A 144,179-nucleotide genomic window follows, 5' to 3' on the forward strand; every position below is an offset into this window, starting at 1 on the left:
AGGAGAGCCCAGTTATCACGGGGGCTGCCAATTCAGCACTTCGGCCACAGCATCACTTTGCAGCTTAGCCTCTGAGAGGAGGTCTGCAAAGTGACACGTTGACAGGAGCAGTGCTGCTAAAAGGGTGGCCCACATGATAATTGGTTTCTCCCAGCATGTCAGCAGCATCTCCCTTTCTTATCCTCTTGGTCTTTCCTTCCACCTGCAGCGTTCCTTGCCTTCTGAGGCCTCCTCCTGTCTCCCCTCCCAGAGTCTCAGCTACTCAGCAGTGCTACTAAAAGGGTGACACTGGGATTGACAATTATCACAGGGGGTGGATAAAGAGCTCCTGGGGGGCTGCATTCTGCTCACACAACTTATGTTTGACACCCTCTCTCACAGTTCAAAAAACGAGTTTAAGGACTGAGTGCATCTAATGTGTTCAAATTCAGTTGGGCTCATTAATTGCAGCCTTTCAAATATTGCCCTTCCAATAGCCTTTTGTTATTACCATCACAAATCATTACAGTGTTCAAGGTGTACAGTTTGGTTCCTTAGTGTAAACAATTTGCATATGTGCAGATGATGTAGCCAATTCATTGTCTTTTACTGTCTCATCCTATACAATTTTATCAGGTAGTTATTATCAACTAAATATAATAGCATCTCTGGCTAACAAATTAACTTTTAAAAAATAATGGATTGGAGCATACAAAGAACAGCTAAATCTGGATTGCCAGTTAGCACCTTAATCTTGCAAAGCAGCTCCAGTTAAATGTTTAGGAATCTGGATAGATAAAAACCTGAACAATTTTGCTCAAAATTAACAATGGGCTGAATGGAATATCAATTTCTGGATAACTGTCCTGAATGTGCAATATTACAACTTTCACAATAAATGCACCCCCCAGATGCTTGTTTTTGCTCATTCATACCCCATTATAAGTGAACATCTCAGCATTAGATTGTCATTGTAGTGATTGGTCCTTCAAGTATTGGGCAGGAGGTCTGGTCTAGAGGGTAGAGCCTCCCTTAGCCTGAAGATTACATCAGAAGGTCACCAGTTCGAGGACACCGGCAGCTCCCTGAATGGCTGAGAATGGTGAAACCTTGAAGCAGCTGACAAGACTAGCTGAGTGATTCCACCTGCTCTTGGTGTTAGCAAGAAGCGTTTTGGCTGTCCTCCATGTAAGAGATGGAGCTGCTTGTCAGCCTGCATGGGAGAACTAGAGGCCAGAAGTGAGACCGAACCAGGAAGATCCATCTGAAATGTCGTTGGTTCTTGAAAGAGAGAACCTCTATGATTGCAAAAATCCCCTTGAGGGATTTAGAAATGCCTGCGTATGTAAACCGCCATGAATAAAGTCAGAGGAGTAATCCGATGACCAGAAAGGCGGAATATAAATACCAAGTTATTATTATTATTATTATTATTATTAAGTGTTTGGTGAGTGTGAGCCTCAATCTTCTACATGAACTTGGAGTCAGAGACAGCAATTATCCCTGCACCCTTGCTGTACTTCCAAAATATCTAAAGCACTTCAGAAGCACAACTGCAGGGATAATCCCCTTCCACACTCCACTTCCAAGATTAGGAACAAGGCTTGGGCTTTTCAATGTAGGGCTGCACTTTGGGAAGTGCTGCAAGCACTCAGAAGCACAGTGTTGTATAGACAAACTCCTTCTCTGCAGACTCTGCAGAACTCTGCAGACGCGTGTGGCCTCTGGGAACCAAGTGCCTCGGGAACTAAGTGTCAGGTAAGGCACGAGAGTTTAGCATCTGGGCGAGGAGAAGGCAAGGAGACCTCTGAGTTTTGGAGAAGGAGAGGAGGAGGAGGAGGAGGAGGAGGTAAGTGTACTCATTCTAACGCTTTGTCTTTCTAACTACCTATCTTCTAACCTTAACCTTACCTTTAAAGCAACCTTAAATCAAAATTGAAAGTTAGCACCTAAGGGAGGTACATAGGTCTACTCATGAGTAAGAGCAGAGTCCTACTCATGAGTAAGAGCAGAGTCCTACTCGTGAGTAAGAGCCCAAGGGCCAGGCATTTAAATCAAAGTTGAAAGTTAGCTGCACCTAAGGTAGCACTTAATCGAAGGAAGGGAGGAGGATAAAGTGGAAAGCAGGTTTTTCTACTTGTTTAAATTAAACCTATACTTAACCCAGGTTAAACTTAATCTAAGTTAGAACATAACCTAAACAGGTCAGTAAATTGGGACACAGGATCTAGAGAGCAATAAATAATTAAACAAACCCAAATAAAAACTAGCTTGAGGTTACAAAAACAGTCCAGCCTAAGAGAACAGAACTAGGAGGGAAAGGACCTAGGAAGGGCCAATTCCCAACCCATTAAGAGCCCCATTAGGCTAATCCAAGCAGTCCATTCAGGAGCCTGCAGAGTAGGTTACGCCCATCAGCAGCCGTTTGCCTTCCTGAGCTTTTGTAAACTCACCTGGGAAGGCCAGCCCCCTTTCAATCAAGAAGGAAGGAGGGAGGAGGAGCCAGCCAGGAGTATAAAGCTAGGCCGGCCATCGCGTGAGGCTCTCTCCAGACGCGTGTGGCCTCTGGGAAACCCAGTGCCTCGGGAACTAAGTGCCAGGTAAGGCACGAGAGTTTAGCATCTGGGCGAGTTCAGCAGCAGGGCGAGGAGGCCAGGGCCCCATACACTGCCCTTCCTCTTCCCTTGAGAAGAAGGCTGCTATACAGTGTAGGGTTTATAAAAGGACCCCTAAATAAAACAACAACAACAACAGAAAAGCTATGCAGTCAGACAGCCAGCAGCAGGGTGGGGGCTATCCAGTGTTCTGCATCGAGTGTCACATGTATGATTATATGCCTCTGGGGCATAAGTCATGGGTGTGTCCTCGGTGCAAGGAGCTCCAGGGTCTCAGGGAACGCATCCGCTCCCTTGAAGCCTTGGTGGCCGACCTGGAGAAGCGCAGGCAGGCAGAGGAGGACCGTGGGGAGACTTCTGGGGACGATCAGGCTTCGTTCCAACCTCAGGCGTGCAGCTCCTCGGCTGCCCGGGTGGGAAGTCTCAGGACTGGAGGACGTCATCCTGGAGAGGAGGGAAACAATCCCCTAGGGGGGATCCCTTCTCCAGGGGATGGGCCCGTATCCGAGCGCACTCGGGATACTCCTCGGCGGGAGGGGGGTCGGGGGCTTCTTGTAGTGGGGGATTCGATTATTAGAAACATAGAGAGGGGGGTTTGCAACGGATGTGAAGACCGCATGGTGACTTGCCTGCCTGGTGCGAAGGTTGCGGACATCACTTCTCGTCTAGACAGGCTGGTAGACAGTGCTGGGGGAGAGGTAGCGGCTGTGGTGCATGTCGGCACCAACGACGTGGGCAAGTGTAGCTGGGAGGTCCTGGAGGCCAAATTTAGGCTTTTAGGCAGGAAGCTGAAAGCCAGGACCTCAAAGGTAGAGTTCTCTGAAGTGCTACCTGTTCCACGCGCAGGGCCAGCTAGGCAGGCGGAGATCAGGGGTCTCAATGCGTGGATGAGACGGTGGTGTAGGGAGGAGGGGTTTAGATTCATTAGGCACTGGGGAACGTTTTGGGACAAGCGGGGCCTGTACAAGAGGGACGGGCTCCATTTGAACCAGAATGGAACCAGACTGCTGGCGCATAACATTAAAAAGGTGGCAGAGCAGCTTTTAAACTGATCCCTGGGGGAAGGCCGACAGGAGCCGAGGGGCATCCGGTTCGGGACTCCTCATCCCTATGGGATGAGGATGGGGAGGTTAGAGAACAACAAGACAAAGGCAGGGTAGGAGAAGAAATTGGGAAAGGTAGGGTGATGGGATGTGATAGACGGTTTGGCACAATGAGAGGATGCGGGACAAAGGAGCAAATAAGCAGCCCATCCTGGGGCATTCCGTGTATAAATGCTTTTATGCGAATGCCCGAAGTCTACGAGCAAAGGTGGGAGAACTGGAATGTCTGGTGACAAGGGAAAATATTGACATAGTGGGCATAACAGAAACCTGGTGGAATGCGGAGAATCAGTGGGATACCGCAATCCCGGGCTATAAACTCTACAGGAGGGATAGGCAGGGGCGTGTTGGAGGTGGGGTGGCCCTTTATGTTAAGGAAGGGATAGAATCCAGCAAAGTAGAGATTGAAGGTGGGTCCGACTCCACCGTAGAATCTCTGTGGGTTAAATTACCAGGCTTGTGCAGCGATGTAATACTGGGGGCGTGCTATTGTCCTCCAGACCAGAAATCGGATGGGGACCTTGAAATGAGGAAACAGATCAGGGAGGTGACAAGGAGGGACAGGGTTGTAATCATGGGGGACTTCAATTATCCTCATATTGACTGGGTCAATTTGTGTTCTGGTCACGATAAGGAAACCGGATTTCTTGACGTGCTAAATGACTGTGGCTTAGATCAGCTAGTCACGGAGCCCACCAGAGGACAGGTGACTCTGGATTTAATATTGTGCGGTACGCAGGACCTGGTTAGAGATGTAAACGTTACTGAGCCATTGGGGAACAGTGATCATGCTGTGATCCGTTTTGACATGCACGTTGGGGGAAGAATACCAGGCAAATCTCTAACAAAAACCCTTGACTTCCGACGGGCAGACTTCCCCCAAATGAGGAGGCTGGTTAGAAAGAGGTTGAAAGGGAGGGTAAAAAGAGTCCAATCTCTCCAGAGTGCATGGAGGCTGCTTAAAACAACAGTAATAGAGGCCCAGCAGAGGTGTATACCGCAAAGAAAGAAGGGTTCCACTAAATCCAGGAGGGTGCCCGCATGGCTAACCAGCCAAGTTAGAGAGGCTGTGAAGGGCAAGGAAGCTTCCTTCCGTAAATGGAAGCCTTGCCCTAATGAGGAGAATAAAAAGGAACATAAACTGTGGCAAAAGAAATGTAAGAAGGTGATATGGGAGGCCAAGAGAGACTATGAGGAACACATGGCCAGCAACATTAAGGGGAATAATAAAAGCTTCTTCAAATATGTTAGAAGCAGGAAACCCACCAGAGAAGCGGTTGGCCCTCTGGATGGTGAGGGAGGGAAAGGGGAGATAAAGGGAGACTTAGAGATGGCAGAGAAATTAAATGAGTTCTTTGCATCTGTCTTCACGGCAGAAGACCTCGGGCAGATACCGCTGCCCGAACGGCCCCTCCTAACCGAGGAGTTAAGTCAGATAGAGGTTAAAAGAGAAGATGTTTCAGACCTCATTGATAAATTAAAGATCAATAAGTCACCGGGCCCTGATGGCATCCACCCAAGGGTTATTAAGGAATTGAAGAATGAAGTTGCAGATCTCTTGACTAAGGTATGCAACTTGTCCCTCAAAACGGCCATGGTGCCAGAAGATTGGAGGATAGCAAATGTCACGCCTATTTTTAAAAAGGGAAAGAGGGGGGACCCGGGAAACTATAGGCCGGTCAGCCTAACATCCATACCGGGTAAGATGGTGGAATGCCTCATCAAAGATAGGATCTCAAAACACATAGACGAACAGGCCTTGCTGAGGGAGAGTCAGCATGGCTTCTGTAAGGGTAAGTCTTGCCTCACAAACCTTATAGAATTCTTTGAAAAGGTCAACAGGCATGTGGATGCGGGAGAACCCGTGGACATTATATATCTGGACTTTCGGAAGGCGTTTGACACGGTCCCTCACCAAAGGCTACTGAAAAAACTCCACAATCAGGGAATGAGAGGACAGGTCCTCTCGTGGATTGAGAACTGGTTGGAGGCCAGGAAGCAGAGAGTGGGTGTCAATGGGCAATTTTCACAATGGAGAGAGGTGAAAAGCGGTGTGCCCCAAGGATCTGTCCTGGGACCGGTGCTTTTCAACCTCTTCATAAATGACCTGGAGACAGGGTTGAGCAGTGAAGTGGCTAAGTTTGCAGACGACACCAAACTCTTCCGAGTGGTGAAGACCAGAAGTGATTGTGAGGAGCTCCAGAAGGATCTCTCCAGACTGGCAGAATGGGCAGCAAAATGGCAGATGCGCTTCAATGTCAGTAAGTGTAAAGTCATGCACATTGGGGCAAAAAATCAAAACTTTAGATATAGGCTGATGGGTTCTGAGCTGTCTGTGACAGATCAGGAGAGAGATCTTGGGGTGGTGGTGGACAGGTCGATGAAAGTGTCGACCCAATGTGCGGCGGCAGTGAAGAAGGTCAATTCTATGCTTGGGATCATTAGGAAGGGTATTGAGAACAAAACGGCTAGTATTATAATGCCGTTGTACAAATCTATGGTAAGGCCACACCTGGAGTATTGTGTCCAATTCTGGTCGCCGTATCTCAAAAAAGACATAGTGGAAATGGAAAAGATGCAAAAGAGAGCGACTAAGATGATTACGGGGCTGGGGCACCTTCCTTATGAGGAAAGGCTACGGCGTTTGGGCCTCTTCAGCCTAGAAAAGAGACGCTTGAGGGGGGACATGATTGAGACATACAAAATTATGCAGGGAATGGATAGGGAGATGCTCTTTACACTCTCACATAATACCAGAACGAGGGGACATCCACTAAAATTGAGTGTTGGGTGGGTTAGGACAGACAAAAGAAAATATTTCTTTACTCAGTGTGTGGTTGGTCTGTGGAACTCCTTGCCACAGGATGTGGTGCTGGCGTCTAGCCTAGACGCCTTTAAAAGGGGATTGGACAAGTTTCTGGAGGAAAAATCCATTATGGGGTACAAGCCATGATGTGTATGCGCAACCTCCTGATTTTAGGAATGGGTTAAGTCAGAATGCCAGATGTAGGGGAGGGCACCAGGATGAGGTCTCTTGTTATCTGGTGTGCTCCCTGGGGCATTTGGTGGGCCGCTGTGAGATACAGGAAGCTGGACTAGATGGGCCTATGGCCTGATCCAGTGGGGCTGTTCTTATGTTCTACTCCTGAGCTCAGATCTGGAGTGTGGAGGGAAGGAGAAAGTCAGGGATTGACTGTTAATGCACTGCAGAGGTGCTGAGAGTTTCTTTAAAGCTCAGTGTGCTGTCAAAGACAAGAGCTCACCCCTCATCCTGGTGGGAGAGCAGGTCCTGGTAACCAGGGCTATGGAGTCAGTACAGATTCCATCTCCAAAGCCATCCAAAAATTGCTTCCAATTTGCATAACCCTGGTGGTAACCGCAGCTTTTGACCAGCTACGAAGGCAAGTCCAAATGTGTACCTCTGCTTATCAGCTACTAGTACTGCCAAATACTAAATGCCATGGCATAACACACTATATAAAATGCTGCAAAATATCAACTAAGTATCAAATACCAGAACGCTCAGAAACCAAGTATCTTTGTATACCACATGCAGCCAATATTGGCAGGTATTTCAGAGCTGAACAAATGACATCGCATTAAGATTTCAAAAGGAGAATTCTGGGGAGAATTTTTAGGAAAAAATTAAAACATACACCAAAAAAGCAATGTATAAGCATAGTTAAGAAGTAAGTAACTTTAATTCTCATAGTTACAGTATGTGAGATTGACCCAAACTCTAGAGCACAATTACAACTAGTACAGAACGCGGTTGCTCATGTGGTTGCTGGGGCACGTCAGTTTGACTCTGTTGAGCCATTGCTCCGGCAGCTACACTGGCTGCCGGTTCTGTTCCGGGCCCAATTCAAGGTGCTAGTTTTGACTTTTAAAGACCTTTACAGCTTGGGTCCAGGGTATTTGAGGGACTGCCTCCTTCCCTACAATCCTGCCCGTGCTCTTAGATCATCTGGGGGGGCCCTATTGACTGTGCCGCCACTAAGAGATGTCACTAAGAGGGCCTTCTTGGTGGTGGCCCCCGAACTGTGGAATACCCTCCCCTTAGAACTGAGAACTGCTCCCTCGTTGCTAACGTTTCGGCGTGGACTGAAGACCTTTTTATTTCAAAAAGCTTTTAATTGTTGACAGGCTGGCTGGCGTTCTTACTTTTTATATGAAAATCCATGGTTTGTTTGTTTTTAGATTTTTTAATTATTGTAAATTGTTTTTAATGATTGTTTTTAATGTTGTATTTTTAAAGTATTGTAAGCCGCCTTGTGTGCCCGTTGGGAAAAAGGCGGGGTACAAATTAATAAAACAAACAAATAAATAAATAAAATGAATTGCTGTATAACAACTACATGCACTATCAAAACAAAGGAGTGATTTCACAAACTGCAGGGTGAAAGCTGATTTAATTTTTGGTGTGGTATCTTGCATCAAAATAAAACACTTTTTGTGGTAAGCACTACCTGTATTCTTCAGATCAGTGGTTCCCAAACGTACCTGGATCACAGCAAACTGAAGTGGTAGCGTTGTGCTGTAGGAGGATGAGACGGCCACCAGCACTTTCCGAGATTGTGGTGCGCAGGAGAGCCGGCACTCCTGTGAGTTTGCTGTGGTGCCCTGGGACACCATGGCATATGGTTTAGTCATCACTTCTTTTGATGGTGCTCAGTGCAATAGGGCCATCAACACTGGCTGAAGTTCCAGGACCTTCAGTTAAAAAATAGTTATCTAATTCTTAGCATCACTTTTCTTTCTCTGGGGACCAGGCCAGTGTGCTGGAAGAATCTTAGTGGATGGTGTCTGTGTGGCAGACTCCGCAGGGAAGTTAATAAGAATCTGAACCCCAAGCAACCCTCACTTGACTTTTTATATCCCACTTAGAAACTTGACCAAAAAAAATTACTTCTTTGGGTGGTGTGTATCCTGTAATCAGCCCTTTCCAATCCCTGGCTTTTGTGACAGCTGTTTAACTGAAGGAAACCCCTTTCGTCCTCTTTCTCTCTTCTGATGGCAAAGGGAAGCCTGTACTGTTCAACCAGTCTTTTGCATTTCTGAGTTGGTTCTATTAATTGGAAGGAGGGTTAAGAATTTGCAAGGTCGTTTCAATCTACATCTGACCTTCAGAGTAATCCTCTATGCCAACACCAGAGCATGTCATTAAAATGAGGCCCTCTACCATCTCCCAGCATTCTTTTATTCTCTCCTTGTGCACATTAATTGCTCATAAGTTGATTTGATCTCCCTATTCTGCAAGAAGTAAATTGGCCTCTTATTTCACCATTTTCATCCTGTTTTCTTAATTAGGCCCTTAAAAATCTCTAGGGCCTCAGCCAGGCCGCAGGCCTCATCCTGGGAATAAATTTTGATCTCCGCCTGATAAAGAGTGAGCAAACCCTGAGATTGAACAATGTCATTCTTCCCCTCCTCCCCTCCTCGCTATTCTCCTGACATGAAAAGGCTATCAGTTTTTCCTCTGTGTTAATATAGGAAATAATTCACACTTCAGGCGTTGTTCTCTATTTAGTGTTCACACTCCCCAGATAAATCAAATCAGGATGAGGGTGTTTTTTTTTAAGTGTCTCTTTTTTTCCCCTTTTCTTTTTTTCCACCCTCCTTTTCTCTTTAATAAAGTTTCCAAGATTAGTCTTGGTAATTTTTTACCCACTTCCTGGTGAGTCTATTTTAGGGGCTTTTGCTGCAGGTGACCAATCTGAGATGTAGCTGCAGCTTTTCATAAGAAACTGACACAGTTTATTGAACATGTTTCTGCTCTGCACATGTGTGTAGCTAGAATGGATCAGCATTTCCAAAGGGACATCCCTGGAAATGAATGCCATCACTTTAAACTGGAATTGTGATTAATTTTATAGAGCAGAGGTTCCCAAACTGATGGGTCGCGACCCACCAGTTTGTGTAATGCTTCCCCCCTCCCTTTAAGGGGCGGGGGAAGCGGAGGGAGGCAGCTACAATCCCCAGGATCACGTAGCTAAGGGGGATGGGGGGTACTTTGCACTTACTTTCAGAAGGCAGGGCTGCAGGAGGTGCGGGGAGCCCTGCGCAGCCCTGCACAGTGCTCCCTGAAGCTTGTAATTTTCACTAAAAGCAGGTGCAAAGCACCTCCTGCAAAATGGCCTAGCCTCCCTAGCCCCTCCCTTGCAAGAATTTACTGAGGGAGTAAAGCTCCCTCAAAGTTTGAAAAACATTATAAATGTTATAGAGCATGTGCTTTAGCAATAGGTCATGAGGGCAAAAAAAATATTGTGAAAAGTGTAAGGAAAAAAGAGATTTTTAGCCTGGTCCACGAATCCCAACAGATCTTCTACAAACTGCAATTAAACAGGAGGACAGAAAAGGTTCATTCATTTCTGGTATTTAATCTGGCCCCCATTAATTTAAGATGAATGTATTACCCATATATGACATTTGCCAAGGGAATCTTTTGAAAAGCCAGAAGTTCAACCCAGATGTTTCTGGGTCCCGTGGCAGGCTCCATAACCAATAAACAACTTTTCCTCTCAAAAGGGATCTATCAGAGTAATTGCCCTGTCAGAACTGCTCATCACCTAAAAGGGGGCAAAATTATTATATTAATGTAATAATTTCCCCAAGGACCAACACTCAGAAGAGCCAGCAGAAAGACTCACAGTGACTTCAGGGGGCACCAGAATAAACAATCTCAAGGACCAAAACTATGAGCCAGGCCTCCCACAATTTGGAAATTTGTCCAAATTTTGGGAAGGTCTTTTTTTAATTGCCACATCAATTTCCCTTTAGGTTTCTGAGCTCTGGAGGAATGGGGGAGAAAAGCATTATTGAGAAGCCTGCAATAATGATAATCTCTATAAAATCAACAAACATTCAACATTCATTTTTAGAATAATCTAGCGTTCATCTAGAAGACTTGGCAGCATCAACAGTGAATGCTCTGAAAGTTTGAAGCAATGAAACATGATTTTAAAAGACATGCACAAAGATTAAAAAAAACAACCCAACAATCTTTTCTCCTGAGGAATAGAACTGGCCTAATTTGCATCAATCTGAACACACAAATATTTTAAATATTACAGTATGTTTTTGTCCTACCAGTTCTACCCAGTGAAGAGTATCATATGAGCATATGAATATCTCTACATAGGTAAAAATATTGCAAATAAAAGATGGTTCCATTAGCAGTATTTCAACCTAGTGGAAGCTGAAAGTTTCGGAATTTATCTCACTGGTTCAACTGGAAAGTATTGCATAAAGGAAGCATCTGTGAAAAATTGGACACAGTTGCAACACGTCACTTTGCACACTTCCACAATGGCTATTATTCTAGTGGGAGTAAGGAAACTGCGATTGCACAACTGCACTCTAAAGAGCATCTCTTTCTTGCCCCACCTCCAACAAAGACACACATGTTCATGCACACACTTTGAAGGGTATAAGACATAGACGTGTCCCCCTTCAGGTAGTTTCGTATCTGAATTGTTTGTGTTAGACATGCACCCGCCACCTTCCCTGAGGGTTTAATTAACCAGCTGGGCAGCTTATCAGAGGCCTACAGCCGAAAAAGTGTCGCCATGGTTACAGGACCTAGGCTTGTAAGCCCTCTTGATTCATTGCATTGTGTCAGAAAGGTCCAAATGGGAATGGGTAATTGAGGAAGGGGGCAGTTTTGGTTAAGAAGGTGTAATCGGGGCTCTAGTCAGGTCTGTGCTACCTAAGGTTTGATGTTAGGTCAAGGCCAGCCTAGTGAAGAAGACAAATGAAGTGGCTGTTGGGAGGGGTGATGGATGGGAGTTGCCCTGCATCCCACGTCTACCTGCTGCCCCCTCCAGCCTGTCACCCATCAAGCCACTTCAGTAGGATCTCTGATCCTCTTCCCACTTGCTGAAACGATTGGGGCAGTGGCAACACTACTGGAGAAAAAAGGAAAAAGAAACAAAAACAAAAACCACTGCCACCTTTTCACTTTCCTCTTCCTTGACTAAGTAGCAGGGGTGAGCAAGGAGAGGCAGAGTGCTGTGATCCAGAGCCCACCCCTTACCTTGAGTTCTAGTGCTGCCTACATCCACACTGTCCTGTTTGAAATTAATAGAATGAGCAGACCATGCTGGGAGCCCAGACTCAGAAGAAGCATACCTCTGAATAGTCGTTGCAGGGCAGCAATGTGGGAAGAGAGCTATGCCTTGATCTCCTGCAGGTAGGCCTTCCAGAGACACTGTGGGAAATGGGACGCTAGTTAGGCCTTTGGCCTGATCCAAAGGGACTCTTCTATGCCTGTATGTGTCAGTCACCCTTAAACCTTCCCTTTAAACATTACTCCTGATTTTGAGCCAATTTATAAGGCCAAGCTTCTGCATGATGGTACCTTCCATGGACTACACCAGTGATTTTCAACCTTTTTTCATATCGTGGCACACTGGCAAGGCATTAAAATGGTCAAGGTACACCATCAGCTTTTTGACAATTGACAAGGCACACTGTGCTGTCAATGGGGGCTCACATTCTCCGATGGTCCTATTGATAAATAACCCTCTCCCAAATTCCTGCGGCACACCGGTGTGCCACGGCACAGTGGTTGAAAATGGCTGGACTACACACACTCTGCTTAACAGCCCTCTGCGTGGTTATAGTTAGTGAAACCTCTGATTTTAGCATACTGCCTGGTAGTGGTTACTGCCAAAAGAACAGGTGATAGTTGGGATTATGAAGAATCCTTTTAAAGAATCAGACTCTGAGTGTATGGTCAAACTTCAGATTCCTGTTAGATTTAAATATAGGGTTGCCATTATCCCAGACTACTAAATTTACATACAAATTGTTGCTAATTGTGCAAATGGAGTACATTAATACTTACTGCTCTGTTATTTAATTTCAGGGTACCTCTGCCCAGAACTTCTTAAGGAATCAAGACCCCTGACAGCTTTCAGTGTCCCATTTAGGAAGATGGGACAAGTTCAGCACCTCACAAGGTGTGATTGTGATACAGCTTCCCACATGCTAAACGTACCTCCAGTTTAGTGCTCATTGGAATAAGGGAAGCAGGTGGGTAGGTTCTCTGGGGCATATTTAATATAATTAAAAAAAAAAAAAAGTTTAACCATGGTGAGCAGGTTGGGGAAACAGACAACAAAGGCTGCAGACTTCAAAGTGGCTGGGCTGCCAGGGCCCCACCCTTCTCAGCCAAATCAATTATAAAGAGATAATGAAGGAGTCTTTAGCCAGCCCAGCCTTGCATTGAGAAGGGTTCTCACTCAACTCTTTACTCAACAGCCACTTGAGCTGCCAGCTCTGAGGCACAGGGAGTGATGTGATTAGCTTCTGTTCTGACTAGCTTGGTGATGAGACCGCCAGTCCTGCTATGCTAAGGACTGCAGGGATTGCCACATGTGCAGAAGGCAGCTTATGAGAATCCTCACAAGAGTTTTAGTGGAAGAATGGGGTGTTAAAGCACTGAATCCAGGGCTGGTGTGGCACATTGGCCTGGCCAGGCTGCGGGCAAGAGCCCCCTCTGCTGATGAGTCCACACCAGCCATGCCCAACTGGTCCACTGTGGCCACTATTTCCCCACATTATGCTTGCTGAGTGGCAGGTGGAGCAGCAGCAGCAGAATTGAAACTTCTTTTCCACTGCAGTTGCAGTCATGATGCAGATAACTCTTTCCCACTCCCTCCCCCATACTCTGTGGGGCAACTAGCATGCATGCACATTTGGGGCCACAAAAAGCTTTGTCTTGATCAGAGGTTTTCAGACTGGGGTGTCATGATGACCCAGCCCAAGAAGCTCTGTCTTTGCTCCTTGAAGGGGTGGGGGGATGCAAAGATGTGATCCCCAGAATTGCAGGGACAACAGGGGCTTTGTTTTACTCACCTATATCAGCAGCAGCCTCCCAGGGGTGTGGGGAGGCCTGTGGAACCCTCCACAGGGCTCCCCAAACATCAGAAAAACCTAAAAATAGCCACAGGTGGGTCACGATCTTTATTTTTAGATTTTCCAAGACTTGGGGAGCCATGCAAAGGCTTCAAGGGGCTCCCTGCACCCTCCCCAGGAGGTTGCTGCTGATACCAGTGAGTAAAACAAAGCCCCTGTCAACCCTGGCAGTGGCACAAACCTGGGGGTCACATCGCTGCATTCCTCCCTACCCTGCAAAGACATACTGAGTTTGGGAACCACTGGTCTTGCTAATAGCCATTTGTAACTCTCAAGCAGGTTAACCTCAAGGAAATAGTGCCCATTTAATTTTATATCCTTGATGTGCAAATTTACTATACCTATCTCAGAGTTTATATCTCTGTTTTGTACTTGGATGTTGTGAGGTTAGTATTTATTAGAGTAACTGCTCTTGTGAGTTTGCAACAACTACTCACACCACCTCCACCAGCTTTGTATGCCAGTGACTCTGGAGGTTGTAGTTTCTCCTGCCCCCACCTGAGATTCATCCCAACGAGGGGTGTGGCATTGGGGTTGGAGAGGCCCTCAGGGCCCCTAAAATATGACAATGGACAACCAAGCTAGTGCTGTTCAGATTTCTTTATCGACACCATGTGCCACCAGTGGCTTCCTCAGTTCCCTTACAGTGGTCACCCAACCTCCTTTGGTAAGCAGGGCTGAATTGACAATACCCCCCCCCGCTCCTCTTTGGACAGGGCAGACTCTCCTACCTCACTTCCTTCCCTGCTGACCTCCTTCCTTGCCTTTGATCCTGTCCTGTCCCGTCCCCCCCACACTTTGTCCTCTTGGCTTTGTTCTCATCTTTTTTTCCCCAAGTTCTCCCATCTTTTCCCAGGCTGCTCTTCCCTCCTCTCCCCTTCCCCTTGATCCTCTGTTCCCCTTGTCAGAATAGGGGTATCATATAGGACGGTCAAGAGGGTTGTTCCCTTTGTGTTTCACACCACATGTGATTCTTGTTCAGGAGCACCAATATTTCTAGTTACTTTGTGGTATTAAATTAATCATCACTTATTCTTGTAACACATTTTTTGGCAGTTTGTAGTACTTCTGTAAGTAAGCATTGGATCTTGCTGTGAATTTATTTAAAAACATTTTTATCCTGCCTTTCTTGCCAAAGGGTGGGCAATCCAAGGAGATTTACAAAGCAGAGAATAAAACAACAACAAAATAGGAAAGTGGTATTACAATGAGAAATCCAGACCTAAGGTCATCTTAGTAACTTCACCACCAAAAGCTGAACAAAAAAGCCTGGCTTTAACGAATCTCATGAAAGAATACAGGGTACAAGTAAAACATGGTGGGGAGGGCATTCCACAGGGTCAGTGCCACTACTGAAAATATTCTGCTACTGGTGGATGCCCACTGGGCCTTAAGTGTAAGGGTGCAAAGAGCAAAGCCTGAGCTGATGACTGGAGCTCAGATCATGTCATGAACAGCACTTTGAACTGAGCCTGGAAATAAATTAGCAACAAATGCAATTTCCAAAGAATTGGAGTGATGCAATTCCATTAAGGAACCCCAGTTAACAACCTGGCTGTGGCATTTTGTACCAATTTGACATTTCCAAACACATTTCATGAACAGCCCCACACAGAGTGCCTTATAGTAGTTCAACAACAGGGTGACCAGAGCATGGATAAATGTAGTCAGGTTAGATCTCTCCAGAAAAGCTGCAGCTGAAGCTTGTAAACCTTTTAGATTGTGAGCCCTTTTGGGACAGGGAGCCATTTAGTTATTTGATTTTTCTCTGTAAACCGCTTTGTGAACTTTTAGTTGAAAAGCGGTATATAAATACTGTTAATAATAATAATAATAATAATAATAATAATAATAATAATAATAATAATAATAATAATAATAGCAGCTGCTATTTGTCATCAAGGGCAACTGGGCCTCCATGAGACACTCTGGGTGAAGGAGCACCATCTGTGACTGCTATTTGCTCTATTACAGTGTTTCTCAAACTGTGAGTTGGGACCCACTACGTGGGTTGTAAGCCAATTTCAGGTGGGTCCCCATTCATTTCAATATTTTATTTTTAAAATATTCGACTTGATGCTACCATGATATGCGACTGCATTTGGGGAAATGTTACAGACCTGTACTTTTAACACGCTACTAAGTATATTCTTTTAACAATGACAGTCAATGGGACTTACTCCTGGGTAAGTGTGGGTAGAATTGTAGGTTGTTAAAAATGTTCCTACTTGATGATGTCACTTCTGGTCATGACATCATTCTCATTTGTAAAAAGTGGGTCCTGGTGCTAAATGTGTGAGAACCAGTTCTCTATAAGGAAGAATGCACCCTCTTCATGGGTGAACTGAACACTATCTTCCAGACCCGAAGAACACTCAACTAATCACCACTTCATCTTGTCTGAATTGTGTTTCTATTTGAATATTATCCTCACCTCTTGAAATATACCCCGCCTCCCCAAATACAAGTCGTACCTTGTTATCCATTGGGGTTCCATTCTTGAACCCTCAGTGGATTAAAAAAAAATTAGTGGATACCAAATCAGGGGAAAAATCACTATTCCAGTGGAAAAAAAGACCCACTTCCAGGTTTCTTGCTCCTCTACTGTCACCTCAGAATGCATTAATATAGACCAGCCATTTTCAACCACTGTGCAGTGGCACACTGGTATGCTGCGAATGGTTCCCAGGTGTGCCATGGGAATTTGTGAGAGTGTTATTTATCGATAGGACCATCGGGGAATGTGAGCCCCCATTGACAGCACAGTGTGCCTTGTCAATTGTCAAAAAGCTGATGATGTGCCTTGACCATTTTAGTACCTTGCCAGTGTGCCGCAAGATGAAAAAGGTTGAAAATCACTTATATACACTAATGATTTTCAATCTTTTTCATCTCATGGAATACTGACAGGGCACTACAATTGTCAAGACACACCATCAGGTTTTTGACAATTGATAAGGCACCCCATGTTGCCAGTGCAGGGCTCACATCTCCCATTTGTCCTACTAATAAATGACCTTACCCCAAATTCCTGTGGTGCATTTGTGAACCACTTGCAATTACATCAATGTACCACTCCACAGTGGTTGAAAATGGCTGGTATAGACACTATACTGCATTCAGCCACTAGATGGGATAAATAATTGAATCTAAAATAAAATTTTAATTATTTAATAAGCGAAAGTAGGAAATTGGATTTTGGTCCTTTTTTCTCTTATTACAAGGCATTTAAAGGTGGACCTCGGTATCAATGGTGAGTCAAATCAGTGGATGCCAAATCAGTGGATATAGAAGTCTCACCTGTACCATGAAATGATACCCGTAGGAACAGTTATCATCTAGAACCATTTTCAACATTTGCAGGGATCAGTCTGATATTTCAAATAATATGGCCTGGGAAAAGGCAACAAACAAAACTCCCTCTGGCTCATATGCAAAAATAATTATGATCTACAGCTTGATTATAAGCAGAACTGCATCCCTAAAGTGGCATGTTCTACCACAACCCTCTCCTCCTTATATAGAATAGAATATATCTAAAACATCTAAATATTGACAGAATTACTACTAGAATCATGGCACACATAACAAATGTAAAGCATTTTAACACCTGTTTCCATACTACTTACTGTTTTTGAAAGTCCAAAGACTAGCTAGGGGATAATGCATCAAATTCACATATTTCTGAAGAAGCGGACACAGGAAAGTTAAGATTCATTTGTGGGTGAAAGGTAAGCAAGCAAGCAGAGATGGGAGCTATAAAGCTCCAGGACTGCTATGCCAATAGCACCACCTTGTGCTCTTCATTTTCAAGTACAATTTGTTTAAAATGCATAAATCCATGTTAGTGCCAAGAACAGCCAGGAAAAAAGTTTTACTGTAATAACCAACAAAGATAGCCATGCTTTCCAGATTGTTACACATTGCAATTCCCTCATCCCATAATGGGCTTGCAGTTTGGGCCAGCTTCTTCCCCAACCCAACCCCCCCAGTGCTGCATCTGGTAAAGTAGTTGGAAAGATTTTATCCATTCTCCCCAAATCATTTTCAAAATTCTTCTCCAATACTTACCCTTCCCTCTTAATGTTAGTTTTGCAACAAGAGAACACGATACAGTACTGTACTCCCTAATCTATGCTGGGAATGTCACTTTCCATCCCTAAAATGCAGAGAAATTCTACTAACATAAGAACAGCCCTGCTGGATCAGGCCATAGGCCCATACTAATCATGCCCTGGTAGTCTCTCTCTATCCCAAACAAACAGATGTCTCAATAGATTTTAAATAAATAAATTTTAATAATTTTTCCTCTGTTCCAGTCCATTATTTTATACATTTTATTTATAAAACAGTAGTAACATTTCAGAATCAGAGCATGGTGCAGTTTTAAAAAACATTCTTTTTAAAATATTTGACTAATTCTCACTACAGTTTCAGCCCCTCACTTCTCACACTGGAAGGGGGTGGTGGTAAAATAGTACCTTCTACCCATTCCAGTTGGGAGCCGGGAATAATATTCACTGTATCAGTTTAGACTTAAAGAGCTATGCAAAAATTTGTTGCATATACACAACACCCAATAGTCAACAAAGCATGCTGTGCTATGTCTTACAGTAACATGGAGTATGGGGAAAGAGAGAGAAGAGAATGCATACAGACTTTTTGCCCAAGGCTGTCAAACAGTTCGAGGACTGCTTTCAAAGTACCCAGCAGGAGACATCTTGTTAGAGCCAAATAATCAAAAGAACATTATTCTGAAAATTCAGACCCTTTAAGTCACTTAAGACTGATCTCATCCAGAACTTAGCCATCAAACATTTTGCTAGATGCATTTGGAAATTATATATATACGTATAAGAAACATGGTGGCAAGCAGATCAGAAATTAAAACCCGAAGGCCCAGATTTTCATCCTCTAATTTTTGTCTTGCAGATTACATCATTTTCTGTTAAATAAGAGGAAATAAAAAAAATGTGCCACTGTTTTATATCCTGAGAAGAAGAGAGGCTGAAAACCTAAGTAGGCTTCTTTGAGCAAATACTGTATTTCATTTGCTTCCTGTTCCAATATCATAACTTGTAAATCAATCAAGCATGCAGTAGAACGCATGTAATAATCACATTCTGCATCGGCAGAAGCACTTCATGAACATGTAATATTTACAGTGGCTTAAAAAAAAGCCTTGCGATAAAGCCTGTCCACCTCTTTCTCCCCCCTCCCCGTCAAAAAATCTTTAGAAGATATTTGAACGACAAAGCACAACAGAATAGATCCATATTCTTCCTACTAACAAAAGACCTTTCTTAACACCTATAAACCTCTTACATGCTATTTCACTGGGTAATTGTAGAACACCAACTAGCCCTATCCTTTCCATTGTGTTCCTTTTTGCCCACTAGGGTTTCTAATAACACCTGAAGATAAATCAAAATCCAGATGGTAAGTGCACAATACATCAACGATGCAGAACACCCAACAAGCACTAAACTTGTATATTCAAGTTGCTATGCATTTTGTTGCAGAAAATGTAACCTACACACTCACAAGCATGTGGCAGGAGTTCATAATACTCTCTGGCTCAAGGGTGTTACATGCACAGTGTCTCCAATAGCTTATCTACATCATCCACTATACTCTACTGACATGTAACATAACAGAACATGCTTTGAAACATGTGTATCTATTGTCCCAGAACAATGGCATGAGAAGATTCAGGCCTTAAAATCTAGCCTGTTATCTAGCCAATAATTTCTAACAAATTCCTTCTGAGTACATCTGCAGGGTTCATATTTTTCTCTAACAGATTACTATTATCATTATGTTTAACTCTGCAACAGGCACTATGGTGTAAAATCAATGGACTCCAAAATGGACTGAGTTTCATCTTACATGGCTCTGTAAAGGCACATACAGACAGAGGACTAAAATTACCTGTTATTGTGAGTACTGAAGTAGCACAGGCCACCCCTGTCCAGTGCTTCTAGTGCTTTACTCCATCCCCACACAGTGGAAAGGGGCTGAGGTAGCCTTGCTGTGGGTCATTATATATGCTCTGCATTGCTAGAGAGCAATTGTGTATAGCCCCTGAAGGAAAAATATTAAAAGCTGGGGGAGAGGGTAGGAGGAAATGAAATGGCAAGGCATTTAAACTTTTGAAAGTGACATGGACAAAAAGAGGTACTTCTGTTTTCAACTAGCATCATGGGTACCAACAGCTAGCCATGAGACTAATGCTACTATAATCAACACAACATGCTCGAGTTATGATTGCTGTATGCAAGGGGAAACTTGCATACCCAGAAAGTTTTGTTGAACAATAGTTGCCCATTTCCAGTTGCACCTCAATTATTCAAGGCCTCAGATGTTAACACACATACATATTTCACATAATGTCTCAGAAAGTCATTGATATTATATCTTAAATCTTCTTTTCTTCTAACAGAAGAAGCAAATGGAACAACAGAAGCAAATGGAGATAAACAGTTTCAATTTTAAAGAAGTCCTTGTGCTGCAAAATGGTGATATTCCATGTGAGTACAGGAGGTACTTGGACACAAAGGGGTTAATTTTTAAAAAAAAAAACATAGATCTCAGTAATACAAAATGCTCATTTCTTTGACATGGAAAACACTAAAAACCACTCCCTGAATGAACTTGTAGCATATTTGACCAAAGCATTGCACTTGCATTTCTATATATTTTAATATATATATTTTTCCATATATTTTAAATATTTCATTTTGATGAACCCACATGCTGCCCTTCCACTTCTGCTTTTAATGACCAAAAACATTCAACCTTGGAATATAAGCTGTTACAAAGAACTGCTATAAAGGACCTAAAAGGTAACGACAGAACCAAGAGAGAGTGAAGGCACGGTTGTGTCTGAGAGGAAAATGCTCTCTACTGGCTCTTTCACCTGAAATGTTAAAGTCAGTTGTTGCCATCCCCTCCAGGGGTTTCTTCAGTTGTTTAAGTTCTTGAATCCTATCCAACTTTCCAGCTCTGGTGTAGCCACAAAGCAGGCCTGTTCTAAGGGAACAAATGATCCCATACCTTAAGAAGGCCCCAGAGTCTGCCCCTCCACCACAGGATGCAGCGCACACCCCACTGGCACAACTGCACTAGCACTGGAAAATTGGATAGGATTGAGCCCTAAGTCTGCTGAGCAGGAGTGGATCTTAAAGGAAAATGTAAGTTCCTCTCCCCTTCCCCACAAACCCAAATTTAGGAATTATTCTAGATATAATTTACAAGGCCTTGAGGCATACATGCAACAAGTTCAAGAGGATTTGGAATTGACTAACAGGATTAATATAATAATCCAAACAATATCACTTGAATCTTCTGCAAATACACAAACACTATTCCACATCCCCATCCAACCATATCTCTCTACAGGTTTCTTTGAGATGCAAAAACATCCTATCATAGATCAAATATAACCAGACAATTTAGATTCCAACAACTCCAATCTGAATTGGTCATCAGCACTTCTTGATAGGAACAAAGGTGTACCCAACATACTCATAGGCATGATTACTCTGAATGCTCTGAGGAGGGGCTGTGGTCTATCCTAAGATGACTGAAGAACAAAACAAACACCCTCTACAAGCTATTCCTTGATTGATTACATCTAGGCACTGAAGATACTGCGCTTGTAAAAAAAAAAAAAACAGTTTCTGTGCAACATGCTGCGAGTTGCTTCACACATAAGCAAGGATTTCTGTCTGCTGGCAAGATGATGCAGTATACACAAGGTAAAAGGCTGGTAGGAGGCAGGACCTGGAGTCTTCTGAACATCCTGAGCTACTAAAGAGACTGAAGAGTTGATAGAGAAGACCATTCAACCACAGTTTCCAAGGCTGGACATGGACAGATGGTGCTAAGCTCCACAGGACAGGAACTGCAACATACCTCATTCCTAAGACTGACTGGAAGCATTCTGATCAAAATGCCCTGAGAAATTCATTCATTCATTCTACCTTTATTGGCATAAAAGCCCTGAGAAATGAAGGAACTGGCAGCAGGCATAAAATCCTGTCACTCTCAAATCACCCAGGGCTATTTGGCAGAGAGCTTAGACTGCAAAAAGAACCATCTAGGGATCTATTATTCTAGGACAGCCATTTTTAACCACTGCGCCATAGCACATTGGGGCACCATGAATGGTGTCCAGGTGTGCTGCGGGAATTTGGGAATTTGGGAGGGTTACTTATTAGTAGGGCCAGTGAAAGATGTGAGCCTCCCCCACCAGCAGTGTGGTGTGCCTTGTCAATGGTCAAAAATTTGATGGTGTGCCTTGACCATTTTAGTGCCGTCCCAATGTGCCATGAGTTGAAAAAGGTTGAAAATCACTATTCTAAGAGATACTGAATGCCAAAACACTCGAGTAAGGATGTGAAGTAAACTACAGTACATACTTTTAGAATTAATAAAATGTCTCCCCTTCAAGCAATGCTGGGCAATAGGAAAAGGAGGGACCTGCTGCAAGGGCCAAAGAGTTAAGTATTCTTAGTGCTTCCCACCACAAATACAAGTATACGTGCAAATCACCAGTTCATGATAAACACTAGAGTCCTACAGAAAAGTGGCTGTTTTTTCTTGGCATGTTACTTTTATAGTTAGCAGAAATAGGGACTTTACAATCACATACACTTGCACATTTAGTAGGAGAGTTACAACACCCTCCCCTCCCCAAAACACAGACATTTGGCATGATAAGTGCATGTATGAAGCTGCCCTTAGAGCTATGTTAATCCACAACGGGCCACACCAAAGGTTGCATTGGTTTAACTGAACACATTTAATTAAACTGGTGCAAAGGAGGATTCATGAAGTTCTTTTCAGGAGCAAGGAGTGCTTGGGGAAAGGAAGGCATCAGCAAGATTCTAAAACAGAATGCTATTTCTTTGTTGTAACATCCAATATAAATAGAACAAAAGAATCAGCTAAGACAAAAGTTGGCGCTAAGCTAGACCGATGGGCTATAGCCTCAGTATGTTATGTGGACAAAGCTCATGTGAACAAAGACCACAGTTGTATACAACCATTTGCGTGGTGGGGGAGAAGCATGCATGCAGCCAGACGTGGCTTTGAGTTGCAAAGCAGTTTGCCCGTCCTGCTAGGAAAATGGCTGCAGCAAAATTTTCAAAATGACTCCAGCTGTACATGCACTCTCTTTTTTCACCCTGCCAACCACCATTGCACATATGGCTGTCTAGGATTGTGGCCAAAAAGATTAAGAGAAAGCAGAGGAGGGGCCCAAGGAAAACTTAGACCACAGCAGCGTGAACGGTAGGGGACTCTGGCTAGAGGTCTGAAGTGAGACCTAACGGAGTGTGCATGTTGAAAGTCTAAAAATAAAAATCAAACATTTCACTTGGATTTCTAACTTTCTGTGAGGGTTACTGGGGAGTTATATCTCCTCAAAGGACTGTTACAAAACCACTACCCATATCATACTCTTAGCCAGTAGCACCACACTCTCCCTTTTGAAAAGTGTACTGTATAGCCCTGATCTGAATAAGCGAAAGGAGCCCCAATTTGGGAGCATACCTGAAGCAGGTCATCACCCCTTGCAAATACTAATGGGGGTGTGTGAAAAGGGGGCACAGTGACGCTTAGGGAAAGCACTGGTCTGTGACAACAGATTAGTGCCAAGCCTTGGTTAAAGCTGCTTTTTGAAATAGAATGAAATGCCACTTGGCCGCCAACACCAAAATGCCACTGCTGCAAAAATGTCTAACGTGGCTTTGCAGAACATGTAGCATGAAGGCACAGGGCACCTGAGATTCGGCTCAAGAACCAGAAAGGCATAAAAGGGGTTGCAAGACCATGATTATCCTGTGGCCATGGCACATGAGGCAGGGCTGCTCATTTTCTCTCTTTCTGGGGCATCAGAAGACCTTGGCGGGTAACATTCCAAGAGCTGGGATGAACTTCAGGGTGAGGCTTCCCTACCCCACACCCCATACACACTGTGTCCTGTTTAGGATGCATTTCTGCTTAGTTTCACATGTCCTCTTGTAGGCCTGCAGGGATAAGGCAGAGGGCCATATCTTCAAACAAATAGTATTTGACCTCTAGTCTCTTCTCTCTTAGAGGTTTCTAATCACAGCATGTCTGTGTCCTCCATGCTGAAGCTGCTTCTACGACTGCTAGCCTTTGAAGCCTCAGGGGACACAGCAGAGAACAAGGGGTCAGAAGCCACAGGCATTATTGAATCCTCCATTAACATCAAGTCCAACTCCTTCTTGGACAAGGAGGGGAAGGATACATTTTGACTGGGGTCCAGAGGGTCATGGAAGCCCCTTGAGTTGTCATCAAAGCTCAGGCTGTGGGTGAAGTCCAGTTGATGATAAGGAGATTGAGGAGGAACAAACGGAGGCTGGTGAGTCTCCTGTTCAGGGTGTAGCTGAGGCCGCTGCTGGAGCTCTGTTGCCTCCTCCTCTGCAGAGACTTCTTGCTTCACAACCTGCTGAGCTAGTTCGGCCATGTTCATGCCAGAGGGGGAAGCGGTTGGTAGCCCATGAACTCGAGCCTGCATCTCCAGCTCCTGCAGAACAAAACAGACAAAGAAAGGATTCTAACATAAAGCAAGAGACACATGACTACTATGCATAAGCAGTCTCATCCATTCCTATAATGCAGCAAACTACCACCACCCACCCTCTTTGAGATGTGCCTGGGTGCCTCTAGGTTGGACAAGAATCTGCTCATCTGTGCAACCAGGACTGTGAACCTGTTTCACGTCTTCTCAGAACAGGAAGCTACCAACTAGAGGTGAAGGGTAAAGTGAGGGATGATGGTTCAAGATACAACTACAACTTCTATAAGTGATATAGGTTGTATGAACACAGCAAATAGATGGGGACCCACCTGTATGCGAAGCCACAGTTGCTTGTTTGCCACTTCAAGGCGCCTAGAATGGGTCTCAAGATCTCGTGACCTTTGTAAGTCTTTCTGCATTCTCCTGATATAATCAACAGAGGCTTTAAGGATTGTCCCTTTGTTCCAGCGCACATCCCTGGGGTGAGACATGGGAGGAAAGCATTAGAAAGTGAAAGGATTTATTTCAAACTAAGAACCTTTCTAGGGACAGTCATACTTTAAATGTGTTTAATGTTGAAAAATTTCAAGCAAAGGGAGGGAGGGAGGAACCAAAAGTGCTCAAGATAGTGCATAAAATGTTCTCAGAAACAAAAAAGTTCTGCTTAATTTGAAAAAAAAAAAAAGGAATTGCATTTGTTACAATTAAAATTTTATTTCCCAGTTCTATGGTTTTGGGAATCTTTAATTTAAGGCTTTAAAAGGTTTGGCATTTTAGCCACTGGACACAACATGAGAAGTTGTGAGGATTTTTTGAGACGGAAGTGGAAACATTGCTTTCAGTGGATATGGGAAAATTATCTCTCAAGACAGCTTTGTTCCTACTGTTATTTTCATGTCCATCCTTTGGGGTTCTCTAAGGGACAGCAAGGGTAACTGCATCAAAACTTACAGATCTCCAGCTTTGGGGATCAGCATTCCTAGCTCCTTAATGCGATCATTGATGTTGAACCTTCGCCGTCTTTCAACTAAAAGGAGGGGAAAGAAAAGCAGTGGGAAATTGATAAGTGAATGTAATTTAAAACATCCCATCTTCACAAAAGTGCTTAGTTAGTCATAAATGTTTTAGGCTCCAATCCTAACCATACTTTCCTGAGAGTAAGCCCTATTGAACAAAATAGGACTTACTTCTGAGTAGATCTGATTAGGCTGGTGACCTCAGTCTACTAACTCTGCATATAGTGCTAAAACAGTGTTTCTCAACATTGATTCCCCACTGTACCACATCACATGATCCACCTATTGGAAGTACCACTGGAAGTAACTGGCAATGATGTCATTGCCAGTTACTTATGGATTGAAAGGCCAGATGCAATGCTACAAACACCAATAAGGCTCAAGGTGGACAGAAAGGCTTTTTAGAGTGCATGAAAAGCATGCTATGGAGTTCTGCCCACCAAGTCAAACTTCCTCCTGATTTTTGTCATATCACATCACTTGTCTCACTGCTGAGCAACAGATGTTTGGGGTCCCCACAAGTACCACCAAGCACCACTACAAGTACCACTGGTGGTACCCATACTACTTGTTGGGAAACACTGTGCTAAAACATTTGTAATTTTTTAACAAAGAAGATCCTCAGAAAAATGCTCACTCACAAAGTCTGGCAATGATATAGATACAGTGTTTCCCAAACTGTGGGTCAGGACCCACCAATGGGTTGCAAGCGGAATTTTGGTGGGTTGCAAAAAGTTAACATTATAAAGACACTTTGCAAGCACCCTTGCCCGGTTTGTAGACGAAAACAGTTAGCTAGAATGCTAACCTGTGGTATGAGGTAATCTTCATACCCCCAAATTAAAATGTCACATTATCCAATTTTCTCTAGTAATTGGCGTGTGCCAAATCACATGTGCCTTTCAGCCTTTTGTCTAATCTGGAAAACCCAAACTGCACTTCTTGCTCTCCAGTTCAGTCTTCTGGGTACCCTGGAATTACTAGTCATGTAGTCAAGTTTTGGGTGAACAGTCCTTGAATTCCATTTCTAGGAAGGGTCTAGGAAATGTCTACACACACACACATCCTATATGGAACGTCTTTAGCAGTCTTGAGAACACAAGACCCTGATTATTATTAATTATTATATTACTAAATACAAATATTACTTCTTTCTAGATCTTCTTTTTGTCTAGTGTGTTGCAATTAGTTGGCATCATTCAGTTTTGGAAGACTATGGTATCACACTCTGAATGGTGGTTCTGGAACAGCGTCTAGTGAGGCTGAAAAGGCCGATTCAGGAGCGACAATCCCTTCCTCACTGAGAGCAAATGTAGTCTGTCCCTGGTCCGGTTCCCTGGCTACGGGCCTTCCTTCTTTGCCTCAGTCTGCTGGGCAAGTGTCTCTTCAAACTGGGAGAGGCCTTGCTGCACAGCCTGCGTCCAAGCAGGATGCTCAGAAGCCAAGGTTTACCATCTGTTGTGGTCCATTCCTAATACACTTCAACAGACTGTCATTTCAAAAAGTGGGTCCAGGTGCTAAAGAGTTTGGCACAATAAAATGAAATCTCAAAATTTTGCAATTCTGCTTGTTCATTAGAGTAGATCCAAGGTCTGTTTGTGGTATTTAAATCTCTAGAAAAGTCTATTTTGCTTTTGTCCCTAGGCTAGACAATATGGCCTAGAATTTAACCTGTCCATCTCACACATGACATACCAAGGGTATGATACCTATATTCTGTGAGACAGGTGTGTGCTTCTAGTATTCAGTTTAACAGATAAGTGTGCAATTGTAGATTTCCTCCAAAACTGAGGCAGCACAATTTCATGAATCCATCTTTAGCAGTGCTTGAAATAGAAGGCATGTTTTATTTATTTATTGCTATGAAGCAACCAGGTAATAAAAAGGCTTGTCTGGCACACAATTATTATTCCGTATCAAGTGGGAAGGCCAAGGCAGCAGAAGACAAAAAGTATATGAGAACACACCAGCACTGTGCAAATGCAATAACCATGAACTGTTGCTAACATCTCCATTCACAAGTCCTTCTCTGACTTAGGACAGGCAGATGTACTAGAGTTGAAAATTCACTTCTTTGTTAATGCAGGCTAAGCAACAAAGAAGTGAAATGTTAATTTATTTTTCACACTTTTATACCACCCTTTCTCCAAGGAGCCCAGGGTGATGTACATGGTTCCTTCCCTCCATTTCTGTCCTCACAACAACCCTGCAAGGTAGGTGAGGCTGAGCAATAGTGACTGGCCCAAGATCACCCAAGAAGTTTCAAGGCTGAGCAGAGATTTGAACCTGGAACATCTAGATGGAAGTCCAACACCAGAACCACTACACCATACTGGCTCTTAAGTATGTTGATATTCAAACATGAGAACACTGTGACTTAAATATGCAAATATGTTGCACTGCCACTCAGCCCACAAACTGGAGACATTTCTATTCATGCATCTAGAAGGGATAAGAGAGAAAATAGGGAACGTTGCACAGACTTCACTTACTCAGATTGTGATTGTCCTTTTTCTGGCGTTCCTTAACCAGAGCACGGTTCTCAGCATCTAGAAACAAAAAAAAAGTTCTGAAGCAAACAAGTGGCCAATGAAAACAAGAGTAATGTTTGATATCTGTGCACTCAGGCTCCCTACTGATGCACACCTGAAGGCAGAGCAGAGCTAGATATAGCTCCACAACATGAACCAATAGGCCACGCCCTCTCATGTTTTTACCTGTGAGCTCTCTCTTCTGAGTGAGATCGGCAGGGCAGGAGCTGCTAGTGATGCCCACTAGAGAGGGTGTCATCTGAGGGTCACTGCTGTACACATTCATATGGCTGCTAGACAGTGGCAGCTGGAAAACAAAGGAGGGACACACAAATAATTTTATCCTGGCATAAGAAATACAGGGAGACAGAACTGAGTCTGCCAGATACTCCTTATCCAGAAATGTCTATATATGCATATTCTGCCATTCTCCTGATCATTAGTCTTTCCAGCAGTTGTTGTTGGAACACACCAAAGCAATGGTTATGAAGCAGCACATGCATTGGCATCTCTACAGACCAGCAAGCAGGGCTGACCCAAAATCTCTGGGTGCTTGAGGCAGTATGCCAAATACCTCCCTTCCCATTTATGTTTCAGCCTCTGGTCCTTCCACTTTTACTCTTCCTTTTCCAATCCAGGAAGAAGGAGCAGCAGTGCAGGCAAGTGGGCTGACAGAAGTGAGTGCCCCTTGCCTATCTGCTGCCTGACACAATTGCTTCAATTGGCCTCATAGATGGGTCAGCCCTGCCTTTAAGGGTTGTGCCAGTCCCAATAGCGGGATTTGCATTGAGTTTGCTCAATGCTCCTTTGATCCTACAAAAACCACAAACACCTCAACACACGCACATTGATATTGAATGTATCAATATCGCCATACACAGATGGGAGGGGGGAGATGGAGTGGGCAGATTTTTTTCTTTAGGACATCTTGAATAAGCCAGGAGAAGATGCTTTCCTAGATTCCCTTCCACCCTGCCTGATTGGAAGAGGCAAAAAGCAAAAACTTACAGTATTGGGCATATGGATTTCTGGGTTAATACAACCCACAGTAGTTGTCAGTTGCATGATGTCTTCAATGACGTCATCTATCTGAAAGAAAAAGTTTCAAACATGAGTAGGGTTTCCTTGACCCAGCTAATACTGCCTTTTGGGGAAAAAAAAATGTAGGTATCCTCACAGACACATGAAACACATAGATTTAAGTGCTTCTTAATCAAGGAGATTTGCTTTCATAAGCATCTAAAACACCTTGAGCTGAAAAAGGATGGATATAAAAGTTCCTCGACAGCCAGTGTTTCTTGACCTTACTTCTACAATGCATAGTGATGCAAGAGCCTGAGTTTGCTTTGGATCACCCATCTAAAAGTCAACATACACCAGACAATTCACGAAGCTGGCCTTTTCCACTTTAGACTGCAAGAGGTAGAATTGCATGTTTGGGGCTACATTATTTGAGGCTTTCTAACCTGATTAAGGGGGGATGTAATGGAGACTGAAAAAATTATGCATTGTGTGGCTTCTCCCCCCCCCCCCAGTACTAGAACCAGGAATCTTTCATTGAAATGGAGATTTAGGACAGGAAGAAGGAGATACTTCTTAACAAAGTGTATAATTAATCTGTGGAACTCATTGCCAAAAGATGTGGTGATGGCCACTAACTTGGATGGCTTTAAAGGGGATCGGACCAATTCATGGAAGATGGCTCCATCAATTACTATTAGTCATGATGGTATGTGCCAACTCCTGCCTTTCTCTCCTGCTTGTGGACTTCCCAGAAGCAGCTGCTGGGCCAATGGAAGACACAGAATACTGGACTAGATGGGCCTCTGGTCTAATCCAACAGAGTTTTTCTTATGCTTGAATTCTCCCCCTCTCCAGTAAAGAGATTGCCTAAACATCTTTTTTGGCCCAGTCTGTCCCTTGACTTGCCAGTTTTCTTTCTCCCTTGCCTGCCAATTTTTGGCAGTAGAGGGCTCTGTTCTCAAATTGGAAGAATTCTAATACATGAAGTTCTTTCTGCAGTCTGAAGTGGAAGGGGTATAATCCAGCATGTGCTCTTACTTTCTACAGCATTTCCTACTAGAAGGCATCAAGAACAAGTAAGACTGAGACCACATATTTAAAGACGTCCACTAGTTCTCCCACAAACCCCCACTTTCACATGAACGTAAGCCACATACATACCTCCCTCTCTGGGTTAGAGCCAATGTTGAGCATTGCCATTGGACTGTTAGGGGTGCTATTGCCCGCAGAAGAGGACATGACATGGCCTGGGCGCACCCCAGGTGAGACTGATGGTGGAGGCTTGGGAGAAGGAGCACTGAGGAGAGGAGCAAATTTGTTCCCATAGGTTTCAGAAAGGAATTCTTGGACCTTCTTGTCCCGTGATCGTTGCAGGTGGTATGTGGTAGGGTTCTCCAGAAAGGACTGAACCTAAAACCATTCAAAAGTGGGAAGGAGACAAAAAAGAACTGTTATATAAAAGCAACAGTTTAATCTGAATATGTGTTTAGAAACAGGAGTTCAATAGATTCAGTGATTCCCAAACTTTGTGTTGTGGTGAACTCAAAGTGTGCCACACTATGTCACTAGCAGCCTCTTCCTCCCCACTCTCCCAGGTGCCGCCACCTTGGACACATGATCCAAGATGGCAGCATGCAGGAGAGCTGGGAAGAAAAGGCCACTGTGAAAAGGGCACCGTGACCATGGTAAATTTGGGAACCACTCCAATAGATAATCTAGAAAATTTTAAGGGGATGAGCAGTTGATCATTTTTCCACTTCAGGAACTGTTAATCAAAAATAATACTGCAACTTAGAATTTCTGTAGTGCTTTGTGAATTTGCAAAGCAGTTCACCTGTATTATTATTATTAGTAGTAGTAGTAGTAGTATTTTATTGATTTATATCCCGCCTTTTTGCTCCATGGGCACACAAGGCGGCCTACAACAATTAAAAAATACAAAATTAACAACTAAAAACAATAATTAAAACAGTATTCAAATAATTAAAAATTTAAAACAAATCCTGTGGATTTTAATATAAAAGGAGAAAGAAAGCCAGCCAGCCTGTCAACAATTAAAAGCTTTTTGAAATAAAAAGGTCTTCAGTCCACACCGAAATATTACCAACGAGGGAGCAGTTCTCAGTTCTAAGGGGAGGGTATTCCAAAGTTCGGGGGCCACCACTAAGAAGGCCCTCTTCCTGGCCGCCGCCCCTCTCACATCTCTTGGGGGCGGTCAAAAGGGCCCCCCCAGGATGATCTAAGAGCATGGGCAGGATTGTAAGGAAAGAGGCGGTCCCTCAAATACCCCGGACCCGAGCCATAAAGGGCTTTAAGAGTCAAAACTAGCACCTTCAATTGGGCCCAGAACAGAACCAGCAGCCAGTGTAGCCGCCAAAGCAACGGCTCAACAGAGTCAAACCGCCGTGCCCCAGCAACCACACGAGCAGCCGCGTTCTGTACTAGTTGTAATTTCCGGACCATCTTCATAGGCAGCCCCACGTAGAGCGCACTGCAATAATCTAATCTAGATGTCACTAGGGCATGGGTCCGCGCAGCTGAGGTATGGTTGCAGCAGTATTGTCTTAATGTAATCTGTACCACAATCTGTAAAGTCAGTATTATCCCCATATTGCAGCTGGGAAGCTGAGGCTGAGAGGCTTGCTTAAGGTCACCTAGTGAGTTCATGCAGGGATGAGATTCTAACCAAAGAAGTCCCAGCTTGCAGCTCAGGCTCTTAGCCACTGCACTACAAATCAAGCAGATAAGTTTGTATTGGATAATATCCTTTGTATCTGTGCATACAACATTCCACATTTCTAAAAATGATCTCCACCTCTCACTGAATAATGCCTTATTTTTAGTTTTAACCCTCCTGCATTTGGTAAAACAGAAACTTAACTCATTTTGGAGGCCTAAAGAACATATTGGGTTTGTAAAATATTGTTTCACTCTTACAGTCATATATGTTTATCTGATAAACATATCAGACTATCTGCCCACTTGTAAATGTGAGGCAGTTGTTTTTCAAAGCATAAAAGGCACCTGGCTTCCTTGTAGAGGTAATACCACGTCTTCTTCTACTGGAACTGTACCTTTAAGACTTCTCCCGGCACAGGGGGTGGCGACTGGAAATTAATGGGCGTGTTGATGGCAGGAGTTGGAGCCATTGGCATATGCTGCTGTTGCTGCATGTAATGCATCATTGCCTCTTGCTGCATGCGTTCCCGCTGCTCCTCTTGTTGTACTTGCTCTCGCATGAGCTGCATCCGCAAACCAATGCGCGATGCCATGGTGCACACTTCAGGTCAGTCAGAACTTTCCTAAGGAAACTTGGAAAAGTCCTGCGGGGAAAAAAGTAGAATTTAATCACAAGGAGTCTGTCTTCAGGTAAGAACTAAGGATTGCACTTCACAATGAATATTTTGTCCTGGACTACAAAATATGGTTAAGAACCAAATGCATCTTGACACAAAGGAATCAGTTCTACCTTATTTGTTATAAGTTGCTGTTAGTGCGGATGCTCTATCACACTTCTACTTTATACCAATTTTTTCTATCAATTATCAGTTCCCTAACTTCTGTTTTGGTCAGTTTCATGTAACCTACAAAATAATTCCCAACTATAAACATTATTGATATTTAATATAGGCAACAAAAACTTTGTAAGACCTGAATTGCAAGTCAAATCAGAGATTTTTGCAAGAGGTCAGATAAACTGCAAGTTATTATTATTATTATCATCATCATCATCACTCATATTTATATACTGCTTTTCAACAAAAAGTTCACAAAGCAGTTTACAGAAAAAAAAGTTGTTCAAGGAGCTTTGCTAGATACTAGATGCAAGTCAGCTACATATAGAAATGACAAACAAAACAAAACAGATTTTTTAATAATCTGATTAAGCCATTTCTGCCTAACGTTGCATATACACAACAGGGGTCAAATGTACACCTGTGGGCTGGGCAGAAATGGGTTAACTTGAAAGGTCAAATTAGGAGTAAATGCAAATATGTGCGTTTGGCCCTTCTTTTTTTTAACCAATATGGGGGGGGCTGTTAGTAAAAGAGCACATAACCATTGTGGGGGCGGGGGGTTACTAAGGTTACTTTCTCAATCACACAATATAGTATTTCTAAAAGCTTCAACTGAAAGCCAACTGAAATGCTTTAAAAAAAAGTAGTGCATGGTGGGGACGCTGACAGAAATGCTAACCGCAGTGGGAGATAAGTGCTAAAACCCCTCCCCCCATGGTGATTTTGGATTGTTTTGCACCCACTCTCCCTCACTATTTCTTGGAATTAAAAAAAAACCAACAAAGTTCAACAAAATGCATTTGCATATGCTTCTAGATTGACCTTTAAGGTAAAGAAATATAAAGCATGTAACTTTTTTGGGGGGGGACCTTTTATTTTCACTTGTATATGAATACTGACTAACTGATTTAACTGATGAAGATTCACAACAAAATGAGTACTGATTAACTTTCACAATGTTATGGTTTCTACTCTGCCACCATGAGTCAGGAGATGTCTGAGCCAAGAAAATCTAGGCCATGGAGTGTGAGATTTAAAAGTCCACCTCTCCGAGATTGTTATTTGGGGCACTGATAGAAACTTGAACCTAGGTGCACAGAAGGACACTCAGACAGTCTCTTCAACAGTTTTCTCCTCAATCTGTGCTCAAGAAGGAAGTTCACCTTGCACTGAAAAATAAGCTGATTCACATGGTCACCGTACAGATTGCTGCTGCTTTCACACTGCTACTGTGATTGCTATTCATACAATGCATCTGCCATACCAGACAATATGGAACAGTATCAATATGTAAAAGGAACACACCTTCATTTTTCTTCTGCTATACAAGGATTTCCCCCTTAAAGCCTCATGGAATTCTTCAAACCTATATTTGCACCATACTACAAGTGGGAATATTGGGGCACAAAGCATGGGTGCCTTCAAGATCACCAAGTCCACTAAAAGCAATACCACCACATGTCCGAGATGCCATTCAGAAGGCTAACAAACACGGACCACACTTTCTCCTGTGGTCAGGAACAGACTTTCTGGTCTGTAGCTTCCACATAATGGTTTTAGTTCTTTGACAAAAAGTACCATTTTTTTGTACTCACTCATTTTAGTAACACTCATTTTAGAATCCTGCATGTTAGACATGCAGCATATGATGCAGATGAAGCTGAAGACCAAATAAAGGTAAGAGTCTTGTTCTGGCATGGCAAGAGGATGAAGGAATATTAGATTACTAAATTCAAGCCCTCATCCTACCACTGCTTCCCAGGTTAGAGGGACTAGGCTCTTGCTAACCTTCCCACATGGTGAAAAAAAAATGCTCAACACACTAATAGCAGGAATAAGACAAAACTGGAATTAAGAGTGACACAGTACAGAAAAGGAAAGGAAATGCAGACAGCTTCCTTCTTTTGGTATTTGCTCGTGCTTCTTAAGTCAGATAGTCAAAACTGTACTCCAAGGACATCACCACATCTCTTGTGAGAAATGGCTGTACAATTCCATAAACACATCCATCTAGACAAGAATCACAGCAGGATTATAGAAAACAGTTCACTTCAAGGCCTGAGAGTGATGTGACATTTGAACTGGTTACTTTTGTGGCTCATGCTTTTAACTACTACATACCTGGAGCTTCATAGGGAAAATGTCTATGTGGTATTATCATGGCACATGCAAATACATCTCTAAGCACTTTTTCAAAGTAGCTGGATTTCAGACATGTAGGGCCATTCTAAAGGGCTTGTTTGAATACTGATTTAGATCAAACCCATCCTATGCCTTAGGCTTAGAGAAGATAGCAACGATTTGCAATATGAAATATCTCACAACGAATATGCTCTCATAGCAGTTCTACAGGGCATGCTCAGCACTTCTGAGGAAAGAAGCTGTATAAGCAGCTGAATTCTAAATATGCCTGTAGAAGTTAACACCCTGCTGGTTAAGGCTTTGTCCTCAAAGTGCCTCAGCTCTTTTACTAACTGCCTTCTTCAGTCTTGGGGCGTGAAGAACTTACCGACCCTATCTGGGCACAGATAAAGCTATCGTATTCCTTGCCATCATAACACAGGCGGTACATAACAACCAGCATGCAAAAAAAAAAAAAGGATAATATAAACACATGTGTATAAACACAGCAGGCACCATCTTAGAAGTGGAATTCTCTCCTGAATGAGAGTGAAGGAGGAACACCTCTACTAAGATACTTTGGAAAAATAGCCACTTACACGTGTGAAACCCAATATTTTTCTAAGCAGCTGCATGGATCCCAGGGTATGATTTGAGGCATACAACACAGCCACTCCATGCTGAAGCCAAGCAGGTTAAGGTCTGGTCAGAGCCTGGATAGGTGACTATCAGATTCCAAATTGATTTCCAAGGTGTGGTACAAATGTAATACAAATATTACATGACAAGTGATTAAACAGGCAGCCCAATTCTACTAAAAGTGCTCCACCAGTGGAATGTGCACCACACTGGCAAAGTGGCAAGATCCAGGTGGGAATGCCTTGATCCCACTGCACTCACCAACGCTGCCAAAGAGCACAATGAAGCTACCAGCACAGTCACTGGCACACTTGCTGGTGGCAAAGATACCACCCACCAGTGCCAGGTAAAGCAGTGGTGGGAGGATGAGGAACAGGGGAGATTCTGAACATAGAAGAAGGTGGGAGAGGGAGGGGTGGGATCGGCAGCACTCACCTGTGAACCCTTTGTCCCTCTCTGCCACCGTTACATTCCTCGGTCCTGCACCAGCAAACTAGGTGGCTCAGGACCAACAAGACCTATGGGCAGGGCCTAGAAGAGGGGGTAAAAGGGGGTAATTTGTACCTGGGCCCAGGGTCAGAAAGGGGGCCCAGGAGCCAAAGGAGGGGCATATCCTGGGAGCTTCCATTTTCCTATCTACTCAGAATTTGTTACCCACATGGGATGCTGGAGGCCAGGGCCTCTGAGAGGAATTTTATCAGGGGGTACAAAGTTTCTTTTGGGCCCTTTCCAAAGGGCGAGAGGTGGAACAGAGCAGGAGAGGGTATGACAGGGTGAGCAGAATGAGGGCAGGGAGGGGCAAAACAGGGTGGTGGGAAGGTGGAGAGAGCTGAAAAAGTCTTTGGAGCCCAGAGCTACTCACTCATGTGACACCAGCAGCTAGATACGGTAATATGGAAAACCAAACACACTCCTAAGTCTCTCTAAGATTTTTTAAATATAGAAAATTAGTATCATCACATTTAGGCTCACACTAGAATGGAAAGTGTACTGATTGCACCAAAGCATACTTCTGTAACACCCGTAGCCCCACAGCTGTGTCCCTGAGCTCCAATGCACTCCTTCATGGTAAGCAGATCCACAACCCAAAGAGCTACTGTAGCAGGTCAGTTTCCTCCCAAATCTGACACTGTGTTAAGGAGTGTCATGCATGCATTCCTCTGGCCAGCATATATGGCTTGCCATAACTGTGCCCACATGCTCGAGGTGGTGTCACCAACATCCTGTGTGGGCAACAAGACTGAGTAGATAGAAAAATGGAGGATCCCAGGAAATTTCTGGGTCCCCTCCTTTAGCTCCTGGGCCCCCTTCTTGAACCTGGGCCTGGGTACAAATTATCCCCTTTACCCCCCTCTCCTATGCCCTGCTGGGGGCACTACCATGAGCATGCAGCTGCAGCTACTGGCAAGCCATCTATGCTAGGCCGAGGAATGCATACATGACACTCATTATGTATCCATGCACTGTCTCATGCATACATGACACAGTGTCCAATCTGGGAGGAAACTGGCCTGCCACAGCAGCTATTTGGCTTGTGGATCTGCTTACCATAAACGAATGTAGAAGAGCTGTGGGGCTACAGCTGCTGCAGAAGCAAATTTTGGCCTGCACAGGACACTTTCCATTCTAGTGCGAGCCTAAATATGATGATACTAATTTTCTGCATGATTTTCTCTACTTAAAAGATTTTAGAGAGACTCAGGTGTTTGGTTTCCCATATTATTATTAATTATTATTATTAACTTTATATCCCACCTTTCTCCCTGCAGGGACCCAATAGATATTACTGCATCTAGCTGCTGATTCCATAGGGGTGGGTAGACCTGGGCTCCAAAGACTTTTCCAGCTGTTTCCACCCTCCATCCTACCCTGTTGCGCCCTATTCTGCTCACCCATTACCACCCTCCCCCATTCTGTTTCATCCCTCCCCCTTTGCAAATGGACCCAAAAGAAACTTTGCACCCCCTGATAAAATTCCTCTCAGGGGCTCTGCCTATGGGGAATTGGAAACTTTCCCCAAGGGTAAAGGAATGCACATCATTATAAAGGGAAGAGAAGAGTGCCCCTCTCACCACTGAATGCAGCATGCACCTCTTTGGTGCACCTCCATCGACAGGGCATTTAGTTAGAGTTGGGGCCTAATGTTGCAGCCCTAGGTTTTCCTTTATGCTCCCATTCATCTGGTAGCAACGGACATCTTTTACAATTATTTGCTAGTGCACTTGCACATATTTTAAGAACAGAGCTAAAAATAGTCAGATGTGCAGAACATGTCGTTTGCACTATGGCATTCACAACAAACTAAAACTTCCTGCCCTTCTAGAAGTACAGGTTGAGTCTCATTATTCGCAGGCAAAAAATGCACTAAAGCAAATCAATTTAACAAAGTCCCTTTGCTCAGGTGATTTAAAAACAGCATTGCTAACCTTTTGAAATGCACACAGAGGCAATCAGTCTCTCTCCAGTCCCTTAGGTTTCACTAAGAGGCAGCAATCCCTCCATTCACCAGGTGCTGCAGTGAGGGGGAAAGAATGGAAGAGGCGATAATCACTGCCATTTAGCCTTTTTTCACGTGTTCAGGGAGATGGGAGGTGTGAAGGTTGGAGAGAAAATGATTGATTGATTGTCAGCCTGTTGCCCTCTCTCACATTAACAAGGCTATTGTTAAACGACAGTTTTCCTTTAATTTAAAGCAGAGGTCTCTAAACTTTTTGGCCGAAGGGCCACATCAAATATCTGGCACGGTGTTGAGGGCCAGAAAAAAAATTAAATATAAAATTTAAATAAATACATTAGAGAAGGAACTTAGATAAATGACTGAAATGAATGAATGGGCTCAAATGTCCAGGATTTCTCCAAGCACCAACAAAGCCCAAGAAATAAAGCACACACATTTAAATGGACCCCCATTCCCCCACTCCACCACTCTGGTTGTGTTTGGTCAACTGGGCCAGAGGCTCTCAGGGGATCAGAGGCTGGCCATGGGCCGGATAGGGGCACTCCGCGGGCCACATCTGGCCTCCGGGCCAGGGCTTGGAGACCCCTCATTTAAAGGATATTTCTCATTAGCATTGAGATAGAAAAATCTCTCCCCCCCCCCCGCATGAAAAATCTGTGGACAATTAGGTTATACCTATAATCACTTGCATGACTGTCTCTCTACAAGAGTAAAAAGCAGTTTTTAAAACTGTGATTTTAAAGGGATGGAATTTTTCCCCTTCTCCATGGATCAGCACATTCCTTCTCATTTGCAGTGGCCATTCATGTTGAGTCAAATCCGTGTATTAAAAATTCCGTGTATAACAAAGTTGGGCCTGTACTCAGGTGAATGTTGTTCAATCCTGGTGACCTGTTACTTTGTATTTAAGTCAATTAGTTTTAAAACTACTGTATATCCTTTGTTGCCTGTATTTAGGAATTGCTACTTTTCTATCCTGTTCTTTAAAGATGTTTCAGTGTATTGTCCAGGAGCCAGATGTCTCCGAGGAAACTTGTCTCAGACTTTTACTCTTGTTCTCTTTGACTTTGGGGGTGTGCCTGGACCTGGCTTCCCAAGGTACAAGAGCTCTCGTTATGAGCTTTGACCAGCCATATAGAGTCAGGCATGCCGTGAGGTCTCTCACACCCATGCAAAGTAAATAGCTCTGGGATTCACTGTTACAAAGTCTAGAGCCTGTACAGCCAACAAAGATGCACATGCTTATGAACTGTAAGCAAAATGTTTTTCTTTGAAACCTTTTTACAGCCAGTGCTACAGTTTTAATTTTAGCAGTTTTAATTTTACACTATTTGAGTCCACTTACTTTATACTCATAGATCCTTTTTTCAACAAATGGGAGATACAGACAGATCAACTCCTTACTGGGTGGTAACACCACTAAGGTGGGAGGTGAACTGGACTTCTGCAATCCTATACATACTTTCCTGGGAGCAGCACTTTATGCATGTGATGAAATGGGCTCTAGCCCACAAAAGTGTATGCCACAATGAATCTATTTGTTGTGTAAGAGCATTGTTTATTTTTTTGTTGTTTTTGCTGCTGCAGACTTACGTGGTCATAGCTCAAGATATTTTGGTTGAGGTCTCACAAAAGGCAAACTATGAACCACCAGTGTCCATGAGCCACAGAAGAATCAGTGTCTTAGCACTAGGAACATGACCTCCCAATAAACCCTAAATCCAGAGATCAGTGGTACCCTGAATTTGGAAGTTTTATATGTTCTTAGTGATCCTTAATGGCATCTCAGCAATTTCTTTGGCCCTTGATAATTCTCCAATGATGGTGAAACTAGTCCATGCAAAACAATGTCACAATGGTCAGGTTTTCCCCTCAGAAAGTTCCTGTACTTATCACTTCAAAATGAGAGCTTAACCTTAAAGCAACAGGGCATAGTAAGCCTAGGCTGTGTACAAAAGACAGGAGAACTGGAAACCAAGGGAGTTTTAAAATAGCCCTGCTGGCTTTGCTTGGCTTCACCCTATGTAACGCTCATCAGCTTCTGCTTTCGCTCTGACTCAGGCACAGGATGGGCGGGGACAGGAGAGGACAGAAGGTCTGAGTTAAGGAGAGTGAGAGCCAGTAGATATGGAGGACAGTAAGAAAGAAAGCAGGCAGACAACAGCTTAGGGGACTTTGTACTGGGAACATCACTCAAATAAACAGGATTGAGCCTTCTCAGTTATTAGATGTACAGCTGAAGATAATCCCAGTTGGAATTATCCTATCCTTGAACTTGGATGGCCCCAGAGAAGTGCAGTTTTTCAAAAAGGGCGTTCAAGGAAGCCCCTACTGCATTCCTGTCATTCTCTTTTTGATCTCTGAGATCCTGGTCTCATACGAGCCAAACAAATTACACCCCTATTAGTATCTGCTCCTTATGACTGTGCATTCCTCTGAGCTTTGGCCATAGGCAAAGAGGTTACATTCAAATACATAATTTGTCTTTTTAAAGAGACATATTACAAGTTGTCTTTCAACTCATACAACGAATTCAATGCATTTTAAAATAATTCCCAAGCCGTTTTCCAAAGTGCACTAATGTGCTATAAGAATCTTAAATATGCCTTGAAAAGGATGAGATTAACACATGTTGTTGGCATCTTTCAGTCTCGGAAGACTATGGTATCGCGCTCTGAATACTGGTTCTGGAACAGAGTGTCCTCTCCAGTGCGCAAAGCCTGGGTAAGGTAGATATGGAGGACAGACTGTTACCCATGCAGCAAATCCCCCCTCTCCATGTCGCTGAAATGGTCCAATGGAAAGGCAGAGGCCAATACTGTTAGTTCCAGCGGCGTAGCAGGAGTTGCCAGAACGGGACTGTGTTCAGCCATGAACTGCCTCAGGGACTCCGTCTCCAGATTTTGCCTCGAGGTTGACTCCTGAAGCCTTTTCCATAACTGGATGTAGCCACAAGGCAGTGGAGGTTTTTGGATCAGAGCTTTCCTTCTCTCCGATGAGCTGCCTTCCCAGGCTCACGAGTCCCATCTACCCAGTGGCTGTTTAGTAGCCTCTTAGGACAAGTACAGCCAAACTGAGGGCCTATTCTTATCCCCCAGTTCCCAGGGGTTGAGATTAACACAATACCCAAAGTATTCCTCCTTTTATGTACAGCATTCCAAATACAAACAAGAGAAAAAGGGAGGGGTACTCACTAGCACCGTGGTTTCTAGACTTCTCCTTGGGAGTTGGGAACCATGTCTTTGTTGGGAAAGGGGGATGGCAGTGATGTGATCCCCAGGATCAAGCAGGTGCCAGGGACAGAAAGGTTTTTTGTTGTTTTTTTAACTTAACTAAGTGCTGACCTCTGGGAGAGTGTGTGGAGACCCATGGATGCTTCTGCAGTGCTCCCCAAACCTCAGAATGATTAAACACAGCAATCAGAACCCACTTCTGGTTTTTCATCACAAAACCCTTAGTGGATTCCAAAAGCCATTTTTAGTCATTCTGAAGCTCTCTGCACCACCACCACCACCCCAGAGGCCAGTGCTTGTTTAGGTAAGTTTTTTAAAAAACCTTCTGTCCCCAGCAGTGGTGCAATTCTGGGGATTAAACTGCTGCCACCAACCCCCCACCCTGCCACTTAAGGGGCCAGAAATGAATGCTTCCCTGGCTGGTGGGTCATGACCCACCAGTTTGGGAACCACTGCATTAGCAGCATTTGATTATCTTATACATGTTCATATCTGGAGGCTAATACTTGTAGAAAGTTCTAACAAAATGCCATAGAACATTTAGCCGTATACTTTCTGCGATTTGTTAAATCTTTCTATAGTTATTAGCTCCAAAGTGTGAAAATGTGGATCCAGAACAAACGTATAAATCACAATATCCTTTAGAATCTACAGCTTGAGATCAATACCGAACAAACTTATCCTTACTCATCCAGGAAGGAAAAACTATTAGGATTTCAAAAGTTTGGGAAATACTGACTTAGCTTTTGCTGGATAGTCCCACAAAGGCCCTTGCAAAGTATTATATCTAGTGAAGACAAAATGGATACATTAATAAATAATAGAAATCACACATGTATCCTGGCTTTTCTCCAAGGAGTGCAGCAAGGCTGCATAAATGTGGACATCTCATTTTATCTCTATGACATACATTAAGAAGAATGGTATTATTTAAAGTTAAAGATATTTTTACTCTGCCTTTCCACTTTAAAAAGGCCTTGAGGCAGTTTACAAAACCTGACAAAAACAAATGTAAAAATAATAATCCAGAAACATACAACTAAACTGCCAGACACAAATGAAAAGTAATCACAACAAGGATTTTTGATACACTTAAAAGCTCAGGCAAACAGAAAGTGTTTTGTCTGCCAATATTTGGTGCACATGCCTGGAGAGCCCCACCACTGGGGTGTATTTCATCAGATGCTGACTGATTCACCCAAGGCTAGTGGGCTTCAAGAGCATGCATTTGATCTATCTGGAACAAGTTCAATTTACTGTTTGTGAATAGCATCAGCAGTGTATTCAAATTTATGTCCTAATCTGTGAATACAAGTATTTATTCTTCATATTTTTATACTGCCTTTCTTCCAAGGAGCTCAAGGTGGTGTACAGGGTTCTTTCCCTCTTTTTGAACTCATAACAACACTGTGAAATAGGTTAGAGACGGGTAAAAGGTCACTCAGGAAGCTTCACGGACAAGTCTTGTGAAATACCTGATAAAGCAAATGAAGGTTGTGTATTAGATGTTCAACATTTCAAGTTTTGCTTTATTTTCACTTGCTCCCAGAACACAAAACAGTCATGTCACAGTGAGTGTTGTGACACAACCTCAGCTGCATTGCCTTTTGGTACAGTTCAGTACAGTAGCTTCATTTGTTTTATGAGGTATTTCACAAGATTCGTCCACAAAGCTTCCTCAGCGACCTTGAGCCTCTCAGCCTCACCAACTTTACAGTGTTGTGAGGACAAAGTGGGAAGGAACCCTGTATGCTCTCCCACACCTCAGAAGACCTACCAGACACAACTAGAAGGCAATTCCAGTATACTGGAGCCCCCCACCCCTGAATTTCATTTTCCGTGGAATTTGGTATCATCAGGGGGCCTGGAACAGATCCCCCATGGACCCTGAGGGACAACAATACTCAAAACCACTGAACTCAATGGAGTTTATTCCCAGGTAAGCACGTATAGGATTGCAGCTTCTTTTGGTTCTACTAGTCACAGAAATGAACAAAGGGTTAGGCAAGATACTGAACCCCCACCCTCTGTCCTCTTTACTTGAATTCTGCTCTACAATTCCAGCATGATTTTCCAGAAGCCATACCCCAGGAAGACACATGCACTGTGGGATGCACTTCCCTGGCTGCAGTGTGTAATGTTATGCCTCTGCATGTGTTCTGCAGTAGTGTAGAGATGAGAGCAAAGTCAAAACTCAGTTACTAGTCCCAGTTAAGTGTCTAACAAGCACACACAATGAGGGCCAACAAGATGGCTGTGATAGGACACACACACCCCTCCTATTCCTTCAGCTTTGGTTGGTATCCGAAAAAAAGAATAACATATTAATCCTGATCTCTCATATAGTACCTGCGAGAGAAAAGACTTGATTATTCCAAAGCTTTTCAGAACTGTAGTTCTACTTTTTCTGGGAGACTGACTGCCATAAAAAGCTACAATGCCCCCATATCTGTGGGTCCTATATCCGTGGCTTCAGTTATCGATGGATTGGGAGACGGTGGGGCCTTCTCCCCATGCACACCCCTTCCAGAGGTGGGGGAAGCTCCCCTTGGTTCTGGAAGGCACAGTTGTTCACCCACATTCACAGTTTCAGCTAACCATGGGGGTGGGGGGGTGTTGCGTTCCAGGACAGAACACTCGCAGATATGGGGGCATGCCTGTAATTGCAGAAAATTGTGTTTGGAGCTCCTACTCCAGCCTAGGAAACATTCAAATTAGCGTAGCTGACTGACACAGCCACACGCTGTTTCTGCTCCAACGCCAGGAGATGAGGAGTATCAGTTTATACAGTACTTGGTGAAAGCAAAACAGCATAAGGGTCCTCTAAAAATCTATGTCTTACAGATCAGAATGTGTACTCCAGGCTTCTATGTACAACACAATAAAGTTCACATCTGGTGTAGAAATAAAGAAAACAGGTTCCAACACCTCATATAAGTGGTCCTCCCACCTCAATCCCCACTTGAAGCTCCAGTTCCACTGGCAACATCAAATTTAGCAATGATTGGAAGTGCTTCTGAGTTAGATACTTTCAATTTATTGCCTATATCCAACCAAGCTTGTCAACAGTTGCCTCAATCATTCACTGCAAGCATACACTGCAATTCTGCATCCTCCTACAAGCCTTCTAAAGTGGGACTAAGCAATGATGTGTAAAACAGCAGCTTTTAGCCCACAGCAAATGAGTCAGACATCCTATTGGACACAAGAAAGGTTGAAAAATAATCCTACCAACAGCTGGACAATAAGGCAAAGTGTCCACGTGAACTCATCCCAGAGGATCAGAAACTGGCCCTGCTTGTCTTGAACTTTTTGGCTTTTCTACAGCTACCATTACATCTGATCCACACGCGTTACAGAATATTTATCATTTTTAAAATACCAGTGGCCAAGAGACCAATATGACTATTGCCCAATTTACTTTGGGCAAGTCACTCCACATATAGATTTAAGAATTTTGCCCAAGGCAGCAGCAGAAGCACATAGTAGAGCAGAAATCCAGGGCTTCTGAATTACAAACTTTCCCATCAGGCTATCTTTTCTTTCTTTCCTTCTCTTTCTGTTTTTCTCTCCCTTCCCCCCCTCCCGTGCAATGCTTTCTTAACTGGGAAGAGACTGCACTGTAATGGCTCAGTTATTTTTCAGTTATGATTTAGGCCAGGGATTCCCCAAGTGTGTGTCACATTGCATTAGGGCACTCACAGGGATGCCGCAGGATGTCTCCAGTGGCCCCTTCTACCTGTTCCCCCAAGCACCTCTATCTTGGATTTCACAAAATCATGTGAAATGCAAAATGGTGGCAGCCAAATCTCCCAAGATTTGGGCGCCGCCATTTTGGACCTCATGAGATTTTGGGCACAATCCTAACCAGGTCTACTCAGAAGTAAGTTATTTTGTTCAATGGGGCTTACTCTCAGGAAAATGTGGTTAGGATTGCAGCCTTTGTGAGTTCCAAGATGGTGGCACCTGACTGAGCCCAGAAGAGGCTACGGGGGTGGTGTCACCCAGATAAGTTTGGGAACCACTGATTAGATTCTTCAGATTCTTTTATTATTGATATATCACTTTTCAACAAAAAGTAGTTTACATAGCAAAATAAATCAATAAATTGTTCTCTGTTCCAAAGGGTACACAATCTAAAATCTTCTCAGGAGCAAATGACTGCAGTGGAGGACAATGGGGAGAAGCAGATTAATGGAGATTAATGGAGAAAGAATATGAAGGTCCCTAAGAACACTATATTGAGTAGGACACGGATACTGGAAATTCAAATCTTGGATGGTGGTGTTCCTTATGCCCCATCATTTTTCTGGAGGAGGCCTCCATTTCATGATGGTTCAATAGGAGCAACCACTTACCAGGTGAGCAGCAAGTGTACGGTCAGGTCAGGATCATCAATCGGCAGCATGAAGAGGAGAGCCAGGGTGGTATAGTGGTTTGGGAGATGGACATAGATCTGGAAGATCCAGGTTCAAATCCCCCCTCAGCCATGAAGCTTCCTGGGTGACCTTGGGCCAGTCACTTTCTCTCAGGGTTTCTCTCAGCAACCTACCTCGCAGGGTTGTTGTGAGGACAAAAGGATGGGAACAGCTGTGTACACCACCCTGAGCTCTTTGGAGGAAGCTTTCATTTTTGTTAAAAAATAATCTTTATTATTTATTATAATCTTTATTATTTATAATTATTATTATCTTTTCACTGCTTCCCTGGATTTTTCTGGCAGATAATGTTGCTTGATAAATTCTACTCACAAATGCAGACAGATGCTACAGACTACCAACTCCTTACATGTTTGCCAAAATAAGTTACCACCTGGTAAATAATCACTTGTGTTAGAACATAAGAACAGCCCCACTGGATCAGGCCAATGGCCCATCTAGTCCAGCTTCCTGCATCTCACAGCGGCCCACCAAATGCCCCAGGGAGCACACCAGATAATTACAAGAGACCTCATCCTGGTGCCCTCCCTCGCATTGGCATTCTGACATAGCCCATTTCTAAAATCAGGAGGTTGCACATACACATCATGACTTGTAACCCATAATGGATTTTTCCTCCAGAAACTTATCCAATTCCCTTTTAAAGGCATCCAGGCAAGATGCCGTCACCACATCCTGCGGCAAGGAGTTCCACAGACCGACCACACGCTGAGTAAAGAAATATTTTGTTTTGTCTGTCCTAACCCCCCCCAACATTATGTTGGGGCGTTATGTGAGAGTGTAAAGAGCATCTCTCTATCCACTTTATCCTTCCCATGCATAATTTTGTATGTCTCAATCATGTCCAAGAGGCACTAAGAGGCCCAAACGCTGTAGCCTTTCCTCATAAGGAAAGTGCCCCAGCCCAATAATCATGTTTGTCACTCTGTTTTGCACCTTTTCCATTCTCCCTGTGTGTGTTCTCTTTCCTAATTATCCTGTGATACTGTCTAGGAATTCCACCCCCACTTTTCTCCCCAGAGAGATATGATGTAAGAATGAGCACAGAAGTGGCAGAGCAGGTAAAAAAGTCTGGGTGTCCCAAATGGCAGCCTAGTACCCTACTCATGGGTTCATCTTTCCTTCCTTTTTGACTATCTCATATCCCAGGTGCAGAAATGTCTAGAAAGTCTTGCAGGTTGCCAAGTCATCTGCAAAGACAGCAGTCCTGCTTTGGGGCCTCATGACTGCTGGGCCTCATTCCTCCTCATAGCATAGAGCTCCCTGAAAAAGGCACAGAATACAAAGATAGATTTGCCATGAGTGACTATCCCAGCCTTAACTGATGGAGATTCAGACTAACAAAGACCCAGGGTATGCTGCCTTGGGCTACAAAAGGCAGCATTACAGAAGTAGGCATTGGTTAAAGGCAGGAGTCCTGTTGCTCCTCAGTTCAAAGCCTGTTCCAGAATGGGAAAAAGCCTATTTGCACCAACTTTTTCATATCTAAAACTAGCTTTGCAATATGAGCCTGTGTCATCAATATTGTTTCATATCAATTCCAAATTCATACTGATTAGTCCAGTATTCCACTCTGACAGCATTCTGCTCTGAATACTCAGGATTCAGACATGTCACATAAGAAACAGGAGTACAGAAGTGCAAACCACTAGCATGTTCAAAAACAGCAAGGTTTGTGAATGCCTGTATCAGCCTTTGGACATTAATTTTCCACACACTTTTTTTCCTACAGAAACCAATCTGACAGTATTCTTATGGAAGCAAACATTATATGGAAACAACACTAAGTGCTATGCAGATCGATATACCTGTATACTGTTTCAGTATCCCATGGGCCACAAAAATGAGTCAGATATTTTATCTGCTGCTCTTAAAACTAGCAAGTTTGCACCTATATAGCACTAAATGTCCGCTACAGCAGTGGTTCTCAAACCTTTAGCACCAGGATCCAATTTTTAGACTGAGAATCTGTCAGAATCCACTGGAAGTGATGTCATGACTTGAAGTGACATCATCAAGCAGGAAAGGTTTTAACAATCCTACAGTACAATCCCAACTGTACTGTGAGTTGGGTCCCAACTCAGAGTGTGAGAAACACTTTTACAGTATTCCATCCTTGCAACACTGGGATGACAGAAGTTGTATTTAAGTAATTATTATTAAACAAGGCTGCCAAAATAGTTGGCACAAACTTCAGAAGCCCCATTGCAAGGTCTGCACCAAGGAGACCCAAGGAGATCTCTGGCAAGTTTCCTGTGCTCATGGGATGCAGCGGTTGCCATTTTGGCACTGCTCTCCCTCCAGGCACCAGTAAGCTTAGGATCCTTTTCCTAAAAACTGATAGATTAACCTTTAGTCTTCCACACAGGGTTGTTACTCACCAAACACAGATGGCAGGGAACCCACAATGGGGCCTTCGGATCGCCTCACAGGCTAGAGAGGCACATATGGGAGGAGACGCTCTTTCAGATGTCCCTTCAGTATGGCATCCTAGCATTCAAATAGGGAGAAGCATAGAGGAAGATCAAAATCAATGGTGTAGCATTGAGCATGGTACAGTTCTAACAAAAATCCACCAAAGCACACATTAGCAATGGAAAAAGCATTGATATAGATTGCACACTGCATCTATATTTTTATCAACATATTCATTTTTGCCTGTTACTGCAAAGCATGCCAGTATGTGAGGATCAGCAGTATTTGCCCCATGTGTTTAGGACACAAAAATGAAAAAAGACAGGACAATGCATTTTATGTTACAATACAATGCACATGATGCTAGCCAAAAATCACTGATCCTCAAACACTACTAAGCTTTGCAACAGTGGGTGAGAATGAACTTGTCTCATAAGTAGCAAGCACAAGTAGGGTAAGCTAGAGGGGAAAGGAGGGGAGGGAGATATTGTGGCCAGGGGAAATCCAACAAGAGCCAGCCATGTAGAAAACCCACAAAAGGGTGAAATTATCTATTGTGATTCAAGAACACATGAGCCTGTGACATCTGACTTGAAAGTTCATTTCCCGCACCCATCCGCATCAGAAGGCATAGTGACCTTTTATAAAACTTCAGCTGTTTTATTCACCTGTACCTTCTTATGAGTTTAGATTTTGGTGCAGGAGGAGTTAAGGATATTTAAAAGCTGGGCAAAAAACTGGTCTTATTTACAGAAGTAAAAAAAAAAAAACAACCACCACCCAAGGAGCTAGACTACCTCCAGGCAGAAGCATAATTATTTTACAGTGCCTCCCAAAAGGAGCTTTAAGTACGAAAGCATCAGTTCCAAACAGCTTTGCACATTGAGGAACGCTTCACACCTGTTCAAAGAGACCATGAAGCAGAGGTGGGTGAACATTGCTGTAGGCGTAAGTCGAGAATTCCTCCCAGGACACTGGAGCAAAGTGACACCACCAATTGTAAAGCCAGGGAGATTCAAGCCACCAGCACAGTCCCTTGGAGACCTGGAGTCACTTTCATTCACAGTTCATAAATCTAGCAACACAGGCTGCACCTCCTCCGACTTCACACCAGTTGCACAGCAAAGACAAGATGCATGCTGGAAGCTAGAGCTGAGCAACTTATAAGGGTTTTGAAGCTGGTTTGTCAGTGAGCATTGCTGTGCTTGCTCAGAAGTTAATTATTACTATCTGCCAGAGCCACCCTGGCTCAATACGTACAGTACTTTTTAAAAAAAATTCTAGTTAAAAAAATGTACAGGATAATCAATGCACATTTAGATCTTTCCTGCAAAATACAGACCTGCTAAATTAGTTCCAAGTTATGCTTATTCCGTACAGAGTTCCAATTTATACCTATTTCTACTACCCAGAGCTTTGATGTAGGGGGAGGGGGGGCAAACGGCTGCAGAAATATATTTATGAAGAGGGATAAAAATAAACTTCTAAGTGGCCAGCTACTATATATAGTCCATGCAAAACATTCAAGGGTGGGTTAGGTTACAGATTCCTCATACTAGTCAAGAAGGTGGCCTTGCCCAACTTATTTTTAAAAAAAATCATTCTTGCTTGGGAGTCAGAAGGAGATACAATTTCCAACTACTGGAAATTGCTGTACTACTGCTTCCTACTGATCATAATATCTACGTAAAATAAAGAAATATGGATTTAAGGAATCTCAGTGACAGTCCTCACAAATCATTATCATCACAATATACACTGTACAGTACTGTAATGGGTAACCACAATTCTGCTTGTGGATTACGAGGGTGCAAAATTAGGAAGTTCTGTAGGGTTGGAGCAGTTGTACTGTAATAAGCCCCTCACTCTTTCAGATACTTGTGATGAAGGAGACACAGAACAAACCCACTTCCCCTCCCCCCCAAAGTCCACATGTTACAGCAAGAGCAACAGACCCATGTATGCTTCCTTCAGTTGCCAGGGATGCTAGCAGTGGAAGGAAGCATGCAGATGTGAACTCAAGGTTGCCAAGGGGAAAAGTTGTCCAGTAAATGCAAAACCCCACAGTTGTCACTGAGACTGAGCAGAAGAGAAGAAATGCAGCTGCGCTCTTGCCTTCTACTCAAGGTAGTACTCTCCCTGCCTGGCTCAACATGAAGCTTAGCTGAGTAGGGTGGGGGTGCACAGCAATGGCAGAGAGAATATATTTGGTGCATGATTTGTGTTGGGGGTTGACCAGGTGGGGCACTGGCCAATAGCCCATGCAAAACCCACCCAACTGGGGGGAATGCCTGAGCCTCAGTAGTGTCGGCAGCAGCAGTGCCCAATGCACCAATAGGGGGTGCCATGGGAGTCCAGACCTTTGCTCCAGGGCTGCCAGCAGCCTGGTGCTGTCACTGATTTGGATTTCCCTGAGATGTCTCTATGCCCCAGTATTTCCAAACTCAACACATTTCACAAAGATTACAAGATGCAAAAGGCTCTGCAAAATATTGCTTCATCTCAGAATCATGCCCCTGCTCCACTCCTCAGTTCCTGTTGGGTGTTTGCTTTACAGTCAACACTGATGTATTATGAATGGAAAAATCAATTGCACCGTCAAGTGCATTTCTAAATTCTTTGCCAGCAGAAAAGTCCCAGGAGGGACCCAATAATTATAGAATGCCCCAGGAGGATGGGGGGGGGGTTATCTGACCCTTGCCCCTTGTATTGTGATGCATCTTTGATCCAAGATCCCTCAGAAAAGGAAATACAAACAGCTATGTGTGAATCCCCCTCCCCAAGTCTTTCTTCTTGGGTTTTCTTTTCTAAGTGTCATTAAGAAGCAAGCGGGGAGAAAGTATCCTGGTGGGCAGCGTTCCCAAGCTTGTGCCAAGACCAACACACACATCTCTGGTACTTTCAAAGGCAGCCTGTGCAAGACTCAGCCGATCCTGCTACACAATTTAAATGCCCAAAAGCAACTTTATAAAGCTAGAAGATTGTCCAGGGAGTAAATGGTAAGAAAAAATGCAGGGACTGTTAGTCAGGCCTAGAATTTAAGTGAAGGAACAGCCTGTCACTATGTTCTTCAGATAGGGCCTGAGAGGCCAGCAGGATATTCTCTCCAGTACACAACATTGCTGTCAGGCTCCATAATCGAGTCAGCCCCAATTTGCAGTAAAGACTTGGAGGTTATGGGGCACAGCCATAGCATCATATGTAGGTAAACATGCACACAACTGCACTGTTTTGTAGGTGATCCCACCACTAACCTCATCCAAAGGCAGAATCTTTGAAGGAATTCTACTGAATTAGTTGAGAGAAAAGAGCATTGTTGTCCTAATCCCCTAACTCAGTGTTTCTCAAACTGTGGGTCAGGACCCACTAGGTGGGTCGCAAGCCAATTTCAGGTGGGTCCCCATTCATTTCAATATTTCATGGTCTGTGACTGCATTTGGGGAAATGTGACAGATCTGTACTTTTAACAAGCTACTATGCATATTCTTTTAACAATGATAGTAAATGGGACTTACTTCTGGGTAAGTGTGGGTAGAATTGCAGCCCAAGATAGTGAAAAATTTTCCTGCTTGATGATGTCACTTCTGGTCATGGCATCACTTCTGGTGGGTCCTGACAGATTCTCTAAAAAGTGGTTCCTGGTGCTAAACGTGTGAGACACCACTATCCAACTATCATAGTTAATTGTGCTACTGTTTTTAGATACAGTAAGAGACCCTAATCTTTCCAATACTGCAGGGAAAACATTTAAAATGGCAAGCACCACTTCATAATGCTTTTTCCATCCCTAGGAGCAAAACTCCAGTTTGCAACAAAATGTATCTATAAATGCCAGAGGATGTGTACTAATCAATAGTATGGACATATCTCTCTCTCTCTTTCTCTCTCTCTTGCTCTCTCTCTCTCTCACACACACACACACACACACACACACACACACACAAGGATTGAATACAGTGCCAACGCAATTTCCTTACAACGGTAAAATATCACAATTCAAAGCTACAAACACAAATGTTTCCAACTGTAGGTAAAATTGTCCACATATTATCTGCACACATAAACTCATGGATGTTTGCACCTGGGCCATATGTGTCACAATTTGTGAAAACAAAGGACCTGCTACATTGCTGATCCAGACAAACTGTATCAGTGTTTGGAAACTTTAATTCACCGCAGATACTCGTCTATAAGTCTACCCCACAGAGAAGTCAAGGGCAGATTTTGAGCCAGCAATCATGGAATTTTCTGTGACCCTCAGATAAGTCGGGCTGCTAAACTTAGGGGGGTATCTGACTATAGCTTTGTCTGATTTTACCAGAGGCCAGATCCTGAAAAATAACCTAAGAACTGTAGTCTCTAATTTATTAAAAACATAGAAAAAGATCATAAGACACATTTTTATTCTTTTGTAAATTCTGGTCTTCACCACCTTTTTGGAAACACTATCAGAGTAAGTGCACTGTAAACTACATACCAGTAAAACAGTGGTTCCCAAAGTACATAAAATTCATGTACATAAAATTCATGTACTCCCAGGGACACTCAACAGGACCTTGAGGGGTACTTGAAAAAGAATAGAATAATGGCAAAAAAAAAGGCAGGCCGTGCTCCAGAATGCCTTGCAAGGACCAGCAAGGCAGGAAGGGAGGTAGCTAGTTGGCTGTGAAAGCCCCACCAATAGCTAGTTTTTGGTAATCAATTCATCTAGGAACCAGTGATTGAAAACCAGCACAGTAAAAAAGCTGAAACATAATATGGAAAGTGATCAATCACCCAGAATTTCTCAGCACACTTCTGGTGCAAAACAGCGCAAAGGCAGAGTCTTCTGTTCCTCAAACAGATAAAAAGAGAAAATATGTGATGAATACATGAAGTCTGGGTTCTCACAGAGAGGAGATGAGGGCTTGTATTATTAGAAACATTTTGCTAATATGAAGGGTACAATTTATGGAAATGGGCTGCCAAGGGATATGCAAGTGAAAAAGGTTGGGAACCACTGCAGGAGATCCATGAATCAAATCCACCTTTGAGGTGTCTGGCGTGTTAAGCCAGAAGCTCTACATATAACATACAACCCATAACACATAACTGGGAGTGTGCAATTCAATTCACAGCAGAGAGATGCAGCTGCACATATTTGCAACCCTTTTAACTCAGAAGTAGACCCCCTGCTTTCCATGGGTGTTATTCCTGAGTCATGGTGCACTGAATTGTAGCCTGGGAAGGAGGGTCCCATTCTTGTGTTTCAAAAAGCAGAACTGCTTTGCAAGCATTTGCCAAGCAGAACCAGGCTGCAGCAGAAGAAAGGAGAATAAAAGGTTAACTTTGGCTGGAATGTCCCTGGAAAGTAACTATAGAAACTAAGGAGGTGCCTGCCTGAGCTGAGCAATAGCTCAGCTGAGAAAGGAAACTGTTCAGAGTTGAAAGGCTCTGCCCTCTGATTGACCCGTAGATAAGGCTAAGTGAGAATTGGAGCTTGATTACTTGATAAAAATTTACTATGCGTATCTACTTACTATAGGTAAGTATCTATGGAAGGAAATTAACACAGAGAGATTTGAAATGCAGTTTTGGTTTGATGAAGAGTACCTAGCTCACTGGTGCATCAATCAATGCATGACATATAGCTGAAGGAGGGCTTAATCCTATCCAATTTTCCAGCACAGGTGCAGCTGCAGTGAAGCCCCAAAGCAAGGGAAAAAATGTTCCTTTACCTTGTGGAGGTCTCCATAACTAATCTTCCACCACAAGATGCAGCGCACACCTCATTGATATGACTACACCAGGGCTGAAAAGTTGGATAGGATTTGGCCCTTATTTTCTTGCCAATTCCAGCAGGCAGGCCAGTGACACTGGACTCTTATAATCTCATCTATTAACCAGTATTCATCAGCCATACTCTACTTTCTGAGCCACCTTCTCAAAAGGGTTCATCAGACAAAACCAATTTAGGGCATGTCTAATTTGCAAAGATCCTTGACTTCCCCTCAACCTCTGCCTTTCAGAAAAGAAGCCTACTATGTTTCACATAGCCCTGAAAAATGCACACACTCAACTTGTTCTGCATCGAAGACTGGAATTGCATGGATACACAGAGAGCAGTCACACAAGGGTCTTATGCACCATCAAGTTCAACAACAGCAAACAGAATGGGACCATCTCCCAGGCCAACCCCCAACCCAAACTGTGAGTAGACAACACATTCATTTCTCATATGTTACCTTAGTGCTCAAAACACCAGGAGAAGCAGAGAGTGAATTTCAAAACCCCCCAAAAACGGGGTGGCCAGCAGTATCTCCTCTTCACCGAACAAACTCTTTCTCTCCAGTTCTCACACAGCACCCTGCATTTCCTCATTTTTCAGGACCTTACTTTTAATTTAGAGCTTAGCAGCACTGAGGAGAGGAAGTTGCAAACCTGCAGGGTTGCTTAGCTCATGCTCTCAATGTGACCAAGACATTCCCAATAAGGCTAAACAAAACAACCCTGATACCATGAGTTGGGAGCCAACACCAAGTCTCCACTTCTCCTCCCACAGGGTCTTTGAACACTCACAAAAGAAAGCCACATTCTCCCCATACTCTTGCTGACCACTTCGGTGGGGTGGCCATGCCACCAGGAATGAGCTTAAAACTTTTTCATCACAAATGCTGTCTGTATGGAGTGGGATGCTTTATGCCAGAACTTGATTCTGACTTTTATGAGGAATGTGATCTTTTGCTACTCATCGGCTCCACCTAATAGTTCAAAATTCCTTCAGCTGTGCAACAGAAACATGGACTGCATAGCCTTCATCACAGATCTGAGGCTCCACCCACATCCTCAGACTTGCTGGGAGCTATGTCCCTCATAACTGCAGCTGAAAAACCTTCAGGGTACACACTGATATCATGTCAAGTTTCCCACTAGGAATTTTAAAAGACTTTTCACTTTAGAATGCAAGCTGAGATTCTCACAATTTCATCAAGATTCATTCCCCTGCTCACTATCCCAGGGGAGCATGAACCACAGCTTCAGTCATGTATACTGTACAACTATACTGGAACTCAAAAAAAACAACACAAACCCAACATCTAGTATTGTTTACTTTAACAGTTAGACCTCTATGTTCCCACAAATCCACTGAGCCTCCATTTAGCTGCAGCTACAGTATACGTATATGTAACACTTTCTAGTACAGGAGCTTAGCACTAGCCAAGGCAAAAAGGTGTACTTCCAACTGCTAGTTGCGTATTTCAGGTGAAAACAGTACACTGTATGTAATCTCACAATGGCATTTGGGAAACTCTTACATAGTCCATACAAGGCAGGGAAATGCACTGAAAGTGGGGTAAAAATCATGAGTAAAATTACATGAGTAAAATAACAAATTATTGTGAGGATGCATCACATTATTTCCCAAGAAACTTTGCTGAACAGACAGATCCCACCACTGATAGTATTTTTTCATAGGCACTGCAGACATCCCCTTCAAATCCAAGGCAGCTTCTTGGTCAGCTCTGTCTCCACTAAAACCTGAGACAAATGCAAGCAGTTGTTCTCTCAAACTGGTTCTGTTCATGCTGAGTTCTTCAAAAAGAATGAAAAATATAATAAGGTAAAAACCAATTATATTATATTGGGGACGTGGTGGCACAGCAGGTTAAACTGCTGAGCCAATGAGCCTGTTGACTGCAAGGTTGGCAGTTTGAATTTGCGTGATAGGGGTCACTCCCATTGCTTGTTCCAGTTCCTGCCAACCTGACAGTTCAAAAGCATGTAAAAATGCAAGTAGATAAATAGGGACCACCTTGGTAACAGCATTTCGTGCACTAAGGTGTCTAGTCATGCCAGCCAAGTGACCACGGAAACTGTCTATGGGAAGAAGTCCAAAGAGAGGCTAAACTGTGTTTCCTTAGTGCTAGAGGAAATGTATTTTCTGTTTCCTACTTGACAGGGCTGGGAATATCTCCAATGTCTGTTTGGCAAATTAATTAGGCTGTCATGATCTACAGCATCTTCCGCTATCGCTATACAGTGAATAACCACATTTCATGTTCAAGAAACAACCTAAGAGACAAACTATATATATTGTAATGAATATTCCCTTCACCCCTGGGCAGTTTCCTACTGAAAGGGGATTTGGCACACTCCTACATTTGAAAATACAGTTTGTGAATGCTTCAGGTGTCCCCAAAATTGTCATATGCACCATTTACTTGAGCAAAATGTTATCCCAAATACAGTTCATATACATTGTTCTTCCCATTGGCTGGGGGGGGGGGGGCGCCCAAAGGGAAACAAATAAAAATGGAGAAAAATCAGAAACAAAAACATAAAAACTATAATTCAGCAGTTCTACAACAACACTGTAAATATTAATATTGTTAGTGCTTACAGGAAGCAATTATCGCCTGCTTACATACTGTATTTCTCAAAATAAGATATGTGAGAGGCACAGTGTCTAGAAGATTGAAAACAAAAAAAAGTCTCATTACAACTGCATCACTGGGCTTAGTCTTTCTTTGACACACTGCTTTATTCCATTTTAATCTAATAATTCAGCAAGGCAGGTGTTCCACTGGGACACAAAGTTATTGTAGCCCTTTGAGACTGCTTTAAAGAAAAAAAAAAAGAAGTTTCCACAGAATGCTGTTCAGTGCAAGACTCATATGATTGGGAATCACAGGTGTTCTCAACCATGAGGCAATTTCCACATCAATATTAGAGACCACCAGGTACCTGCACAGGCATTAACCCATTTCAGCTCAGCCCACAGGTGCACATTTGATCCCTGTTGTGTATATGCAATGTTGGACAGAAACGGCTTAAAAAAGAAGATACATTTACAAAGAACATTCATGCAGCAGCCAGATGGTGGCTGCTTGCTAACCCAACTCATATACCTAGTAAGTCACTTGCAAGTAACAACTGACAAGACAATTCAACAATTTCACCAGAGCAAGGCTTACTATTTTGGCAGTTTATATTGGTGTGGTGAAGTCTTAATGGGAAGGAGCAGGTCTACATTGCAAATAAACTGATCACCACAGGAATTTTGCCCACAGGTATACACATTTGGTCCCTGTTGCGTATATGCAACATTGGGCAGAAATGGTTTAAAGTGGCCATCACATGGCTGCTTGTTTGCGTGAATGGGACCAGACATCTCACTACAGTGGAGACTTTTGACTATTTTAGAAAAAAAAAATCCAATGAAGTATGCAAAACTTCACTGCAATATTTGGACTATTTCCAGGAGGCAGGAGGTCTGGTCTAGAGGGTAGAGCCTCCATTTGCCTGAAGATTAACATCCACAAGGTCGCCAGTTCGAGGCCACCAGCACCGTGCGACCTTGAAGCAGCTGGCAAGCTGCAGCTGAGCTGTTCCATCTGCTCGGAGCGTGGGAGGATGGAGGCCAGAATGTTAAACCAGATCGGAGTGTAACACCTTGAATGTGGTGGTTCTTGAAAGAGAGAACCTTCTTTCAATTTGTAAAAATCCCTGCGTGGATTTAATAAGCCTGCCTGTGTAAACCGCCTTGAATAAAGTCTTGAATAAAGACCAAGAAAGGCGGTATATAAATACTGTATATTATTATTATTATTATTTAAAAGTCATAACAGGCTGTACACTATTTACTATTAAATAGTTAAATTATACAATTTTATTACTACTGGTGGGAGAGATAGAGCAGACAAAAGGAAATATTTATTTACACAACATGCAATTGATCTGCGGAACTCCTTGCCAACTATGAATGCCATATGCAAGGGAATGGCAATAGTACACAGGTGTCTTATGCACTCTCTGAGGCATCTGGTGGGCCACCGTGAGATATAGCAAGTTGGACTAGGTGGGCCCTTGGCTTGATCTGTCAGGGCTCTTTTCATTTTAAGCATACAATTTGTGCTTGCTTCAATTTTTTTTACTGTGTATGTTTTATTGTCCGATCACAATGATTCTGACACAAAGAAAGAGAAATTTCTTATAGAAACATACTCCCAGGCACTTAAATTTGCAAGATCATCAGTCTCTAGTACAGTCCTCATAAAATATAATCCCTAGAAGTCTTGCATTCAGACTCTTTAGATGAGACACAACGGGAGTGTGAGGGATGTTCTAGGGAAGCACGTGACAATAGACTCCTGGTACTACTACTTTTGAGTGCCAGGAGCCCCCTGTGTACCAGTAGAAATGCTGGGAAAGTCCCGCTAAAAGACAAGCCACGATAAGGAACCAACAAGGCTCTTGTGTAAGAAGCCTTGCCCAGCTGGTGTCAATGCTAGGGGAAATGCAGTACACTCATTCTCTTGTAGGCTGTTAGCCTCACTCTCTCACCCACCCCCACCCGGGATTCAGAGTGTATGTATTCCAAGGCAGACCTAACACTGTGACATGTTCCTATGGCCAGCTGAGGGGAACTATCTTTAGCTCTCCACTTATCAGAGGCTTTAAATAACCATGAAAAACACAGAAGGCTTCTGTTACTAAACAGAGAACTCAGTTCTATGAAAGAAGCCTTCCCTCAAAGCACCAACTCCAAGTGGGTTCAAGACAGCCCCCATTCGTGCCAACACTACCAGACTATGTACAGACAACCTGCAAGGAGCTGATTTTTTACCTGTTCCTTTTAAAGACCCGTTTTTTGTTTGTTTTTGTTCTCAGCATGCAAGAGAGGATGGAAAAGGGATCTGTCAAATTACAGATAAAGTGAATGGTTTTCCAGAACTCTGATCCTATTTGCTCAGCTGGAGTTTACAAACTGCTGCAACACAAACTCATCTCAAAAATGAGAAGGCCTCAGGTTAAAACTAGTGTAGCGCTAGTGAAGGAAAGGCAACCATCTTCTTTCCACCTCCAAGTGTCTTGCGACCTGATATTTGCACAGTCCTCCTTAAGAGACCAAACACAAAGTGATATTCCATGAGCCCTTGCTGAGAGGCAAGGCGCCAGGTGGATTGCTGGTGACACTCAGGCTATTCTCAGACCTTGGCAGGTCTTGCTAATGCCTTGCATCACAAGAAAAGAATTCCTATATTCAGGGTTTAGTCGCACAGCCGACAGGAGTTCTCCATATGCCTAGCCAGTCTAAGAGACAGGGAATTGGATAGAAATGGTGACCAGCAAGGAGCAGTCTTGTCCTTCTGCTCCAATCTATGCCCAACGCAATTGCATACTTATGCAAAGTGAACTGGAGGAGGAGGAGGAGGAGTTCTCTATCTGGCCAGGAAAGAAGTGGTTGGCAACCTTCAGTCTCGAAAGACTATGGTATAAGCCTACAGCACCCGGTATTCCCAGGCGGTCTCACATCCAAGTACTAACCAGGCCTGACCCTGCTTAGCTTCCGAGATCAGACGAGATCGGGCATGTGCAGGGTAACAGTTGCTGCTATCACACAAAAGTGTGTCAAGCTGTGCAAACCACAGATAAAGAATGGGGGACTTTATGGGCTGATACATTCTGCTTTTTTGACAACAGTCTCTTGGTAACATGACTGTAAGACTACATTATCCCATCAATGTGATTACTCCCTATGGCTACTTATACAATGTGTTGTATGTACATTAAAGTACAGTGTACACAGATGGTTGATTTGAACACATGTACTCTACAGTCGTTCACACATTATGTTCAGCACACATACGGCAGTACACAATTTGCACCCTACATTTGAGGGGTCCAGTGTTCACTTTTAAAATGGGTTCACAAAAAATGTGTATACAAGCATCTGTATCCATAACTCAAACAACATAATGTGTGACTAGCGCTATTGTATCAATGCACCCTCCACCCAACATAGTAATATTAGCTGTCACTAAATAGGGATTACATTCATAAGAACTACTATGTAAAACAACTAGGATGCAATACTGTCCAAGACAAATTTACCTTGTGAGAAACAAACACAGGAATTGGGTGTTGGACAAGATACATAGAGAGGAAAGAAGTCTGAAATTGCAGTAGCCAACTCTGCAGAGAATGGGTCACTGGAAGAAAGAAATGTGCAAAGACTCTGCCAGAACAAGGATAGCCCCATTCAAAGGCTGCTTCACATCACTTCTATAATGTGCAAAAATACACATATGAACATACTGCAGTACGTATGAACATATGAACGTACAGTATGTGAAAAGGGGGGGAGAGATATACAAGTTGAGATGACTCTGCTGGAATCAAGGTAACCTCTGGAACATTCTCAATATGTTACAGCCTCAGAAAATGTTACTGTACAGTAGAACTGTACAGTATGCTTCTTTTGAATGTTTGAATTGGCTCTGCATTATTGCTGTGCAGCAGTGAAAAAGAAAAGCTGCTTAGTTTTGGGTCCAGACAGAGACAACACCAGGTTACTAGAGGCTCTGAGGCAAAGCCATACACTGTGACCTCTTGGCATCCCCTCACCCTCCTCCTGATGGTGGAATGAACGCTACCGCTTCCTCCAGCACTGAGGACTCTGAAATCATTCCAATTATATGGGCCATATTGGGGCTACGGGCCCTTGGCCAATGCCCTACCAGCCTGTCCTGATGCCACCTCCTGTGATCACATTAACAGCATCCTTCAGAGTAGGAAAGCTTCCCAAATTCAGTTTACCAAGGAATCTCTGTAGGTGTATGGAGGACATTGGGGTCTGTTAGGAAACTCAGTTCATGTGGGGTGCAAGATAGGCTGCTGGGCTTTACTTATTGGCCTGCAAAAATTGAGTGTGCACCTGTTGCACCCACCTTTAAGGTCATCACAAGGTTCCTGCAAAGAGAAAATGTGTCTGTTCTTTCACAACCCTCAAGGAAGGGTTTTGCTAAGAAGTTCTCCTTTTGATTTCCCTTTCAGGGACTTTCTTTTGGGATATCTCCAAAAAAGCTGGGTGCCCCCTTTTCATGCCTGTTTGGATTCTTCCCCAGGTCCTGAGGGCTTGTCTCCACCCTACCAGGAGAAGGAACCCTTGGGCTCTTCTAAGGCTCCTCCCTGTAGGTGTCAGTACAAGAGCTTCTGGCCAAAAAGTTAAGGGATTTTTTCCTTCTCAAGGCTTTTCTCCAAAGGGACTGGCCTTTCCCTGTCTTTGTTGTTCCCTCCTTTTGTCCCTCCTGTGCCTACTCTAGCTCCTCCTCTTCTAAATTGTTGGCAGCTGCTTGGTTGGCTGCATCCTCCCAACAGATAGTGCCAGGTCATGACACCATTGCGCCACCACCCATTGGGTCACAGCCTGCCCCTAAGGACTTCCCGTAACCTTGCTGAGGCTCATAAGGGATGCCAGAGCCCACAGTGCCCCACGTAACATTCTCCTGTGGCTCTGCATACATGAGAAGACCAGAAGAGGTGGCAAGCTGCCTTTCAGAGACACTCGTCTGCCATTCATTATCTTCTTGTCAAGGAAAGCCAAGGTTTCCTGATACACAATCTGAAAACACCTGAAGCAAAAATAACAGAGGAAGTCTGCATCTCATTTTCAAACATTTTTGGCCACTAGTTTTATAAGCCCAGTGGAAAGCTGTGAAATTCTGCCTTTGCTATACTAACCATTCAGACGGACAAAAAATAAATCACTCACAGCAACAGAAATGGCGTCCTGGGCCCTTGTTTGTTCTCTGCGACAAGGGCACATGGCCTCAAAAGGAGAAGCAGCCCATTAATAGTCAGAGAAGCAGCTTCATCGCCTCTGCAGATTGGAGAAACGTTGCAAATAAGGGCAGGAGTTGTATGATCAGGCCAATGAGCAACTGAATCACCAGGACTGTTTTAGTCCAGGCATTTCAGCGATGTAGGCTGTTGTGTTGTTAACAAGCGCTTGGGTCAGAGGCCAAATGCTTTCCCTTCCATGCTTGAAATACCACAGTCAGAAGCAGCCCAGATATTTAGTACAGTGAAAACATTACCGTTCTGGGTAGGTGGCAGATCCTGAAGGCCCCAAAATACAGCAAGAGGAACTATTTGCCTAGGAGAGGCCAACATTATTTTCCACTGAAGCTAACTTCTGCATCTGCATGATGCTAACTATTGCATGCCATGAAGTCCTTAAAATTCCTGATTAATACGGAGCTGAGATAGAGCTTTGCAAGACTGACAGTCCAATCCTAACATGCCCTGGAGCAGGCAGGCCTACTGGCCAGTGCTGATCCAGAGCAGGGCTAGGTCAGGTTGCAGCACAGTGTATTCCCCTTACCCCATGTGACACAGCAGCTGCCCCTATGGGAGCTGGCGCAGATTCAAGCAGCCCGGTATAAGGCCAGGTCACCCAGGAGGGGCATAAGTACTAGATCCTGGCTCTACCTGGCTCCACCCCCCTCCCAGGCCCACCCAGGATACCCCCAGAACACTCTCTTCCCCCCCCCCGCCTTCTCCAGACCCTGCATCAACCTGACTCGGCCAGCATGAACTCACCACTCTGCCGGTGCAGTGGTGCCAGATTCAGCCTCCCGACTCCTGAGCTGGCGCAAAAGTGCCTTACCTCCGGGCCAACGCAATGGACTTCCTCCAGTCCAAGAGTGCATTTGGATTGTGCTCTGCATGTTTGGTCCTGCCCTCCCCCCCCCCAAATCACCCACACATCCATGACATTTCAGGAGCTTTTGACTAAGCTACTTCCACAGTGGCGGTTTAGTTTGGAATAGCTATCTTTTTTCAGTCCCTTTTTATGGACAATCCAGAAGACACTGTTGCCAAACTGCTATATTTATACTCTCTTTTGCATTATCCTCCTACCATTTAGATCAGATTTGCAGCAATTATTTAAATATAATTGCAGTGCCTGCATGTCCAGTGTGGACTGGCAAAGCATTAGCTAGGTCTTTCGGGGCTACTGTGACCTTAATTAGTAGCTTGTTAATTGCTACTAATTGCAATATTTACTTGCTAGATTTTAATTGCCGATTTCTCTTATATATTTTCTTTTGCAAAGCAAAAAAAAAGTACAGAAAAATTATAATATTGAAAACTAAAATCCAATTCTAGATGTGTAACTAGACTGTGTTTACTCAGTACTTTACTACAGAACTGTATTTACTGTTTCACGCTTGTCAGGGCTAAGCCCATGTGAGTCCTAGTCCAGACAAATGGAGGAGTCATAGCTCAGTTGCAGAGCATATGCTTAAGTCCTAAGCTCAGTCCTTGGCATCTCTAGTTTAAAGGATCTCAAATCTCTGACAAAAGGACTGAGAAAGTCGTTTTTCTGCCCAAGACCTTGGAGAGCTCATGCCAATCAAGGCAGACAGTACTAGCCAGATGGTCTGACTCAGCAGACTCTACCAGGCCCAATGATCTGACTCAGCAGAATACACCTGAGTTTATTTACAGGCATGCTTGAGTGGTTACAAACCAATATATAGTTTATATTAATTTTCACTTGTCTATTACAGTTTAATTAAACTTAGAAAAAGTTATCTATACATCAAAACAGGCAGTCTTACTAAAATTAGAAATAGGCTCCACAATCTGAATTAGATTCCCTGTTTAATTTGGTAACAGTTATATCAGCAGTTATATAACAGTTATATCATTTATCCAGCAATGGCACAAACTAGAACACCACCTGATGCTATCACAAGTCCATCTCCTCAGCACAATGACAAACAACGTCCTCCCCCACACACACACACCAGCTTCTTACCATATATCTTGCATGGTTTCTTCAAATGCAGGAGTGCGGGACTTCTGGTTTGATTTAAAGGGACCGTGCAAATGAAGGAGCTCATTTGTTCATGTGGTGCCTGTAAATTAAACTGGAACTTCCAGTTTGAAGAAACCATGCCTGGAGCAAGGTAAGAAGGCAGGTGATCTACTTTCTGCTCCTTTTTAGCGGGCGGAAAGACGATCAATGCAGATGGGTAAGAGGCACTTTTTCAAGTGAGTGCTCCTTTTTTTTAGCAGGGGGAGAGTAACTGGCCCACCTCACCCCAGCACTGTCTGTTCTAGTGGCTGTCTGCTGGTATTCATTTGCATCTTTTTAGATTGTGAGCCCTTTTGGGACAGGGAGCCATTTAGTTATTTGATTTTTCTCTGTAAACCATTTTGTGAACTTTTAGTTGAAAAGCTGTATATAAATACTGTTAATAACAACAACAACAACAGCAACAACATCTATGACAGGCTGGAGAGAGATGGCAGCGGCAGGCTTGGGGTGAAGCATACCTAGATTCTGCAGCCCTCTTGCCCCCTCCCCCCACAATCCGCTGCCAATACAATCTGCATAACCATTAGAAGGGTCACCTCTGGTTTTATCTTAAATTTCAGGTCCACTAGAATGGAAACAAAGCAGAAGGAATCCAGTTAGGCACAATGGTGTGTAGGTCCAAGTGATACTGTGCTTGGATAGAAACCAGAAACTAAGAACTTAATACAACTACCAAGTACTTATTATTCAGGATATGTTGGTTGGCAACCTTCAGTCTCGAAAGACTATGGTATAAGCCAGGGGTGTCCAAAGTTTTTGGCAGGAGGGCCACATCAGCTCTCTGACACTGTGTCGGGGGCCGGGGCAAAAAAAGAATTACTTTACATTTAAAATTTGAATAAATTTACATAAGTTTACATACATGAATATATTAAAGATGAACTTATATGAATAAATGAAGGTCTTGCAATAGCTCAAGGCCTATAAAAGGCCTTGCACAAAGCAAGGCTGGCCTTTCCTTTGCTACCGCTGCTGCATCACAGATGCGAAACAGCAAGCAGTGGAGGGAGCTCTCATCCCACAGCTCACACGAGAGGTCAAACAGTCGCCCTCACGCTGAGAGAAGTTGCGCTGGGCCAGTGTGGGCTTCAACAAATCTCAGGAGGGCCAGAGGCTCATTGGAGACTGGGGGCTCCCTGAGGGCCGCATTGAGAGGCCTTGAGGGCTGCAAGTGGCCCCCGGGCCGGGGTTTGGGCACCCCTGGTATAAGCCTACAGCACCAGGATAATTATAGGACTATTTAAAACTACCAAAAAAATAGTAGTTATTGATTTGTTAACCCACTTACTATATCAGGGGTGTCAAACTCATTTCATACAAAGGGCTGAAGCTAGCATTCATGCTGCCTGCTAAGGGCCAAAAGTGATGTCATTAAGCAGAAAGTGACATCACTAAGCAGATGATGGCCAGAAACAGGTACTTTGTGCTCATATAGAAACTCATGTGCATATCTTGTTCAAATTTTCAAGATATGAGAAAGCCCAATTTATCCAGCCCCCGTTATAATTTATCCAGCCAGAACAATTCAATTATAACAGGGGTTGGACAAATTGCTTCCAGGGGCAGGATTCAGCCCATGGGCCTTATGTTTGACACTCCATATTATATCATATGCATTTTTTTTCAAAAGTCAAAATGTTAAGTTCTTGCCAGAACTACAACCCAAACCACAAGTTTTTAATACTATTGAATGTTTTTCAAAAACAAAAGTAGAATATTAACAAGTTCTTGATTATACCTTTGCTAAGGTAACACACTGGCTAATCTCAATATATTTTAATAGGAAAATCCTATATATAGAAAGAGAGAGAGTGTGTGTGTTTTATAGACACACTATGCAAAAGTTTCAAATGAAAATAGTGAAACTATGCAAAAGTTTCAAATAACCACAATCAATTTCAGGCACAATAAAATCTTTGCTTTCAACACTATTAATACTTTGAAGTCCCCCATTTATCAAATGCCTTTGAGTACAGGGGATCCTTGCTATCTGCATCTCTGTTGATTGATTCTCTGCAATTACAAGTCCATTCAGATGAGAACCCAGAGTTTCCACAGATTTTCAAGATTACAACGCTCTCCAGTCTTGCTACCCATGTAGAATCATCTCTCACTGCACAGATTTGCTGTGTGTCTGAATCCTGCAGTGCCCCCCTCCAGTTCTGTCATCCTCTCCTCCTCCACATAAACCTCACCAACATCCAGTCAATCAAGCCCATGTTTAACATATCCTACAATGTGCATAGTTTACCAAAACATCTTTTTAGAAGAAAAAGAATTTGTATGGTACTTTTATATGTTCCCAAGAGTATAAATGCTTTAAAATTTCAAAATAAGCTTTTGAGGGTTGTTTCAAAACTTCTAGTTCAGTGTGTCCCAAATCAGAACCCACCAGTGGGTTGCAAGTTGATTTCTGATGGATCACAAAAAGTTTTTGAAACTTTTTTTTTAAACTTTGCAAGCACCTTTGCTCAGTTTGCAGAAGAAAATAATTAACTGGTATGAAGCAGTCTTCATACATCCACATTAAAATGTCATATTTTCCTATTTTCTCTAGTAATTGGGATATCATAAATCACATGTGAACCCAGTTTCAGACTTTTGTCTGTCCTGGAATTTCCTAACTGCACATCTTGCCATCCAGTTCAGCCTTCTGATTAATGACTGTGAAGGTTTGGGGAAACTGACCTTAAGCTACATTTCTAGAAAAATCTAGCAGATGTCTACACACACATACTGCATGTAAGGTCTCTAGCAGTCTCAGGAACAAAAGACCCAATTATTATTTATTAATACTTTTAAAAGATATACTATCATGACCCACCAGACAAAAAGAGATCTAGAAAGAAATAATATTTTATTCAATTATTATTTATTAATTATAATAATAAATAAAATATTTCTTTCTAGATCTCTTTTTGTCTGGTGGGTCACTATAGAATATCTTTTAAAAGTGGGTTCCCAAAAACGTTTGGGAAGCACTGTTCTAGTCCCTTATCAGAGCCCAATCCATTATATCTTATGGGGAAAAATCCCCACTAATGGCAGAACAAGTCAGTTTTTTGGTCCCCATTGCCCTCAGCTAATGAGGACCCCCTGTACACCTATGGTTTATATAAATTCTTACAGAAATTATAAGGCACATATATATAAATTCTAATCCAAGAAATGTGGTTCAGTTAGCAGAAAGTGAAAACGTATTCATAGAAATTATATGAAAAGCACTTAGGCAACTGTTAAAATATATTCCACCTTCTGGAGATAGGATAATCTAAGCCAGCATTTCTCAAACTGTGGACTGGAACCCACTAGGTGGGTCACGAGCCAATTGCAGGTGGGTCACAAAGCACCTAGCTCAGCTGCCATTGAAAAAACAGAGCTAAAAATACAGGGTACAGAGGTGATGGCATGGGGTGTTCCCAGGTATAGTGCTTTGCTAGGAAGATGGGACGCTGGAAATAGGGAGGGTTGTGTGGTTAGAGAAGGATCCAAGTGTGTGTTCTGCTTTGACTTCCATGCTGGAATATTTGAATTCCTAGCTATACAAAAAAAACAGCACCAGCGTGCTGTATAATGGGACCTTTGGCTGACTGCGGCTTAGGTATGATGATGATATCCAGTCATGGCATCACTTCCAGGTTAATGACATTACTTCCAGGTACCAACAGACTATCATTCTAAAAAGTGGGTCCTGGTTCAAGCAGCTTCCTCATGAGGAAGCTGCTTGAACCATTCACTAAAGAGGCTATGCCGTGTCTCCAAAACTAGATGTGATAGGGCAAAACGGATGCCGTCTTTTGAATCAGCACCCCAAATATACTCAGGAATTGATGTAACGTTTAAGAAAGCAAAATGTGTGTTGGCCTGTACACAGCAATCCCGGAAAGCCATATTACTAGGTTCCTCTCTGGCAGAGACTGGCGCAAGTGTCAAAAACCTCCACTCGTACCACTGCAGCTAAAGCACTACATAAAATTGGTATTCCAATTTGATTCCAAGCACACTTTTTAACTTGCCAATTCCCCTGAAATAACAGCTTGAGTAAAGGTGTCAGACTTTCAAACAAGATGAACATGTATCCCAAGACCAATCTTCTACAGCAATTGCAGAACACTGGCAAAGAACAAAACTAGGATGCAGTGGCCTCTAACGAAAAGATTAAGTCAACCTTATGTTGATTTCTGAGCTTCTATCAGCATATGATCCATATGATTACTAACTACATGGTCAACCAGACCTAGGAAGTTTGCACTTAAGTCCTCCTGATTGCAGTGCCAGCGGACATCAGAGCTTGTTATTTCAGATGCTGTTCTAGATGACAAGATGACCAAGGCGGCGGTGTTTTTTAAAAAATTTTAAATAAGCCTTAATAACAGATTTACAAGGGGCTACAGAAGCATGGTAAAACTAGACTTTGTGGCTAACAACAATCCAATTTCCATGCAATCTGAGCTGCTACAACTTCCCCTCCCTGGCCTCTGCTTTCAGAACAGACATGGGGGGGGGAGGAATAAACTAAAGGCAAGTTAAATGATCAACCAGGCTTCAAAGCCACTTGGTATCACCTGCTGTAGGAGGTTGCACCATGCAACAGAGTGGTCAAATAGTTAATTTTAGTCCATCCCCAATTTTGGCTTCCTTGACTTTCACTGGGAAATCATTAACAGGCCTGTTTATTCCCATCACCAGGGAACTTGGATTCTGGGTACCAACACAATGGAGACAAGGCACAAGTTACAGAAGGCACTATATGGCTTGCTGCACTTCTGCTCAGCCTAAAAATCTGTTTCTGGAGATGACAGATGACAGAAATATAAACCCTATTCCTCACTGTAGAAGGGCAGTGAAGTTTTCATAGATTCCTAGCACTGTCAGTACTGAATCTGACTTGCCCACAACTAAATATCACAACTTTGTATCATCTTAAGAGGAACAATGGAAAAACAATTTGGCTGGAAGCACTTAGTGAGTTGTAAATCAAAATAAGTACAGGTGTGCACCACTTAATGACAGGGATACGTTCTCTTGTGCCCGTTGTTATGTGATTAAGTCATTAAGTAAACATTCAGTCCAATCTATTGCCCTTTTTGTGTAGACATTCCCTGCCAGACACTAGCTGGCTGCACAGGTTACTGGAGATAGCTTGCCTCTTCTTTGCATCTCTGTTGTGCAAACAGACACTCTGCTGCAGGCTATGGGAGTCACAAATGCCTCATTAAGAGCATCTTTATTGTGCTTTGACCACCATCATATATGCGGTCTGTTGTCAAGCAGCACATGCCTATATTTTCATTACCAGATGGACGTTCCTCCTTTTAGACTACATATTTTGACCTCAGGGCTGCTTCAAATACAATTCCTATACAAAAAGCATTTTCGGATAAGAAAAAGTAGGCAGCTCAATTAGGTGTATAATTGCACATGTGTGAACTGCATTGTATGTCAGTGCTCCTGGGTGCTCCAGATGAACACAGCTTCCCAGCATGTGCACATGCCACAAAAGGCACAAAACTCCTACATGACAAAAGGTCTTATGCTATTTTCTACCAAAAAAAAAAAGCAATGATTTGTCAGCAACAGAGATGTAGAGTAATGCAGAAGTACCGTATTTTTCGATCCATAAGACACACTTTTTCCACCCCAAAAAGTGGGGGGGAAAGTGTGTGCATCTTATGGAGCGAATACTGCAAAAAAAACAAAAAAAAAAACTCCACCCTGGCCCCGGCCCCGGCCCCGACCCCGACCCCGACCCCTGCCCGCTCTGCTCGGCTTCCCCGGGCAGTCAGAGGCTGAGCTGGCTGGGGGGCTCCTGCAGAGGCTGAGCTGGCTGGAGGGAGCCCAAGCCCGCGTGTCTACTCAGAAGTAAGTCTCAGAATCAGTGGGGCTCACTCCCAGGAAAGCGTGGGTGGGGTGGCAGTCTCGCTGCCCAATCCTGTGCATGCCTACTCTAAAGTAAGTCCCATTAGAGTCAGGGGGGCTTATTCCCAGGAAAGCCTCTCTCCCCCCCCCAAGCCTAGAGCATCACAGCCTCTCTTTCCCCCCACCCCAAGCCTGGAGCATCACATCCTCTCTCCCCCCAAACCTGGAGCATCACAGCCTCTCTCTCCCCCCCCCCAAGCCTGGAACATCACAACTTCTCTGCAACACAAACACTTTCCCCCCTCTCTCACACACACAAGCTGCCCCCTTCTCTTACACACACAGATGCTCTGCCCCCTCCACACTCACACAGCAGGGGAGGGGCGCTTTCACTCACCTCATTCAGCATCTGAATGTAAGCCCCCCCCCCCATCACAAAGAAAAAACTGTCTCCTTGGTCAGAATGCCAGTGTTTGCTTATTGCACAAGCCTCAGGTAAATCACCATAAATCCAGAGGTTTGTTGTGTCTTGAGAATTCAAGTTGTGGTTGGACTTTCCACTTGTTCATTTGTATTGGAATCACGGAAGAACTGGCAAGGAGGTAGATGTGGTGTCAGCAGTGGCCCCTTTAAGGGTAAGGCCTGGGCATCCAGCAGAGTGTGCTGCACAGCTGCAGCCACTGGAAGGCAATAGGGCCCTCAGGGATATAAGGAGTACCTGAGGCAGAAAGGGTTTGTGGGTTTTGAAGGAGTGCAGGTTGGAGGTAGGAGAGGAGTCTGACTGTGGATTGTGTCTGGACTTGGATACACTGACGGATTTGACTAACCTACCTGGAACCTGACCTTGGACTGTAATTTGGCTTATTGGCTCGGGACTCTGATTTGGCAACTCTAATTGATGGGACTGATTTACTTGGCATCTGTGGACTAGAACTGGACTCACTTTTGCTTGCTGCACTGGTGAGTTGCACAAGGGGGACTGATCAGCCTTAAGCGGGCACAACGCCCAGTGGATTAGAATTTGGCAGAACATCATTGTAGCAGAAAGATAATGTGATCCCCTATTTGTGTGCACCTGCTTTTGTGAGCTTCATAAATTCTGACTCTAGCGATGATGAGTTCTTGGGGTTTCCAGAAAACTAGAGTACTCAAACCTTTAAGTCTCTCCATTTGTTAATGATAGTGATAATGGTTCTTAATGCCACTGTTGACTGCTGTTCACTTTACATGGTTCAAATGTTATTCTGTTATAGCTTATTAAATATTTTATTACACTATTTGGTTCAGAATATTTTTTTTCCTGTTTTCCTCCTCTAAAAACTAGGTGCATCTTATGGTCAGGTGCGTCTTATGGAGTGAAAAATATGGTAATTTCTGAAAGGTTCAAGCTCATCTTAGGCCAGGAAGATCTGATAATCAAGATCATGTCCAAACAAGTATGCTTTATAAACCGTAGATACTCACCTATAGGGTGAGAAATTCCTGCCAATAAATCAAGCTTAGATCATTATCTCCGAAGTCGATCAGGGGTCAGGACTTTTCAAATAAGTCATGGCACCACAGATTGAAGAGATAATTAGAAGGCTGTTAATCTCCACAGTAACCTTCCTGGCAAACTCCAGCCAAAGTTAACCTTTTATTCTGCTCCTGAGTAAAGGACTAAAGGCTTCCACTGAAATCAAGCAAGCCTCGTTCCATTTTGCCAATGCTTGCATTTTGCAGAGGCCTGTTTTTTTTAAACACAAGGATGTAATCCTAATTTCCATTTGAAACAAAGTTCCAGGCTACAATTCAGTGCACCATTATTTAATAATAACACCCATGTAAAGCAATGGGTCTACTTCTGAGTAAACAGGGTTGCAACTATGTGCAGCTGCACTTGCTCACTGTGGTTACTTGTCTGTTCACTGTGAACTGAATTGCACACTCCCAGTTATGCTGTATATGTAAACTGTATGTTATATGTAGAGCTTCTGACTTAACACACCAGGCACCTGAAAGAAGGATTTGATTAATGGCCCTCCTGCAGTGGTTGCCAATCTTTTTTTCACTTGCATACCCCTTGGCAGCACATTTCCATAAGTTGTACCCCTCATATTAGCTAAACGTTTGTAAATAATATTAATATAAGCCCTCATCTCCTCTATATGAAAACCGATACTTTATAAATTCATCTCATTTTATCTGTCTGAAGAACTGAAGACTATGCCTTTGCACTGTTTTGCACTAGAAATGTCCTGAGAAATTCCTGGTGATTGATCACTTTCCACATTATATTTCAGGTTTTTTTACTGTGCTGCTTTTCAATCACTGATTCATACATGAATTGATGACCAAAAACTAGCTACCTGCCTTTTTCTGCCATTATTCTTTTTCAAGAACCCCTAAAGGTCCTGTCAAGTGCCCTTGGGGGTATGTGTATTCCAGGCTGGGAACCACTGTTCTACTGGTATTTTGTTTACAATGCACTTTCTCTGACAGAGTTTACAATAAGGGTGTGAAGACCAAGATTTAAATGTTAATGGATAAAAATGCATCTTATGATCTTTTACTATATTTTTAATAAATTAGTACAGTTCTTAGGTAACAATTACTGGTAGGTTATTTTTCAGGACCTGGCGTCGGGTAAAATCAGACAAAACTATAGTCAGACACCTCCCTAAGTTTTTTGTTTGTTTTTTTTAAACCTGACTTATCTGAGGGTCATATTCCATGGTTTTTGACTCAAAACCTGACCTTGGCATATCTGTGGGATCAACTTATATGCGAGTGTCTGCAGTGCATTAGAAACAGTCTAGTTTAAACAATATTTTGAAAAGAAATTAGTTCCATTCTATTTTACTATTGCATGCCATCTGAAAACATTCCATATTGCAGTTTAACCTTTGTTTGTTTACTCTCCACCAATATTTTTGAAGAACCTCCAATGTGGCCTTTAAAGCAGGCCAAGTACAAGATCACAGATCTTAACAGATTTACAAAAAAAGATAAATACAAAAACCTCACTTAGGAGAAATTCATCTTCCTGAAATTAAAGCCACCCGCTTTGCTTCCTCTCATTGTTTAGAAGGCACGCCTTGTGTGCCTGAAGATCTGAGGCTACCTGAAGATCTGAGGTTGCCAGTTCGAAACAACCGGAAGTAACCGAGAACTGACAACACACCGATATACTGATGAGCTGACCCTCGGTGGCAAGAGAAGAGTTGCCGTCAAGTGGAGCGTGGGAGGCGAAGGGCCAGAGAGAGGCCAGACCGGAAAGGAATTCAGCTGGAATGAAGAGTTCTATGAAAGACGAACTATTCAATTGTAAAAATCCCTACGGGGGTTTAGAACAGCCTGCCTATGTAAACCGCCTTGGATTAAAGTCTGAGGAGAAATCTGACGACCAAAGAAAGGCGGTATATAAATACCTGTATAAATAAAGACGCATCACACAATCTGCAACAGGAGAATATTTATAAATGTGCAATACCCAGCTGGGAGGGCTACCAACATATAATCATATCATGATTGTATTACCCTCTCTTGTGCACAGGGGCTGCAGCTGTCCTTCATTCCCAATAATAAACAAGTGAAAAGGACAGCCTGTGACTTGACTTCCTAAGACCGCAACTGTTGACCTAATCACAGCCGCATTTGTCTTCACCTTACCCCTAAAGCCCTCTTCTCACGGCTATAAATTTACAAAGAGTAACTGGCAGAGGATTGCTACAAACAAGGTAACAAGAGTTCACTAGAATGCCTTAGTATAATTAGCCTTTCTGGGTCAACCCATACATTTTAGGGATAGCTATCATGTGAGTGTGCATCAGCTGAGTGCCTTCCTCTCAGATTTCAGACCAGATATTTACACCAAAGCCCTTATTTGAAGACAGAAGAGGGTCAAGCATTGGAACTCAGGACATACTCACTTGTAGCATTTTGCTACATTCAGACAGGTCAAGGATACTTTTATATAAGCACTTTGTAGGAACAATGTAGCTCACAAACATCAGCACTAGAGCAGAATACCAGGGTTCTAACCCTTCCTCTGGTGCTATGCAAACTTTGCTCACTTAGAGCTAGCAGGACCAAATGCCATGTTCATCTTCAGCCATATCATTTATGCATTAACCCACAAAGAATTTCAATCATCAAGGATCAAGTTGTCAGCTTCTGGAACTGCTTTTTCCTGAATACACACTGAAGGAGAAACAGAGAGAACCACAGAAAAGGAGAAAAATCTCTCCTCCTCCCTTCATTAATACTGGCACTGAAGTCCACACAATGGAGTTGGCTTGCAGTAAGTTCAGACAAAAGCAAGCGCTAATCCACGAGATGAGTAATTAACATGTAGCATTCACAACCACAAGTTATGATGGCTACTAGCTCAGGATCAAACTACAGTGGGCCATCAGTATCCAAAACTGGAGGGCCTCAGAAGACCTCCTGCATGTGATTGGAAGTCACCAGAAGTGACGGCCAGTCACATCCTGGAGATCCTCTGAGGCCCTCCAGCTGCAGGTTCAACATCCACAGATACTGAAAATCTGCAGATAAGGAAAGCCCACTGTCGATTTCCATGCAAATGTACTTTTAAGAGGCATGCTTCCAACTGAAAGCTCCTTCCCCCCCCCCATTCAGGAAACACAGTTTGATAACACAAACCCCAGTTTGATAAGGACCACACTGTGTAGGGAAGAAGAAGCCAATTCTTTCCCCAGACCTCATTTTCCCACTGAAAAAGTTCAAGCTGCTTTTGCTCCCAAAGCAACTTTCTGCAACAAGTAGCTGCTTCAAGAGTAAAAGCAGGCTTGAGGGGGTGTTTTTCAGCCAGAAAACAACTGGAGAGGAGGCCTTCCAGCTAGAAGCACACTTCTAAAAAGTACATTTGGGTGCATATCAAGTTTGATCCTTAGGTAGTTTTAAAGATGACAATAGACATGAGCTTCTACAGAATCTGGTTGAAAGCTCTTCAGAACAGAATGCGAGATTAAAATGGAGGTTCATCTGATCCAGCAAGATCACTGAAACAAGTATATACATAAGAAAAACAACAGTGCATAAGCAGGGTCTTGCAGGAAGTCCACTAGCCAATTTCCCCCAAAAAGCAATGAAGTGCAATTTTCAGTGCTGGCAATTAGGATTATTCCTATTCCTAATAGTAAAGACAAAATCACAATTACATAGGTTCATACGCAACTTATGCTACCACTGGAAAAATCCTATCCTTGTCTAAGTTTGCATTCATCAATGTAATAGCAATTTTTTTTCCACAACTCCACCATTCATAGTTGATCATATCTAATCAGCCATTCTATTTGTATTGGAAAACCAGCATCAGCTGTGGGGAATAACAGGGATGGGCTTCCTTTTAGCGCCCACAATGCCAAAAACAGCTTAACCCATCCTGTATCTTCCTGAATGAACCAGTTCAGCAAAGAGCCTTTGTCAAGGCAGGAAAGACTCCACTTCAGTGATCTCTGTTGATTTAGGAAGCTGGACAAATGAACAATCATCACTAGATCTCATTTTTTCCAAGGTTGTGACTTCGTTGGTCCCAGAATATCAAACAAAACATGGTAGACTGGAAGATATCTTTCACTGTACCATTTCTCATTGGTAGTCCACAGGCAAGCATTTGATCTTTACAGCTTCAGGAAGGAAAACAACATATAGCCTTAAAGATTCCTCTGTGGCCCTCTCAATCTTGCTAACTTTCCCCAACATTAGCTGGTCCCTTAGTTAGTCCTCAGCCTAGGCTTAGTTACAGCACCTCCTCTCATCCTGTGTGTAGTGTTACAATTATCACCAATAAAGCTTAGCTTCACGTCTTCTCAAAATCCCTTCTTTGAAACAGTAAATGCACAAACTCAATCAGATGTTTTTCCCATACTTTCGTAAAGTTTGGAATTTAAATCGGCAAGTTCAGCTACTTCCAAAATCAAAACTGTTCATAATGTTCCAACTTCCAGTTGTGGAGTGTCAGGACCTGGAGGCAGGGAAAGAGAATATTGACTGCTATGGCTAAATGGTACTAGAGAAGCCACCAGTGGGTCATGACCCAATTGTCAGTTGGTCAAGAAATTGACAAGGCAGATTAGGCTACAGGCTAGCGAACCAGTGGGTCATGACCCAATTGTCGGTTGGTCAAGAAATTGACAAGGCAGATTAGGCTATAGGCATCAAGGGTTAAACAATGTGCTATGGGGGGGGCACACTCCTGCACTCCTGTCCCCACTTCTTCTAGCATGTGAATACCTGCCAGAGATCTAGAAAAATGCCCATTTTTCCCCCCTCTCGCCAGTCTGTGGCTGTGGGCCCAATCCTATCCAATTTTCCAGTGCTGGTGCAGCTGTGCACTGCATCCTGTGGTGAGGAGGTAGTCACAGAAGCCTCCTCAAGGTATGGGAACATATGTTCCCTTACCTTGGGGCTGCACCGGTGCTGGAAAGTTGGACAGAATTGGGCCCTGTGCCTCTTACTCTTACATCTCCCTAGCACTTCTTTTCTTCTAGGCTTCCTCCGTCCTGTCTTTCCTTCTGGTCTCTCCCTCTCAGGTCCTTTATGGTGCCCTTATTTATTTATTTTAGAGATTTATATCCCACCTTTCAATCCAATGAAGGACACTCCAGGCAGTTCACAATTAAAAACATATTAAAAACATAAAATACACATATACATATATAAAAGACATTAAAAACAATAAACACAATAAAAACCTGGATCCCAAATTAAAATCCATTCAAAAAGTGCCATGCCCCCTGGTGTCAGCATAAAAGGCCTCCCTAAATATAAAGGTCTTAAGCCCCCGCCGGAAGGACTCTAGAGGGAGCTGTTCTCAATTCCAGGGGGAGGGAGTTAAACAAATGAGGAGCCACTACCAAGAAGGCCCTCTTTCTTGCCGCCATCCCTCTCACCTCTACTAGTGGCGGCACAGTCAGAAAGGCCCCCTCTGATGACCTGAGAGGGCGGGTTGGATTGTATGGAAGGAGGCGATCCCTCAAATACCCTGGACCCAAGCTGTATAAGGGCTTTAAAAGTCAAAACTAGCACTTTGAATTCAGCCCGGAAACGAACTGGCAGTCAGTGTAGCCGCCGAAGCAGTGGCCTGACTGAGTTGAACCGACGAGCCCCAGTAACCACACAGGCCGCAGAGTTCTGCTCTAGTTGCAGTTTCCGAACCATCTTTAAAGGCAGCCCCACGTACAGTGCGTTGCAGTAATCTAATCTGGATGTCACTAGGGCATGGGACACCATGGCCAGTTCTGAGCAACCCAGGTATGGTCGCAGCTGGCAAATCAACCGAAGCTGAGCAAAGGCTCCCCTGGCCACTGCCCCTACCTGGGAATCCAGGAGCAGCTGCGGATGCAGGATCAGCCCCAAGCTGCCTTCTTCTTGCCTTCCGTTTCCTCTTCCTTTTTTGCCACTTTGTCTCACTTTTCCCTACCCTCTGCATCTCAGTTTCTCTCCCTGTCCTTTCTCCTCTGCTCTTTCACCTCTCTCTAGCCTTCCTCTTCCCCTGCTATTTTTAAGGGCTAGGGCTGGTTCCCAGCTATCAGCCATCCCACTTGATGAGCAGCCAGGGAGCTGCCACTCAAGTCCAGGGTGGAGACACAGGGCAGTTACATTACTACCACATGTTCCCAGAATGCCTCACAGAAAGCCATGGCCAATCACAAAGCAGTATTGCAATTCATAACACAACATTTTTTCCCCACCAATGAAATCACATTCACAGCCTAATATAGAGCCTACAACTCTGAAATTGTGTGTCATTGATTGACATACTATGGATGAATTGTAACAGGCAACATATGCAACTGTATTCCAATTACAATCACTGCCTAAGTGTTATGCAACAATAATTTAGCAGAATTAGCGGTATTAGCAATGTGTTTAAAATGGCACCAAAGATTTAATAATATTAATAAATACTGTCCTGTTATCCTGAGGAAGTACACACTCCTCAGGATAACATGACAGTATTTACTAATTTTATTACATCTATGAATTTAATAAAATATTACAATAAATATATTATTTTGGATTAGTGCACATTCCATAGTGTTGGCAGTGGCGAAATTAATCAAGATTCTTGGTTGGGTTGAGCATTCTTCCTTTATCTTTAGAGAAAGATAATGGAAACAGACACATAATCCAAAACCCTAAAATAAAATATAATAGCTATAAGAAGCTGAAACTGCAAGTTTTAATTCTATACCTCAATTAAAGACATAGAATTAGTTTTATAACTCAGTGGGGTTTTGCTTTCCATTTATAGCGATTCTTATCAATTCAAAGACGGTACTACTGCTGTTATGGTGAAATTCTACCCTTTGTGGTACCAGAATAAACTCCACGATTTGTCTCCCATGTGAGATAACGAAGGAATTAATTTTGAACTTGAATTCAGTTAAAAAATTTCAAAATATTTCAGATTGTTGTGGCCCAGTACTCAGGACAGTGTACTCAAATTCCCCAAGACTAAGTGCTGCTAGTATACTCTATGCACAATATTGGAAAACCACAGATATACCTTTGATAGAAGAATGGTGGAAGAGAGTTATGGACTTTGCAGAAATTAATAAACTTACAACTTTACTTAAAGAGAAATCAACAAAAACTTTTATGAACAACTGGAAACCAATCACTGACTTTTTGCAAGAGAGAGAGAGAGACCGAGAGCAATGATTTAATGCTGTGGTTCTTACACATTTAGCACCAGAACCCACTTTTTAGGATAAGAATCTGTCAGGACCCACCAGGAGTGATGTCATCACCAGAAGTGACATCATCAAGCAGGAAATTTTTCATAATCCTAGGCTGCAAACCTACCCAAACTTACCCATGAGTAAGTCCCATTTACCATCATTGTTAAAAGAATATACATAGTAGCCTGTTAAAAGTATAGGTCTGTAACATTTCCCCATATGCAGTCACAACACATGGTAGCACTGAATCTAATATATTAAAACACTGAAATGAATGGGGACCCACCTGAAATGGGCTTGCGACCCACAGTTTGAGAAACACTGATTTAATGAGTTTTGGATTTGAAGATTAGTTATAAAAGGGACTGTTGGAGATATAGCTTTTGTAGGGGTAGAAATTTAGATTATTAACATGAAAGCAGTAAGTAATTAGAATTTTTGACTTTGCTCTTGTTACACTGTAAAGAGACACTCTATGCAGTTTTTTATGTATGTTTTGTTTTAATGTTTGTTTATTGTTTTTCTTTATTAATACTATTATAAATAAAATAAATGTATATGTAAGCAAAAAAGACTAAGGGGATGATGTTTTATAACTTTGCAAGGTATTTCCGAATTTATTGTACATGGAAATCGATTCCTCTTTGGACTGATACACCATAAGAGGGCACTGGAAAGCAACACTCTCTGCAAAGACTCGTATATGAACACTTAAGAAAGCATGATTAACTCCCACGTGCTTCCAACTTCAAAACTATTACTCAAGTGTTGTTCAGCTGTTTAATTAATTAAAGAGAGGTTACTATATCCTTGCTACAAGAGGCCCTGGAGGCTGCTTTACACAATGCAAAGTAACAAACTCAGGTTTGCTAATGAGCAGGGATAGTATAAAAGGCCAGTTAGGTCAGGTGCTAGAGGTTAGGTCAGGCCATAGAGGTTCAGTGTGGAGACTTGCCCCAGTCACCAACAGTGCTATTGAGCCTCAGGGATCGGCCAGATCAGGCCAAGAGCCCAAACCCATCACGGAGTCAATTTGGAATTGCCAATCCCTAAGCCCTGCACCAACCTGAAAGAATCAATATTTAGTACAGTGTATTATACTTTTAAAATGTTGTAGCCATATCGAGGCAGAATAGTGGAATAGAAATGCCTGGGTGAACAAACATTAACTGAACTTCAGTAGCAGTGGTACTGCCCAATGCACTATGGGGGATAAGCCTAGTGCAGGCCCTTGATCCCCCTCCTCCCCATAATTTGGTACCAGCAGCATTGAGCAACAGAGCCACAAACAACCCTGAATACATTTTTAATGCACACATTTTCAAATAGCTGCTTATCACATTCATATGTCCAGGGAGGATGTGTTAAGAGTACACACTATTTAGGCATACACATTAAAATAATGTGAAATTCAAAGTTGCCCTGATAATCATGAAGATTTCTAAAGTGTTATGGATCTTCTAAATGAAAACAGTTGCTCTTCCTTTCCATGTTGCTATGCAAACTTTAAAGTACTGTAACTGGCTGGAAGGCACATAAGCACTTGAGCCTATTTGTAGTGAGATTTTTTTTATTATGCCTGTTCCAACAGCACCAGACTAGGGCTCCTATATGCTAGGCACAGTTCAGCTACAGAGAGCAAATGTCTTTCCTTTATGCCTTTGCAGTCAATTCAAAAGAACTGAAGAGGAAACAGATGCACTCAATGGGGAAATGCCTTGTCTGTTGGGACAGCAGGTAACGTCATTGTCAGGAATAGACTGACAGCCTCCCAAGGCTAATTTGATGTCAGCTCTATGCTTCAATGCTGTCATGCTTATGGGATAATTCCTTGTGAAAGTAGGTGGTATTATTTATTTTTATTATTATGGAAAAGAAAAAAAGGAGAGGACAGCATCCTAACAAATCTGATTTTGAAAGACTAAGGGCCCAATCTTATCCGATTTTCATGTGCCGGTGCAGCTGTGCCAATGGGGCATGCGCTGCATCCTGTGGCAGGGAGGCAGTCACTAGGTAAGGTTTGAGAAAGCATAAAATCACAAATGAGGAAAGAGAAACATTAGTCTCTTTACTGCTTGAAGAAAATGCGTGAAATCTTATTCTTTCTTCACTGTTATTTTCAAGTTGCATCTCTCTGGTGGTATTAGGCATATGCTGTGGACTCCAGTACTGTACAGCCAACAAAGGCCTGATCACCTTTCTCCAAGTAGCAGGTTAAGTGCCAAGAAAGCACTGAAGTTTGGAGAGTGCCTTCAAACTTGCAATGCTATTAAGTGTGAATAGATTGCAAGACACCCTTTGTTTCTGCAATAACACCGTACACATTTATTTTATTAAAACCATGAATTTTAGGAGCATCTCAGGCATATGGACTGATGTGATATGGATGACGTGGGCCAATCTTAACTAGAATTAATGCACAGTGTAGATGCGAGGTCATGTGTAGAATGCCCTTTTTAAAATGAATAAGGACTAAATATTGCTATGGACAGTCTTCCTCTATGAACAGTCATGATGCCTGCTCAAACCTACCCACTGTTGTGGGCTCTCAAGTCACTTGCTCCCCAACTGTATTTCCACTCAAATGACACTGCAATGCTGTCTCAGAGTGACTACAACACTTTCTACAGCTCTAAGTTCCCCATGAATTTCCCCACACAAACTCAAAGCACATTTGGAACATACAGTATCTAGAAGCAGCCATCATAACTCAATATGACTCATGCTGCTCAGGAAAGCACCAACCAGCTCTGTTGCACTTTCTGTGTGGGGAACCTTACAGACCAGAAATACCCAGTGTCTGTCCTCTTGTGTTGCCGACATATGCAACTAACAAGGAAGTGGACGGTGGTGGACAGGGCTTTGTGCTGATTCACAGCAATCTTGTGTTCTCATCTAAGCTCTGCTATTGACCTCCTTGAGAACATCAGGCAAATCTCTTAATTTCTTTTCATCTAAATTAGTTGGACTTTTTGGTGCTATTCTAATATCAAATACAGTTAATATTGCCCTCTCTAAACCAACCAACCAACCAACCCACCCCCCCAAAAAAATTACAGGCATGCACCTGTAACTGTGGGAACCCACGGGTTAAATGAAACTGTGGATATTGACTAACACCTCCCCCCCCCCCACCTTGGGAGCTGAGGGGAGTCCAGCAGAGGCCACAGACATTCATCTGCAGCCCCTACCAGACTCAGACAAAGCCTTTCTGTTTGCTTGTTTTTAAATAAAAAAGCAAGTTCTAGTTTCTTCATGAAGCTGGAAATGACATTTTTAATGTCTTATAAGGCATTAGGAGTCCCAAGGAAGCCCCAGAGGGAAGCTTCTCCAATGCTTTATAAGGCATTAAAAAAGTTACTTCTGGCTTCATGAAGAAACCTTTTTCAGTCGCTTTTTAAAACAGAAAGGTTCAGTTCTGAGCCCCGCAGATAGATGTCCACAGCCTCTGCTGGACTCAGAGGACCCTCAGGTGGCAAGGGGTCAGAGGTGGCCTGCAGACCCAAACAATGGATAAGTGAATTCACTTATATGGGGTCTGTGGATATGGGGAGGGGGGCCTGTATTTACCTTTATGATTCTACTTTTCTTCATAGCGGTCTGATTTAAAATTATCTAGAAAAAGTATAAGATTAAATGCTTATCTCTTAATGAAAACACACCCACCACCCAGATATATCCACAAGGCCCAATCTTATCCAACTCCCCAGCACTGATGCAGCCTCAATGCAGCCCTGAGCTAAGGAAACAAATGTTCTCGCACCTTGAGGAGACCTCCATGACTGCCCCCCCATAGCAGGATGCAGCGCACAGCCCAATGACCCAACTACATCAGTGCTTGAAATTTTGATAGTGTTACAAGTATTATTCCACAAGAAATTTTCACTTGTCCCCAATCCAGCAACAGTAGCACAGTATCTATCCTCAGACCATGGAAATAAGAGTAGTCTTCATATAAGGAAAAACAGCAAAAGACTTCTGGGAGACATACACATCAGTGCTTAAATAAAAGAACACACATCCTTCCAATTTATGTATTTCTTTTTAAAAAGCAGAAATTGTTCAGGAAATGGCTGGCCAGAATTGCTTGTGTTTCCCACTTTTTGTTTTTACAGAACTATATAAGTGTTCCTGTAGTAGAGATACAGAAAGGGAGCTCGACATGCAAAACAGTATAAAATAATAATACCTTTACACATCCAACAAAATGGTGTTGACACCAGGATGAGAGTTGTGCTAATAAGCACTAGGATGTCCCAGGCATCATCTAATGACACATGACAATATTCCAACCATCAATACACTAATTTGCCATCTGTGCAAGGATTTGCATTCTCTTAGTCACATGCATTGTGATTTGAATGCTGGATCAATGCAGATAACAGAAGCCTGTCCCTTAGGGAAAAATAAAATCCAAATCTTAAGTGACAACTGTGCACTTCTTCCTCAACAAAATCATTATTTGTAAATAATGAATCCTTACTATAAATATTACATTCTGTAAGTTCACAAAAATCACAAGATGGATACAATACAAACTACATAGTCCTATGGCTAGGATCACAAATAATTTTTTAAAAATACATTCTAAAAACTAACATGTTTCTACTAGGAACAGTTTATTATCACTAGCAGCTATATTTCTAAATACTTGGGATCTTTGAAGGACACACAGCAGAACATGATGTTTTGGTAACTGCATCACCAATTCTTGCTGAAGGAAAATCACTACAGCCCTGCAAATAGAGTCAAAGAAGATAATTTGCTACAAAATAGGCACCTGAGCAGTGTTTCCTTACAGCCCAATTCTAACCAACTTTTCAGCACTGATGCAACTACAGTGCAGCCCCAAGGTATGGAAACAAATGTTCCCTTACCTTGAGAAGGCCTCCATGACTGCCTTCTCCCACAGAATGCAGTATATGCCCCATTGGAACAGCTGGATTGGCACTGAAAAGTTGGTTATGATTGGGCTGTTAGAGGCATTTGGCCTTGTCCAGTCTTCAAGGGAAATATGCAAAATTTCCCCTCTGGATGCTAACAGATGTACTGCCAATCAGTGTGAGGCAAGCTCTGTTTTCCCCAGCTCTGTTCTTAATAATACCCACAGGGATGGGCAAGTCAAGCACAGATTAACTGGAGTCAGGTCACGAGTCTGCATCCCCCCACGACTTGTCTCAAAAACAAGTCATAATGGGGCACTTTCCAAGTCGCCCAGAGCATTTTTGCGACTCAAAAAGACTCAGATCTCGAGTCGTTCCCTTTTAAAAGTCAGCCATAGAAAAAAACAGTGCTGATGCCAGGGTGTGTTGGAGTTCTCTTTAACCACTCCCCTGCTGTCCTCATTCCATCTCATCCCATCAAACAAGGTGGAAGGGGGTGGGACAGACTGTGAATGAGCAGGAACAGAAGTGGCAAGAGGGAGGAGGGTCACACACAGCAGCTTCAAGGTTTACCCAGATTACCCAATCCTTTGCAGCTCTACTCAGAAGTAGTCCCATTTGTACCAGTCATTCAGTGGGGCTATCTCCTCTCAAGTAACAATGGAGCTCACAGCATTGGAAAGCATTATTGATAAAACCTCCCCCCCCCCCACTTCCCTGTCTCCTTTTTCCCTGGGCTTCTCCAGCCAATTTCAAGGCAAGAACCCCCTTGGGTTCCTCCTCCTGCCCTACCTCATCCAAAGATATAAATCAAGTTCCTTCAAAGATGGGCAAGAGAGTCTGCTCCCACTCCCCCCCAGGCTCAGATGCAAAAGCAAACATTAACCCTTCCTGCCTCCTGGCTAGAACCTCCCTGCTGCTCACCCGGTCTGAATAATGGCCCCGCAAGGTCTTTCACACTGCAAAAAAGTAAGCAAGCACACCCAGACATAGACAAACTCGAGTCTGCATGCATGGGAACCAAGTGCTGAGTCAGGGGCCTCAGACCCGAATCAATTCCCAAGTCATTGGCACAGATGATCAAGTCTCCACAAGTCAGCGAAAAACACTGTTTTTTGACTCGGACTCAAGCCACCTGACTCCAGTTCCCATCCCTGGATACCCCTACCCACATCTGAATTCAGAACCTGTCTGGCCCCTCCTCAATTGCCCTAAAGTTTAACCACACAAGTTAGGATTGTTGCTTTTATCCCCAGGTACTTGGCATGTTTATCCAGTTAAACGTTCATTCAGAACCTTTAAAAACAATCAATTTCCTTAAATATTTTTTTAAAAGACAGAAATTGCACTGTTCTGGATAAGAAGGAAGTGACTTCATGAGGGTCACAAGTACCAGCCAGTCAGCCCTTAGCACAGCCCAATTCTTCTGAAAATTGGAACAGGTTGCAATTTCTTATCTTTATTCATGTGGAACTGAAAGAAGAGACAAAACTATGGCATCTGTAATTAATACCTTATTTACATAGCACCATCACTGTAAGTCTACATTCATGTTACAACTTAACTGTCCCTCTGGGGTTCACACTACATTAAGCCTATCATTAACTGATGACTATAACATGAGTGTGTGCATTATAAACTGCAGCACATGGTAGGGGAGAGACTTAACACTTCTCTCTACCCTCTTTGTCTGCCTAAGATTGTTGACCAAGTGGCTATTTTGTAGCAAATTATCTTCTTTGTGGGAACTGGCTGTTTCAGTGGGGTCTAACTGGCCAGGTCACCACTATCTAACCTCAATGAACTGTTGTGAAGCTGAAATACAGCTAGGGGCTCCTTGGACAGAGGAAGGATACAACCATTGATAAGCTAAGAGCCAGATTAGGAATTACATAGTATTCATGTGTAACTATTTTCTGACTTTTGTATTGTTTTACATGGGGAAAAAAAGCTTTGAGAAGCTGCAAATTTGATTGGAGGAGTGACAGAGGGGGGAACCCTTTTCTCAGGTTTCCCCTCCATGTGATTTCCACCTGGGGGTGGAGGAAAATATAGTCTCTTGATTAGAAAAATGGCCTGTGGAGAAAAGGTTGAGGATTCCCTTCTCTAATTAGAGTCACAGTCTCCCAAGGCTGCTTTTCCTTTAAAAGGTTCAAACAACTGTTGCACACATCCGCTATGAAATTTTTAGTTTGAGGCCCAGGGGCTCTTGACTCACCTCTCCCTTCACTCTGTGATCAGAGGAATCATTTCACAATTGTGGGGACAGGTATGAGCTGCACATGCATTTGGACTCTATGGATTTCTCACAGAGGGAACACACAAGTTCCCTCCTCGCACATTATGGGAAGAAGCGGAAAACAGAATGACAAGTGTGCTTACGTATCCACTTTTCTTTGCTTCTATTAATACATAAAGCATCACTCAGTGATCTGTGTGGGATCCAAGAAAGTCAGAAACCAGGTATGCTAAAGACACCCTAAAATCTCTGGTTTACTCCAAAACCCCTGGTTGGAAAGGGTTTGACGTATCTCACAACCTCTGAATTTTGATTGCAAAAACATACCTTTTGATGGCTCATCTGAAGGAAAAGTTGGCAAATCTCCACTGAGCACCCAGTTGATTCACAGATTATAATCACACACACACACACACACACACACACACACACACACACACACACACACACCCCTTTGTCAACAGAGTGCCCAAAGTGATTTGTCACCAATGTGTTCATAAACAATTAAAGGCCTCACCTGTGAAAACACCTGCCCTGCCACAGAATCCAAGTCTCCAGTGCCACTACTACAGCACCTTTACAACACAGCTTAGAGTCATGTACTTCAAAGTGCGATGTTCCCGTCTCAGTCAGCAGTTCACCCAATAGGCTTATTGCCAAACACGCTCTACACAGCTGTAGCTGCTAGGCAACTCTGGAAAACTCAGCTAATGCCATTAAAGCAATGAACAAAGCAAGGAAAGGCTGCACCAAAGCCTGCACAGCATTACGGAATTAAGACTCGTACAATCCATGCGACCGATGAGGACTGCAAAGCAACACTGAGGATACTGTCTTCATGGCTCATTTACCCAGCATTTTGGAAGGATTTCATGTGTAAAGGTGACATGTTAACAGCATAGCCTTGCCAAGACATGTTTCTTTGCTTTGTCTCATACAGTTCTTGAGAGAATTAAATTTATTCATTACATTACAGCATTCTAAGGGCCTTTCCAGATATGTGTGTCTGTATGCAATAAGCACACAGTTACTACATTTTTTTCAGTGACTCTGAACTTTTCCTCTCAAGTCACAACCGTAGTATATAGGAGAATTCCAAAACATTTTAGAAACCAGACCATAACCACACCAGAGTTGATAATGGCCTGAAAGTTTAAGCAACCATCAGTTATGTCAGGTGTGAATCCAAAACCACATGGGATTCTGAAATTTTTCTGAAACTCAATTCAGACTGGTGACAGCAGTGCCATAACCTCAATGGAAGATGAGACTTCCCACAATAGTTCTCCCAATTTTGGAGAGGGTAAGGGTAAGAAAAAGGAGTTGTTTTGTTCAGTGAGGTCCTTTTTGTTTCCATTACAGTCCTGCATACCATACTATAACAATAGCATTTCATATGGTCAGTTCTAATATCATAGCTTATTGCTGTCCACTGGATTTTTGATAATGCAGTCAGGGGCACACTTGACACAAACACAAATGACACATCATTCTAGTTCCAAGGAAGCATATTAGAGGATTTATTTCTGTTTCCTTTCTAGAGAGCAACACACACTTTATGCTGTAAAATTCTAGGTGGAAAATGTAAGGCCGGGCCCAATTTCAAACAGTATGTGACACATGTGGGATTCTACTACAGACAGAAAACAAAGGGTGGTACAAGGAAAAAAAGAAACTAGATCCACACCCTCATGTAGCTTCCTGCTGATAAGAAGAGTTTTTGGACTTGAGCCATCCAATGTCAGTCAGAAAACATCCTCAATATAAAGTGATTGTTAAATAGCTGCACACACTACAACTGAATGCCACATTTTTAAAAAGTGGTGATACAATAGCATCTGTCTGAACTACTGAACTGTGATGTTCTACAGGGGTGTCCAAACTTTTTGGCAGGAGGGCCACATCATCTCTCCAACACTGTGTTGAGGGCCGGGGGGAAAAAGAATTAATTTACATTTCAAATTTGAATAAATTTACATACATTAATATATTAGAGATGGAACTTCTATGACTGAATGAAGGTCTTGCAATAGCTCAAGGTCTACAAAAGGCCTTGCACAAAGCAAGGTCGGTCTTTCCTTTGCTGCCACTGCTGCATCACAAATGTGAAACAGCAAGTAGTGGAGGGAGCCCTCATCCCACAGCTCATGTGAAAGGTTGAACAGTCACCCTCATGCTGAGAGCACTTGCGTCGGGCAAGCATGGGCTCCAGCAAGTCTCCAGAGGGCCAGAGTCTCATTGGAGACTGGGGGCTTCCCGCTGGCCGCATTGGGGGTCCCTGAGGGCCACAAGTGGCCCCCGGGCCGGGGTTTGAGTACCCCTGTTCTAAAATGAATAGTACTATTTTCATGCAAGTATAGCCTTCTGATCAGCACTGGGAGAAAATAAATGTATTTCTGATAAGAAATAGTAATGCTCGCACAAACCTTTAAAAAGTGATAGTGAGTGATCACTTTGAGTGATAGTGTACGCAGGAGAAATCTGAGCACATGGCAGAAAACACTCTTGGGAAATAATCCCCCACCACCACCAAAGCAAGTGACCATGGTAACATGCTTGTAAGAATTTTGTGCCCAGTACGAAACATTTGGCTTGGTAGAGCCTCATAAGTACAGAATGTCCATAGCCATTATGACCACACTCACATGCCACACTTATCAATTTATCAGCCCAGAATAAGTCAATGGCATTCACTATAAAGGTGACTCAGAAATAATTCCAAACCCTTGACTGGATGCAGGGGCTGAAATGTTGCTCACACACATCAATTATCTCCCTCTTTATTTAGTTTGCCATTTCCTCTGAACCAGCAAATAATAGTTTGCACTAGCTTTGCAATCCAAATTTAGAATTCAGAGTTTGATTCTAACTTCTGGTCCTAGTCTATGGAACAAGCACAAACCAGTTTGCTGGATTGGACCAAATGAAAAACAAAGGCATCCCTCAAACTGAGGAAGAAGGGGAGGAATTGTCATATAGGGAAGGAGGACAGAGTCCACAAAATCAAGGCTAGGCAGGTAAGGCCAAACCATGGTCTAGCACTAATCTGAACCACATTTATGTAGAAATACATTGAGATAGCAGGCTGCTGTGATTGATAATACAATTGTGCCTGGTCTTACACAAGGGTTATGATCCAGAGTCAGTGTGTGAAGTTAAAATGGCAAATACTCAAAATTACCTTGAACACCCCTGACATCTGGTAAATACATGCTGTTTCTTTAAAAGTTATGAGACAACTGGGAACAGAAGGAACAGCATGAACAACAGATCTCAGGCAAGCTCTAGCACATGTATTTAGTAAGTGGAATCCCCTGCACTATTTAAACTGCTGTTTTTCTTTTCTTTTTTGGTTTTGCCAACCAGGATGAATATGTAGAAGTCAACTGCACCTAAGGCAAGGGGCAACTCTATAATCCTCAGACACACAAGCCTCAAAAGAAATCTCAAGTTTTTATTTTGTGGTATCAAAATTAGGCTCCATCAGTCACGTTATCACTGAATGACTCAACATTTACAGTCACCTCTCCTCTCCTTGTCCCTTGTAGTAGTTTGGAATTTCTCTTCTGATACTAAAGTAGAATGAATGGTTGCCTCGGTCACATGTTTTCTGGCTAATTAGTCACTTAGTATATATTTTTTTTCTACGTCCTACCAACCTACCAAGAAAGGAAAGCCATCTCAATTAGATGTATTTACACAGCTGTTCTAGAAGGATTTTATGGGCAGAAGATATATCTAGCTTTTGTATTTGTTTTTAATCAGACTATGTAATAACAAGATAATCTAACAAAATGGAACCACGTAAAAATTGTCCAGTCTAGTTTGACACACCCCAAAAGAAAATTCCAATAATTAATCAAATTGCCATTTCAAAGGAAATTGAAATATATTTCAATTCACTATATTGGCAAAGCAATATAATGATTCTTGTGTACAAGATCCTTTAATTTGTTCATATGGGCATCTTCCAGAAGTCCTATTAACCAATCCTTTTTTTTCCCCCTCAGACATAACACTGTATTCCAGGTTCTTCCCCAGATGACTTTCACTGCAGTCAGAAGTTACTAATGATTTCAAATCTCTATTCAGATGTAAGATGTATCAAGCTTTGAAGTATAACAAGTAATGCCAGATATTGTTCACTAAAAGCATCTTTGCCCTTTTCTTGGACTGTCCACATGCAGATGAGAATGTTGTTCATTCAAGATGAAGTGAAAGAAGCATTTAAACCCAAATGAACGGTCTTCTAAAACACTGCATTTTCATTTTCACTGAATAGCTGAACGTATTTAATTAAAATATTTATATCCCATCTTTTTTTCCATAAAACCTGCTAACCAAGTACTGCTAACCAAAAATACAAATCTCTTTTAATAGCATGTGGTAAAATGCACGTGCAGTGCAATCCCAAACATGTTTACTCAGAAGTAACTTATACTGTACTGTGTTCCATGGAACTTATTCATGAGTGAGCATGTACAGAACAGCAGCCTATGCTCACAAGAACAGTACAGAGTGGCCTATATTATCCATGGGGGTTCAGTTCCAGGACCTCCTGCTGATAATGAAATCAGCTGATTTCTAGGGTCCTGTAATCCTGAGGTCCTCTCCAGCACTCAGAATTCCTTCTAAGGTTCTGGGAGGCATTAGAAGGTCACTTCTGGTTTTTTGGGAAAAGCAGCCACGAAGTCCTCCCCTCCCCAGAGAAGCTCTTCCCAGAGGCCCTCAGAACACCCTCTGAAGGTAATGAGAGCACAGCTCCCTCCAGAGGGTCAATGTGGGTCCAACCCACAGGTTCGGGGACCCACAGATTCAGGGATAATGAAATCCCTGGGTCCCAAATCAGAGGATACAGCAAGCCCACTGTATTTCATGCTATCTGGAACTGGCAGTGGCATACAAATAGGGGACTAAAAGAACCGCAGACCCTGGACGCCATGTTGCAGGGGGGTGACATCAGTAGAGACCAAAATCATGAATATTAGGAATAAAATCATCGTGTTATATATCATTCAATACGTAATTTATAGTAGAATGCAATGAAACAAACCAGAGCAAAATATCTCTATTCTATCAAATGTTATGGCCAAAAGGGGGGGGGGGGCTAGAGCTTTTTATGAAACATCTTTTATGAAACATCTGATCCAATTGTGTCTTATTGTTTTTATAGTGTAATATTAATATTTTTGCATTGCTTTTATTATATTAAATATTTTTTAAAAGCCACCTTAATGGCCCTTAAGCAGGGTGGAAAGGTAGGGTGTAAATCAAACAAACAACTGTCTTATGTACCTAGATTTCTTTAACTCAAAATGGACCAATGAGACTGATTATTCAAAGAGCCAATGAGATATTATTATGACGCAACACGGAACCAATAAGGTGTTAATTAAGTAACACCCTTGGGGGGGGGCGACACTACTAGTGACCAAAATCGTGGAAATTGTGGTTTTTAGGAATAATACCATCATGTTATATAACATTCTATGTGTAATTTACAGCAGAATGCAATGAAACAAACCACATTGAAATATCTGAAATCTATCAAGCTACAGCCAAATAATCAGAAAAGGAAAAACAATTGCCTTATGTCACAAAAAGTAGATTTTGTTAAGCCATTTCTGCCCAATGTTGCATATACGCAACAGGGACCAAATGTGTACACCTGTGGGCCAGGCAAAAATGGGTTAACTCAAAACTGACTAATGAGCTTGAGTGTTATGAGAGCTAACAAAGGTATTATTATGACACAGCATGAAACCAATAAGATGTTATCATAAGTCAGCTCCTTTTTCCATGTAACAAACCTAATACTCAAACTCCTATTCAGTTGTATGAGAGTCATCAAGTTGGCCACTGTTTTTTTGTTGGTTACTGATTGGTTTGGTAACCTGTACTGTTCTATAGTAAATACCATAAATCAATAACAGGGGTGACACCATGAATTACCAGACTGAGTGACACCAACCCTAGTGATGCTACTGGGGGGGGGAGAATTGGTGTTGTTGGTCATTGGCTTCGATGATTTTTTAAGTGGATTCTAAACAGGATTCTAAACATTCATGGTGGACTATAGTCTATCAGTGGTTATTAACCATAATGACTACATTGAATCTCCAGATGCAGGGGCAGTATGTCACTGAGTCAGGGTCAGATCCAGCATTTGTGTTTTGGGGGGCATGAGCACTCTTAACTCCAGAGCCTAGGTCAACCAGGCGGATAGACCAGGGCTCCCAGTTGAACTTCGACCTCTGTGGCTGAGGTTTGCTGGGTGGGTAGACCTGGGTTTCCACCTGCAATTGGAGCCCAAATCTACCTGCTGGGTAAACCTAGGCTCCTGACTGACCTCTGGAGCCATCTCTTCCAGGTGAGTAGACTTGGGCTCCTGGTTGGACTCTGACCTCGGTGGCTAAGGTTTGTTGGATGGATAGACCAGTAAATAGATAGCAGATAAATAAATCCGCTAGATAGACCTGGATAGTGGGCCGAAAAGCTTTCATGGCATCTGCTGGGAGCCGGAAGTGACATCATTAAGCAGGAAGTGATGTCATTGGCAGATAATAGCCAGAAATAAGCACTTGGTTGACACATAGAAACTCAGCTGCAAATGAAGAAGAAAAAGTGTGCAAATTTTGATCATAATTTCAAGATATGGAAGAGCCTGATTATCACTTTACACCTCAGCAGCTGAGAGGTAGTCTGCAAAATGATGCCTCAGCAGAAGCAGCGCTACTCAAATGGTGGCGCAGGAAGAGCCCAATTATCATGGAGGGGGAGAGACAGTACATCCAGCCCATGGGCCTTATAACTGACCCACAAGAACATAAATACTCAAGAGACCCAACTGTGCAAAGTTTATACCCGAAGACAGCAGGCTCTGAAGAAGGGACAAACTGATCTGCTTGTCTGATATACAATTACAGGTGACTCTGTATATCTAGCATCTGTAAACAGAAAGAAAAACAAGAGATCCAAGAAAAAGCAGGCAAGGACCTGCCTGCACAGCTCCATTTGAACTCTCATACTGGAGGTGGAAGAGCAGCCATGTGTGAAGTTAAACAAATATTGCAGAGAAAACTAACAGGGCAGAGGGAGGAGAGAAAAAAGTACACATCTCTACCATCTGTTACTTTTTCTTCAATAAACTTTAAGAACCACCAGGCCTCTGAGAGGCAGGAGCAACCAAAAATGTCATGAAAAATCACTGCAAACAAAGGACAAGAGGTTGCCATCTGCAGAACTTAGCTAAGGACTACACAGCACAAAAAACCAGGACCACAATCAAACTTGCTCTCATTTAGAGGGCTTTGCAAAGCAGGCTTTTAGATTGTTTCCACCTTTTTGAAACTGACACTACTCTTGTGCTTTGAACAGCAGCCTGACAGGCCAAAATTAACCCGGTAAAGCGTAACCCATCACTCCATGGCAGGGGGAAAAAAGCCTTACTAAGAGTTCCAGCCTATCAACTTTCCAGCACTGATGCAGCCATGCCAATGGGTTATGCGCTGCATCCTGCGGTGGAGGGGGGCCATCACCAAGGCCTCCCAAGGGTGAAGGAAGAGTTGTTCCTTCACCTTGGGGCTACACTGCAGCTGCATCAGTGCTGGGAATTTGTATGGGATTGTGCTGTACATTCCTGTGCCCCAAGGTAGGTGTTAAAAGCACAGCAGCAAAGCCAAAGAGGCGAAAGTTAGTAGAAAAGTTGAATCCAAGACAAGACAACCCGTTTCTCTTTTGTGTCACTACTACTAGCAAGCAGTGGCATTTTGTTAGTGCACTAAGCACTAAGTTTTGCAGGGAGCCTCACAGTGCCATGCAAGCAGCCCTTCCCCCTCCCCTTCAGTGCCATTGGGCGAGGGGAGGTATTTGCCTCCATTTTGCACCCGTAAGAAAAGCCCCACTGGATCAGGCCAAGGGCCCATCTAGTCCAGCTTCATGTGTCAGAGTAGCCCACCAGATACCTCAGGGAGCACACAAGACAACAAGAGACCTGCATCCTGGTGCCATCCCTTACACTTGGCATTCTGAAGTAGCCCTTCTGGACCAGGCCAAAGGCCCATCTAGTCCAGCTTCCCGGATCCCACAGTGGCCCACCAGATGCCTCAGGGGACACACAAGACAACAAGAGACCTGCATCCTGGTGCTACTCCCTTGCACCTGGCATTTTGAGTTAGCCCACTTCTGAAATCAAGAGGCTGCACAACATCAGGGCTTGTAACCTGTGATAGACTTGGTCCAATCGCCTTTTAAAGGCATCTAGACCAGATGCCATCACCACATCTTGTGGCAAGGAGTTCCGCAGACCAAGGAAATATTTTCTTTTGCCTGCCCTCACTCCCAATGGCTCCGAAGGGAGGGGGAGAGGCTGCTTGCCAAACTTAGTGCTTTGAGCCGCCCTCTAGCTACGCCACAGGCAGTAAGGCCCGGGGAACCAAGCACGTGACGCCGGCACGGGCCTGGCGCTGGAGAGGCCGACTGCGAAACAGCGCTGCGGGCAGGCCGGGTGCCCTGCACGGGTGACGCGGCCGGCATTCCTGCGCACTGGCCTCTAGCGGCGCTGCACGTGCGCGCTCCCCGGGATGTCTCATCAACAACACAACAGCGTTAATTAGCGCTAATGAGGAGCCTTCCGACGACGCTGCTCATCGGGAGCTTCCGTCCTGCCGCAGGAGGCAAAGCCAAACTCCGGGGGGCTGGAGAGCTCCCCGGACACTACCGCGGGGAGGGGGGGCCCGAGCCTCCTTCTCCCCGACGGCGCAGCCAGCGCCCACCCCGGCCAGGCGCGATCGCAGCAGGGCAGCCCTGCTTGACCCGGCAGCTCGTCCCCCAGCTGAGCCTCCCGGGCGCCTTTCCGCAGTAACAGTTACATAAGATCCACCGACTCCCCTCTAATCTCCTGGCGGCGCTGCTGAGAAGGCTGCGGGGGGAGAAGCAAGGAGGCAACCCCCCTCCTTTCTTCCCCTGGCTTGCCCTCGAAGTTCACCCAGTGGCGTAGCTAGAGGGGGTGCAGAGCACTAACTTTTACAGGGAGCCTCACCGCAGCGTGCAAGTGCCCCTCCGCCTCCGTTTTGCTCCCCCCACCCGGAACGGCTCCGAGGCGGAGGGGCCGCTTCTACGCTGCGGTGAGGCTCCCTGCAAAACTTAGTGCTTTGCACCCCCCTCTAGCTACGCCACCAACTCTTTCCCTTCCCCCCCCCATTGTTTTGCTGGCCGGCGCCCCCGCCCTTCATTGGCACATCAAGGCCATTCTTCCCCTTTCTGCCTCCTTCGCGAGGCTCCGCTCCCTGCCTGGCTCCAAAGCCCCTCTGCTGACTCGCTTGCAACACATCCAAGCCGTCCCCCGCGCACACGCGCCCGGTCCCGCGCTTCCTACCCTCCGTTCCCAGCCAGCCGAGACGCGCTCAGTCCACCCCACCCGTCGCGTCTCCCCGAACTCCGCAGAAGTGTCTCGCCTCGGCTCCCGCGCGCCGCTCTCCTCCACCTGCTCGGGACTACTAGCCTATCCATACGTTCCTAGGAGTAAGGCCCATTGACTATTCTGGGACTTACTTCTGAGTAGACACAACTAGGATCGGGCTCTCAGGCTGCAGTCCTAGCCACACGTTCCTGGGAGTAAGCTCCATTGACTTATAGCGGGTCTCACTTCTGAGTAGACACGCATAGGATTGGGTTCTAGGGCTACACTCCTATCCACACTTTATTGAGAGTAAGCCCCACTGACTATAATGGGACTGACTTCTGAGTAGGCACACATAGCATTGGGCTCTAGGGCTACGCTCCTATCCACACTTTCCTGGGAGTAAACCCCATTGACTACAATGCGACTTACTTCTGAGTAGGCTCTCAGCGAGACCCGGTTTAACCTCCTGCGGGACCCTCCTCCAGTCCCTCCTCCTCCACCACCACCACCCCGGGCATTTAGGGCGCTGCGCGTAGGCACCGCGCCCGCCAGCGCTGGGCACTGCCCGGCCGTGCCGCGGTTCTGCCTGGCCAGCGCCTTTCCGCACTTACCCTCCCGTGAAGGTCAGAGCCTGGAGCCTCTTCTCGAGGGGGGAAGGCGCCGCGCCACTTCGCAAGCCGGACTCAGCTCCGCGCCCTCCGTTCGCTCTCCTCCTGGTCGTCCTCTCCCCCCTTGCAACTTCTCTCGGCGCCCGGCAGTCCCCTGGCTGCAATACCCCCTTGGCACCGTTCTTCACCCCGGGTGCCCTTCTGGACAGCGCTCCCCCTCCTCCTCATTGACTGTCACCTTCCCACTCTCCAACTTCCTAGGTGCACCCAAAAGAGGGCAGCACTCCGCCACTGCTAGCCACACCTCCAGCGAGCTTTTGGCATCGCTCGCTGGGTAGTGTAGTTCCGATCGCCTCCTCGCACTTGCTCTCGGAACAAGTTGCGCAGGGTTGGTGTGGGGACGCCCACGCCCTGCCGCTTGTAGCCTGCGAGTTGCAGGCATCAGTCCTCCTTCTTCCAGTTCTTCCCATCGCTAGTCTCTTTATTGCCTCTCTCACCAGGTTGCACACTTTTTGCTACCCTTTTGCAACCTAGTGCAAAGCACAGTGGCGTAGCTTCAGGGGGCGCCCAACTTCCAGCACCGTTATTGCTTGTGATTTTTTCTGTAGATGAGATACGTTTAAAGAAATGTTATACTGTATCATAAAAGTATCGCTTTTTAAAAAGTTAATATATTGCCCGCTGTCTGTTATTTCGAAAACAAAAATATCCCAAAGCAAAAGGCTAACCATAAGATTTAAAGCTGTGGCTACAATCCTGTCCACGTTTTCCTGGGAGTGAGCCCCATTGCCTATAATGGAACTTACATTTGAGTCAGGCCTGTAGTCAGGATTCTAGAGGTGCGTGGGCGACTATTTTTTCCAGGATGGGCGATTATACCCACCCCCATTAAGCCTAGTCATGTCCAACGCTAGGGACAGTGCTCATTTCTGTTTCTAAGCCAAAGAGCCAGTGTTGTCCATAGACAGCTTCCTTGGTCATGTGACTGGCATCACTAAATGCCTAAGCACACAGAACCCCCACCAAGGTGGTACCTATTTATCTACTTGTACATGCTTTCGAACTGCTAGGTTGCAGGACGGGTATATATACTGGTCAAAATTAAAGGATAAGTATGGAGAAACCTCAAAGACCCATAAATGCAAGGGTGGGCAAACTGCTGACTCAGGGTGGGCAATGCCCAGCCTGGCCCCCTCTAACTATGGCCCTGAATTGAGTAGAAATGCATAGGATTTCCACACTTTCCTGAGAGTAAGCTCCATTGAACACAATAAGACTTCTGAGTAGACTTGCATAGGGCTGTGCCCGAATCCTTTCTCAAATCTTAAAAGATGAGATTTAATTAAAGAAACAGGATAAAGGGGAAAAGATACTTTAAGGATTACAGTCTCACAGCACTCACCTTTCTCTAGTCTCTAGACCAGTGGTTCCCAAACCTTTTAGCATCAGGACCCACTTTTTAAAATGACACTCTGTTGGGACCCACCTTGCTTTACAAGACTTTAAAAAGGTTCCACTTTACCTGCAGTTCAAACCTCTTTTTTATCTTTTTTTACTATGGAAGATGTCTTCTGGAGTGTTTGTTGAGCTCCACGTTCATCAGATTGGGACCATTCTGGTGGCCTTGTGTTCCCCTCAGCCTGTCTTTTAAAGTGGACCAAAGCATGGCCACAAACTCATGAGTAAACATGGAAGTGCTGCTCCATTTTTGTTTTCCTAGGACTTGACACATTTTCCTTGTCAGCTACCAGCTTTCCAGTTTCTCAACCTGCCAAAAATCAGGTTGTGACCCACTGGTGGGTCTAGACCAGTAGTTCTCACTCCTTTAGCACAGGGACCCACTTTTTAGAATGAGAATCTGTCAGGATCCACTGGAAGTGATGTCATGACTGGAAATGACATCATCAAGCAGGAACATTTTTCACAATCCTAGCCTGCAGTCCTACCCACACTTACCCAGGAGTAAGTTCCATTGACTACCATTGTTAAAAGAATATACATAGTAGCTTGTTAAAAGTACAGGTCTGTCACATTTCCCCAAATGTGGTCATATACCATGGTAGCATCAAGTCTAATATATTTAAAAGAAAATCTTTTAATGAATGGGGACCCACCTGAAACTGGCTCGCGACCCACCTAGTGGGTCCTGACCCACAGTTTGAGAAACACTGCTCTAGACAGTACTGTTTATAACAGTGAAGTTGAAATACACTAATTCAGAGTGGGTAGATGTCAAGAGGCAGCATGAGAATCTAAACCTTTCAACAAGCAAACCTTCTTAGTATATTCTATCTTAAGGAAGCTCATTTTAAAAGAATGTTTACAGCAGTGGCATGACCCAGAATGCCACCCAGTCTATCATCTTTACACAGTTATTTTTAAAGCAGCTGCTTACTGAATTCCTCACAGAGTTTCTTCAATTGCGGAAGTACAGGACTTCCCTCTTTGATTTAGAAAAGGACCATGTGTGAATTAAGGAGCAATCAAACTGGAAGTCCTTCATTTCCGTGTTTGAACAAACCCCATGGGGAGCAAGTGCTGCCGATATTTCATCCCCCTTCCGAGCCTTGACTCACCTTCCTGGGCCCACTTGGACTTGCACCAGCAAAATTTGCGCCAGCACAGGTCTGAGTAGACTCAGGGCACAATCCTAACCCCTTATGTCAGTGCTTTTCAGCTCTGACATAAGGGCAATGCAACTCTGAGGTAACAAACATTCCCTCACTTTGAGGAGGCCTTCGTGAGTGATACCCAACTGCAGGATGCAGCACATGTCCCATGGGCACCCCTATGCCAGTCCTGGAAAGCACTGACATAAGGGGTTAGAATTGTGCCCACATTCAAGCAATTGAGATTTACTCCAGGGCAAAGAAACGTATGTTCCCTTGTCCAGAGGAGACCCCTGGAACTGCCTCCTTCCCGCCCCGCCACCCACAGGCTCCAGTTCATGCTCCAGTGGCAGGGCTGCATCAGTGGGATGGAATTTAGTTAGGATTGGGTTGTTAACAACCTAAAATCCATGGGATTAGGCTGCAATCCTATGCACATTTATCTGGGAAAAAATCCCATTAAACTCAATGGGGTTTACTTCTGAATAGACATGCAAAAATTGCAGTGCCATCAGTTAAGATTTCTTCAATCAGCCTGCCTGCCCAATAGGCTGGAGACAACGTGACATGATAAATGGGAGAGAGAGAACAGTCATTAATTCTATTTTTAGCCCTCTTTTCTTTCAGGTGGGCATTCAAAGAGGCTTACAATGGTGGGAAATGTGACTTAAGTTTAATTTGTTTAGTTTGAATCAGGGTACATTCCTAGAACCTATTTTGAACACCAGTATTCAATTCTGGAACATCTGAAGAAGAGATGTGCATGTCTGCCAGTATTGCATATGCTTTTTTCTCACCACTGGGTAAACACAGCCAGCAGTTTCCTCACCAACACACACAGCCACAACAAGAGACTAAGCATGCTAGTTTGGTGGGATGGTATAGTTTAAATAAAATACATTTGGGATTGGGTTACAGTTTCCAGCTAATCAAGCATGACCTTCTGGCAATCTTCAGTCCCAACCCTTCCCCTTAGCTATGAACTCCTGGTTAATATTTTTAATCTGCTCTATATTCCAAAAGTATACAATTGTCAGATCAAACAAATAGACCCACTAGGTGGCAATCTTGTACAACATCATGCCTAGTCTGTAAATTAATTGCCACCCTGATCTACCTAAAGTCAGGCACACACAGGGGGGGAAGAAACCCCATCAGGCTTCTGCATGCATATCTGATGTTGAATCACAGACCCCCATGGGGGTAAATAGGATGTGTGTCCACATCTGCATAGAGGGGCAGATGCTGTCTAATGCTATCTATCTGTACTGGCTGATGCTCCAACATGTGCTTTCCATTGCTGCTCTATGGCCCTCCCGCCTGCCCTGGGTCCAACTGGCTTGAAAATGGCCCCCATGTTGGTGTAGATGCTGCTGCAGAGTGTCTCATTGCTGCCGTTCATCCTGGTGAGTAGGTGGGCCTGCAGGGATGTCGCCCGCCCCCTGCAAAAAATGTTTTGCATTGGGCTCCTAATGCCAGCCCTGCTAGGAAGTAAGCTCCATTGCTCAGAATTTTGTTCTGAGTTAACATGTTTAGGCTGTGCAATTATGACTTAGGATAATCCGTTCTTAAAATTTGCCCTCTGGGAGAAAATGAGTATTTCTGAAATAATGTTCTACGATTTGCTTGAAACGAGAGATTCAGCCAGTCACTGGGGATTCAAATCCAGACAAATGGCTTGTAGTTATTTGTGTTGCTGCTTCAATACGTGCCACTCTGCCGGGAAAATCCTCTGAGTTGACTGATGGCACCAGTAGTGTGCTATGTTGTAGTGTCACAGTGGCACTAAGTGGGTGTTGAACCCAACCCTGTGCATTTATTTGTTTATCATGTGAATCACCATGCATTTCTCCATCTAAAAAGGATGTGAAACCCACACCGAGTTCATATAAACTGTTACTTCACATGCACAAACACAAAGCATGAGAGAGAGAGAGAGTCCTTAATACTCTTTAACTCCTGTGCTCAGGGTTTAATTTGTAGAAAAATGGAGTAGAATTGTTTTCAATAAATAAAAGCTTGCTTGAAACCACTAACCCTCTGATCCGGAAGCTGTGTCCACAGTCCCTGATGTAAGAGGACTTTGTTTTTTCTCAGTGATTACAGAAATACACTCTGCACTTGCTCAAAGGCACTTTATTTTTTTTTATTTTTTTTGCTGCTGTTGCCATTTATTGTTATCATTTCATTTATTGCTTGAGAACCTACCAGGCATCATTCCTGTTGACTGGAAACAGAAACAGCCCAGAGCAGGGAGGCTGCACACTGCCCTTCTGGTAAGGAAAGGGACGGGAGGGCAAGGAAAAGGGACAGGCTCCAAAACACCTCTTCCTGCTCACTTGGTGCTTCAAAAGTGGGTGGGAAGAAGTGATTTGGAGCAGAGGCAACTTTTTTTCTTTCTTTCCCTGCCTCCCTCCAGCAGTGCCACTCCACGCAACTGTTTTAGGTTGCTTCATGAAAAGCCAGCCCTGGTTAAACTCTCACACTGAAAACAGCTATCCGTTAATGGTGGCACAGATCAAGTCCTACCTGTACTGTTAACAATGGAAAGATAAAAGGAGATGCTAAAAAGTGACACTTTCTGGATTGAGTAGCTGCTTTGGAGGGCAATATTCATGTGAAAACAGCTCAGAAGTAAGGATTAACTGAGAAGTTAAGACCTGCACCATGGTCTCGAGTCAAATTCTAGCCTGCAGCTGTTATTTGCAAGTAAATTTACAGCACAATCCTATGCAAGTTTACTCAGAAGTAGATTCCACTAAATTTAACGGGCCTTACTCCCAGGTAAGTGTGTTTAGGATTGCAGCTGGGCAGTCCAATCCTAAAGCCGGTGACTCTGCGAGTGCAGCAGCGCCAAACAGCTACCACTGCATCCTCTAAGGCCATCTGAGCTCTCCTTGGGGAAGGTGACTTTTGTCCCCTTCCCCCAGGAAAGCTCCAAGCCCGGCAATAGGGCTTCTCAAGTCTGCACTGGCTATTTTGCTGCCGCAGACTTGAGAGACTCCATTTCAGACCTTCCAAACTGATACAGATTTCAAGATCTGGCAGAGCAGAGCTCCACCAGTCCTATCTCCTTCCACCCTGGTTCCTCCCCCCAACCCACCCTCCCCCTGCCCCCAAAATACTTACTGCTGACTGGCACTGCTGGGACACCAGCCGGCCCTCCACCCAGTGCTGAGGCTCAGTGCCAGCAGCCTCTCATCTCCAGGTGCCACAGACATGCCTTATGGCATGTGTGTGACACCCAGCACTGGTGCTGGAGCTCAGTGCTAGTGCCGAGCATCTTTAGGATTGGGCCCTTAAGCTCCTAAGTCAGTGGTTTTCAACTGGTATGCTGTGGCACATTGGTGTGCTGTGAATGGGCCCATGGAGGAAGAAGCAGCTGCCTGGAGCCTCAACAGGCAGAACCAATAAAAGAAGGGGCCAGCAAAGGAGCCAGAAGTGGCCACTTTGTGCCTCACATTGGGCTTAGTGCTGTGCTTAGCATATGCCTGTTTCTCCTCTCCCCACTAGAGGCACTGTCTTTCTTTTAGAAACCTCCCAGAAACCTGTGAGCAGAGTGTCTGGTGTGCAGATATGAATGAATCACATCCCTGAGGCGACCCCTGGGCTTATTAGACATGGATAGATTTGTAGTTAAAAACGGAAGTTAGATTATGTGATTAAATGTTTCATCGTCATGTCATAATGTAATGATTTAATCGTATTAATTAAATTAATCTAATTGCATTTTATTAATTGTAATGTAATAATTTAATGTAACTAAAAAAACTAATGGTGTGCCTTGACCATTTTAACACCTTGTCAGTGTGCCATGGATTGAAAAAGGCTGACAATCACTGCCCTAGTTACTTGATGATGTGTTTAATGTCATGTCTAGTTTGGCAGGAAGTAAGGAAGAAACCAGTTTCTTGTTACAAATAGACGGTACAGATCAATGGTAAGGCTACATCTGGAGTATTGTGTCCAGTTCTGGTTGTCACATTCCTGAAGGATATGGTAGAACTGGAAGAGGGACAGAAGAGAGCAACCCAAAATGGTTAGTGGGCTTGGGCACCTCCCTTATGAGGAAATGCTTAGGCTTAAGGCAACGTATGGGGCTCTTCAGTCTAGAAAGAACATGCCTGAGGGAGGGGGTCATGATCTGAACCATAAAATTATACATGAGATGGACGGAGTGGATAGAGGGAAGTTATTTTCAGAACTTCTGGAACCAACACCAGAACCAACTTCCAACACCAGAATCAGAACCTGGGGACATCCACTAAAATTGAACATCAGGAGAATGAGAACAGTCAAAAGAAAATAATTCTTTATCCAGTGAGCAATTAAACTGTGGAACTCCTTGCCACAGGGCATTGTGATGGCACCTGGCTTAGATGTCTTTAAAACATGATGGGACAGATTTATGGAGGAAAGATCCAGCACAGGTTACAAACCATGATGACTATATGCAACCACCGGATTAGTGGGTAGCCTGAATTAAGGCTCAAGTTGCAAGTGTCAGTTAATACAGGTGCTGCTTTATAACTTAAAGATTCCTTTTCTAGGTGTACAGATTCCAATGGTGAGTAATCCTCTTCCTAATGCCCTCATGCACAATGATAGCAGAACTGAACATGGTCATTCGAGTTTGAACCATTTATTATCCAATTTTGCTACAGCATCAGCCCATGATTCAAGTAAAGAAAAAATGTGGCCCAGAGTACAGAGAGCTCACATGGGTCAGAAGAACCTTTAAAGGAATGAAATAAATTTTAACAGAAACACAGCAGGATGGCTTTAAACAACTCCTTCCAGCTCAGGTAACAGCAGAGAAGCTTAGGCAGCAGTAGCAAAGCCAACCCTGTTGTTGTGCATGTCATAAACAGAGTAGTACTGCCTGAGGAAGACATCTCCCAAGATCCAGAGGGGCTGTCCATTCTGGGAAGGCAGGTAGGTGGGCTCAATCCCAACTGTGCAGTAGCCATTGTTCTGGGAAACAATGAAGAGAAAGAGAATGGGTAGTACCCAGAAAAGGGTGGGGATAAAGCTAGCTGAAGGTTAGTCAACTAGGGAGAAACTTGTATGTGACTGTTACCATTTCCCTGCCCCCTCCACCCTGCCTTTAGCTTCCCTCTCTATAGATGCTGAATAAAGACAGATGAGTCATCCATAATACATACATTGAGGATGTAGGCGTTGGGAGACAGAGGAAAGGAAACTCCATTGATGGTGAAGGAGATAGTGGGCAAATTCTGGACAGTGCCACAATCAACTGTGTACTGTAAAAAAAGAAGGTGGTGTTCAGTTACTCATGCATAGGACTGTCCTATTTGAGACTAAATAACTGACTGCCCAATCCTGACCTGTGCTGGCACAGCCAGTCCTCATGGCCTGCACTGAATCCAACACAGGTTAGGAGGCAGCTGGAGGGCTCATTGGGGTGAGGGGATATGTTCCCAGCCTGCCCTATGGGTAGTAACATCCTAGCCTGCCCTATTGGGCTACTCAGATCTCTGCCAGCTATTTAGCTGGTGGAAGTCCGAGTAGCCCTATGTAATGCAGGCAGGCCCAAGACAGAGATTAAGATATAGCAGAGGAGGCCTCCAATGATCTTGCCCTGCACCTGATCCTCCCCCTTTCTGCCCTCCCCTGCCCAAAAATGTCCCCTCCCCACCTCTGGAACACCCTCCCACCATCCTCTACTAGCCCCTGTGTCACTTGGCATGAACAATATGCACCTCCACCGGTGGCTCTGGCAGTGAATGCAGCACTGGTGGACCAGTGCAGACCTTCTTGCCAGTGCTATTGACTCTGTAATAGTTGCAAACAAGTTATATAACATGTTTGAGACACTCAAAGCCAGCAGAGTGACACCAGCATCTGCGGAAGGATGAGTTGGGATTGTACTCTGAATTATGCAGCCATAATTGCTTGAGTAGCAGATATCAGTGCTGAGGTAATACGGCCAAAACCATCCAATTTTCCAGCACTGGTGCAGCCATGCCAATGAAGCGTGCACTGCATCCTGTAGTAGGGGAGCAGTCATGGGGCCTTCTCCAGGTAAGGGAACATTGTGGCTGCACTGGCACTGGACAGTTGGATAGGATTGGGCCCTTAGAAGCTGTGAGATCATCACATACTCTGCATGGGTCAGCTGTATCCAGCTTTGCCATGTTCACTATGTTGCCATCCAGGTTTTAAAATATCTAATCTCACCTACCTGTCCATAACTGTTCTTTTGAGCACCCACGGCATTCAAGAAATTACCCATGTACTGCTGGGGAACAGTGAGAAGGGATGTTCCAGTGTCTACAATAGCCTGGCAGCCTTGGCTGCACCATCCAGTAGCTTGACCCCCAACAGAGAACCTACAAAACATACAAAACCCCATCATGTATGCACTTCATGTTTAACCTTAACTGCATCCAGTGTACAAAGAGTATAAGGTACATGATAGACCCAAATGCTTTATCTAAGGATTCATTGCTGTGAAAGCCATGCATTCATCTTACCCCTTTCCATTCTAATCTGGGAAGCAGTGAACATCTCAGATGACTTTATGCCCCTCAAAGTATTGACACTGATTCAAACCATGTCATCTCCCCCAGACCAGTCAATGGAGCAATCTTTTCAGTTTTCCCATTTTATACCTTCAGTTATTTCTATATTAGTATTCAGCCAAAACATAACTAGACTACACTGTGTTAGAGAGAGCTCATAGATCAGCTGTGCATTGGTATGGAGCCAGTATGCAATCTACATTAGACTTTGTATGAGTGTGAACATAGGATAAGAAAACAGGCTCAGCAACGATATCACCTTTGTTCCAAATGAGCTGAATGCAGTCACATTCTCTAAATTATCTGCTCCTCAATACCTTGAGATGTACACCATGAGATATTCAGCCTCTTAGCCCTTCTTTACAGTGGCATCTCCATGACATAAAGCAGTTCAATACCTAGCCTTACATTGCACAAGTAATCTCTGATGTGCAGCAAAATTGAGTCTTGCAATTTAAACACTTCAAGAAATGTTCTTCCTGGAGGGGTATCAATATATTTTAGATTACACGTGATATGCAGCCAATTCATGAAGTCCCCAGGATAGCACTACTGGGAGCACAGAATATAGGTGGTCATTAGGCACGAGCACTTTTCACTACAACACTTCACTTTTAGGCACTTCACTTTTAACCCACTGTACTTTCACTACTCCTATATTGAGAATTGTGTGAACTGGTTTTCAGACTTTAAGACTACAGTTACTCTAGAGCAGGGGTGTCCAAAGTTTTTGGCAGGAGGGCCACATCAGTTCTCTGACACTGTGTCGGGGGCCGGGAGGGGAAAGAATTAATTTACATTTAAAATTTGAATAAATTTACATAACTTTACATAAATGAATATATTAAAGATGAACCTATATGAATGAATGAGGATCTTGCAATAGCTCAATGCCTATAAAAGGCCTTGCACAAAGCAAGGCTGGCCTTTCCTTTGCTGCCACTGCTGCATCACAGATGTGAAAGAGCAAGCAGTGGAGAGAGCTCTCATCCCACAGCTCACACGGGAGGTCAAACAGTCGCCCTCATGCTGAGAGAAGTTGCGTTGGGCCAGTGTGGGCTTCAACAAATCTCCGGAGGGCCAGAGGCTCATTGGAGACTGGGGGCTCCCTGAGGGCCGCATTGAGAGGCCTCAAGGGCCACAAGTGGCCCCCGGGCCAGGGTTTGGGCACCCCTGCTCTAGAGACATTCCAAAGAAGCCAGTCCATTTAAGAAGCGTCACTTTACAGCTACATCCTCTTTATCCGAGAATGTGGCTGCCCGTGTTTACCTACTGCCCCCACTTTTTAGATGTTCAGCGATTTTAAACGGGGTATGGAACATCTTCACCCAACTTCAACTCACTCTTGAATGCCAATCTGCCAATAAAGCTCTTGGGTGACAGGAGCCCAATAGATCTGTCCAGAGTAAAGACGAGTGTCTACACCTCCAAAGACAACCTCACCGCCATACTGTGAACTGGGCTGTCTGCAAGCACAAAGAGAGAATTAGACAGTCATCATTTACCAATTGTTTTGAAGCTTTGAAAGTAAGATGTATAATATAAAGGAGTAGGTCTAATTTGGGGCACATAAATATCATCTCGTTGACCCTCAAGACAATGTAAGGATGAGGGTAATCAGCAGTCACCTCTAGAACGTAACATATATTTGAAATTGATCTTAGAAGCATATCAGTTATTTGTTGAATTTCATAGGTTCATCAAAGAAAATGCAAATACAACATTTTATAGTCTGCATTTATCAAATTACAGTTAGATATTTGTTTGTAGGTATTTTGCCATTCACAGTGTACTTTGAAACTTATAATAGTTGCTTGTTTTCTTCCTGATCTGACACAAGCCTCAGTGTACACTCTTCCCCCACTATCTGTACATTCACTATACAGATTTTCACTTATCTGTATTGAGTATGCTTGGTTATCAGATAGGAAATTATCCGCTATAAGGTCTGAGACAAAAAGAGTTGGTAAAGCAATAGCGCCTCCTGCTGGCAAATAGGAAAAATAATGACACAAGTCATCTGAATGAAGTTTGCCTTCCCTCTGATATTGCCCCTAAGTGCACAGAGTGCTACTGTTGCTATACTTGCAGCGCTCTGGAGCAGTCTCCCTCTTGGCACTCTGTTGGCTTCTCTCCCTTTGGGCTTGCAAGAAAAGCCAAGAGAGTGCTGTGAAGGACAGCAAAGAACAGAAGCTGACAGAGTGCTGAGAGGGACAGCCAATAACTTATTGCAGTGGTTCCCAAACCCTTTAGAGACCCTTGAGACTGCTACCTGATTTATAAAAGAGGTGTGGCTGTAATGGTGATTGGGCAGCAGTGCTCCCCACTCCAAGTAGCAGCTTGTTGAACCTCTGATGCACATAGCCTAATCTGTGCTGTCAGTTTCACGAACCACCAACAATTGGGTCACAGCCCACTGGTGGGGCCCAGACCCGCAGTTTGAGAACCACTGACTTACTGTTATTTTTATTTCAGAAATCTAAACTGTAAGACAAAGTTTGTCCCCTCTCTGAGAAACAGATTTTCCCCTTCTGTGCTCCCCAGCTTTATTTATTTTTATTTTTTGTAGAGGCAGGGCTGACCCAAGACCTCCCAGCGCTTGAGGTGGGGTGTTGAATTCTGCCATCCCTTACCTGGCTGTGTGTCAGCCTCGACTTCTTCCACTCCCTGGACGGAAAAGGAAGAGAGGGATGGAGAGGAAAAGGAACTTCCCCAGTTCCTCTTCTGCTCTGTCCTTCCATTTCTTTTCCAGTCCAAGGATTGGGAGGAGGAGGAAGAGCTGTTGAGGTGAGTGGACAAGCAGAGGTGAGTACTTCCAGCTAATCCTGAGCTTCCCACCGCCCAGGGCTGCAGCGGCACCAAAATGGCTACCGCTGCATCCCAAGGGGCTGGGAAGCACTGCAGGGGCTACTTGAAGTAAGGGAGCTTATGCTCCTTTCCCCAGGTAAACCCCAGGTGGCCCCGATGGCTATCCTCAGATCTGTGCCTGCTATTGAGCAGGCGCAGATTCAAGGAGATCCATGTCGGGTTTCCTGGGCCCAGAGGGGGGTTATGATATGGCAGCTGGGCCTGTTGCTATCTCTGCTCCCTTTCACCCCACTCCCTCCCCCTGCCATGCCTTCTCCCCACCTTCCCCCTGCCCCAGAATACCTCCCCCATGCCCCCACTCACCTCTCCGCCACCTAGCGCTTGCCTGGAGCTCTGGGTTGTTGCCCATTCTCCACCCAATCCTGGCTCAGTGTGGGCTCACACTGAGCCAGCACCTGCGTTGGCCAGGCGGTAAGTGTTGCAGGCATGCCTTATGGCACATTTGTGGTACTGCACGCTGGCGGTGAGCCGGCGCACGATGTTTAAGATCAGGCCCTCAGTCAGCCTTATGGATGGGCTGGCCCTGTTGGGAGGCATATGCAGGAATGGAGAACACATATGTGAAATCCACACGCCTTATGTGCGGGAAACGATCTGACTTGTTCAACATTTAGAGAAAGAGATGTTCATTAGCCTGCTAGAAAATAGTAGATGATATGAAACGTTATTTATACTGATATTAATAGGATATATCACAAGAGAAGCTGGAGCCTGGAAGAGAAGCATTTAAGCTGTAGGACATGTTTTAAGTTTCTTACTTGCTCAGATAGAAACTGAAGATGGGCTCTGATAGCAAGTTTTCCTGAAGCATTGCTTGCAAAGCAGTTGTAGCACCTCCTACAGCCAGGGCAGGGTAGGCCATGCCTAGAATGCCATCAAACTGGGCGTAAATGAAGTTGTAGCCAGGTTCATTTTCACTCAGACCAAACTCTTGTTTAGTAACAACAATGTTCTGGAGCTAAATGGAGAGATGAAGGAGAAAGTGACACACAGAAAGGACTTGGGACATAAAGGAAATTGTCCCCAGATGCTGACAACATACAACAGGGCATGATCACGACCTTTATGTCCTGCCTGTGAGCTTTCAAAAGGATCTGACTGACCACTGTTGGAGATAGGATGAGCTTAACCTGATCAGAACTGAAAAAAATTTGCTCCACAAAATCCTTCTCTGCAGATTGTGATGCTAACACCAGGGATGGTGTCAGCGGGCATTAGTCAAGGGCCCAAATCCATCAGAGGGCCCAGCTGGCGAGGCTGACCCCCTGAATCCTCAGTAGTAGTGGTAATGGTAGCCTCCAATTGTCTATCGGGAGATAGGGGTGAGGTGCTGTGGGGTCCAGTGCACTGCAGGAGTTAGCCTCACCATCTAGCTAATATTCTCCATTGTTGCACATTCTCTGAATATTTGATATGTGCATAATTCACCTCCTACAATCTCTGGATTTTATATTTGGCAGTATTTCATAGTTTTCCAGTACACTATCTTATGAAGTATACTTTATACATTAAAAGGCAGTATACAGAAACACATTAAACAAACAATTGGCATGCTATTTAGACATTGACTGTATTTGATAGCTACCATGAAGCAACTGACAGCATTTGATAGGTGATAGTATTTAACATTTAATCGTATTTGATAGTCGAAAAATAAGTAATTGATGTATTTGATGTTATTTAGCAGTTGACATGCTATGTTGTCATTAGTATTTAGCATTTAATAGTTGGCAAGCAATGGTGTGAGGATCTGATAGAATTTTATGGTTGCTATGCAATCATGTTTATGATTTATGATTTATGCATTAAAATATTTTTCTACTGCTTTTCTGTTGCAAAAGCAGCCCCATTTGCACATTATATTCCACAAACCTGCAATCTGTGTACAATGCACCCATGATTATTGATCATGTAGTAGTAGTAACTTTACTGTCATTGAGCTATAGCACAAAAAAATGCACCTTTGAGATACAAGCATAAATATATACAACAATTCTCAAAAATGTATCTCAAAAATGCACCTTTGAGATACAAGCATAAATATATACAACAATTCCAACAATCACACTCTACACACTCACCCACACATTCTATACAACATGCATCATAATATAAAAACAGTATAACAGACCATAATGCCCAGGAGCATGGTAACAACTATATCGCCTTATTCAACGTAATTATGGCTGTGGGATAAAAACTGTTCAGGAGTTGTGTGGTGCTACTCTAATAGTTCTGTATCGTCTACCCGAAGGCAACAGTTCAAAGAACTTATGAGTTGGATGGGAGGGGTTTCTCAGAATACTGTGTGACTTCTGCAGAGAGTGAGATGTATAGATGTCCTCCAAAGCTGGTAGATGAAGGTTGATGATGTGCTGCGCGATCTTCATAATTCTCTGCAGAGTTTTTTTGTCCCCTGCAGAGCAATTTCCGTACCACAACAAGATATCTTAGGTTATCGTGCAATTATTCACATGCTGTATTCTCTGCACATAGAACATGTGATCTGTACTATAGATTTTCGCGGGCTTCTATCCCCATGATTACTTTTTAAAATGAACACATGTACAGACAGTCACTTAAAACATGTACATGTGTACAGACTACAGTATATGCATGTAATGCAATGTGTGAATAACCCTTGTGATAGACAAATGTCAAGTAGCAACTAGAGAATGGTCACTCCTTCAGGTCTCTGCACTGGTTTCCAGCTAAGGGCTGATCACTAGCAGATTTCCAGATATAACTGATAACACTTACTGTCATAGTGTCATAGCCAAAAAATCCAGAGAGTTTGCCACTGCCGTACTCCAAGTAGAAAGTCTGCCCATTAGTGGAATAGGTGGAGGACTTGCTTGGATTGAATCTTGCGTGGCTGGCTAGGGGAAAAACATAATAAAATACATTCATTTGCCCCATCCTAAAGGCTTGAAACAGACAACCATTTAAAAACACATGCATCTTAAAATTCAGAATAAAATGTGTTGGCATTAAAAATACAATTAGATGTTCCCACCCCTCTGTCCAGACAGCTCAGATTGGTAAATCTTCCTTCGCTTTTATAATTACTGTATGCTGTGCTTTCTCCAGGGTCTGGAAATGCCTAAGTACCTGTCTCTTGTCTGTGACAAGTATAGTTTAACAATAATTACAGACTGATGGAGGCCAAGAATCTTGTGTCATAAGGATCTCTCCAAACTGGCAGAATGGGCAGCAAAATGGCAGATGCGTTTCAATGTCAGTAAGTGTAAAGTCATGCACATTGGGGCAAAAAATCAAAACTTCACATATAGGCTAATGGGTTCTGACAGATCAGGAGAGAGATCTTGGGGTGGTGGTGGACAGGTCGATGAAAGTGTCGACCCAATGTGCGGCAGCAGTAAAGAAGGCCAATTCTATGCTTGGGATCATTAGAAAAGGTATTGAGAACAAAACGGCTAATATTATAATGCCGCTGTACAAATCGATGGTAAGGCCACACCTGGAGTATTGCGTCCAGTTCTGGTTGCCACATCTCAAAAAGGACATAGTGGAAATGGAAAAGGTGCAAAAGAGAGTGACTGAGATGATTACTGGGCTGGGGCACCTTCCTTATGAGGAAAAGCTCTTTGGGCCTCTTCAGCCTAGAAAAGAGGCGCCTGAGGGGGGACATGATTGAGACATACAAAATTATGCATGGGAAGGATAAAGTGGATAGAGAGATGCTCTTTACAATCTCACATAGCACAAGAACCAGGGGACATCCACTAAAGTTGAGAGTTGGGAGGGTTAAGACAGACAAAAGAAAATATTTCTTTGCTCAGCGTGTGGTCGGTCTGTGGAACTCCTTGCCGCAGGATGTGGTGACGGCATCTGGCCTGGATGCCTTTAAAAAAGAGGATTGGACAAATTTCTGGAGGAAAAATCCATTACGGGTTACAAGCCATGATGTGTATGTGCAACCTCCTGATTTTAGAAATGGGCTATGTCATAATGCCAGTGCAAGGGAGTGCACCAGGATGCAGGTCTTTTGTTATCTGGCTTGCTCCCTGGGGCATTTGGTGGGATGCTGTGAGATACAGGAAGCTGGATTAGATGGGCCTATGGCCTGATCCAGTGGGGCTGTTCTTATGTTCTTATGTTATCTTGGGCTTTCAGACACATGTGAACTGTACCACCATGTACCACATTTCTGGACTTTATTGCCAGCTCTATGCTTCCATTTCAATCAGTGCTTCCTATCAAAAGCAACCTTACTTAATGGTCCTCAGAGTTCTGAAGAGTACCATTCCAAGCATCAGTACAGCATATAAGGCTTGCACATCCAAATCACTTTGAAAATGGCTAATTTGGGGTGCATTCAGCTGTGAATTTACCATATCTAACAGCCCAACCTTGGAAGAAGGGGTATGCAACTGCAGAAGAGTCTTCCACTATCATAAAATGGTTGCTGGTGGATGGTCCTCTGATAAGGACCTTGGCCAATGCCCAATGATGCTGATCCCTGATCCGCTCTGTCAGTAATAGCAGTAGCCTGGAAAAACCCATGATGGTTGCCTTTGTGACCAATGAGTTTCTTATCAGTTTTTATGGAGCTCCACCACTATCTCACTTTCATAGTTGCTGCAGAAGCTAACTTTGAATGGTTGGCTACTTACTGCAAGCCTGGCTCTGGCAATAGATAGAAGGTACCCACAAGTTGGAAGAGCCAGTATCAAACAGCACCAAGAAATTCTGAGGTGGAGTTCCAATGCTGATTTCTCCATAGTAAGATGCCTAGAAAAAGAACATCACAGTGTGAATCCCAGAAGAACATAAACTCAGATCCTGTTGCTCTCCAGAAAACAAAAGACATAACAGGAATAAGTGGCCATATGACTGTGTTGGGGGAGACTCAGCCCCAAACCTACTTATGATTTGTGTCCCAGGATTTCACAAAAAAACAAAGTCAAAGTTGTCCCTTGTCTTGGCTACTGTAGGCTGTGGAGGGGAAAATACAACCTTGGTAGTGAAAGTATCAAAGATAAACAGAAAAGAAAAGAAAGAACAGAGGTGACTCACATCCATGTAAGCCATTGGTTCAAAAGCAACATTGTATTCATTGAAGTGGTACTTTTTGGCTGGGTCAAACTTATGGTGCTTCAAGAAATCTTCCAGTACACCCTTCTCTTTCATTACCTCTCGAATGGACTTGCCCTTTTTCAGTGGGACTCTACATGGAATTTTAAAAAAAACCAGTGCATAGTAAGCATTACATCACCCCCCCCCCCATCTTCAACCCCATACTGCAGATTGACAGAAGCAGAGCCAATTATGGCTGCAATCCTATCCACGCTGACCTTGGAGTAAGCTCCATTGACTATAATGGGACTTACTTCCGAGTAGACATACATAGAATTGGACTATATGTCAGGTACCTCCCACCTGAGTGTCTCCTAGCCTAAATTCTCAAAGCTTTGGTTGGTGATGTGCTAGCTGTGGTCTTACTTACCTTAAAAAACTGGTTCTTGTTACAGTCATTCATGCCTTGGTAATGTCTGGGTTAAACTGCACCAACATGTCATATATGTTCATATATAGGCACTTTCCGGCTGTTGCAAAAGGCAAGATGCTGGAGTGTGCAGCCTGACTGCTGCCACGAGTGGCAGGCTTGGGTGCTAGGAGTTGATAGACATCTGCTGGCCCCTGTGAGTACATCTGTTCTAAATCATTTTATCTTACTCTAGTTTACACTATAAGTTTTCAAAAGTTGCATTTTAATGCTAACTGATTTCCCAGTGAATAAACTGTTGCATCCTGCTGGTCAGTCTACTGGTCTACTTAATACAGTAGTTTCCTACTCTGCTCATCTCTGCTGAGACTGAACAAGAGTACTCACTTCAGTAGTCCTTCTGAGAGCTGAAAGCAAATGAATGTCAGGATCAACCACTTCATGATGTTTGGCTTCTCTCGCACACAGCACCTGATGAACTTCACTGAAGTTGGGCTGAAGTCTCACTTCTTGAACCCTTACTTTTATATCTTGGATCTGTTTCCATTACCATTTCCCTATAGCCTTGCACTCAACCACAACACCCTTAAGTGCACTACGAACAGTTTTATCATTCCACTGACCTTCCATTTGGTGCAAGTTATCATGTATATAGATTTTGTAAAGAACAATAAATGTACTGATAGACAAAGAATACAATAGAAGGGGGTTGAAAGTTATCAAGAAACAGAAAAACATAGGTACTGTACTTCACCTCAGCCCTATCATTCTTTCCAAAAACAAATGAATCCACTGAACAAAAACAAATTAACCTGCTGCTTATTTAGCAATTAATTGAAGTGGGTTAAGTACGCAAGCATGGCTGACCTATCCATGAGGCTGGTCGCTGCCGTAGGCAACAAGTGGATTTGTCTCCTTTTCTCATTGGGCCATTAACAGTAAGTTTGCAAAAGGCAAAAGGAAGCACCATTTCACACAATGCATGGCTAACTTGGGGAATTAACTGTTTGGGGTCATGACGCTGTAATGATGGCCACTAGTGTAAATTATTTTAGAGAGCGTTAGACAAACTGACAGAGAAAATTATTAACCATGATAGCTTAACAGATCTTCCATGGGTTCAGAGGAAATATCCTTCTGAATTACCAGATGGTAGGGACATACAACAAGGGAGAGCTGCTACCTCAGTCAGTGTCAACTTTGGCTTTTGGGGGGCCCTTTAGCAAAAACCCTATGAGGACCCCTAATGGTGTGCTACCTCCATTCTTTGGAAAGCACCTCAGAAGTGGGCATCAGATGAACATGAATCCTTCTATAGACAGAAGTCCAGTGGAGGAAGACTCTTGCTGAACAACTGCCTACTTTCCAGTCAGTTTTCCCAGCTGGACACCCAATGGGGAGGCTTACCAGAAGGCAGTGGGGAGCAGGTTGTGGCAGAGGGCTGTTCTTCTTTCCCTGGTGCAATTTAATAATTCCCAGAGCTGCCCCAATGCAGCATCAGGGAACAGGACATCTGAGAATTATAAACATGGCCCTCGGGAAAGAAGATGATCCACTGCTGCTACTGCTCACTGACCGTTTCATGGCAACTATTCCCATGGTTCTGACTTACTGGGCAGTGGTGGAGAAAAGGGATCATAGCCAGCCCTTGCTGCCTCAGGGATCCTTCAGCATGTCTGTTGGCTCTTGCATGGTCAGCACATGACCCACTAGGCTGCACCTGACTTTCATGCCCTTCTTATAGGCTTCCAAGGAGGCAGGAAGGAGGTGAGGCAGAAGGAGGTGAGAAGTTTCAGGGTGAGACTACCAAATTCAGTTTTGTCTAGCTAAGGGAATGCTTGAGCCTTCTGATGCCTTTGCAATATTTGTGGTATTTAAAAATATGCAATCATAAAATAGTGGAAGCAAATGCAGTATGCATTCCTGCAACAGGCCTCCAGTGAGCAAATGTGCACCTGCTGACCTCACTCCAAAGCTGGATCCTCAATTAGTGTTGGAAAGGACAGAAACTTCAGAATGCAGACAACATTTTTCAGAAAGACAGAGGAAGTGTTCTGTCCACTAAAACGACAGGCGTACCTTTCAAAATGGATGTTGGGCTCCAGTTAACAGAGATCCATCTCACTGTCACTGTCCTTTCTTCCCCCTGCAGGAATCACAAGACCTTCACAGAAATTAGATTGACTGGCACCATTCATATTGTTAGTTCGCACCAGACTGGAAAATTTTTCTTATCAAGTTCAATGCTACACAGACTAAATGGTCACATAAGATTTGTCCATTGAAGCAAGCAGTGAAAGTTATCAGTCGTCAACTGGATAAACAACGGAGAAATCTCGCTCTGGATTTTCAAAGAAATGTGGAGGACACTTTCCAGGACAAATGGGGAGGGAACCTTCAATGCACTGGAGTCAAACATGCTGTAACTCTGTGTCTTTGGTACAGGAAACAAGCAGTGTTCCTTTTTGTTTGGGGAGGGATGGTTGTTTCATGGTGGAGTAGCAGTTTTGCATGCAGAAGGTGCCAATTCAATCTCTGGCATCACCAGGTAGGACTGGGTGAAGACCTCTGTCTAGGGAGCTGCTGCCAGTTGGTGTACACCAGTGGTTCCCAAACTGTGGGTCTGGACCCACTGATGGGTCACAACCTGACTTTGTGGGTCACCAAAGGGTGAGGGAAAGATCAGATAACTAATTACCTCAAACCCTGAGGCTATTCAAAAATCAGATACTGTAGATGCTAGTTGCCCTGGAAAAAGCTCAGTTTCTGCAGTGGGCAAGCATGTGTGAATATTGGAGATAAATATTTGAGGGTATTTTTTCCTGGTTATTACTACAAATAAATAAATATAAATAAATAAATAAATATTATTTCTTTCTCATCTCCTTTTTTTTAAAAAAACCTGGTAAACCTAGATGGGTCCTGATAGAATGTCATTTTAAAAAGTGGGTCCTGGTGCTAAAATGTTTGAGAACCACTGGTGTACATAAAACCAAACTAGCTTGACCATTTGTCTGATTCAGTATGAGGTAGCTCCATATATTTGCTATTATTTGCATCTTCTCTGTGGGATGGGACCATAGTTCAGCAGTAGAGCCAGGTGGAATAAAGTGCTTCAAGCAGCAGGGCTGAAGTCGGTGGCAAGCTGGCAGGGAGACCCTGCATCCTGTGCCTCCCTGGTTGCTCCACTAGGCTGGTGGCCTATCCTCTTTTTGCTCACTGTCTTTGGACTGAGAGGTGGACGGCAGGTGGCAGCGATGGTGGAAACAGGGGTGGAAGAGGATTGTCACCATAACTGTTGTCACTACTGCCACCACTTCCTGACCTTCTCTGCTGCCTGGTGCTTAGAGGATCTTGGGAGTGGAAGAGGAGGATCCTCTGCGCCTGCTCTTTTCGAAAAAGACACCAGGCAGCAGAGGAAATAGGGAGAAGGGATGGGAACTCGAGTCAGGTGACTTGGACTCGAGTCATGAAAATGGATGTTTTTCACTGACTCGTGAGCCACACACATGGACGTCTTGGAAAAACACTTGAGTCAAGGGCACCCTGACTTGGCACTCATCTCCATGTGTGCAGATCCAAGTCTGCCTGTGCCTATTTTACTGTTTTTGCAGCACGAAAAACCTCATGGAGCCATCATTCAAACTGGGTAAGCAGTAGGGAAGTTCCAGCTGGGAGGCAGGGAAGGGTTAATGTTTTCCTTTTCCATAGGGCAAGAGGGCAGGAGGCAGAAGCAAACTCTTTTTGCCATCTTTGATAGGAAGGAAGGAAGGAAGGAAGGAAGGAAGGAAGGAAGGAAGGATCTTTAGACAAAGGATGAGCAAAGGACATTTTCTTTGCTTGAGGGAAGGCAGAAGGAAAAGCCGAAGGGGACTCTTGCCTTACGATTGGCTGGGGAAGCCTGGGGGGGGGAGGCAAGGAAGTGGGGGGGGAGGCAGTTCGTAGCAATCATGCTTTCTGAATGCATGGCTCCTTTTGGCTCTGTTGTTAATTGGGCAGAGGAAGCCTCATTGAATGACCAGCTGCAATGGGACTACTTCTGAGTAGAACTGCCAAGGATTGGGTCATCCTGATAAGCCTCACAGCTGCTGCACGTGACTCTCCTCCCTCTTGCTGCTTCTTTCCCTACTCTCTCACAGTCCCTCCCACCCCCTCCTGCCCTGTTTACAGATGGGTAGGGACGTCAGGGGATTATTTAAAGTGAATTCCCCCCCACACACACACGCACACAGCCCAGCAGCAGCTCCGTTTTTTCCACAGCAGGCTTTTTAAAGAGGGTGATTCAACTCAAGTTCTATCGAGTTGCAAGAGGGCAACTTGGTGACTCAGAAAGTGCCCCTGTTAGGACTCGTTTTTGAGTCAAGTTGTGGGAAGTGGAGACTCTTGACTCAAGTCATGCTGTGCTGGATTTTCCCATCCCTGGTAGGGAGGCAGCAGCAGTAATGGCATTGGAGAGTAGGGTTCGTACAAAAAGGGGGGGCAGAATTTGGGCACCACTTCATGTGCTGGTCCAACTTCAGCTGGGCCTGGGTAGAGTACATACTGTGCATGCAAAAATGAATCCAAGCCCTCCAGAAAGAGCTGTAAAGACCCTGCTCACTGACAGGGGATAGGACCGGGCCATTTATCAATTAACTGTGATCTGTTTTAAGTGAATAATTGATTCAAAGTGAGTACTTCAGAATACTGATATATTCCCACACAGTTCCAGAGAACCCAGTATCATCAGATGCAGCCTTACTTTCTGTAAATGATATTAGAGAAACAACCACTACATAATACTTGAATCCCACAGTGTTTTGATCATATCTTACAGATTGCAAGGGGACTGTTTTGCTCTGTCTCCCAAAGGGAGATAAGAAGAGCCCCACTGGATCAGTCCAAAGGCCCATCTAGTCCAGCTTCCTGTATCTCACAGTGGTGCACCAGGTGTTAACTGTCACTACCCCAGCAGTAGTATATATCAAATGTTTCCTAATCTAGATGTCAAGAAGTATAGCCAGATTTTGCTAAATAAACTAGAAGATTGAACTGACCATAATCAAATCACAGCAGAAGGCCAACTCTGAGAAGAGCAAAAATACTATAGCTCAATACTTGACATTATTTCATCTGATTACTCAATATAGTTAAGATCCAAAACCACTGTTAACATAGTTTTAAATAGGGATAATTTATGGTCTAAACCAGGGGTCTCCAAACCCCGGCCCGGGGGCCAGATGCGGCCCACAGCAAGCCTCTTTCCGGCCTGCAGCCAACCTCTTGTCCCCTGAAAGCCTCTGGCCCACTCAACTGAACATGACCAGAACTGTGCTCTGATTATTAAATTTTATATTTAAATTGTTTTTCCGGCCCTCCAAACCACACCAGATATTTGATGCAGCCCTCTGGCCAAAAAGTTTGGAGACCCCTGGTCTAAACTGCATAGTATTAACATCAATAGAAGGATATAATTTTGGTTAAACATTTGTACACTAATTCAGATTTAAGACTCCCTGGTGAGTGTAAATGGTTCCACATCCACAAAAATTGCACACATTTTCATTTCTATTTTGAATGAGTAATGTAATTATGCATTTGTATAGTGCTTTCTGAGCATACAAGGCACTTTATAATGTATTATCTTGATGGGATTCTTTCAACAAACCTGTAAGACAAGTACTATTATTATTTCCATATTTACTTACTTTAAAAACATGTACTACCCCTCCAGCCTCTGAAGAGGCCACCAAGGTCGCTTATGACAATAGATAAAAGTTTATTAAAAAACATCATAAAAATACCCAAACTATATAACATACCAATAAATAATGTAAAAATGACAAGAGAAGGATATTATTAGTAAGTCTAAAAGTACATCTTGGTTATGCATTAAAAAACATTAAAACATTTAGGCCTCCGTAGGAGTGAGTTCCATTGTCTAGATGCCATTAGTGACAAAACTCTACCCCTTGTTCCCACCAATCCTATCTCACTAAGGCTGCAACCCTACCCACACATTCCTGAGAGTAAGCCCCACTAAACAAAATAGAACTTACTTCTGAGTAGACCTGGTTAGGATTGTGCCCTAAGAGGTGGGACCAGGGCCGACCCAAGACCTCCTGATGCCAGAGGCATCCTGCTAACTGCTAACTGATAATGTGCCAACCTCTGCTCCTCCCACCCTCCAATATCCTAGCTCAGCACTCTCCTCCCCTCCACATTTCCTCTTCCTCTCTTTCCCCATCTTCTTTTTCCAATCTAGGAAGATGAAAGAGGAGTAATGGAGGCAAGTAGGTGGACATGCACATCCCTCCACCAACCTGTTGCCTGAGTCAACCGCTTCAGCTGACTTCATGGATGGACCACTCCCAGGTGGGACCTGGAGCAAGGATTCTGATCAAGAACAAAGTGCACAGGCAGATACATATTTTATTTATTTTTATTTATTTTAGAGATTTATATCCCACCTTTCTATTCAATTAAAAACACTCAAGGCTCACAATATGGGAGAATGTTGTCCTTCCCGTATCTTTGCAGAAACTTGTGGCAGACAGCCACTTCCGCTGCCCATCACTCCAATTTCCTGGGGGAAGGGCTGTCTAGTGCAAGTTTCTGCAAAGACTGGCTGTGAAAACTGGAGGCTGTGGCACAGGACAGAGAGCCTTTGCCACCACTGCACCAGACCAGTAATCTTGGGGTGCTGGATCCTGCCCACAGGCTGCGTTTTGGAGGCCCCTGCTTTAGCACAGTAGTTCCCAACCTTTAGGAGCTCCCAGATCATTGAGGCAAAAATTGGAATCATTATGGACCACATGCACCCCGATCTCATAAACACAAAAAATGCAATTAAATTCATAATAATTAGAAAAGATGTATTAGGGAGATAATTATTTATAAAGATTTGTGGGTTGCTGCTTTTGTTGGCAGCTGCATCTGCAGGAGGTCTGGTCTAGAGGGTAGAGCCTCCATTTGCCTGAAGATAACATCCACAAGGTCGCCGGTTCGAGGCCACCGGCACCGTGCGACCTTGAAGCAACTGACAAGCTGAGCCGAGTTATTCCATCTGCTCTGAGCGTGGGAGGATGGAGGCCAGAATGTTGCGTCCAGATCAGAAAGAAACATCTGAATGTTGTGGTTCTTGTAAGATAGAACCTTCTTTCAATTGTAAAAATCCCTACGGGGATTTAAACAGCCTGCCTATGTAAACCACCTTGAATAAAGTCTTGAATAAAGACCAAGAAAGGCGGTATATAAATACATGTATTTATTATTATTGTATTGGCAAACTTCAGTCTCGAAAGACTATGGTATCGCGCTCTGAAAGGTGGTTCTGGCACAGCATCTAGTGTGGCTGAAAAGGCCAATCCGGGAGTGACAATCCCTTCCACACCGGGAGCAAGTGCAGTCTGTCCCTGGTCTGTCTCCCTGGCTATGGGCCTTCCTTCTTTGCCTCTTAGCCTCAGACTGTTGGCAAAGTGTCTCTTCAAACTGGGAAAGGCCATGCTGCACAGCCTGCCTCCAAGCGGGCCGCTCAGAGGCCAGGGTTTCCCACTTGTTGAGGTCCATCCCTAAGGCCTTCAGATCCCTCTTGCAGATGTCCTTGTATCGCAGCTGTGGTCTACCTGTAGGGCGCTTTCCTTGCACGAGTTCTCCATAGAGGAGATCCTTTGGGATCCGGCCATCATCCATTCTCACGACATGACCGAGCCAACGCAGGCGTCTCTGTTTCAGCAGTGAATACATGCTAGGGATTCCAGCACGTTCCAGGACTGTGTTGTTTGGAACTTTGTCCTGCCAGGTGATGCCGAGGATGCGTCGGAGGCAGCGCATGTGGAAAGCGCTCAGTTTCCTCTCCTGTTGTGAGCGTAGATTCCATAACTCACTGCAGTACAGAAGTGTACTCAGGACGCAAGCTCTGTAGACCTGGATCTTGGTATTATTATTATTATTATTATTATTATTATTATTATTATTATTATTATTATTCTCTGTCCACTCTGGTGGAAGCATTTGCCTCCATTTTGCTCTACTGCAAGTGTCAAACCTGTTTCATACCAAGGGCTGAATAGCATTCATGATGCCTACTGAGGGTCGAAAGTGATGTCATTAGGCAGGAAGTGATGTCATTAAACAGGTCATAACCAAAAATAAGCACTTTTTCTCACTTAGGACCTCATCAGCTGCAAATGACAGAAGAGGAAACACACAAATCTTGATCATATTTCAAGACATGGGAGAGCATAATTCTTATGTGGGCTGCCCTTTCAGCAGTGCCACCTCAGCACTACTAAGCAGCTGAGAGCCTGAGGGCCTGATAACTTATGTTTGACACCCCTGCTCTAGTGGCCTGGAATGGCTCCAAAAGGGAGGAACCACTTGCACGCTGCAGTGAGGCACCCCCCTCTAGCTACACTACTGAAGAGTACTATAATTATTGATGATGTAAATGTGGGTAGTTTTCTTATTGCCTCGGAATCTACTTCAATATAATTCCTATAATGATCCTATAATGTTCCTGGTAGAAGAGATTACAAAGTCAAAGGGTACACAGAGAGGCACAAAGTCATCCCCCAAAACCAAACTCACATCTTCAAGCAACCAATGTCAAAACAGACAAGTAACAATTTGGCATATTGGTATTTATTTATTTATTTATTTATTTATTTATAGCAATGAATCTCAGGAGAACCGATTATTTGTGAGCCAAGGCAGGTGGTCTATAGTAAGTTAGGAAATCTGCAATCTGATTTACAAACTTAATTTAGGGTGATTTCATCAAGTCCAAGGGAACGGTAGTATTAGCACAGGAGGACACAGACTTTGCCGTCTCTAGGCTGATGGCGCAAAGCCCACCCTGTTGTTGGCCATGTCGTAGACAGAATAATACTCCTTTAGGAAGACATCACCCAGGATCCACAAAGGCTGTCCAGTTGGGGAAGGCAAGTACGTGGCCTCAATCTGAACTGTACAATAGCCATTGTTCTGTGAAAGAAGAGGAGAGAGCTTGACTTTTGCCAGAAGAAATGACCCTGCATTTATTTAAGGAATTCTGACACCTGGTCCTGTTTAGATGAGATTGTGTGAATGTACATCGCTAGCTCTGCCAACTATCACCACATGACTGTGACACAAACACAACACGGTGGAAGCAAGGATGTTCCTTCACAGACTGGAATGTAGTTCCCCAAGGGGTGTTTAGAAGGACCTGTGCAAGGTTCATGGCCTTACGAAAGAAGCCCAAGAGAAAAATTGTCAGGTTTATTTTTTGTTTTAACTGTGAGACGGATCTGTTGTCATATCCCATTGCTAGGCACATAGCTTTGAAAACGTTCTTTGTTGATATATAAATATTATGCTCATATAAATTGTTGATATATAAATGTTATACACAACATATGTTTTGATGAGCAAAGAAATGCCACCCGTGAATATGAGAGTCATATCAGAAATCTCATTATCAAGATCAGAAGAGGCTAAGCAAAACTGATATAATCTAGCTGGCATCTTTTTAGATTGTGAGCCCTTTTGGGACAGGGAGCCATTTAGTTATTTGATTTTTCTCTGTAAACCGCTTTGTGAACGTTCAGTTGAAAAGCGGTATATAAATACTGTTAATTAATTAATTAATTAATTTGTTAATTTGTTAATTAATTAATTAATTAATTAATTTGTTAATTTGTTAATTAATTAATTAATTAATTTGTTAATTAATTAATTAATTTGTTAATTAATTAATTAGCTGTTATAATCTAGGCTAGGACACTCAAACAGCAAGGTTTAACATTTTCACTGGAGGATTATATTAACCAATGTAATATACTTACGCTTGCAACATAAGCAGAAGGAGGCAGTGGGAACTGGGATCCATTAATGACAAAAGTGATGGTGGGCATGCTCTGGACATTGTTGCAGTTCACCACAAACTATGAAAGAACATATAAGGGGAAGGTCAACTTGTGAATAGATTAGAGGTTGGTTGGATCCACTGGCAATCCTGGTCCCTGTGCCGCCTGGGGCCAAGGACCGCAGAATGCCACCCTCACCCACTTAGGAGCGTGCCCCCAGATCCAGCGGCCTTCTGAGGACCAGAGAAGGCCGTGTGCAACCTCCTCTGGCCCTCTGAAGGTCTTCTGAGCCTCCAGAATGCCTTAAGCATCAGGTTTTTGGCGAAAACCACAAGTGACATTTGAAGGGCCTTAGAAGACCTTCTAAGATCCTTAAAACATCACTTCCAGTTTTTGGCACAAACCAAAAATAAGGTTTAAAGGCCCTCTGGAGGCCTCAGAAGGCATTTGGAGGGACGGGGAGGCCACTTGTGGCCTCCCCAGCCCTCCGAACGGTAAGAGGCAGGTAGCTGGGGATGAGGATATCCTGAAGGAGTGGCACCCTGGGCATTTCCCCAACCCCCCCAGGTATGCCAGTGGTTGGATCATGCTGTCACCAGGGAGCAGACTTACAAACAAAGTGTTTTCAGTCCTTCTTGACTACAGAAAACTGATTGTTAAAATATCTATCCATGCCCCCCAAGGACTGCGCCTTCAACAGCCTTCTTGCCCACTGACATAAGATAAGATTGCCTTACCAGATCAGACCACCTATCTAGTCCAGAATTCTCTTTCAAAAACAACCAATCAGAGGCTTCTGCCTTTGTCCTGGGTATATTCACTGTGCTCCATTTTTCCAATAGAACTCAATAATAAACCTTCTCTCCTTGAGATGATTGATCAGGTGCGCAAATAATCTGAGATCCTCTCACAGTGTTCCAAGTTTCCTTCCTCCACCTACCTCACCATTGTACTGTTGAGCTCCCACAGCCTGCAGGAAATTCCCCATATATTGTTGTGGGACAGCAAGGAGAAATGTTCCAGTGTCCACGATTCCCTGGCAGCCTTGGCTGCACCATCCAGTAGCCTGGTTCCCAATGGCAAACCTATAGAAACCAGAGCAAAGCATGTCACCCAACAAATATGCCTGCAAAGGAACAAATCTAATGCAGGTTTAACTAGGATGTTTCAGGATCTGTACTCAAGAAGTCACTCAGCTTCCATTCAAGTGTGTTCCTTGACCCTTGAGCCATACACCTATGAACATTATTACTGGCAAGTAGGGACCCATTTTCAGCTCCATTCTGTTTCTTACTTCCAAAGATAACTATCGAAAATGAAATTGCAAATGTTCCAAAATTCAGGAATATCAGGCATTGATGAGCAAAGTTTTCATGGCAAATCCATCCATGAGGCCAACTGAAGCAGTTGCTTCAGGCAGCAGATCAATGGGGGGTACCCATCTCTGTCCCCTGACTTGCCTTCACTGCTCCTCCTCCTCCTTTCCACTCCCTGAATTGGAAAAGGAAGATAGAGACAGAGAGGAAGAGGAGATGTGATGGAGAAGAGGGTGCTGAGCTAGGATACTGGAGAGTGGGAGGACTGGAGGCTGGCACATCTTCATTTGGCATGCTGCTCCAGAGATCATGAGGTCTTGAGTTAGCCCTGAAACCTCTGTTGACAATGGTAAAAATTAGGAAGACCAAAATAGCAACAACAAAGAACCTCCATGTCATTTTCATCTTTCACAGTAACATCCAAAGAAGGGGAAATCCCTCTTTCTCATCTGAAAAGGAACAGGGGAACAGGAGATCAAAGCACAAAAGCACCATCCGGTCTAGATAAAATGAGGATTGTAATATCACTCACTCCTCAATGCCTATCTGCCAGTAAGCTTCACGGGTGACAGGTGCCCAGGAAATCTGCCCAGAGTACAGCTGAGTGTCCACACCACCCAAGATCAGTTCTCCTCCATACTGAACAGTTGGTTGACTGTGGGGAAAATAAACAAAAATAGTCAAAGTTAGCTATGCAGCTAATAATGTGGCCAAGATCTATATGCATAGATAAGTGAACATAGAAATGATCAGAGAAAGTAGAGCTGCAGACAACATGGGGTAGATAACATAGGAGTGATGCCAAACAAATGAGCAAATTGGTCATAGATTACTATAGTTTAACTAATGCTAAATTACCAATTTCTCCTGATTCCAGTTCACAGTTCTGATTCCTGATTCCAATTCACAAGATTCAGCTTAACCAATTGATATGCACCCCAAAACTGGTGCATTATTTTGAGGTCAAAATAATGTTTAGGCAACCCAGTAGCACAGTGCAAGAGCCAGACTCAACCAGATGACACACTGGTGCCAGTAAGTTGTTGGTGGGAATGGGCTGTGGGGGGGAGAGGGAGGATCAGGGTGTTTCAGGGAAAGAACTGGGGCCACGTTGGGGAGGGAGGGGAAGTGGACCTGGCAGCAGTCACACATACCGGAACCTATCCCAGTTAGGCATGCTAGAACCTATCCTAGGAATTACTCTCCTCCCCAGAATGCCTCCTGGTTTTCCTTGGGCATACCAGCTCTATAGCTATTGTGGGTGTGAGGAAACACATAGCCAGAAGATCTATGTCAAGGTAAGTAAAAAACTTTTTTACTTGCCTCCAGTTTGCCTTCTGGTTGCTCTCCCCCAATAGCATGCAGTGCAACCTCCGTTGGCACAACTGCATGCTATGGCATGGCTGGGGATAGGATTGCCTTGTTAGCTCAGATTATGTCCTCTGGATTTAAAGCATTATCTCCTCTTCGCCCTCTGTCAATTCTACCAGTTTGACTTTACCGGGAGAAATAGAAGCTGAAGATGGGTTCAGAAAGTTGCCCTTGTCTCAGCATCTGCTGCATGATGGTGTACCCTCCTACATGGCCTACAACTGCGGAAGGATAAGACATCCCCAAAATCCCATCAAAACTGGCATAATAGAAGGGACTGGAGGGCTCGTTCTCACTCAGGCCAAACTCCTGGTTCTGAACAACAATATTCTGGATCTGGGAGAGAAAGAAAACATGGACTTCACCTGCAGTTCAGGGCACAGTAACAATTATGAACTTACTTAAGTATCACCAGTAAGCATAGGCAATACACATCAGTTTAAGAACAATGCAAAATGGTGATGGTGGTGATGATGATGGTGATGCAAAATAGAGAGACAATGTGATTCAAATGATTTAACAGAAAATAAAATGGACCAAGGAAATTTACCAGCAGGAGCGCTGGAAAATGTTGCAAAATGGCTGACAACAATATGGTGAGCACTCCATTAGCAGCCATTTGGAAAGTGCAACTGCAGGAGGCGGCAGTGCTCCCTGGCTGTCACCAGTTCCCACCATGCATCAGAGCAAGTAAGGCAGCAGCGGTGGACAGAAGTGGACAAGGGAGGGGGAAGCAAAGGGGTTGGGTGCTTTGGGAGGGTGTGGTTCTGACAGCGATGGCGCACATTGGATCCTATTCCCTATTCCCTAATTTTGCAGCCTCCCCACCCCTTCTCCTCGGACTTGTGCCAGCTACAGAAATGGAGCAGGTCCAAGGAGACCCATTGTGGAATGGATGGCTTATGAAGGGGTAAGGGCTGGGAAAAAAAGAAATGATTCTCCTTTCCCTGCTGAAGCCTCCCAGTCTGCTCCCCACCTACTAGATACAGTGCATCTGTTTTTGGCATGGCTGCACCATTGGGGGGAAAGGATAGAATTGAGTCCTCAGTCTAGTTTCTGTGAGATAAAGCAGTTGTCAATTTGGTTAGGATTAAAAACTCACAATTTATACTAATTGTATATACATTTGCAATTAAAGTCAATGGGACAAATTGCTGAGCAAAAATGCCTACAGTTGCACCAAAAGTTGGGTAGGAGGTCTGGTCTAGAGTGTTGAGCCTCCATTTGCCTGAAGATAACATCCGAAGGTCGCCAGTTCGAGGCCACCGGCACCATGCGACCTTGAAGCAGCTGACAAGCTGAGCTGAGTTATTTACATCTGCTCTGAGCGTGGGAGGATGGAGGCCAGAATGTGCGACCAGATCAAGAAAGAAACATCTGATTGTTGTGGTTTCTTGAAAGATAGAACCTTTCAAATTGTAAAAATCCCTACGGGGATTTAAATTTGCCTGCCTATGTAAACTGCCTTGAATAAAGTCCAAGGAGAAATCTGAGGACCAAGAAAGGCGGTATAGAAATACCTGTATTATTATTATTATTATTATTATTATTATTATTATTATTATTATTAAAGTTTAATAGTGGAGCAGGTAGCCTGGCACTCTGTTTTGTAACATGTAATGAATTGTGATAGTAAAACTGATATTTGGGTACATTGAGTTGATGGATGTATCAGAAATTGTGGTGAAATGCAAATAGGTAACTAACAGCACAGTCCTATGCAGATCTACTTGAAAATAAATCCCATTGTGTTCAATGGGGTTTACTTCCAGGAAAGTGTGGATAGGATTGCATCCTAACTTGAATAGGGTGCTTTGTCATACCAACAACAACATACCTATATGTGTTTACTACCAGGCCTGAGTACCAAATAAGCATGATAGGAGAAGGGGCCATATTTGGATTCTCCACCTCAAATGCCAAAATGAACTGGGCAGCCATCTCAACGCACAGGATCAAGCTTGTTGCCCACCACTGCGGAATGGACAGTGGCAGTCCTTGCAATTCGATCCATGGCAGTCAGTACACATAGCCAGCAAAGAGCTACCTTGGCAGACTGCAGGTTAGAGGACAGGAAGAGCAAAAAGAGAGAGAGATGCTGATGAACCTTTTCCTTCAGCTTTTGTTCAGCTAAGAATCATGGCTGCTTTTTCACCTACTAGGGAAAATATTCAGATATGGAGGGATTATGTGTCTTTCCTTCTATAGTGGAAAAGCCCCTAAATGCAGTGATATTTATTGTTGCAAAATTGGGTTCCAAAAAAGAACTTCCTTTATCTACAAGCCGTTCCGGATATTTTAACCACGGAAGATTCCCAGAATGCAATAATTTGAAAATAGTTCATTGTGTAGTGAATTACAAAGTTTACTTACCTGCACAGTATCATAACCTAGCATGATGGTCAAGCTGCCGCTTCCATAGGATAAGGTGAAGGTCTGTCCATTGTTGGTGTATGTAGATGATTGACTAGGATTGAACCGATGGTGGTTACCTAGAATAAAGACCAAAAATGGATCTCCACATGCCAATGAAAGAAACCCATTTGTGTAGAGTATGTATTCTTCCTCAGTGTTCAGTTCATGAGCTATCTAATTTGTTAACAGCCCAGCTTATCATTCAAGGATCTCTCATTAGCAAGAACGGTGTAATGGTTTGGGAGTTGGACTTAGACCTATAACAGGGGTGGACAAACATTTTGGCAGGAGGGCCACATCATCTCACGGACATTGTGTCAGGGGCTGGGGGGGAAAAGAATTAATTTACATTTCAAATTTGAATAAATTTACATAAATGAATACATTAGAAAAAGAACTTATATGAATGTATGAATTTTACTGAGACTGGGAGCTCCCTGCAGGCCAGATTGGGGGACCTCAAGGGCCGCAAATGGCCCCCAGGCCAGGGTTTGCCCACCCCTGACCTAGAAGATCCAGCTTCAAATCCCCACTCAGCCATGAAACTGAAGGAAGTTTTAGGATATGTCACTTTGTAGGCTCTGATAGCTTTCCCATTCTCAGAATATTTTCCCAGAGAGATCTCTTAGTCATTAGCTCTCCTTTTACAAACATCTTCTAGACTCCTAGCCTATAAGCCAGTAATCTTCCTAATCAGCCTTCATAACCCCATTTTGTCTGTTTTGACCAACAAGTTTTGCATGTCTCTGAACAAAGTCAACTAATATGCCTATGAACAATTCTCACCAACTGGGTTTAATACTTACCACAAGCCGCAGTATTGCAGTAGGTAGATGGAACCCATAGGTTGGCTGAGCCAGTGTCCATAAGAACTAGGAATTTCTGTGGTGGAGTCCCAATACTGATCTCACCAAAGTAGAAAGACTGCAATGAAAATCTTTGGTAAGATGGAAAATTTCTTTAAATACCTTTAATACTAAACCAATTTTCCCTTCTGAGGATCTCAAAAGAGATTTTTTAGATCACAAAGAATTAATTCTCACCACAGTATATGAAGGAGAAAACCCATCTTGTCCAAGAACATATAGCAGAGAAATCAAAGGACTGTACGAAACAGCCCAATCCTAACCCTCCCATGGTAGGCAGTGCCGCTGTTGGAGCACGCACACTGCACCCTATGGGGTTTTTTACCAGATGGTCCTGGAGAGGGAAGTAAAACATTTTCTTACTTACCTCCCCATAGGCTGCCTAACCTCCAGTGGGTCTCCTCAGATGTACCCCAGCTATTGTGATGGCATAAATCTGAGCGGACTTGGGGGGCTTTTCAGGGAGGGGAAAGGGAGATAGAATCACAGTGTGTGCCACTGCTGCTGCCCCTCCCCAGCCCAGTCCCCACTCCAACTACCCCCCTGCTAACCTACCTGCTCTGGAAGGGCATCTTGGAGCCACTGTTATGTGCAGGGGGCCTCAGGCCAATTGTGCCCATAGTCCCTAAGTATGTGGTGGTGCAGCTTTCATGCCAGTATCCCAGGTTTTATGGGACCATGAGGTTGTGAGATCTGCCACCTTAAGGTCCCATAGAATCGAGCTGCAACTATCTCAGCTGAACCCTCTTCTATAGCTACGAGGCCCCATGCTAGCTTCCAACAGCTTTGTTGGCTGTTTTTACCTTAGCAATTCTTACTGTTGAGGATAAAAGGTATTTTTAAAACTGAAAGATGACTTGTCAAATTTTAACCTCCATATTCAGCAGCAGTATTGCTCTGAATTCTAGTTTGATGGGGGGGGGGGACACAACACAGGAAGAAGATTGTGCTGTCTTTACGTCCTGCTGTTAGCTTTCCAGAAGAATCTGATCATCACTGAAGACAGAATGCTAACTGAACACTTGGCCCATCCAACAGGGTTCTGCCTATGTTCTGCCAGGGCAGGAGGTCTGGTCTAGAGGGTAGAGTCTCCATTTGCCTGAAGATTAACATCCACAAGGTCGCCAGTTTGAGGCCACCGGCACCGTGCGACCTTGAAGCAGCTGGCAAGCTGCAGCTGAGCTGTTCCATCTGCTCGGAGCGTGGGAGGATGGAGGCCAGAATGTTAAACCAGATCGGAGTGTAACAGCTTGAATGTGGTGGTTCTTGAAAGAGAGAACCTTCATTCAATTTGTAAAAATCCCTGCGTGGATTTAATAAGCCTGCCTGTGTAAACCGCCTTGAATAAAGTCTTGAATAAAGACCAAGAAAGGCGGTATATAAATAGTGTATATTAATACTGTATATTATTATGTTTTTAGGGATGTTGGGTTCATTTCTGAAGCTGCCAGTTGGGTAAAATGGTTGAAGCATTGTTGGATTGGGTCACCACTTGCTCAGCTCTTTCATCAGTGCTCTGTGAGCAGGTTCACTAAGTTCATCACTGACCAGCAGGAGAAGCTGAGGGAATGATGAATGTCACCTTTCAACCCATAGGTTACCATATACTGAGAGGTCATGCGAATTAGCCCCGAAAGGGGCAGTTCTAACATGATAATGGGGTCAACAGAAAGGAAGAAAATGTTGCAGTCACAAGACCATAAAAACCTTGATGAGCAGACAAGGAATCAGGCAGGAAAGGGAGAAGAAGAGAGAACATCTCAGGTTTCTTTTCAATACTCACATTCAAGTAATTGGTGATTGGTTCGTAAGCAACATTGTATTCATTGCCATGGTATTTCAATGCTGGATCAATACTGTGCTTCTTCAGAAATTCCTCCAACACTCCTTTCTCCTTCATATTCTCCCGGATGGACTTCCCTTTCTTCAGAATGATTCTGCACAGGATGAAAAGATCTCTTCAGTGACTCTTCAGTGTTTCTGTTCATCCACTTTCTCTTCTCTGATATTGGGAACTGCTGACAGCCCATCACACTATAGTGAGCACACAGTTTAACAGACTAATGGGGAAAAGGGTTTTCCATTAAGTTTGTGGAATCTGAAAGCATTTATGCCAATACGCACATCACATGTCAGCAAAACATATATGACTAGTTTTTAAAGCAGCAGACAACGCCCATTATTTCAAAAATCTGTTAAATCAAGATACGTTAAATCAAAGATTCACTGTATTTGCTACTCAGAGCAAAGAAGCATGCGATGAACAGGTTTACAAAACTTGAAAAGCTCCAGTTTAACTTTGGAATAGGCTACTTATGAAACAAAACTTGCCATGAAAAAATTCAAGTGCCATGAAACTTGCCATGAAAAAATATATGCTTTAACTTAGCTACTGCTGTGACAGCCATCTCACTCATGGCCCTCATTAGAAGGATACTCACCTCTCCAACCCATCAGAGAGATGGAGACAAACCACCACCAGGATTAGCCACTTCATGGTGCTCAGTGTCTCCACCAATGCGATCTTCAAGAGAAGTCACAAATCCTGTGCACAGTTATGAATGTTGTTTCCCTGCTTTTATACTCAGGACGACTGTCCACTCCTGCCTTATCAGCTTTCTCTTGATTTTCCATATCATTATGCACACACACTATCTACACGTTCTGTTTTCTTAGAGATGATAGTAAGTCAATTTTCTTTGTTAGAAGGCTCTTAAATGTCCATTTTACCCTTGATTTAAAAAAAATAATTGAACAGCTATTTGCATGATTTTTTTTTAGTAATAAGGAAAAGAAAACAAGTGATAAGCAGTCAATAAGCCAAAGCATAATAGGTTTCCTTGAAAGCCGGTCCAATTCTTTTCAGAAATAATAAAGGGCAAGTTAATAAACAGATTTGCTGTGACGAGTAATTATGTAACACTGGAATAGCTCTATATTGATTGACTGGGTCCAATATGAATGCAAGAGCACATTTCCCTTCAATATTGTGCTATATTGGGTCATGGCTTTAGAAAGTTGGGCCAACTGTCTGAATCAAGACTGCATGTGTATGTGTTATTGTTAAATAAATAGGATACACTCCATTATTTCCTTTCTGGTGAACATTGGACAAGTTGGAATCTCTCAATACATAATTTTCAGAATCGTGTTGCGTCTATCCTATGTGTTCAATGGGGCTTACTCTCAAGATAGTATGTAGAGGATTGCAGCCTTATTCTCTCTTGAAGCTTGGTCCCTTATACTAATTGACAAGTTATCCTAATAACCAAAAAGTCATCTTCCCATAATGTTCTTGCATGTGGTGTTCAGTGTATATCACATCTCTCAAAGTAACGTGTAAAACAAGAGTCAACCAGCACTCAGACTCCTTTATGTGTACATTTTATGTGTACGTGGAAGAGTCATTGCTAATCTATGGCAAGATAATCTGTGTGGCTTTGCAATTTTCTTAACAATCAGAAACGGATATTTATATTTCTGATGTAATATTTCACAGCTTCAAGCTCATGGAAAGCAACAGCTGTGTTCCATCACTCAATTTGTAGCCCTATTTCAAAGTACTTATTTCCAGTGGTGTACCTAGAGGGGGTGCAAAGAACTAAGTTTTGCAGGGAGCCTTACCACAGCGTGCAAGTGGCCCCTTTCCCTCCCCCTTTGGAGTCATTCCAGGTGGTGAGAGCAGAATAGAGGCATACACCCCTGTTTTGCTCCCACTGCCTGGAATGGTTCTGAAAGGAAGGGGAAGGGCCTGCTTGCATGCTGTGGTGAAGCCCCCTGCAAAACTTAGTACTTTGCACCCCCTCTTGCTACACCACTGCTTATTTCATTCTCTTTGGACCAAGTGATTGAATTCAAACCTTCTCAATACATTCCCAAGAAAGTCAAAAAGCACCAATGCCAAGTCAGCTGTGGTAGCTTCCCCATTTAAAGCCCTTTAGTGCTTTTCCATAGCTATCAGTTGAATTAAAATAGCAGTCCATGCAGCAGCATCATATATAACACTATATTCTCCAGCAGTGTCCTTGCCCATGCTGCTCACACACAAGTTCTGTTTAGTAAAATACATTCCCTGCGTTAAGTAAATGTTTCCTGTTTGCACAGAAACCTTTCAGAAGTCTTTCAAAAGCCTGAAAAACTTCAGTACTTTGCCATCCCACACTGGACAGGCTGGTGCTACAATTGCATCTTATGAAAAAATCACCACAAAATCAGATCTTGGGGGGAAAGACAAAGAAACAACACAAAACACAGTGAAATGTGACAATTTGACAACAATACCACCCAAATTCTCCGTTTAAGAAATGAGTTAACCAAGAATGGCTATTCCAGAGAAAAGAACTAACATGGAAGCAACTGTGGAAATGGTATGGCCACAATCCTATTGGTGCTTAGTGCCTTTGGAATGAGTGTTTCAGTGGGGCTAGAAGTTTTCCAGCCTTCGCAAAATACGACATGCCAGATTACATGGCCAATTACGGCCACAAGCGGTGAGCGGCTGTCTTCACACACCAGCAGATGCCAGATGCCTGCTGGACCAGGTACAATCACATAAGGGATGGGAGGGATGTGTGCAGAATGGGGTGGGGTGGCCAGAGCAGGGCAGTGGTGGGGTTGGGGAGAATTTGGACTTGGAAGGGGGTGGGTTCTGCAGTAGTGTTATCCACTGAATCCAAACCCCCTTCCCGGACTTGATTCACCTTGATGGGCCCATGCAGATTTGCACAATTGCAATGTCTTATCTAGTTTGACCTCAATTTATCTGTAATATAACAATATGATTCAACAGACACACACACACACCCCACAAAAGCTGCTACTGGTTGCAGAGGGGCTAACTTATAGGCAAAATTTTTACACCAATTTTTTAAGGGCCAGTTCAAGCCAGAAAATCAGCATGGGAACAAAGGGTTAGATGCCCCTGACCCTGTCCCATGGCCGATACCAAAACACTCTTAACTTTTTTGAGATAAAAGAATGTGTGTGGAAGACTTCCAATCACACTATTCCCATGTAATGTTAAGTTTGGCACAGAGGAATGCAGTTATGTTGTATGTCATTAGAGCAAAAATGAAATCTTAGAGAGTTCCTTGAAAGTCAATGGTGATAAAATCTGCATATGCTTAAATGAACAAAGTGGTTTGCAATTTGATTAGTAGTTTTCTTCTTTAAGAATATACAGATCTGGACATAAAACTTGTCTTGATGGATGTGATCAAAAGTCCATCAAGTCTGTCATTCACGTGTGTCCTATTATGTGTCCTTGAGAAACTGATGGGCATTATGAAAAGGATGATCTTCTCTTTGTTGATTAGCACCTAAGAAATCAGTGTTACAATGCCTCTGAACATTGAAGCAACATTTTTAGCTATCATTTGATTGTCTTCTTTTGATTTGTTCAATCACCTTTAAAACCATTGGATTCAGTTGCCATCCTTTGTAAGTGTCTCACTGAATCTGTTCTGACTTAAAAAAAAAAAAAAAAACCTGAAAGTTAATGTTCTTACAGGAGCAGTGGGCTTCAAGGGGAAAATTAGTCCTGTTAGGTTATCAGTATCCATAGTCAGAAACAGTTCCTCAGAGTTCAAAATGGCATCCTTAATTCTGAACAGACCCTTGTGTGTATTCGTCAAGCATCATGATTTCAGAAGTTAAGAGTCCAAAGTACAACCTCAGGTCTTCCAACCAGCAAGACTGGGAACCATGTTATCATGGAGAAGATTATATATACCAATTATGTCAAGTTAAAAGAAGCAAAATCAGACTCTTTTTACATGGAAAAATTACTGCTTTTGGATTACTTAGAAAACAAGCCTGAAATTAAATTTCCAAAACATATTATTTGACTGTTCATTATGTCATCTGAAAGATATACCTTGCTGTTCACTGCATCCACATTTATTTCTGAACAAGATCCATGACGCTTTCTCTTCCTTCCCTCTTTTTTTACACATTCCCCATTCCCCTTTTTCCTTTGGTTCTCTCGTCCTGTTCCCTGACATTGTCATTTTGATAATTTCAAGTATATAGTAACACTGTTAGAAATAGATAAATAATCTTTCAAAGAATCAAGACAAGGCTCTACTTCACATGTCAGAGTTTATTTCTTCTGTGGCAATGGATTTCAGGGGAACAGATTGTGTGCAAACCGGGGCAGATAGTTTACAGAAAATTTAGAAATGCAGCCATCTGCTTTACAACCGTTGGATGATTCTATCAGAGTCCAAGAGATCAGCAGTATTAGACTGGGAAGGAAGCAGGTCTTGCCCTCTCTAGGCTGACAGAGCAAATCCCACCCTGTTGTTGGCCATGTCAAAGACCGAGTAATACTCCTTTAGGAAGACATCACCCAAGATCCATAGAGGCTGTCCATTCGGGGAAGGTAAGTATGTCGTCTCAATTGCAACTGAACAATAGCCATTGTTCTGTGGGGAAAAAAGACAAGAAGAGCATGAGTTGCACCTCTGCTACCTGCAAAAAAAATAGTACAAAGCATTTTCAAGCAAATTTGATATCAACTCCTGATCAGGTTGCATGATTGGAATAAAACTGTCCATCTCTAGTTCTTCCTCACTATCACTATATGACTGTGAATGCACAGTAATTGTCTAGGTTGTGCCTGCATAAAATGTTCTGAGAGCTAGATTCGCACTAGTTATGCTCCAGTGTGTATCTCATGACACACCTGACGGCTGTGAGGTCAGCTGTCAACTGCTGAGGCTCTGGAACCAACTGTACAAGGGCAATAGTGAAGCTAGCACAGAGAGTATCATCTGCAAACTGGCAGAAGTGGCATACAAGGTGAGATTCTTCCTTATTCTATCATTCTTGCCTTTTTAGGTAGCGCTATTCATTTTCTCAGTTAATCTCAAAGATTAATGAGAAGATGCTTGCATCTGCAAGTCTGGGAAAATGCCAGTGATAGATCTATGGCTCCAAAAGATGACACAAAAAAACCTGGCAAGGTAATATGACAACAATACCAAGCCATATATACTATCCGTCTCTCTAATAAAAGCTCCATTATCAGGAACAGAGGGAGCTACACAGAATTGCCATAATCTAGTTCAGTGGTCTTCAACCTTTTTCATGCCACGACCCCCATCCCTGCCAAAACAAACAAAGTATGAGACTAGGGACCCACCTCACCCCCTCCTGGGATCCAATCTGCCCAACCCCTGCCCACCTGCCCCATTTCCCCTAACTCTTGTGTCTTCACAACAGGTAGTAAGTAGCCTGAGCAGGGCCAGCCTTAGGAGCTGTGGGGCAAAACAGCAAGAAGAGGCTGTGCAGGATTATCTCAAGAACTCAGTTTTGACAAGGCAGTGGCGTTCTTGGATTGAATCAAAGCCCTCTCTTCACAGGCTTTGAAAAGTTGCCATGACCACCAAAATGGAGGTTGAAGAACTCTGATCTAGTTAATATTGTTATATCATGGGTCTGGTGCAAAAGAACACCAACCAGATAGAGTCCACATCATCTATTTATTGCATAGGTTAAAAGGCAAAAGAGCATGGCAACAGCCCTGCATTTATACCCCATTTCTCCACCCCAATTCCTCACTCTAATCATCCCCACCTGTCACTACTCCAGATTGAAGGACTAATTAACTAACTCCTCAGCTGCTCTAACTAACCCACCTCCTTGTAGTTAACCCTTTCATACACAATTAACCCTTCATACACAACAAATATAATCTAGGTTTGGACACCAAAACCTCATGGCTTATAATATGCATTGGAGAATTACATACGTTGGTGACGTAGGCAGAAGGAGGCAGTGGGAACTCAGATCCATTGATGACAAAGGTGATGGTGGGCATGTTCTGGACATTGTTGCAGTTCACCACATACTACAAAAGAACAAATATAAAAGAAAGGTTAACTCTGTCTCTCTAAATGCACAAGAATAAAGATTGTTCAGGTCATGTCCTCACCAGAAAACAACTGACAAATGAAATATTTTCATCAATTTCAGTGCAGCCCAGAGAACAGAAGCCTGACTGTTCAAATGCTTTTCTATTCCAGGCACGTCAGTCTCACCAGCTGCCTTGCCCACAGACAATAGCACATAAGAATTGGATCACATTCAGGTCTATAAGTTGAGCATTCTAATAGGAAATATTTACCAGTCTGATGTTTCTGGGAGTTAGAATGCCTACATTCTAGTGCACCTGCCTTACCCTGGATACAGCTTCATTTTGTTCAGTTCGTAGGTGACGTTCATTAGCCTGTTTCATTCCCCTGATATGATAACCATGGAAGGTCTTTGAGGTGTCCAGAGCAGATCTCCAAGTGTCTCTCCACCACCTACCTCACCATTGTATTGCTCAGCCCCCACAGCCTGCAGAAAACTTGAAATGTACTGCTGTGGGACAGTCAGTTGACAAGTGCCAGTATCCACAACTGCTTGGCAGCCTTCACTGCACCAACCAGTAGCTTGGCTGCCAATAGCAAACCTATAGAGACAAGAGCAAAGAATATTATGAGATCAAACTAAGCAAAAAAAACAACACCCCAGATCAAAGTCAGATTGGGGACAGGACACAGAGGATAACCAAGCTTGTTTATTCTTACTCAGTACTTCTCCTTTAGTGTATAGATTGTTATTCTAGGTTGACTTCCTTCCAAACTCCCCTCCTCTCTCTGCTCAGCTCTACAGACAGCCTTACTCTCTCTCTCTCTCTCTCTCTCTCTCTCTCTCTCTCTCATATCCAATTATGTAATTCCTTCATAAAGAAGGAATTTTCCTTTTCTTTATAACAACAAGCCTGGCAGCAATCTTTTTTAACAGAGATCTCCCCAAAACATGCTGCATAAGCATGTTGTGCCAACAGAACAGATGAGACATTTGTGAAGCAGTAATTGCTTCCAGCAACAGACCTAGGCAAATCACGAGAAGGAGTGTGTGCCCTCTCTATATGGCCAGTGGACATTGCTGCGCATGTGGGGACTGATAATGGGGGGGGGGGTCATCTGGGTTTCTGAATCTCCTTCTCTTGGACATCAGGTGGGCTTCATGATCTAATAAGCTGGTTCAAATTCAGGTTTCTTTGCTTTCTGGTCAAGGGAAAGGGCAGCATTCCAGAAAAATGACTATTCGCCAGGATGACTGCAAACTGTTTGGGTTGCTGAGGTATCACAGAAGCCTCTGAGGTTAGACATGTCCAAAAGAGAAAAAAAAAATAAGGGATTTTCACCATAATCATCTGGAAAGAAACATGGGAACAGAAGACCAAAGCACAAAAACAGGCTGGTGTAAATGCAGATTATGAATATCACTTACTCTTCAATGCCAATCTGCCAGTAAGCCTCACGGGTGACAGGTGCCCAGGAAATTTCCCCAGAATACAGCTGAGTGTCCACACCACCCAAGATCAGTTCTCCTCCATACTGAACAGTTGGTTGGCTGGAAGAAAGAATATACAAAAACAAGCATGGTTCAGCTATTAATCTGGTAGTGTCTATATGTATAGATAAGTGGCCACAGATAAAACTGAAGATGATGAGAAAACAGGGGGTAATAAATAAAAGAAAATAAACTGGACAAACATTACCTGAGATTAACTCACCCAGAACAACCACCATCTTCTGACTCAAAACGCATAAGGTTCAGATTTGCTCTCTACCAATAAGAATATACTCAAAGGCTGAAGAAAATACATCTTTTCACCACTCCAGTGCTGAAGCCAGAGTGGGTAGATAGTGCGTCCGCGGTATCTGTCTCCGGACAGATGTCTGCGGCCTCTGCTGGGCTCAGAGGACCCTGCAGAAGTGAGGGGAGCAGAGTTCCCCATGGCTCCCAAGGGGTGCGTGCTGGAGGGGGCCACAGACCCAATCCACAGATAAGTGAATTCACAGATATGGTATCCACAGATACAGGCCCCCCCCTATATAATTCAATGTGTAATTTCATGTGGAAATCAATGAAGCAAACTGTGACAAATATCTCTATTCTGTTAAAAGTTATAGTCAAAAAAACCAGCAGGGGTGGGACAATGGTACATCACTATGGTCGCCACCAGGGGCATCACCCTGCCCACTGCATGGGAGGACGTCCGTCATGAGGGTGACACGTTGGCCTCCTGCACCAGATGACACAACCCCTAGTGACGCCACTGAGCCCTGGTGCTGGTAAGTCAGCACAGGGGTGTGTGGGAGGAGCGGGGAGGGGAGGGGGAGGAAACAGGCAGAGACTGGGGTGGGAGAGGTGCGTGCAGAGGCCAGGACAGGGGTGGTATCGGTAGCAACAGCTCTACCAGTATCCTATCCCTCTTCCTGGCTTTGATTCACCTTCCTGGGTCCACTCAGACTTGCACCAGCAAAATTGCTAGCAAAGGTCCAAATAAACTCAGCGGGGCACTGAAGGCCTCCCACAAGGCAAGGGAACAAATGTTCCCTTACCTCGAGAAGGCCTTCAGTGCTCAGAACTTCCCTGTGAGATTCAGTGCATGCCACGTTGGTGCAACAGCTGGATTGGGCTATGAGTTAATTATCTCTTAATATGTTTTTAACCTTCACAATCAGGAAGATTGAGAAAGTGTGTACAGGCATGTCCCTTTATCCACAGGGGTTCGGTTCCGGAACTCCCCGCATTTACCTGAAACCTTGGATTTGGGGAACACCTGCCCCCTGCCCTCCAGGGGTGAGGGGAGCTTCACTTATAAGGCATTTAAAATGTTACTTCCAGTTTCTCTGTGAAACTGGGTCACATGTTTTGCACTGCTGAGCTCAGTCTGAGCCTGGCAGAAGCTATGGACAGATGTATGAAGCCTCTGCTAGGCTCAGTGGACCCTCCAGAGGCAAGGGGAGCAAAGCACCTTTCGCCTCCAGAGGGGGCACATGGGGGAGGCCCACACGTGGGGGCCCAAGGACCTAATTTGCAGATACGTGATCTGTAGATACAGAATCTGTGGGTACAGTAGGCTCCCTGTATATTTATTTTTATTTCAGTTTAACTCCTGGCTGGAAAGTCATTCTCAACTATATTTTAAGAATGAAACCAGTGAATAGTAGTTTACGTTTTCCTGATTAATACCTCTGGTTGTAAAGCATAATCTTGTATATTTCCCAGACAAAAAAAAAACAGACTACCTAGTGCAGCTTACCGAGAGAAATAGAAGCTAAAGATGGGTTCAGAAAGTTGCCCTTGTCTCAGCATCTGTTGCATGATGGTGTACCCCCCTACATGACCTACAACTGCAGCAGGATAAGACATCCCCAAAATCCCATCAAAATTGGCATAGTAGAAGGGATTGGCAGGCTCATCCTCACTTAGGCCAAACTCCTGGTTCTGAACAACAATGTTCTGGATCTGGAAGACAAGGAAAGATTGATCTCTACAGTCATTTGAGGCAAAGTAACTAAAAGGAAGCTGAATTGGTAACAACAGTAAGGACAAAGAATTGCCATCTATGTATGAATAACACAGAAGGGGTTGGTAATGTCACCCAGCTGAGTGAGCTGAAAGTAAAGTGGTCCAAAGACTTAATTGTCTCTTCTTTCGGTATACCCTATGAAGTTCTTCCTACACTAGATTTCATGAGGACTGAAGGTGGAAGTAGCCCAGATCTAGAAGTCAGTCCTATGAACTTCAAAATTGGCACCAAAAGTGTGTAGAGCACATGTTACTGTCATCCTGCTACAAAACAATACAACGTGTCATATATACAAGTGCGAGTAGCAAAATCTAGCTGTTGGTAGACTCAAGACTACAAGGCTGTGCTGCACAAAATGTTTCCTGATTTAGAAGATACCATCCTGGATGCATACACACACATCCTGGCCCCTTTGCAATGTACTTTCCATCATTTATGGGCAGGGAGTTTATCCATACTTACTTCTCACATGGGATCTAAATCAGCGGTTTCCAAACTTTTAAGAAAAAGCACACCAGAAGTAAACCAGACTTGGAGGGCACAAACCAGGAGTCACTTCTGGTCACTTCCTCAAGGCATTCTGAAGCCTGTAGAGGCCAATAGAGGGTCATGAGCCCAATGCAACCCAGAAGAAGCCTCCAGAGTCTCCAAGGAATGTTTTGTGGTGCAACATCCAGCATCATATCATGACTTACTGCACAATGGATCACAACCCACAGTTTGGGAAACTTTGATCTAAATAGTATTTAGATAATGTGCGAAGGGGCATTAGGACAAATTACATTCCCCATAACTAAAGAAATCAAGAGGGAGGAGCTTGACAAGGGGGCTTAGGAGATGGTCATGCACATCCCTAATCACATGTAAGCAGGCTGGCTTACACTGTAACATTGGAACCATTCCTCTGAGACTTTAATTTCTCCAGAATAAGGGCCAATCCTCACAACTATCAGGTACATTTAGGGACTGTTTGAAATCACTGCACATATTGCCTTTCCACCCATAGTAAGCCAATCGTGCACAGCCACCAGGCCTGTCTGTATTGTTCACTGGGGCCACTCAAGTGTATACTTCAATAAATGTACGTACAGTATGCCATAATAAATAAATGTCACAGGACTCTTTGTTGCTTCTTATTCTACAGTCTGATGTTCCTTATATTCTTCACTTGAGCACAGTTTGATGATTTCCAGGATATAGTACATGGTTGGAGAAGGGTAACTGCATGGTACAATGCTCATTTACCTGTACAGTGTCATAGCCTAGCATCACAGTCAAATCACCACTTCCATAGTACAGGGTGTAGGTTTGTCCATTGTTGACGTAGGTGGAGGAGTCACTAGGGTTGAACCGATGATGGTTACCTACAGTAAAAAAGAAACAAAAACCACAAAGTAGTCTCCATGGGGCAATGAAAAATTCTCATTAGTGAGCAGTATTCATTTCCCCACAAAGCTAAGCTAATAATTGGCCTGCACTGTATCCAGCGCAGAGTAGGATGTGGCTGCCACACAACTCAAGAGTAATGGGATATATTTCCCCTTGCCTTGTGTTGTGAAGCAGCCATCCCTATGGGGCTACTTGGATCCAAGTAGCCCAATGTAATGCTGGGCTGCTCAGGAGGGGGGTTAGGATATTCACCCCACCTTTGCTTCAGATTTCCTGAAGTGTGGTGTTGACGTTTTAAGATGCAGTTCTTCCTTCTATTACCATGACATTCCTTAGCTGAGATGTGATCTATAAAGTGCCACCATAGTATCTGGCCATCCAGTAGCATAGCTACGGGGGGGCAGCTCAGTAAGTATTGCAGATGCCACAACATGCCAGGTAGGTTTCCCTCCCACTCACACTTCTGGGCATGACGCAACATTATTGCTACAAGAATGGCTCCAAAGGTGAGTGGGAGGGGCTACTGACATGGCGTGTTGCAGCAGTACTTACCGTGCTGACCTGTTGTAACTATGCTACTGTAGTCATCTCAAATGAATTCCATTATCTCATGATGTGACAAAGTTCTGAATATTCTGAGGGGCGTAAAACTGCTAATTTTGGCAGATACGCTTAGCATTTATTCAAAACAAAATCAATTCTTGAACTGAAAAAAATAAAAAGAATAAAAAAACCACGTCTCAACAGCTGGTATAACACTCACCGCAGGCAGCAGTATTACAGTAGCTAGAAGGGACCCATAGATTGGCTGAGCCAGTGTCCATAACAACCAGGAAGTTCTGTGGTGGAGTCCCAATGCTGATTTCACCAAAGTAGAAACTCTGTGGAATGAAAAAATTTTGTAAGAAGGAAGACTTTTAAATATGTATACCCTGTAATAGCTTTCCTGCTTATCTAGCATTTCCTACTGAGGATCTCAAAAGAATTCATGAAGAATTAAGTTTCTCCACATCCCATGAAGGGAGTAAATTACATTCCTCTTCAAGATGGGAATGACCAGTGGTAGAACTATGCAGTGGCGTACTAAGGCATCTGCTACCCGGGGTGAAAGAAGATTTTGTTAGTTCCCCCGCCCGTCCATGACGAAATCAAATTTATGCACCTTATTGGTTAGAGACACTGTGCTGGGGTGAAGGGGGACAGTTATTCTCCCTCTGCTGAATATAAGAGGAGCCTGATTTGAAAAAGTGCCTCTTTACCCAGTCAGCAGGGTTAAATGTATTATGATACATGGAAATGAGAGCTGATTCATATTAACATCTTATTGGTTCCATGCTGTATCATAACAACACCTAATTGGCTCTCAGAACAATCAGCCTCATTGGTCAGTTTTTAGTTGAAGCAATCCACTTTTTGTTACATAATGCAGTTGTGTTTTTATTTTTTGGTTATTTGGCTATAACGTTTGACGGAATAGAGATATTTTGACACAGTTTGTTTCATTGCATTCTGCATTACAGAGAGGGCTGTGTGAATTAGGCCTGAGAGGTGCAATTATAATATGCTGATGACATGCAGTAACAAAAGAAAGTGCTGCGGTCACAAGGCCATGCAAAATTCGATGGATAGACGGGAAAGACAGGAAGGAAAGATGCAGATTCATATAATTTTAATACTCACATTCAAGTAATTGGTGATTGGTTCATAAACAACATCGTATTCATTCCCATGGTATTTCAATGCAGGATCAACCTGGTGCCTCTTCAGGAATTCTTCCAGCACTCCTTTCTCCTTCATGTTCTCCCGGATGGACTTTCCTTTTTTCAGAATGATTCTGTACAGGATGAAAAGATCCTGGGACTAGTGCTGGCCCTTCCATTTTTCTCCCATGTACTTTTTGTTCAAAAACTCTTCTTTGCTACTGGGAACTATTTGCCCATGACACTATTTGCTGCTCAAAGCATGGAAGCATAGGAGGACAGAGAAATACATTCACAAAGCTTGAACATTTAAGATTTAGCTTTGCCTTTGAATGACTAAAAAAATGTTTTTCCCAGGAAACGTTGCCTGAAAATGTGTACCCTCAGCTACTGCTGGTATTTCCATCTCACTCATGGTCATTGTTAGAAAGATACTCACCTTTCCACACCCTCTGAGAGATGGAGACAAACCAACGCTAGAATTAACCACTTCATGGTGCTCAGTGTCTCCACCTAAGTGATCTTCTAGAGAATCCACAAAGCCTGTGCACAATTATGGGTGTTGTGCCCCTACTTTTATAGTGAGACAACTATTAGCTTATCTAAGTTACCTGTTTTCTCTGGATTTCCAATACCATGACGCACAGCCGATATCTACTACCCATACTATCCATGTTTTTATGGATAGAGAAAGTAAGTTTCCTTTGTTAGAACATACCCTTGATTAAAAAAATATATGAGTGATTATTACCAAAGCTTTGCTAATAGCATGGAAAATCAATGATATGTTATCAATATAACAAAAGTATAATCGGTCCCATTGAAAACTGCTCCTGCTCTTTTCAGAAATGTGGAAGGATACATTAATAAACACAGCTCCTGTGAGTAGTATTTACATAAGGCTGGATAAGCACAATTTTGATCTGAGGCAAATACAAAACCCAAAGTAACTCCAGGCTTCTCTTTGCTAAAATATTGGGCTATGTTGAACCATGACCTTGGAAAGCTCTGCTAGCTAATACTATCTTCAGTGACGCATTTGAATCAAACCTGTGATCAGTTCAGACGACCCTCAGGTTTTTCAGCCAGACCAAGGTGTGCTAAAGATAGCACTGTCTCTTGCTCAACTTAACCATAGGCTCACAGTGAGGCTTTGAAATCCTTTTTATATGTTAATGGCACATTTTACCATGCATATTGGTGATACTGAGTGGAAACTGTTGCTCCTTTCCAAAATGCCCATTTCCCTCCTCTTCCCTCTAGCTCAGGGGTGCCCAAACCCTGGCCCGGGAGCCACTTGCGGCCCTAAACCGGCCCACAGGAAGCCCCCAGTATTCAATGAGCCTCTGGCCCTCCAGAGACTTGCCAGAGCCTGTGCTGGCCCAACACAACTGCTCTCAGCGTGAGGACGACTGTTTGACTTCTTGCACGAGCTGTGGGATGAGGGCTCCCTTCACTGCTTGCTGTTTCATGTCTGTGATGCAGCAGCAGCAGCAAAGGAAAGGCCGACCTTGCTTTGTGCAAGG

At 43.6% G+C, this 144,179-nt stretch overlaps 4 protein-coding genes and 1 pseudogene across 5 annotated transcripts; all 5 read right to left on the reverse strand.

Moving 5' to 3' along the window:
* Positions 1-21,830: 21,830 nt before the first annotated feature.
* TFEB (transcription factor EB) lies at positions 21,831-95,133 on the reverse strand. Of its 2 annotated transcripts, XM_066623221.1 has the most exons (10): positions 94,904-95,133; positions 47,530-47,638; positions 31,815-32,063; positions 29,902-30,150; positions 28,726-28,806; positions 27,904-28,024; positions 27,679-27,735; positions 25,122-25,197; positions 24,500-24,647; positions 21,831-24,176 (listed from the first exon to the last, which is right to left on the reverse strand). In XM_066623221.1, exons 3-10 carry the CDS (start codon positions 32,010-32,012, stop codon positions 23,733-23,735), a joined length of 1,374 nt encoding a protein of 457 aa, XP_066479318.1. In that variant the 5' UTR covers positions 32,013-32,063; positions 47,530-47,638; positions 94,904-95,133; the 3' UTR covers positions 21,831-23,732. The 2 variants fall into 2 exon arrangements, with proteins under 2 accessions (XP_066479318.1, XP_066479319.1); XM_066623222.1 differs by lacking the exon at positions 47,530-47,638.
* Positions 58,822-58,941, reverse strand: LOC136650583 (5S ribosomal RNA; annotated as a pseudogene).
* Positions 95,134-102,330: 7,197 nt separating the features above from the next.
* LOC136649198 (gastricsin-like) lies at positions 102,331-112,835 on the reverse strand. The gene is made up of 9 exons (XM_066625653.1): positions 112,780-112,835; positions 111,963-112,113; positions 111,560-111,677; positions 109,683-109,801; positions 107,681-107,880; positions 105,398-105,520; positions 103,715-103,862; positions 102,675-102,773; positions 102,331-102,483 (listed from the first exon to the last, which is right to left on the reverse strand). The coding sequence occupies exons 1-9, from the start codon at positions 112,833-112,835 to the stop codon at positions 102,331-102,333; spliced, it is 1,167 nt and encodes a 388-aa protein (XP_066481750.1).
* Positions 112,836-121,203: 8,368 nt separating this feature from the next.
* LOC136649196 (pepsin B-like) lies at positions 121,204-130,684 on the reverse strand. Its single transcript, XM_066625652.1, has 9 exons — positions 130,629-130,684; positions 129,971-130,124; positions 128,128-128,245; positions 127,280-127,398; positions 125,037-125,242; positions 124,068-124,190; positions 123,160-123,304; positions 122,199-122,297; positions 121,204-121,356 (listed from the first exon to the last, which is right to left on the reverse strand). The coding sequence occupies exons 1-9, from the start codon at positions 130,682-130,684 to the stop codon at positions 121,204-121,206; spliced, it is 1,173 nt and encodes a 390-aa protein (XP_066481749.1).
* Positions 130,685-134,459: 3,775 nt separating this feature from the next.
* On the reverse strand, positions 134,460-143,148 carry LOC136649195 (pepsin B-like). Its single transcript, XM_066625651.1, has 9 exons — positions 143,093-143,148; positions 142,634-142,787; positions 141,717-141,834; positions 140,810-140,928; positions 139,295-139,500; positions 137,473-137,595; positions 136,501-136,645; positions 135,941-136,039; positions 134,460-134,612 (listed from the first exon to the last, which is right to left on the reverse strand). The coding sequence occupies exons 1-9, from the start codon at positions 143,146-143,148 to the stop codon at positions 134,460-134,462; spliced, it is 1,173 nt and encodes a 390-aa protein (XP_066481748.1).
* Between the last annotated feature and the right edge of the window lie 1,031 nt (positions 143,149-144,179).

The sequence above is a fragment of the Tiliqua scincoides genome, chromosome 4 (genome assembly GCF_035046505.1).
Source record: "Tiliqua scincoides isolate rTilSci1 chromosome 4, rTilSci1.hap2, whole genome shotgun sequence".
Classification (NCBI taxonomy): domain Eukaryota; kingdom Metazoa; phylum Chordata; class Lepidosauria; order Squamata; family Scincidae; genus Tiliqua; species Tiliqua scincoides.

Coding starts and splice junctions, on each gene's coding strand:
- TFEB (XM_066623222.1), bottom strand. CDS start 32,012: ATGGCATCGCGCATTGGTTTGCGGATGCAGCTCATGCGAGAGCAAGTA. Junction 28,025..28,725: donor AAATCCATATGCCCAATACT/GTAAGTTTTTGC, acceptor TTTGTTTTCCAG/CTGCCACTGTCTAGCAGCCA. Junction 24,177..24,499: donor AACTGTGGCTTCGCATACAG/GTGGGTCCCCAT, acceptor TTTGTTCTGCAG/GAGCTGGAGATGCAGGCTCG.
- LOC136649198 (XM_066625653.1), bottom strand. CDS start 112,835: ATGAAGTGGTTGATCCTGACATTCATTTGCTTTCAGCTCTCAGAAGGA. Junction 112,114..112,779: donor CTCTCAGAAGGACTACTGAA/GTGAGTACTCTT, acceptor AATTCCATGTAG/AGTCCCACTGAAAAAGGGCA. Junction 111,678..111,962: donor AACCAATGGCTTACATGGAT/GTGAGTCACCTC, acceptor TTCTTTTTCTAG/GCATCTTACTATGGAGAAAT.
- LOC136649196 (XM_066625652.1), bottom strand. CDS start 130,684: ATGAAGTGGCTAATCCTGGTGGTGGTTTGTCTCCATCTCTCTGATGGG. Junction 124,191..125,036: donor TTCAGCTTCTATTTCTCCCG/GTAAAGTCAAAC, acceptor TTTTCCCCACAG/TCAACCAACTGTTCAGTATG. Junction 123,305..124,067: donor TGGCAGATAGGCATTGAGGA/GTGAGTGATATT, acceptor TGGTTTCTATAG/GTTTGCCATTGGGAACCAGG.
- LOC136649195 (XM_066625651.1), bottom strand. CDS start 143,148: ATGAAGTGGTTAATTCTAGCGTTGGTTTGTCTCCATCTCTCAGAGGGT. Junction 142,788..143,092: donor CTCTCAGAGGGTGTGGAAAG/GTGAGTATCTTT, acceptor CATCCTGTACAG/AATCATTCTGAAAAAAGGAA. Junction 134,613..135,940: donor CTTCTGCCTACGTCACCAAC/GTATGTAATTCT, acceptor TTTTCCCCACAG/AACAATGGCTATTGTTCAGT.